The 137,500-nt window shown below is 44.2% G+C and overlaps 15 protein-coding genes and 1 long non-coding RNA gene across 24 annotated transcripts in view; 8 read left to right on the forward strand and 8 right to left on the reverse strand.

The window, feature by feature from the left end:
* The first annotated feature begins 1,921 nt into the window (after nucleotides 1-1,921).
* nr3c1 (nuclear receptor subfamily 3, group C, member 1 (glucocorticoid receptor)) lies at nucleotides 1,922-23,564 on the forward strand. 2 transcript variants are annotated; one of them, XM_060062908.1, is made up of 9 exons: nucleotides 1,922-2,266; nucleotides 2,875-4,033; nucleotides 14,637-14,806; nucleotides 15,216-15,332; nucleotides 15,905-16,186; nucleotides 16,580-16,724; nucleotides 17,569-17,699; nucleotides 18,657-18,814; nucleotides 19,301-23,564. In XM_060062908.1, exons 2-9 carry the CDS (start codon nucleotides 2,922-2,924, stop codon nucleotides 19,451-19,453), a joined length of 2,268 nt encoding a protein of 755 aa, XP_059918891.1. In that variant the 5' UTR covers nucleotides 1,922-2,266; nucleotides 2,875-2,921; the 3' UTR covers nucleotides 19,454-23,564. The 2 variants fall into 2 exon arrangements, with proteins under 2 accessions (XP_059918891.1, XP_059918890.1); XM_060062907.1 differs by having other exon boundaries at nucleotides 1,923-2,266; nucleotides 2,796-4,033.
* Nucleotides 23,565-23,712: 148 nt separating this feature from the next.
* On the forward strand, nucleotides 23,713-27,782 carry fgf1a (fibroblast growth factor 1a). Its single transcript, XM_060062914.1, has 3 exons — nucleotides 23,713-24,237; nucleotides 24,763-24,866; nucleotides 26,005-27,782. The coding sequence occupies exons 1-3, from the start codon at nucleotides 24,072-24,074 to the stop codon at nucleotides 26,203-26,205; spliced, it is 471 nt and encodes a 156-aa protein (XP_059918897.1). The 5' UTR covers nucleotides 23,713-24,071; the 3' UTR covers nucleotides 26,206-27,782.
* Nucleotides 26,710-31,721, reverse strand: LOC132465959 (NEDD4 family-interacting protein 1-like). The gene is made up of 8 exons (XM_060062912.1): nucleotides 31,493-31,721; nucleotides 30,521-30,614; nucleotides 29,993-30,132; nucleotides 29,650-29,737; nucleotides 29,342-29,466; nucleotides 28,733-28,799; nucleotides 28,516-28,624; nucleotides 26,710-28,339 (listed from the first exon to the last, which is right to left on the reverse strand). The coding sequence occupies exons 1-7, from the start codon at nucleotides 31,526-31,528 to the stop codon at nucleotides 28,518-28,520; spliced, it is 657 nt and encodes a 218-aa protein (XP_059918895.1). The 5' UTR covers nucleotides 31,529-31,721; the 3' UTR covers nucleotides 26,710-28,339; nucleotides 28,516-28,517.
* Nucleotides 31,722-31,812: 91 nt separating this feature from the next.
* Nucleotides 31,813-33,908, reverse strand: gnpda1 (glucosamine-6-phosphate deaminase 1). Its single transcript, XM_060062911.1, has 6 exons — nucleotides 33,441-33,908; nucleotides 33,231-33,332; nucleotides 32,957-33,139; nucleotides 32,644-32,828; nucleotides 32,344-32,518; nucleotides 31,813-32,117 (listed from the first exon to the last, which is right to left on the reverse strand). The coding sequence occupies exons 1-6, from the start codon at nucleotides 33,562-33,564 to the stop codon at nucleotides 32,056-32,058; spliced, it is 831 nt and encodes a 276-aa protein (XP_059918894.1). The 5' UTR covers nucleotides 33,565-33,908; the 3' UTR covers nucleotides 31,813-32,055.
* Nucleotides 33,909-34,061: 153 nt separating this feature from the next.
* hspa4b (heat shock protein 4b) lies at nucleotides 34,062-41,421 on the reverse strand. The gene is made up of 19 exons (XM_060062906.1): nucleotides 41,094-41,421; nucleotides 40,517-40,574; nucleotides 40,246-40,386; nucleotides 39,775-39,897; nucleotides 39,447-39,546; nucleotides 39,185-39,318; nucleotides 38,832-39,076; nucleotides 38,479-38,555; nucleotides 37,847-37,998; nucleotides 37,594-37,700; nucleotides 37,376-37,509; nucleotides 36,815-36,996; nucleotides 36,610-36,705; nucleotides 36,297-36,452; nucleotides 36,062-36,187; nucleotides 35,820-35,927; nucleotides 35,611-35,730; nucleotides 35,306-35,467; nucleotides 34,062-34,773 (listed from the first exon to the last, which is right to left on the reverse strand). Exons 1-19 carry the CDS (start codon nucleotides 41,198-41,200, stop codon nucleotides 34,576-34,578), a joined length of 2,526 nt encoding a protein of 841 aa, XP_059918889.1. The 5' UTR covers nucleotides 41,201-41,421; the 3' UTR covers nucleotides 34,062-34,575.
* Nucleotides 41,422-41,728: 307 nt separating this feature from the next.
* LOC132465961 (cytochrome b-c1 complex subunit 8) lies at nucleotides 41,729-43,666 on the reverse strand. Its single transcript, XM_060062915.1, has 3 exons — nucleotides 43,571-43,666; nucleotides 42,284-42,448; nucleotides 41,729-41,903 (listed from the first exon to the last, which is right to left on the reverse strand). Exons 2-3 carry the CDS (start codon nucleotides 42,435-42,437, stop codon nucleotides 41,809-41,811), a joined length of 249 nt encoding a protein of 82 aa, XP_059918898.1. The 5' UTR covers nucleotides 42,438-42,448; nucleotides 43,571-43,666; the 3' UTR covers nucleotides 41,729-41,808.
* Nucleotides 43,667-44,126: 460 nt separating this feature from the next.
* LOC132465957 (growth/differentiation factor 9-like) lies at nucleotides 44,127-46,525 on the reverse strand. 2 transcript variants are annotated; one of them, XM_060062910.1, is made up of 2 exons: nucleotides 45,942-46,525; nucleotides 44,127-45,630 (listed from the first exon to the last, which is right to left on the reverse strand). In XM_060062910.1, exons 1-2 carry the CDS (start codon nucleotides 46,303-46,305, stop codon nucleotides 44,786-44,788), a joined length of 1,209 nt encoding a protein of 402 aa, XP_059918893.1. In that variant the 5' UTR covers nucleotides 46,306-46,525; the 3' UTR covers nucleotides 44,127-44,785. The 2 variants fall into 2 exon arrangements, with proteins under 2 accessions (XP_059918893.1, XP_059918892.1); XM_060062909.1 differs by having other exon boundaries at nucleotides 44,129-45,732; nucleotides 45,942-46,508.
* Nucleotides 46,526-55,298: 8,773 nt separating this feature from the next.
* Nucleotides 55,299-58,400, forward strand: LOC132466474 (uncharacterized). Its single transcript, XR_009527879.1, has 7 exons — nucleotides 55,299-55,482; nucleotides 55,989-56,228; nucleotides 56,818-56,869; nucleotides 57,174-57,257; nucleotides 57,411-57,536; nucleotides 57,740-57,823; nucleotides 57,956-58,400. It is a non-coding gene; the product is annotated as an uncharacterized LOC132466474 (long non-coding RNA).
* A 5,918-nt stretch (nucleotides 58,401-64,318) lies between these two features.
* sowahab (sosondowah ankyrin repeat domain family member Ab) lies at nucleotides 64,319-65,980 on the reverse strand. Its single transcript, XM_060062916.1, has one exon. The coding sequence runs from the start codon at nucleotides 65,894-65,896 to the stop codon at nucleotides 64,502-64,504; it is 1,395 nt and encodes a 464-aa protein (XP_059918899.1). The 5' UTR covers nucleotides 65,897-65,980; the 3' UTR covers nucleotides 64,319-64,501.
* Nucleotides 65,981-66,120: 140 nt separating this feature from the next.
* LOC132465963 (septin-8-A-like) lies at nucleotides 66,121-74,610 on the forward strand. 2 transcript variants are annotated; one of them, XM_060062918.1, is made up of 10 exons: nucleotides 66,121-66,466; nucleotides 67,857-67,971; nucleotides 68,280-68,475; nucleotides 68,933-69,119; nucleotides 69,448-69,609; nucleotides 70,301-70,397; nucleotides 70,568-70,736; nucleotides 70,947-71,079; nucleotides 71,184-71,374; nucleotides 72,914-74,610. In XM_060062918.1, the coding sequence occupies exons 1-10, from the start codon at nucleotides 66,437-66,439 to the stop codon at nucleotides 72,915-72,917; spliced, it is 1,284 nt and encodes a 427-aa protein (XP_059918901.1). In that variant the 5' UTR covers nucleotides 66,121-66,436; the 3' UTR covers nucleotides 72,918-74,610. The 2 variants fall into 2 exon arrangements, with proteins under 2 accessions (XP_059918901.1, XP_059918900.1); XM_060062917.1 differs by having other exon boundaries at nucleotides 73,958-74,610.
* Nucleotides 74,611-74,943: 333 nt separating this feature from the next.
* On the forward strand, nucleotides 74,944-77,172 carry mcts1 (MCTS1 re-initiation and release factor). 2 transcript variants are annotated; one of them, XM_060062921.1, is made up of 6 exons: nucleotides 74,944-75,130; nucleotides 75,759-75,911; nucleotides 76,081-76,178; nucleotides 76,259-76,392; nucleotides 76,726-76,793; nucleotides 76,904-77,172. In XM_060062921.1, the coding sequence occupies exons 1-6, from the start codon at nucleotides 75,120-75,122 to the stop codon at nucleotides 76,983-76,985; spliced, it is 546 nt and encodes a 181-aa protein (XP_059918904.1). In that variant the 5' UTR covers nucleotides 74,944-75,119; the 3' UTR covers nucleotides 76,986-77,172. The 2 variants fall into 2 exon arrangements, with proteins under 2 accessions (XP_059918904.1, XP_059918903.1); XM_060062920.1 differs by lacking the exon at nucleotides 74,944-75,130 and having other exon boundaries at nucleotides 75,745-75,911.
* A 913-nt stretch (nucleotides 77,173-78,085) lies between these two features.
* c1galt1c1 (C1GALT1-specific chaperone 1) lies at nucleotides 78,086-80,061 on the reverse strand. Its single transcript, XM_060062919.1, has 2 exons — nucleotides 79,901-80,061; nucleotides 78,086-79,353 (listed from the first exon to the last, which is right to left on the reverse strand). Exon 2 carries the CDS (start codon nucleotides 79,340-79,342, stop codon nucleotides 78,386-78,388), a length of 957 nt encoding a protein of 318 aa, XP_059918902.1. The 5' UTR covers nucleotides 79,343-79,353; nucleotides 79,901-80,061; the 3' UTR covers nucleotides 78,086-78,385.
* Nucleotides 80,062-89,644: 9,583 nt separating this feature from the next.
* On the reverse strand, nucleotides 89,645-94,000 carry clic2 (chloride intracellular channel 2). Its single transcript, XM_060062923.1, has 6 exons — nucleotides 93,692-94,000; nucleotides 92,223-92,332; nucleotides 91,552-91,677; nucleotides 90,850-90,950; nucleotides 90,474-90,655; nucleotides 89,645-90,200 (listed from the first exon to the last, which is right to left on the reverse strand). Exons 1-6 carry the CDS (start codon nucleotides 93,743-93,745, stop codon nucleotides 90,039-90,041), a joined length of 735 nt encoding a protein of 244 aa, XP_059918906.1. The 5' UTR covers nucleotides 93,746-94,000; the 3' UTR covers nucleotides 89,645-90,038.
* Nucleotides 94,001-99,375: 5,375 nt separating this feature from the next.
* On the forward strand, nucleotides 99,376-104,012 carry si:ch73-335m24.2 (protein eva-1 homolog C). Its single transcript, XM_060062924.1, has 7 exons — nucleotides 99,376-99,576; nucleotides 101,287-101,501; nucleotides 101,665-101,788; nucleotides 102,094-102,246; nucleotides 102,383-102,526; nucleotides 102,607-102,678; nucleotides 103,176-104,012. The coding sequence occupies exons 1-7, from the start codon at nucleotides 99,480-99,482 to the stop codon at nucleotides 103,556-103,558; spliced, it is 1,188 nt and encodes a 395-aa protein (XP_059918907.1). The 5' UTR covers nucleotides 99,376-99,479; the 3' UTR covers nucleotides 103,559-104,012.
* A 642-nt stretch (nucleotides 104,013-104,654) lies between these two features.
* ocrl (OCRL inositol polyphosphate-5-phosphatase) lies at nucleotides 104,655-124,419 on the forward strand. 5 transcript variants are annotated; one of them, XM_060062925.1, is made up of 24 exons: nucleotides 104,655-105,044; nucleotides 105,686-105,765; nucleotides 107,246-107,337; nucleotides 107,687-107,725; nucleotides 108,070-108,183; nucleotides 109,179-109,391; nucleotides 109,759-110,059; nucleotides 110,720-110,881; nucleotides 111,218-111,319; nucleotides 111,484-111,598; nucleotides 111,949-112,065; nucleotides 112,251-112,432; nucleotides 112,802-112,913; nucleotides 113,173-113,282; nucleotides 113,667-113,802; nucleotides 114,637-114,747; nucleotides 115,500-115,665; nucleotides 116,042-116,277; nucleotides 117,078-117,101; nucleotides 118,401-118,523; nucleotides 119,391-119,475; nucleotides 119,745-119,872; nucleotides 120,555-120,666; nucleotides 122,268-124,419. In XM_060062925.1, exons 1-24 carry the CDS (start codon nucleotides 104,997-104,999, stop codon nucleotides 122,390-122,392), a joined length of 3,033 nt encoding a protein of 1,010 aa, XP_059918908.1. In that variant the 5' UTR covers nucleotides 104,655-104,996; the 3' UTR covers nucleotides 122,393-124,419. The 5 variants fall into 5 exon arrangements, with proteins under 5 accessions (XP_059918908.1, XP_059918909.1, XP_059918910.1 ...); XM_060062926.1 differs by having other exon boundaries at nucleotides 118,404-118,523; XM_060062927.1 differs by lacking the exon at nucleotides 117,078-117,101.
* Nucleotides 124,420-125,213: 794 nt separating this feature from the next.
* The window catches only part of vimr2 (vimentin-related 2), a 14,894-nt gene continuing 2,607 nt past the window's right edge, over nucleotides 125,214-137,500 (forward strand). The window contains exons 1-9 of the mRNA XM_060062930.1: nucleotides 125,214-125,518; nucleotides 126,223-126,367; nucleotides 126,702-126,851; nucleotides 127,395-127,514; nucleotides 129,595-129,690; nucleotides 131,002-131,145; nucleotides 132,869-133,009; nucleotides 136,525-136,635; nucleotides 136,951-137,075. Of these exons, the coding sequence (XP_059918913.1) occupies nucleotides 125,376-125,518; nucleotides 126,223-126,367; nucleotides 126,702-126,851; nucleotides 127,395-127,514; nucleotides 129,595-129,690; nucleotides 131,002-131,145; nucleotides 132,869-133,009; nucleotides 136,525-136,635; nucleotides 136,951-137,075 (1,175 nt within the window). The 5' untranslated portion in view covers nucleotides 125,214-125,375. The remainder of the gene's footprint in view (nucleotides 125,519-126,222; nucleotides 126,368-126,701; nucleotides 126,852-127,394; nucleotides 127,515-129,594; nucleotides 129,691-131,001; nucleotides 131,146-132,868; nucleotides 133,010-136,524; nucleotides 136,636-136,950; nucleotides 137,076-137,500) is intronic.

Genomic DNA, 137,500 nt, shown 5'->3' on the forward strand with positions numbered 1-137,500 from the left:
GAAATCCGCCGGCCAAGCTGTGCAGACCACTTCATCTTATGAAGACAGTATCACTGTACGCTTTATGTGATAATCAGTGTCGATTATCTCATAGAGATTTAATGTTATCTCATAAGATGGATATATCTATGGTATGGGCTGTAAATAATGATAATGAATATAATGAAATGCAAAACACCCATGCACTTCATGCTCACATAGTTGGGAGTAATTTATCACACCATTTGTCCGGCATATTTCAGTCCCAGATGACGTTGCCATCTGAAATTCATAAAAATATTTTTTAATTTACATATTGTGCGTAGGCCTACCAGATTGTAGGGCAAATTTGAGCATACAGCATTGCTTCTGTTACCCTTTCTGTTCTTCTTAATTGTTTGATTTAAACATTTAATTTGTCCTCATTTTAGGAGTGGACCCTTGACTCCTGTTTTTTTTTTTAGCGATGCAGTGGTCACGCTTCACACTGTTAATTCAGAGCAGAGCTGGAGAAGGGTTGCTAAGCAGCACTGAGTGGGATTCACACAGCAGGGATTTAGAGAGTGAGAGAGGGAGAGAGGGGGGGGGAGAGAGAGAGAGAGAGAGAGAGAGAGAGAGAGAGAGAGAGAGAGAGAGAGAGAGAGAGAGAGAGAGAGAGAGAGAGAGAGAGAGAGAGGTGAGGAGGAGAGTCAGAGGGAGAGAGTGGGAGGAAGAGACGGAGGTGAAAGAGGGAGAAAGAGAAAGAGAAGGGGAGAGAGAGGGGAGGGAGATAGAGAGGGGGAGGGAGAGAGAGAGTGGGAGGGAGAGAGACAGTAAGAGAGAGAGGGAGAGAGAGTGTGTTTGGGTGTGTGGGTGCGTATGTGTGGGTATGTGTGGCTCATCTATTTTTCCTTTTCACTGATGTGGGATTTTGCCGCCTAAAGCTCTTCATAAACTCATAAATGTTCCATTAACTATTTACATAATAAGTATTTTATATGTGATTTGTTTCTTCTGATGTTGTTTGAACTAACCGGACATCAACAGACTCATTTACGAATCTGCCAGAGCAAATAAAACATGAGCTTGCAGATTCGTCTGGTTCCAAGGATAGGATGAACAGTATAGCCTCCCCAAACTCTATTAATCGCTGCTCCCTGTTCATATAAGTATTCCCAGGTGATTGAACTCCATTCAATTTCAGCATGAATAATGCAAGGCAAGAATTGGTCATAAATAGGGCAGACTTCTATCCGTTTTATAACCTTTAGTAGACCTCTGAGTTATGTAATGTCCAACTGAATGGCATTTGGTTTGTGGCTCCATTAGGATAACATGAACGAAACGTGCATCTTTGAGACAAGTGTGTAGTGATTCATTTAATATTTGTGTTAGCTTAATGACCTAAGCTGGCCTAGTGGGGTCAGGGTCTCAATTGTATGCCGAATTTTTTTTTCTTATAGCAAAAAACTGATTATTTATTGAACAATGGATAGCAAACGTTAAGCACAAACATTGTAAACAGAAAGTGATGGTCTGTGTTGTTTATGAATCTGTCTGCTGTTCAAGCTTGAGCCGCTAGAGGGCCCGCATTGAGCTCACCTAAACAGGAGGCGTAGGCCTACTGCTCTGAGGTTGTTTACCTTTAAATATTGGTGAATAGTATACAGATATAACAGATATTCTTGAAGCATGTGTAGAATACTTATTTGAAATGAGAATTTAATTAATGTGTTATTTTCGGATTATGTAGTTTGAACGATCCAAACAATATATATAAGATCCCGTCTGAACCATGTCAATTAGGGATAACATTGCAAGCAGTGTTTGGGGAAATATATTTAATTTGAAGCATATGGTGCCATGGAGATATCTATTTTAATTCGCAAAATAAGTTATAACCATCGTTTTCAAAAGTAGGTCATCTTCATTGAGTGAAAGGTGCAGTGTTCCAATACTACCAAAAGGCGGCGCTGCGTGTTGTAAACACAGCCGCCATGGCGTTGACTCACTGAGATCTCCATTTTGTATGTTTTTCCCAAAGGTTAGCGCCTACTTTCATAATGGCTAGCTGTGATTGACCAACGCATGTTAGATTCATCGCATAGCGGGGGTTAGAAACTGCAAAAACCTCCATAAGAGTGCACTCGAGTCGCCCGTGTTCCCTGTAAACACGCAGGAGCAGGCCTATGAGGAAGAAAACAAGCTCCGTAGTGTCCGCTTCGTGTTGTTAATGATACTGGCCATCAAAACAATGTTGTCAGGAGATATCTAGACACCCCCCAAAACAACACACACACTTTGAACGGTAAGAGTTTAAAATTGTATTAATTTAAAGTGTTGCAGTGTGTTATTATGGACCCTCAAGATTTGGGTTCATGTCATCTCTAGCAGGGAATGCTACTTAAAGGAGATAGCAGTGTGGTAACAATGACGTTACTGCTGATAGACACAAGGCAAATATTACATTTATTAGGATGGGGTCTGTTTATATTCCTCCGTATGAACACGTTTGTCGAGGTCTACGATAAGCCTGTGTGAACTTTGCTCCTCAACGGATCTGCTATGAGTAAGGGGAGGCGGATGCTAACGTAGGTGTTGGGTATGGCAGCAACGCTGCAGATCAATGGCGCGCTCGGCTGCAGTCAGAGATGTACATACGTGACAACCTTCACCGCCCGTTTAGATCGGGTTCAGATAACCAGCTGCTGCACACATTGACTGCTAGGATCACAATTCCTTTATCCCTCTGCCAGATCAAATACTGACACAACTTCTTGAACTAATTTACAAATGTTAAACAGTGCTTCAAACTCACTGTCAATCTCTGTTTGAAGGATCACGGGATGGATAAAGGCAGAGTGAAGAAGATACGAAATAACAGAGATGACCATTTAAGCAAACTTTTCTACACAGAAAGCCCCGTGGATGGAACTCCATTAAAAGTCGCTCCTCACAGTGCAATGTCCATCACATCTGCCACTGCTGTTGTGCTACCGTCCAGCCCCTTGATGCAGCCTGGAGATGTGCCCAACAGCCTCAGCAATAGTCCACTTCCAGAGGAGCTCACTTCTGCCTCTGGAACTGCCTCTTTTGGCCTCATACTGGAGGATTCAGAGCCCAGAGGGGCGTCCAAGGACCAGAGGGCCCAGCAGCAGTTGTTCCAGCCACAGACCACAGCTTCCCTTGGACGCTACACATTTGGGGATAACCTTTCCCGGTTGGAGGCCAGCATAGCGGATCTTACCCACTCATCCTCCATGGATTCCCTTATCGGGGGATCAGACCCTAACCTTTTCCCCCTCAGAACGGATGACTTCTCCATGGACAAGGTCGACCACCATTCCATGGATTTGGATCACGACTCGTTTGGGCACGTTGGGAAAGATGAGGAGATGAACACAAAGCTGTTCAATGACAACACTTTGGACCTTCTCCCAGACTTTGAGCTCGCCGGGTCCCCCTCCGATTATTATGTCGGCGACGACGCCTTCCTCTCCACCCTCGGGGACGACTCTCTGCTGGGGGACATTTCTTCAGAGAAGGAGTCCAAGCTCACGTTGAGCACTAACGGAGGCGAGCCCAGCTCCACCACCACGCTGAACGGCAGCGGCCTGGCCCTCCGGGAGGACCTGTCGAGCGGCAGCCCAGCCACTCCGGCCTCCCTCACTCCGACCACCCCTCTGGCGGCGATCAAGAAAGAGTCGGACTCGGCTTTCATCCGGCTGTGCACTCCCGGCGTGGTCAAGCAGGAGAAGGCGACCTGTGGCCGCGGGTTCTGCCCGATGAGCAGCGCGTCGTCCTCCTCGTCCGACATGTCGTGCGCTAGCCCCATCTCCATTTGCGGGGTGAGCACTTCAGGGGGCCAGAGCTACCACTTTGGGGTGAACCCGAGCGGCACGCCCACCTCCACCACCAGTCCCGGTGGAGGACAGCAGCAAAAGGATCAGAAACCCCCCGTCTTCAGCCTCTACCCCCCGCTGACCGGCGTCAGAGAGCCCTGGAGCCGGGTGCAGTCTGCGGGCTCCACGGACAACTTCCCTACCTCTCCTTCCTTCTCCTCCGCCGTCGCCAGGTGAGAATTAGCATCCACCCAGGACATTGTGTGGGGTCTATCCGAGCCCACCCATCAGAGATATCATGGCTCACACACACACACACACACACATGAACACACACGTCGCACACACACAATGGAGGCAATTTGAATAATACTTCTAGATGTGTGTGTGTGTGTATATGGATAGATGGATGGATGGATGGATGGATGGATGGATAGATAGATACATGCTGTGGGGGATACTGTCACGCCTGTCAAAAAGTTTCCACTTTCTAACTTGGGATCCCCTACTTGGAGAGTTGGAGTTTGACGTTTCAACTTTTTTTTTTCTTAGCACCACGGAAGGTGGCACCTACCACTATTCCTGTATAGCCTTAATGCAGCGTTATGCACGCCAGCACTTATTAACTTGCTGACGCATCATCTTTTGTTGAAAGGAATATCTAAATATAAGCTCTTTCAACTGTCAGATTGTAATGCAATGCTGGATATTACCCTATGCACCGTGTCAAATGTTCTCGCTGCATGAATATAAACAACCTTACAGCAATCTTAAGAATAACAATAATAATGAAAGGATAATCCCTTATTTTATGCATGCATGTTTAATGGATACATCCACTCGCACAATATACTAGTGTGTGTTTGAGTGTGGATTGTACTGTCCACGGTACGGTGGCTCCTACCCTAGATTTAACAGATGTTGGCTCCAGAGTTGTGTTTTTTTGCTGTATACAATACATGACTTGGTGAAAACGTAAGGCATTTGGCATTTGAGAGGAGGAACTAATATAGGCACTAGGGAATTCCTTTGTGTGAAGAGCTCTTAAGGGATCCAAGTATTTTCCTGGATACTGTCGATTCAAATCATGTCCACATGCGTGGCATTACCCACAACAAGAACGGGTTTGGACTGGTTGCTTGATCAGCACATCCGTCTGGAAGATTTAGGTTAATTCTGAAACGTGTATACCCTGGATGTGTTCAAATGTTGCAGAGTCGTGGCTCCAGCAGTTCTAATAGTGTAATATTGAATTGTTGTTTGGTTTTATAAAGCCTCTGTTTCACAGGATGCTGGTATTGTATGGCTAAGTGGGTGTGCTCTTGAAGCCATATCCCTTCTATCTTACTAATTGCAGTAGGCCAGAAATATACACACGGTGCTTTCGTCTGATCCGGCCTCCAAGCAACCCCTGTCTTTCAGAAACCTTTTTGTGTTAATTCATTAAGAAGGCAAAAACGTGGTTGGTTGCACGACTGAAATGTGTGGTGATATTGTTGATGGCAGCCGTTTCGGCAGTATATGGGGCGAGACGGTAATATAGTGGCTCGGACGGGCTCTGTGCTTCTCCTTCACCCTCATTTACCCTCCTAGGTCTAGGGATTTGACCCAACTTAGTCCAGGGTGGGCACACGGTTTCTTGAGTTTCTATGTAAAGTTTTCCTTTACGTCAATGTGCTCGTTCAACGCACAATGTGGCTATTTATGTAGGCCCTTTTTTAGTTTTTTTCTTTCTTTTACGGGCTCAGTCGTAAAGGAGGCTTTGGGGCCCGGCCTAGCGCTGGCGCAGTAGGAATACTGAAGCCAGCCGTGGCGTGAGGCAGAGAGAAGTCTGGGGAGGAGGAGCCTCCCATTGTTTTCCTCTTGGTTCTGGACGTTGGACGCACATTCACGCCCCTCTCTCTGTGTTTCTCCGACAAAACTGTTGAGGTGTTGTTTTTTTTTGCCGTGCCAACGCTCAAAGACCTCACTTGCACGAACCCTCACTCGCATGCCAGGGCGTTGTTTTTTGTCGGCTCTTGCGTGTGTTGGTTTGACTGTATGTGTCTGAATGCGTGTGAAGGGCACGCATATCAGTCCGTACATGCATACATGTGGGATTGGAAAACGTTATGGCTCCCGTCCCGAGTATCGCTTCTTTTGAGAGGGCCTACCTACTTTCAGACAAGTTGTTTCCCGTCATCACCTTCTGAGTGCATGACAGCGGAGCCAAGAGTCATTGACCAGGAACAGATGGAACGAGACACACCACAGCCCACATCGTCATTACACATGTGGCTGTCATTTGCAATGACTGTGGTCGTGTATGTTTGACTTTGAGATTAAGTTTTCGGTCCGAGGTGTGACCTTGGCTTTGAATGACTCATGAGCGTCGCTTCTGAGATCCAGGGTCAGGTTCTGTTTTGTGTGCGTTAGGTCTTAACGGATTAGAACCCTCACCAGTTCAGTCCTTAGGTCTGCATTTGGTTGCCGACTTTGTTAGAACCTTTTCACGAAACTAGGCTGCTTACTGCCTTAGCATAGAGCCCAACGTCTGTAAGAACAGGGCCTCTGCGTGACTTTAGCCCGTTAAGTCCCGCACCCTTCTCCAAAGTCAAAGGGTGATTTCAGTAAAAATATATCGTAACTAAGAGCCCGGCATAGCCCTATTGGTGGATCGCATGTCAGATCTCTGTGATCTGTCAATCACAATGTAAGCCATGACGATTCCCATCAGGAGGTGTCGAGCATGCATGTCTCGGCGCCGCCCGTAGCAGCAGCAGCCTCCGGGCTGGAAACAGTCCACCACACATCAGTTAGAAGCGCTGGCATGAGACCGACTCGCGTGCCTGTCTCCTTGCCAGATCTCCACACCAACAACTAGTTTTTACCTTGTGACTCAGCGGTCGTGCCAGCACCGACCGGTTCTGACAAAACAAGAAGAGGCAGGGCGACCTGGAGCCTTGTCAATGGTATACCTTGTTTTCTTGGAGCCTGGGCTGTGATCGGGCATGGCTTGGGGTTCCAGTATTTTTTTTTAAATGGGCTTTCCTCTTTTCTGTATTATTCAAAGGGTGGTTAAAGAGGGGCTTGTCCCCTGCCTTTACAGTCCGGCTGGTAGAAACAGGCCTGCCGTTGAGCATGTTTACATTGCAACACCAATGAACCCATAGTACCCGGGCAGCCTAAGGCAGTGCTGTAGCGATTTGCATCCTCTTGGTATCAATGTTGTGTAATGTCCACAGTCAGTGATTGCAATGTCAACTTTCAATAGGACTAGCCCACCAAACACCTTTTTGTTGTGCCAATATTCCTAGCACGCATGTTCATGTGTCAGATGGCTGCGTTTATTACCACATATATATATATATATATATATATATATATATATATATATATATATATATATATATATATATATATATATACATACATACACACATATATATAATAACTGCTAATGTTGGAAGCAGTTGGACAACTTTTTATGGTGTATCATCATTTCTTTAATCGAAGGAGAAGCAATAACTCGTAGTTACCATTTATGTGGGGCGCCCTAAATGCTATTAGTTATAGCAAAGTAATTCAAAATTATGCATCTCATAGCTACCCCATTCTGTACCCCTTTCAATTGTTGCATAAATTGTTTTTATTGTCATGGTAAAAGTATTAAGGGAATAAAGGGGCTGCAAAATACGGAAGAATAAAAACCCATGGTGATACTGCAGGTAGCTCATGAAAAGCATTGGACTAAATGTAGGAAGCGTGAAAAGAAAAAGTAACCGATGAAATGTCTTAATAATAGAACAGAGCCTACTTCTTTGATTGTCGAGGGCAGAAGCAACAGTATGATGAAACCCAGACTATGGGATGGCTCCAAATTGCAGTCTGCAAACTGTCTGACATTAATGCAAAAAGTCGTTTGATCGCATGCTATTTTTTTGTTGTGTGCACTGTGTGCACAACACGCACGTCAGCATTTGTGCCCCTCGCACACACCTCAGCACTGCTGCTTGGAAAGTCTTTGAAGTGTTTAGTTTGTAATTCGCGTCATTAGATCAAACCTTTGTGCCATGGTTCATTTACACAAGAGCAATAATATATTTGTATCACAATGGGTATGTGTTGATAACGAATGAATAACCATAAAATATGACAAAAAGCAAAAAATGGAATTTAGTACTTTTTTCTATGTTGAAGATGTTTTTATTCCTTGCAAATCGTTGCAAGTTTATGCATTGGCAACGAGCATAAGGGAAACTTTTCAAGGTGACGCAATCCGAGAGTGTTTCGAAAGCTCAAATCAGTGCTTAAACGTTTGTGTAAGCAACACGGTATGCACTCTGTTGAAATTGTCGTGTAGGGTGATGCTATACTTAGAGGTGTTGAAGTCGGAACGGGGGCCAACTTAAAGAGGATACGTGTCGGGAGGGCTTGCACACAGTGGGCCCCTCTATGGATGCCCTCTGGACCAGAGATGGTAAGGTTAAAGCCTTGAGCCCAGGGGTGTGTGGAGGTCAAAGCAACAGAGGGCCCTCAGTGGGACCGCGATCCCACTGCGCTGCCGTCCACCAGAGCAGGCCGGCGTGTTCCAACCCGACCGGTCGGATGAGTCGGGCTCACGGCGTGCATCGTCCCCACAACGCAAGGAATTTCGCCTCCTTATTTTTAGTGGCATCGGTGGTCTGTCCCGGAGTTATTTTAGAAAGTGAGGGCTCCATACAGGCTCGCTTGTTTCAGCCGTCAAGGTCTCGATCTATCACGCCCTGCCCTGCCTGTTTTTGCAGTGCCCTTGCCCCCCCTCTTCCCTACTGTGTCTCGATCGGTCTCTCCAACAGCCCTGTCGCTGTCCGTCCGTCTCCCTCTCTCCCTCCTAGCTGCGCCCCTGTCTTGGGCTCTCGCTCTCCCTCCCTCCTCACAGCAGTCTTTGTCTCTCTCTCTGTCTTTCGCTCTCCCGACAGCCCTCTGTCTCTTCGGTTTCCACATCATGCTCACCAAGGGTGTGACAGCAGGCGAGGCTCTGTAAATCAACTGCACGACCAGGCTGTGTGTGCACACGTGTGTGTGTGCGCACGTGTGTGTGTGCGCACGTGTGTGTGTGCGCACGCACGTACGTGTGTGCGTGCACGTGTGTGCGGGGCAGGCCCTCGTTCATGGTATCATGCAGTATGCGGTGAAGGGACGTGCGTGGTCGGGGCCCGGACGCGCGCCTGGGCCAAGGCGTGGGTGTGTCAGCTATAGCCCGGTGGACCGCGGAGCTTCACCGCTGACCTACTTTCTCTCCCCCCTTCCCCAACCCCCCCCCCTCTGCTCCCCACAGCTGGCGCAGCGCTAACTCGCCAGATCACATACCTGACATTCCCTTTACTTCCTCCGTATTACCGCACACTTTCGCTAGTTCGGCTCAGCTGATCGTAAAGAAGTCGGCACGGTTCACTGTCGGAAATACCCCGACCTGAAATACTCTCAGTGTAACCGTGTTGGTAGGCTGGCGCTAAGGCTGTTGCTTTTCTTCTTCTTCTTCTTGTGGGCTTTCTCTCCACACAACCGTCCACCCCACCCCTTCTGCTCAGTGTTAATGCCGTGGGCTTGTCGAGTCAGCACATTGGATGTTTCCAGACATCGGGTCCACCCCCCCGTCCCGATATGGTATGGGCTGCTTATCGAGCAACCGCCAACAGCACAGTACAGCCAGCAGTTGGACTGTAATCCTAGCCTCCACAGTGGCCGTGCACCTAGACAAACACACACACACACACACACACACACACACACACACACACACACACACACACACACACACACACACACACACACACACACACACACACACACACACACACACACACACACATGCACACACATGCACACACACACAGCTCCTTGGTACAATGGAGACGGGAGTGATTGGCAGAGGGTTATCTTTGTCTTGAGATACACACGCTGAGAAGGGAGAGGCTAAGCTCCCCCACCTCCACATGTTAGACTGCGCAGTCGAACCGCTGCCTGCCTCTGCAGACGGGAGCCCAGGGCGATAAATTAACCGAACATGGCAGTTGAGCATGAATGGGGAGGTGTTACGGTGGTTGGGGGTAAAGGGGGGGGGGGGGGGGGCTGGTAAAGGGGGAGGGCGGGCCTTAGTGCATACAATGGCACGTTGTATGACCCAACGGCCCCAAGCGCTGTGGTATAGGAAACAGTTTGGTTAATGGTGAAGGAATACTGCTGGAGTATTCAGACCGTTTATCGGTCTTGCCACAGCCTGCTCCCATTTCATGTTTGTGGAAGAAAAGGGGGGCAAATGGTCTCTTGCATATTCTGCCCTGCTTTTTCTCCCCAAATTATGAAACGGGAGATGTATGATGTAATGCATCTCCGCTCTCACCCTCGACCCATACGAGGTATGAGAAAAATGGATGCATGTCCAGAATCGAAAATACGGCTCACAGACATGCGACTGTGTACAGCAGTATACATACACGTATGCACACTCACACACCGCACAGCCCTGTTGTTGTTGTTGAGCTCACGGACGATGAATCAAAGGGAGTAGACCAGTTCCCCATTTCTATTTTGGTGGCTCTACCTCAGGCCAGGGGGGGGGGTGGGGTTGCTGGGGAGGAGCACTTCCTTCTTGCCCTGGCTCGTTCGCCTGCAGGGGAATGGGTGGCTGCTAAAGCAGAGCCACGGCATTCTGTTGACCAGGACACGCACATGGCGAAGGAACACTTCCTTCTTGCCCTGCCTCATAAGCCTGCAGGGAGGTACAATGGAGCGCACTTATTTTACCTCCGTTTACCCTTTTGTTCTTATTGCACAGTGTGTGTCACTCTGTGTGTCCGGCACATATTTTGAAATTGACAATAAAGTGGACTTTGACTTGACACGTATTACTATGCATGCTCATTTCTATGGTTTACCGCGTGGCCAGCCCGCCATTTTTTTTTTCTCTAAACAACGCGCCTCCTTCTAGTGTTATTGTTCTCCGAGACCGAGGACAAAGCCACACCTGACTGCCAAAGGTTAACTCCAGCTGCATGTGCGTTCATGTGTGTCGGCGTGCTACTGATGGCGGCAAACCCAGTGGGAGTTACGTTGGCTGCCTGGACATTCTTACGCGGGTGTCCTGTTGCTCGCTCGCTTTTAATTGGTTATCGGTAGAACCCTGACGGCCGTCGCAGCACGGCTCGCATCCCTCGTCAATGCAAGCGCTGACGAGGGATTATGATCTGTCGAGCAGAGGGGCCGGGTAGGTCGACGGCCAGCCTGAAGAAGTGGCCTATCGACGGATAGCGCTCAAGATTAAAGCCTCCGACTCTCCCAGCTCTCACTTGTTGAAGGGTAGGCTTGTGTTTTCAGTCGGAGAGCGGGGCGACTGCGCTGCTCTGGCGTTGCCCTGAACGCTAGTAAGCTCTGGTGGGAATGCAGCAGCTTCCTGTGGACAACAAGCACTCGGCTCGGCATATGGTTCCTGCAAACTTGAGAGAAATAAACCCGCTCTCCTCACTCTGCTGCAACAGAGGGCTGTGTTCTGCGTTACTTCGTTGTTCTAACACTATTGCTGCTATGTATCTAATATATCTATATATCAGAAATCCTCACTGTTGTTCACACACTACCCCTTAAACGGAGTCAAACGGACAGAGAAAGTAGGTTACGTTTGTTTCCAACTTGGGGGGGGGGGGGACTTCTTCGGAGGATCGTAAGAAGCTGTTTGCTGTCACTAATTGGATTCCGGCCAGCGGACTTGGTATGACGAACACGCCTCCTTTAGGCCTTCATCCCAGTGGAACAGTGAAGGGCCCTCTCCCCCCGCGCCCCTCCCTGTGATGATCACACCCAGGGCCGGGGGGGGGGGGGGGGGGGCATTGCTCGTGTTTGTTCTGTGTTCCGCCTAGCCGTGAAGAAGAAGAAGAAGAAGAAGAAGCCATTCTTCTCACACAGTCGAGTGCTTGACGTGACCGGCTGCCGTCAGAACATGTGATCATGCGAGCGAGCCGCTCGACCCACGCGCATGTCCCCCACGGCCCACCCGCCACAGCCTGTAATCCGTATGCAAAGCCCTCTGCGTTGCTGCGTTGGTATGTTCACACCGAGCTAATGGCTGTAGGAGCTGGATCAATAATGATTAGCCTAACCCACTTGACACTGAGGTCTGCTGTAGGGCGCAGGTAGCGTAACGGGGTTTGTTGTTGTTGTTATTGTAACCTGGGAAAAAGCCCTGTTTAGCGTACATACCACGATGTTGCCAAGCATGGAATTGTGTTCAGGTCAGGACATTATAAATAGTGGATATAATGCTGCATTTAGAACACATGACGTTATTATAATGGCAGGATTATAAACCATTATCTTCTCCTCAGGCACAGCTGTCTCAGCCCTGAAAGCAATGGATTTGCTCAGTAAACTAGGCTACAACAGAAACTAGTGCTATGCGAGTGCACATTCACAGCGTCAGATGTTGATATGAAAAAGAACAAGGGAATCTGCATTTTTGTGAAACGTCAAGTCGGGAGGTAAAAGATGATGCTGGCACTGCGATCGCTTTCCCACAATCCTTAATTGGCACACTTGCACATATTCCTCCTAAAATACACCGTCAAGACTGGAGTTCTCCACCCATAGGAAGACACAAGGTGAAAAGAATTGGGGTGGAACGATAAAAGAGCACTTGATTGATTTTGCTCGGGGGAAGGAGATCACATGACACGTAGCAAGACGCGTAGAGGAGACGATTCTCTGATCAAATCATTCATAATTTTTTATTCACCTTCTTTTAACACTTCTTCAACACTTCATTAAAGGCAAAAGTGACGTGGGAAACTGGAATCCGTCTTCATCGTTAATCTCTGTTGGGTATTGTACATGGTTGGACTATGTGGGCTGATATGGGATGCATAGATTCAGGCCTACACGCAGACTGGTTGAACGCTGGCCTTTGTGCAGTTTGCATGGTCTCCTCATGTTGGCTTTGGATTCCTCTTGGATACGTTCCCTCTTCCCTTTCCTCCTTCCACTCCGAGATCCTGAGCTGCCAGTAAGCTTGAATGGTTCAGGCTTGCTTCCTGTCATTCGCCCATTTACCAGCTGGCCTCAGCCAACACCCCTCCAGCCAGTATCGGGGAGCAAAGGAGAGACGAGTTGCTGGAGAGTTACTCCTGACTCATCATAAGAAATAATAATAATAATAATAATAGGATGTGCATGATATACATTACCATTTAGCACTACTTATGCTGTGATGTGCATCGTTTCAATGCATGATTGACTAGATAACAAGCAGCTTAATAGGTTGCGTGCCATTAGTCATCGTGCATCACATCGTGCATCACTGTTCAGATGCAATGACTTCCTCAAGGAAGTTGTCTCATTTTTTTTTTTGGTCAAAAAATGAGCCATCTGCACGACATGACATCCTGAGAGCTCTTTGTTGACGATGGTCTCACGCATGTGTGATGTGGCGCAGACCCGAGAGGCCCCATCAGAATCGTTTCTGCTGTCCTCCACACAGACGTGTAGGCTCTCCGTGGCGATGTTCACCTGTGTACACACACACACACACACACACACACACACACACACACACACACACACACACACACACACACACACACACACACACACACAGGTGGCCGTGGAGCCCCTGGAAGGGCTCGATGTTCGAAAGTGCATAAGGCGAGGGCGAAGGGAGAGGAAGCAGCAGGATATGGAAAGTTCATTACCCGTCGGAACACATGCGATATTGACCGCAGGGAGGCTACTCTTCAGGGGGGGGGGGGGGGGGGGGGGCTGGGGGGGCTGGGCGACGCCTCTTATTGAACGCACTGCTGCTGCTGCACAACTCCTGTCCAACCGGCAAACGAACGCCTTCGGCCCTTCAGTCTCCTGGTCGTTGAGTGGCTCATAAATGATGGGTTTTTAATCCCAGAGCCTGAGTGCATGTGAAGGGGCCTCACTGCTCTGTTTTGCTCTCGAGTCCGGTCGGCCGCCTGCGCCCACGCGGAGCAGGTGAGGCGGGCCGACGCCGCCCACCGCACTCGCTCACACTCACTCTTATGTAACTGGAAGCGCCGAGCCCCCCGACCGGGTGGGCCGTCATAGCGGGACCATCGGGAGGGGGGGGATGACAAAGGCTCCCCTTCTAAAAAGAGACGGGCCTTTGTTTCCCACCCTCGGCGCAGTGGCAGCCGGACGGAGACACGGACAGACACATGGCCGGGCAGATGCGCACGTCTCTTCAGTCGGACACGACATCCTCCCCTGTGTGGGGGTGTGTTGTTGTTGCCGCCGTGGCCGTTGGGGCTGGAGAGGGGCGGGGACCTCGGCCCTCGGCCCTCTGGGCATTGCTGCAGGGCCACGCTCCCTCTAGTGGCGAGGCTGGGTGTGCGCACATCGCAGCCTGATGGACTCTCTGCTGGGCTCTATGATTAAACCTGTCTGGTTGTGTAGAGGGCATGGGGGCGTTCGGATTTGTGTCTTTAGGCGAATAAAGAGAATGGGCAATTGACGGAGCACGAGATGCGTCTCTTTGAACTAAGAATGCGCTAAGCCGCCTGCTGTGATGATCTGTTATTTATACAGCTGCCTCGGCTTTTCGCTGTTCGGAAGTTTTTGAAGTCGGGAGACGAGCGGGTACCCGGGGAGGGAAAAACGTGTTGATGACCTCGTTTTATTTCCGTTTTTATGTTTGCATGAGAATACATAAAGATAACGGCAAGCGCAAATGAAGTTCAGTGCCCCCACGCGCTGGGCTTTATCGGAACGCGTCTTGAGGATGCAGCAGACGGCGTGCCCACTATTGACGTTTCTCCCGCCTTTCTTCTGTCGTGCCTCATGACCCTCCCCCTCTGCCCACAGTTCGACTTCCAGACAGGATGGGGTCACCCCCTCACCCTCCACCCAGGGGGGCAAGGCCAGCGGGGGCACCCACAAGATCTGCCTGGTGTGCTCGGACGAGGCGTCCGGCTGCCACTACGGCGTGCTCACCTGCGGCAGCTGCAAGGTGTTCTTCAAGCGAGCTGTCGAAGGTGACTCATTTGTATTTTGTTGTCGTTCTTGCTGTGCATTCATTTGAGCGTTTTGTTTATGATCGCACAATTTTGAACTTTGAAATAACACTGCATCGCTTTTAGCCGCCCTTAGCCTGCCTCGTTGGTGGCAGCTTCACACATTTAGTGTGCGTGCGACGTGCATGTGTGCGTGCGCGCATGCATTGATGGTCGCAAAATGAGTTGAGCTGCGCGACGTGGGATCATATGTTCGGCTCTGCGTTCCGGAGAGGACAGGGGGGTCTTTCATCCTCGACGGGGGATGACAGAACGGCATTGACTGTGAAAGTCCCTCATGCCGTGAGGTTCATCCAAAACACCACAATAAAGAGACTCGTGATCAAACTAATGCTCCCTGGCGTGTGTTTCTCCCCCACCCACCCCGCAGGGCAACACAACTATCTGTGCGCCGGGAGGAACGACTGCATCATCGATAAGATCCGACGGAAGAACTGCCCGGCCTGCCGCTTCCGCAAGTGTCTGATGGCGGGCATGAACCTGGAGGGTGAGGAGTTCACCGCCAACGCACCGGCCTCTCTCGTGACACGCCCTGCTAGGACTGATGATAATTATAGCAGATTCATCTCACCAAGTCACGCCCTATTTCAATCACTTATATTGAATGACAGAAAATCAAATCTACTTTGATGTTTTAATGATCAATCTTTATTGTTCTGGATTGTTTTGATAGTTGACTACTCTGATTCGTCTCGGTTGATCATCATCGTCGTAGTCGTTAATCTTTAGACTTCCAAGGGCGGAACCCCTTTCACAGGAAACCAAACGTACCGCCCGTCCGACGGAGGTTGTGCAACGGTACCACACAACGGCTACAAAGTGTGTGTGTGTGTGTGTGTGTGTGTGTGTGTGTGTGTGTGTGTGTGTGTGTGTGTGTGTGTGTGTGTGTGTGTGTGTGTGTGTGTGTGTGTGTGTGTGTGTGTGTGTGTGTGTGTGTGTGTGTGTGTGTGTGTGTTTTGTGCCCGACTTAAAAAAAAAAAAAAAAAAACACAACCTCCTCACCGCACACTGTCTACCCCTTCTGTCCCCCCCCCCACCCCCTTTCCTCCTCCATCTCAGCGAGGAAGACCAAGAAGCTGAACCGCATCAAGGGGCTCCAGCAGGCCAACCCGGCCGAGCAGGCCCCGCCGCCGCCCGCCGAGTCGCGCTCCCTCGTGCCCAAGTCCATGCCCCAGCTCATCCCCACCATGCTGTCGCTGCTCAAGGCCATCGAGCCCGACACCATCTACGCCGGCTACGACGGCACGCTGCCCGACACCTCCACCCGCCTCATGACCACCCTCAACCGGCTGGGGGGCCGGCAGGTGGTCTCGGCCGTCAAGTGGGCCAAGGCCCTGCCAGGTAGGATGGCCTGGGAACGGGGGGGTGGGGTGGGGGGGGGGGACTTTGGTGGTTTCACCTCATCACCGGTGCTCTTGTTTGCTGGGGTCTGGTTGCTGGCTCATGTGCTAACCGTGTGCTAGCTCAATAGGGTGTCGGGGGGGTTTCAAAGGGCTGTAGTGACCTTCAGTTCGTTTGGCAGGGGTCACTGGACCACTGCATACGTGTACGGCTGCGGCCGAAGATAACCGGCACATGGTCTGATCTTTTGACTCGATAGTGGCTTGAGCGATGGCTGGACGGTCACGTTTTTAACCGGTGAATAGACCGTTTGTTGCGACACTATCATCACAGCAGCAGGGATTAATCACCCGTCCCTTCTCTTCTCCCCCCCCCCCCCCCCCCCTCTCACAGGCTTTAGGAACCTGCACCTGGACGACCAAATGACTTTGCTGCAGTGTTCGTGGCTCTTCCTCATGTCCTTCGGCCTGGGATGGAGGTCCTACCAGCAGTGCAGCGGGAACATGCTCTGCTTCGCGCCCGACCTCGTCATCAACGAGTACGTGAACCCGGTCTCGGAGCACCGCTGGGCTCGCCAGCACTTTCTCACAGCGCAGCCTCACTCGTTGTTAATCATTTTTTTGGCCTTCAATGCACTGACTGCACATTATCGGTGGAATCCATTGTGGCCTGGTGCGGTACTTGAGATCTGACATTCTTTCCGCCCTCCTTCAGAGCAGCCCCCAGGGTGTCTTGTGATGTGACTGTTTCTTTTATACCATGTAGCAAACGACAGTTTGTTCGCTCCAGAAAGAATGCAAGTGTGGTGTTGTAGCTCTTTTATGGACATTGCTCGATTACAAATATCTAAACAACCCCTATATGTCCTCGGGCTCACAGCCTCCGTTGGTTTCGTGGCAGTTTTTATGTGGCAAGATCCATCCCAAGATCCAAAAGGATGTAACTGCATGTCGTTTAGTAACCTAGAAACCCAGTAATGGCTAAATAAAACAATGAAACAGCTGTGTCTCACACTAAGGAATGAGCTCTCCTTACACGCAGAGTTACGCCAATAAAAGAAGCGTAGCCTTGAACACTAAGGCAACGCCTTAGTGTTCCTCTTACCCCTTCCTCTTCCTCTTACCCCATCGAAACAAGGGGGAGGGGTAAGGGGTAGAAATGGGATTGGGCCTTAGGCCCAATCCCATTTCTACCCCTTACCCCTTCAAAACAAGGGGGAGGGGTAAGAGGAAGGGGTAAGGGGTAGAAATGGGATTGGGCCTAAGGCCCAATCCCATTTCTACCCCTTACCCCTTCAAAACAAGGGGGAGGGGTAAGAGGGAGGGGTAAGGGGTAGAAATGGGATTGGGCCTAATTCCCCTGTCGTGCTGTGACTCCGTCAGGGCCCGGATGAAGCTGCCCTACATGGCCGACCAGTGTGAGCAGATGCTGAAGATCTCCAGCGAGTTTGTCCGGCTGCAGGTGTCCCACGACGAGTACCTGTGCATGAAGGTGCTGCTGCTGCTCAGCACAGGTACGCTGCCTTTCGTCTTCTCAATCGACCTATCCTCTCTGGATCGTCCTCCCGGCTCTTCTAAATATCCACCGCGATCCAAAGGGTCCCACATGGACGTGTTCCCTCACTCGTTAATATATACTTTGACTAGTATATGATAATAATAATAATAATAATAATAATAATAATAATAATAATATATTAAATTTGTAGAGCACTTTACATTCAGAAATCTCAACGTGGAGAGGAAAAAAAATAAAACGGTTGTTTAAACATATAATGCATAAACAGTAAAAGGGTAATTAGCAAAAGGCTTTTTTTAAAAAGATAAGTCTTGCGTTTATTTTTTTAAAACGGCTGTAGTCTGTGGGGCCTTCAGGTGGTCAGGGAGGGCGTTCCATAGTCTTGTGGCAGCAGCGGAGAAAGCCCGTTCGCCCATGGTGCGGATCTTGGTCTTGGGTGGTCTGAGGGTGTGTGCTGATGCGGGGCGAAGGGTGCGTGAGGTGATATAAACTAGACTGAACCCAACTGATGGTGCAGAATGTGTGGCATCGCCTATCGTCTGCACATCCCTTGAATGAGATTATCTCCTTTGGTATAGAACGGCTTGTCATCTGCATATTATTTCTATTGGAAGAATCACTGACCAGGTCATGCAAAACATTAAACCATCGGATCAAATATTGCGGAGAGAACCACAAACTATATAAATCTGGCCATGACCGTGGCACACTTCAGGGTGCATTGTCTAACTTCAATTGCCCATGCCACCAAAAAACAATCTGTTGCATATACCAAACAAATTGATCCAATTCAATAATCGTTTTTAAGTCATTTGTTTTCTTAACCGGGGCAGGCAACCATTTGATGCCAGACTCTCGAGTGAGCAGCACATGCTGTGACGTCACGTAGATGCAAAAGGAAATAAAAAAGCAGATCCCTTCATCCCCCTCCTCTTCCTCTCCCCATCTGCAGTGCCAAAGGACGGCCTGAAGAGCCAGTCTGTCTTTGATGAGATCCGCATGTCCTACATCAAGGAGCTGGGCAAGGCCATCGTGAAGCGGGAGGAAAACTCCAGCCAGAACTGGCAGCGCTTCTACCAGCTCACCAAGCTCCTGGACTCCATGCACGAGGTACGGAGGGAGCACAAGGTCGTCTGTTGAACGGAGGGACCTGGGCGTTGATGTATTGTTTCTTTATACACTGCTGTGACCTCAGGCATGGTTTCCGCGTCAATCACTTCTACAACAGTGGATGAATGTGGTCCTTACTCTTCACCTGGGGAGGAGTTCCATACCCGTTTATACCCACGTTTCTTCTTCAGTGCTTAACATTTACATCATAAAAAATTGGCAGCTAAGCACAGAATCAAAAATAGACTATAGACTATAAATAGACCTTTAAACAAACAAAAAGCCCAGTACTGCACAAACTAGCTTCTAAAAAACAAAACAAATTGCAGAGTAGCTGAATGATTCAGAACAAGGGCTGAGGAGACGTTTTGTTTTGAATAGCGTTGGTCGTTGTTCTTGTCACACTGTAACCGGAGGGCGGTCCCACGTGTGCGCGCGAACCGGGCTGACCAACGGCTCTCCGCCTTCTCCCGCGCTGTGTTGCAGATGGTCGGAGGGCTGCTCAACTTCTGCTTCTACACGTTTGTCAACAAGTCGCTGAGCGTGGAGTTCCCCGAGATGCTGGCGGAGATCATCAGCAACCAACTGCCCAAATTCAAGGCGGGCAGCATGAAGCCGCTCCTCTTCCACCAGAGATGACTGGGCCCCCCCCCGGCGACACGGCAACGACCACCACGACAACCGCAGCACTAGCAGCCGCCGCAGCAGCAGGAACTACAGACAATGCCTTAAAATCCGCCCATCGCCTCAGGGCCTCGCCACCGGTAGGAGGACGAGCTGAAGGCACGAGGACGGAGGTGGTGGGACAGGAACGCGCCGGGAGAACTGGAGGACGGAGAGGGAGGGGCTGAGGCTGAGTGAGTGAGTGTGAGATGGTGTCTTTCTTGAAGAAGCAGGTATGCTACTGGAGAAGGGCTTTCATGCGGTGAAGGAAAAGAAAGGTTTCGCAGAAAGGTGAACCTTTTTGGGTTGCAAAGGCCGACAACGTGAGGGCCGGAACGAGAGGAAGCATAGAGATGTTGTTGTTGTTATTGTGGAGCAGTAGAAGGTGTTTAGTGTGTAACATATAGGACTCGTTTTTTTTGATAATCACTGAGTGAAATAGGCTAACCATCCGTGCTGTCTCAGGATTACACACACACACACACACACACACACACACACACACACACACACACACACACACACACACACACACACACACACACACACACACACACACACACACACACACACACACACACTGTATATCTGCAGTGGTTTGAAAACAGTGTCGACCTGCAGGAAAGGTTCTTAAAAAAAAAGTATTTTGTACATTTTCCAAAAAACGTATCGCAGTTTATATCGTTCCCAGTGGGATGGGGTTGCAGTATAAAGATATTCACGATATTCCGCTATTCAACAGGCATTTAGGACCTTGGGCTTCTCTGGGACTGTCGGGGCGGAAATAGTGTTCCGTGTTCCCATCCACCTGTTCTCCTTTGTCCAAACCCTCGTCATTTCAACAGCACTTATCCTGCACCCTCATGAGTATGAGTCTCCCCCCCCCCCCCCCCCCCCCACGTGCTAACCTCGACTATTTGAACATGTTGTATGTAAAAGGGAAAAGGAAAAAAGAAACATGTGCCTTTTTAAAGAAAGCAAAGCTTAAACATCAGATTCGTTGCCCTTCTTTTTCCTGTAGAACCGCGTACTACACCTTTCTTCTTATTGCACGTTTGGATTTCCCCCTCGATTCTCTGGGTTTTCCAATTGGAACGGGCGGCCCAGTCTCCCATCTGGTCTCAAACATGAACCACAGTCCTAGGAGGGGTCTAGGTAGTAGATTTTCTTTAGTCACTTTAGGAAGCTTTCAGCAGCACTTATACCTCAAACAAATGTTTTGGATATCGGAACTGGAGCTTTGTCTAGTCGTATCTTTTGCTCCTCCCCTTATTGTCCCGGGAGTCCACTGAGGGAATGACACAGGATTTTGCGTAAGCCAATCAGAGGAGAAGGGGCATAATGTATCTTTAGTTTTTGGGAGTCTATTCAGTCATACTTTAACAGGTCAAATCTCTTTCAGAGTTTATATATTTTCCATAAATCTTTAAAAAGCCTTTATAGGATAGAAACAATAAGATATATTCTTGGGTCTGTGTACAACATGGTAAACAGAACATGCAGTTCCAGTTCTGCCATTGGCTGTCCTTGATCCTCTGTGTGGGCATGTTTTCACAATGCAAATGCTGCAAATTAACTTTCTTCCTGTAAAGTGTTGATCGATTATGCTCAATGACATGTCATTTTGATGACAACATGCCGATACAGAGCTTTGGGTGCAGGCGCTGGCTGACTCTCCGGTCAAACCTCACACATCTAACCTAAACATTTTTTAATGCCCTTTTTAGCATTTGTTGCACCCTCTTGGGCACGTTTTCCTCAACATCATTGCTGTTGGAGTTTACACGTGCCTAAAACATTTCCACGTATATATATATAGATATATATATCCCTTTATAGATCTCTCTCTCTCCATCTCTATAGAGATATCTATGTCTATAAATATATATATACAGTACATATGAGTTAAGCACTCAACTCCTATATCGTGGCTACTACCGTTCCCTAAAGAATACTGTAGTTGTTGATTGTGGAGGTCAAGCAGAATAGGACCTCAATGGTCCTGGAATGGTGAGTGCCAAAGCCTCATTTGTTTTGGTCTGTTTTTCGTTTGCTTTGGTCTGTTTCTTGTTTGTTTTGGTCTGTTTCTGTTAGTTTGGAACACGGATCACCCTTGATAGCAATGAAAATGTGGTGTCCAAATGTTTAGACATCTAATATTGTCTAACGCAAGAATTTAAGACACCTAAATTACTTACCCTTTCTCTGTTGGACCATTCAAATGGAATACAGGAAATAGTTATTAACTAATCACTGGGCAATTTTATTTTAATGCAAAGTACTTTAAATAACCTTTGTGTTTAGGAAAGAAAATTGATGAAAATAACATTCATATTTTAATCATGGTAGCACTTATTGGGTTGTCTTCTTGTTTTAAGGTGAACCTTATCCCTGTCAGTATGGTTTTATGTTTAACAAAAAAATTATCAAAATGAATGTGAATGCTCAAGAGAATGATTGACAGTGGATTGAGAATGGAGGTGCCCTTAATTTCAAGAATATTTGGCCAATTTAGTTTGCATTTTGTCGCTAGAGTACAGAATAATCCATGATACAAGTAATCAGTTTTGCATTCGTTTACATGTATTATAACTGACGCCACCAGTTTATTTACAATGCCAAAAAAAAAAAATATATATATATATATATGTGATTGAGTGAATTTTGTAACGCTCCCATGCTCAGGTTGTCATTTGATACAATTTGCAGATGCATTGATAAAACATGCTTAACGTCCACTAGCAGACTGTATAAACCAAAAGAAACCTAACAAACGTGGAGTTAGAATCTGCGGCGTTATACTGTGTTTTTATCAGGGCCACTTTGAGAAATAACAACACAGAACCCCAGAAAGGTGTCCCGACGTGTCTGCTTGGAGGTATGAACGGCTGTGCCATGTACTCCTCCTAAACAGTTTATCCCCCCTTCCCCTCCCTACCCCATCATCATCTGTTCTCACACCTCCGATTCATTTTGTATCCAAGTTTTTTTTATAGTATAGTTCTTGGTGCAAAAAAACAAACAAAAGAAAAACCGACATTATTCACAATCTGCATAAGGGTGCACTCATGGGTTACTTTCACATCCAGTGTGTGTACAAATCTGCTGCTGTTTTTTAAAACCTGTATAAAGGAAAGAAAAGAGAAAAACCGCATACTTGCCTCCTACTGGCTCAAGAATGTATCCTGCCTCTCGGGCATACTACATTTTTGAGATTGACAACTAAATATGCAATACTTGTATAAAATAATTACACTTACAGAGTGCATTTCTACATGAGACATGAAATTGCTTCCTTTTGTTGTTATTCTTTGTTGTTTTTTCCAATATAAGCTATACACACAAGGGCGGACCTGCATTTGTCTTCTCTCTCTCTCTTCAGGCCTGAGCTTTTCAGGAAATACCATCACGTTACTTTTCACCGCACAAATAAAGCCTATTATGTTAGACGACAAGTTGACCAAAGCAAGATATACAGACGAATTCAACATATATCCACGTGATTCTTTGGATAGAATTGTACAGTTCTTTGTTTTTTAACACATTTTGTATTCTATCTCGGATGGCTTTGGTCAAGTTGTGAAATACTGTGAATAGAATAGGTTTTAGTCTTTTCACGCAAAACTGTTTGTGAAAGTAATCGACCAGCTTGAATCTAAAAGTTTGCACTACCCAAATATTGTTTTGAAAATCTATTTTGTATAAAACATATGCAGACATTACCTTTAAAAAAAAAAAAAAAAAAATGAAAAAAGATATCAAGGGCAGAGCATATTTCACTGAGATATACTTTCTTTAAAACTTTTTTTTGCTTAAAATTTCATTTATGTACATATATTCAATGATGTAAATGTATTTGTCTCAAAATACCCATTTTTCTAACTCATCTGTATCATTTCTCCATGTAGTGTGAATCTTATTGATCCTTTCCTCCATTTATTAAATGTTTAAATGTAGGCCTATGTCTCAGTGGTACTTTAAAACAAATTGTACACCGATGCATTTATTCAACTAATTCAATTCTGAACAATAAAAATGGTTATCACGGCAGCCAATTGCTCACCAATAAATGCGCTTTTATCATGGTGATGCTTGTTTTGTGGATTTCTTCAGGGCATACCCCAAAAATATACCAAGAGTATCCAACTCCTTCAATCTAATATCCATCTATAGCAAGTCCCATCATGCAATGTAAGCAGACAGAAGCCCAACAGTTTTCGGTCGGCCTAGCACAAATATCCCAACAAATAGCAACTTGCCTTGTTCATATAACATCCAGGCAGGCATGCAGGTCGACAAGATTAGATGGTTATAAAATGTAAGTGGCTACCTTGTTGCTGCACAGTGCGCTGTAGCCTGCACTTGCCAGCGGGCGAGTCACTGTCACTGGTTAGCAGCACCTGTGCTCATTGGGCTATGTGGGCTCAGCATGTCGGGCCCCTTCTCTCCTGGCACCCTCCATGTGATCCGTGTCTTGCACCCTATCTCTCAACTGCTCTACGACAACCACCCGGATCGAGGTTTCAAACTAAATAGCTTCAGCATATCCATCGTTTTGATTGATCGTACCTTTTTTATTTCAACATAAACAAGAATGTCGGATGGAGATGCAGTCGTTACATCCACTGCGAGATACGACCACAACCTGCTGGCAGACTATAAAAATAGGATTCGCCTATATTGCCTCAATGGCGGCCACCACCTCCAGATGCTCCCAGATGGGACGGTGCACGGCCAGAGGGAAGAGGATGACGTCTACAGTAAGTAGGCCCGGACAAATATAAACACGTTGTTTGGCGCATGTTGACATTCCAGTCTTGATTAAATAATACTGTACTGGATTTTGTTTGGCCCATCACGCTATCTTATAAAACTTTGTTTAATATATATATATATATATATATATATATATATATATATATATATAATCATGTAACAGTGCTACATAAGTAGATAGCAATAAATAAAAAGGGACTTGGGATTTATTTATCTGATGAATTTATCCTATTGCCTATATATTTACATTGTGTAAATATTTTCCTTATCTTAAAACTTTTTAATCAAATATATCAATAGTCGAAATTAGCTTTGAATAAGCAGTTTTCATTCACGTGTAGTCACAAACCAAATATCTGCTAAAAAAGATTGCAAACTTCACACAACTGAGTAGCTTATTTTGCTCCTCTAGAAACGCGTCTTTATAATTTTTAGAATATTTTTTTTCCTACTTGAGAAGCTGTCCTCTCTCTTCTTGTCCCATGTCATTATCTCTGCTCTCTTTTCAGCTGTCCTGAGACTGAAAGCTGTAGAACCTGGTGTGGTTGTGATTCAGGGAGTGGAAACTGGGAAATATCTGGCCATGAGCAATGCAGGCCACTTGCATAGTTCAGTGAGTGTCATAGATACAGAAAGATATCCATTTTCAACCAGACAACATGTTTTTCACCAGCAACTGAATATGAACACAGTCAGCGCGCGTGCACACGCGCGCACACACACACACACACACACACACACACACACACACACACACACACACACACACACACACACACACACACACACACACACACACACAGCTCACATTAGGTCAACTTCTTAACCTCTAGACCACCACTATTATCCTGAGATACTAATTGTTTCAACATTGCAGAAGCCATGTATACACATAAGTACACACCCTGTTGCTTCCATTTCAAGACAATATAGATGCTAACATTCAGGAGAGCAGTTAATTAAATCACTGATACTGCATATTAAAGCCAAACATGTTTCACCGAGCAAATGTACCCAAAGAACAGGCCCTGGGACTGCAATAAATGAGGGAGACCGATGTCTGTAACTCTTAAAGTTGCATCTAAACAAGCCAAAGGACTTTCGGATGTATGATCTGGATAGATGGGGCAATAGCAGAGATGTTTGGTTGTAACACACAAACACAGAATGGGGATGTTTAGGAGTGGTGTTCTGCAGCCAAAGGGTTCAGACGCCTGCAGTGTCACTATGAAACCATCTCCTACCGTGCAGGCCTTCTAAGCTCTTCTATCCCATAATATGTATGGAGAGGCTAATGAGAGGGCTTCTTACCCAGGTATAAATTGGCTAACCCGTCCAAGCGCAGCAGCAAATCTACGACCAAATGGGAAGAAAATAGGAGTAAATTAGGTCCCACCACAGCCTCCATTGAGATTGTGTGGTCAGGGCTCTTTCAAGAGCTGTACATCAAATGCCCTTAATCAGTGGTTGAAGGAGGAAGCCAGCAACTCAAATTACTATAATTTGAAAAGGAACACCCAATTGTCCAACTGGATGCATGTTGGTTTCACTATGGGGGAATAAATGTTATCCTAAAATATTGTCACGAGATTTGCGACCTTAGGCTAGATTTTGGTTTAGATTGCGAGTAGCATCATGGGATTTTGTTATGCCCTGGCACAGTTGAAAGAGGGTTTTCATGCCAGTGTGTGTGCTTCTTTGTCAATTCTCTGAATCATGTCCACCCTTCCTGTCTCGTGTATTTCTCCTAGTCCACAGTAAGTGATGAATCTTACTTTGTGGAGGTGCTGGAAGAGAACCACTACAACACCTATCAGCCCCGGAAGTACAAGGAGAGGAACTGGTATGTGGGGCTGAAGAAGAACGGCGAGCCCAAGCCGGGCCCTCGCACCCACATCGGGCAGAAAGCCATCTTCTTCCTCCCACGACGGCTAGATGACACAGGGGAGTGATAATAATGACCTCCTATTACTGTTATGTTAAACTATGTAGGTACGATGATGATGGCCTTTACACCCTGTGCACCTGTACCACAACCCTTGGCTTTGGTGTGCCACCATATTTATAACTGAACTGGATGGGAGACTATTGATAGACTACTGTCTATCGTGTCCTTGTGTAGGTATGTGTGCGGGCAGTGTCCCTTTCCTATTGTGGTATGATGAATGATAAAATAGCGATATCTGCTGAAGGAAGTAGCTTGATCAGTCCTCATGAATGTCATTATGGCTGCTTTTGAGAAATGTGAATGTAAATTGACTTAATCTCACGCTCACTGTGCATTACTGTCCTAGTAAAAAAAACAAAACTATATGAACACAATGTAGTCATAGATTATTGATCACCTGACGAGTGTTTCCATATCCTTCATAGCATCCTTCTGACCAACCAGCGCACATGGTACCTGCTATATGACCTGGGCTCAGTCGAAAGAACACCAGCCAACATCAAAAACATTCAGCTGACATGAAGCTTTTTAATCAAATTTTAAAACATCAGAACAATAAAACCCAAAGCAGCTATACATTAAACAAACAAGCAGGTTTTGTTCACTCTCATGGTCCGACACTTTTTCCATAGATATGTAACTATGTATGTGAGGACCTACTGAACTAAAAGTGCTGCATGTCCTGGTTCCATATTCAAATCATTGAAGCAGTACTCCACTTGAGCCAATAAGGAGACGCCTATTTATTTTGATGGATGAGTATGATTTTGTGTTTAACAAACATGAAATAAGTCACCCGTATGTTTACTTTTAGTGTATATATATATATTCTACAATGAAGTATAGAACACCCTGGGTTTTATTGATGTGTCTAAAGTGCACCTGCATTCAACATTCTTTGATAGCAGGGTTTTGACACCTACTACATTTCTAAATTGCCCCATAAGCAACTGGCTAAAAAAACAAAAATATATATACACTTTCTCTTGAAATAATGCCTTTAAAGTTAATCTCAACCCAGAAATGCATCAGAATCTGGGCCAAATAAAAGTTATGATTTTTGAAAGGTACATCATTCCTGGACAAAACATCTACATCAAATATATATTAGAGAAGCTGACCCCAATAGCAATGTATCACATGCGTAATTAATTTAGATATTAACGTTTTGGATACAGCATGGGCATAGGTCATACAAGTAGCCTATAAAACAAGGCCCTCACACCCACACTTTAAGTCGGTGGCTCCCTTCTTGCTCAATGCAAATGCTGCACCGTGCGTCACTCTTGGTTATCTTGCTTGGATGCTTATGGTTGCTTGATTTGTGAACACGTTTGTTGATTTATGTTAACAAATACCAGAAGAACCACCTCCAATCACAGGGATTACACAAAGCATTTGCCTAATAGGCTAAATTAAAGTTACTGCTGTGAGTGAATGTGTGTTTGCGCCATCACACTATCAACTTCATCAAATAGAACATTACTAGCATGGCTGTGGATGCCCATTTCAGTACTGTGATTACTAAAGCAAACGCTAATACCGCCCTCTATAGGCTTAACTGCAGTGTTGTTCAAATCCCCCCAAAAAAAAAAAAAAGGTCAGTGAATTGAATCAACTGTGACATTTACAGCATGGTCCTACCTTGTCTCTTAGGTGAATGTTGCATTATAAAAACACAGTATAATCATCACACCGAGTAATCATGGGGGGAAATTTACAATGTGTTCTGCATGCTCATCACAAGTCTTCAAAACAAGTGTTGCCAATTCAAAGTGCCAGTGGGCTCCTAGTCGTATCACCAACAGAAGACTTCCTTATTGACTTGAAGGGGCTAATGCATGCCAGTACACTTCCAACAAAACAATATAAGGCATTAATCAATATGTTACAGATGTATATGTGAAAGCACTTAACATAAGCCACTACGGACTACATAGAAAGACTAATACTGTTACAAATTACCATCAATATATTTCAAACGGAAACAAGTGTCAGGGTTCAGTTTTTTTTTTTGTTGTAGTTTTCGTTGAGTTTATTTCCCTCCAAGACCGCATCCTGTAGAGAAGCCGCTTCAGTCTGGTGCTTTCACTGTCGGTCGAGTGAGAACTCTTCCGCCTCCACTTGTCCGGAACGTTCTGTGTAAACAAGAGTTGGACGAGAAAACGAGGAAACGATACATTCAGGTATGGAAGGCTGCCATTTCTGGACAGCAGAGTGATACAGCATCATTATCAAGATGTTGTGCAAGATTGTGTCAGGGGTTTGGTGGGTAATCATTACATTGTGTGTGGATGGCATCATTGTGTCGTACCTCTAGTAAATGAAGAGCACCCGTGTCCGAGGCAGAGTGGCGTAGGCGGGGTCTGCCAGCTTGCGCACTCTGGAGTAGTTTACGAACCCTCTGATGAAGAGCATGAAGCCTAGAAACAAAAAGAAAAACCAAGTTGGCAAGTTTGATTTTGAGGCTTCAAAGTATTTCTTAGAAAAGGGTATGGGCGTGCACGGTTGAAAAGTGATGATTTACTCACCCAGGGCCAGGAAAACCCACCACAGCCAGTACTGCTCGTTGAAGTAGCCCGGGAAATAGGTGGAGAACTGAAACAAAGTAATAAGATCGGGTCAGACAAGACAGCCATAAACAGTATTTGCTTGTTTGATGCCAAACAATAACGCTGACACACCAATCACGATAAGAAAAAAAGGGTCCCATAAACTGTTAGAGAATTATTTTATAACCATCTGTGTATCCAGTTTATTGAACTCAGAGAGAGCAGGCGTTTGCAAACAAACTCTTTCCATGGCCTAGCAGGTAGGGGATCTACATGTTACAGAGAAGCTAGTCTCAAATAATACTCACAAGTATGAATGTAGACTGGCTCAACTCTAAGTCCTTTCACTTTTTCAGATAGGCAACTGCAATAAAGTGTCTATAAAGGTTTCAAACAACTATGGAGACGGCCACTTTAGAAATCCACTTAAACATCCCCTACTGAAAGCTACATCCAGTCGCACAAATGGGTTTTCTTTGGTAGCATATCTCCGTAACGAAACCCAAAACCCAGCTTAACCCCGCCCTCTTAGTTTCAGGTTTCGAGCAACGGCAGTAGTAGGCAGGACTGAGGCTAAAGTTGTCCTACCCTCACGATCAGAACCCATTTGATGAGGGACAGGCCGAATCCAGAGATGGCCCCGTATCGGCCCGCTGCTGATGTGGTCAAGCAGAACGACAGGAAGAAGCCAATCCAGTTGAACAGGAATGCCACTGGAGGAGGGAGAAAACAAGACTATGTTGATTCCAAACACAGTGTTTTAAATAGCTATTTGACTAGCTTTGCTATCAAGCGACTATCATCATTTGAATATTTAAACGTTGGGAGTTGAGTGAAGTCCTAGCTGTCTATAACTGTAGACAGTAGCAGAAAGACAGGGCCACAGAGGTTCTTACTGAAGAAAGTGAGCATGAAGATGCCATCGTTTCCTATCCGTAGCTGGTCCGCGTCTTCAAATTCATCCCTGGCAACAAAATCGTCCTCCTGCACCAGCAAGCACAACACAATAGTGCTCAGCTTCAACCCTTATCCTATTTGTTATTTTTCTGTATACCATTTTGTGAAGCGCCATAAAAATCAAATTGATCATTTTTCAACTTTAAAACCTTTTAAACCATAACATCCACAATAATTATGATTAGCATTTGTTGCAGCAGAACGGCCTCCATTTACGGACATATTAAACGTACAACCAGGAGATAAATGTCAAAGTGTCATTTAGATAGGAGGTCGGGGTACCGTCACTCGGCCAGCAACCAATGGGATTGCAGACTCTACTTTGGTTCTCTCTGCTTCGTCGTAGGAGGGCAGTGTTGTGGCCACATTGTAAGATGGGGGATTTGGGAAGCTTCCTCCATCATCTTTGTAGTCAAAGAAGGCTGGAGAGGCCACAAGTAAATAGAGGTAAATGCAGATGACAATAACAGGGCAGATAGCTATAAGAAAATGGGTAGTCATTATTTACATAAAAAAATGTATGATGTAGTCAGATAATCAGTGTTATATATATAATAATGTGGCCCCATTTGTCTATTTCTGTATCTGTATTTCGGGTCAAAGAAAAACTGTGTTAGAAAGATAGAACAAATGCTGCACTTAAATGTAGGGTTTTGAACTATAAAAGACTATTGCATGTTCTATGATTTATTGGGTTTCACACTTAATGTAGTTATACTTGCAACTGCACCTTTAAGGGGTTCTGTTAACAAGTAAGACCATTAGAGTTCTGAGCCACTGGATAGTGAGAGGACTCTGGAGGCTTCTTACCTGCATTCGCTGCAGCGACACTGCTGTAGGGTGGAGGAGCGTCCTGGGGGGGGGCCTCCTGTGAAGCCTGGGCTGGCTCCTCTTCATTAACCAGCTGACGCAAAACATCAATCACAGTCAACAGTGGCACCCCTCACAGTTATTAAGGCCTTGGTCAGTTTGTGCATTATAAATGTGGTAAGGAGAGCATTTCCTCAAATCTCAAGTCTGACTCAACACCCCCAAAAAAATATTTAGGCCTATGTTGACATATAAATGTCAGCATAGAGCTAAGATATAATCAATAGTAATCAGATAAGGTAGCCAAAGTGATTGTAGACATCAACCTTTGAGACATCCAGAAGACTCGCCAGAGATTTAATTGATACCTAGTTGTACTGTAAGCCTCTAGTGTAGCACTTATAGTTGCGTAACATTATATACATGGGTGTTAGATTCACATACACGATCATACATTCAGGGACTTTACATCATGGTTGTTACATCTCCAACCATGTAACGTCAGTCACATTACATCATGGGTGCTACGTTATACACACACACACACACACACACACACACACACACACACACACACGCACACACACACGCACACACACACACACACACACACACGATAGTAAGGCCAGTCCCTTCACACGATATGCTATTTGTAACGCATTGCTAGTCAATGCAACGCATGGCTAGTGAATAACATGCAAAGCTAAATCTACCGTCGCCAAAATAATTTACGTCACCTAGTTAGTCCGAGCTGAAAATACCTCCTAGCTAACGAGGATATTACATTTGTATGCTTGACATTTAAGACCAAACGAATGTCCAAATAGCTACGTTATAAACACGTGTAAGGCTAAGCCCAACTCTGGCCCACCCATAAACATTTGCCTAGTTCCGTTTTCCACTGACTGTTAACCCTAGCTAACTTATTAGCCAGATAATTGTTGAGATCGGTCAATACAAAACGAGGCCTACCTCTTGATACCTCACGTTGCTGTTCTGCTCTGCCATTGTAAATGATTAAAACAGTGGAAATGTCCACAACAAGTAGATGAGATGTGTTAGATTATCCTGGCGGACGATGAAGCTAAGATTTAGATCGCTAGCATAAGTCGGCCATCTTCACACAACCGATTGCTGACAACTAGGTCTACTCTGTTATTCCACCACGCGTCACGTGACCCACACGGACTGGCTGGAGCAGCCTCCTCGTGAGCAAATAGCCAGCCCCATAAATAATAATAATAATAATAATAATAATAATAATAATAATAAAAATAACAACAAGGACACAGTTAAGTTTTGATTAAGTGTTTTTATTGTTAAAAAGTTCCATGTTTACTTATATTTGTACTAAACAACCTCAAGAGTTCTAAAAAAGAAAAAACATAAAAAATGAATTATCTCTGCTCATAATAAGATTTAAACAAATTCCTGCTTTACTAAAAGAAAATGAATGCAAAATATGTTATGAAATGATAATAAGGTGGAGTGTTGAAAACAGTACATTTAAATAGGCCTTTGCCTATTGCAGAACTTCAGTTTTTCTTCAGGCTACCAGGAAGTGGATCCACCAGCTTGTTGTGCACGTGCATCATCCCTAAATGCATGAATACAAGAGTACATTTGGTTCAGGTTTGGGTTCTAAAATACAATCTGTTGACATGCCCAATGTCTGGTATGTGTTTTTCTAGTATTGATATAGCGTACATATGAGTTTATTTACATTTGTGAACAAATGACGAATCCCCACTGCCAATATAAGTCTAGATCAGTCATTAAACTATAGCCTACTGTAGAGTGCCTATGTGGAAAATCAATGTTACCTTTAAAGTATTTAACAGTTTTGACCCTGAGTTCCAGAGTGGCATCTTCGTCACACACAAAAAGGGTCTGTGGGTGCTGCTGGAATGCAGATACCGTCCACATGTGGTTAACGCCCTCCTCGATAGCTTTGTACAAAGCAAAAGCCTTGTGTCCGCCAGTAATGAGAATCATGACCTGACCATGAACAAAAAATTCAAAGCACCATTTGAGAAAAGGCAGATTGCACACACAATGTTACAAACAAAGAATAGCACAGCAAAACATTAAAACGTAAAATAAGTGAAAGGGAGATGTCGAACCTCCTTTGCCTCCATCACAGTGCCTACTCCGACTGTCAGAGCCATCGTGGGCACCTTTGTCAGATCCCCATCAAAAAATCGAGCGTTAGCCTGGATGGTGTCCATCGCCAGGGTTTTCACTCTGGTCCGCGAAACCAGGCTAGAACCGGGCTCATTGAAGGCAATGTGTCCATCGGGTCCAATACCTGAAAAAGGGACAAGTGTGATTCTCAGTGTTGAATGAGATGTTTTAAAAATGTAGAGTTTAGTAAAATAACAATTTCGCATTGCAGGTTGGCTACATAATAGTTCAGAAATCAGAAATAGTTCTTACCTCCAACAAAAAGTTCTATTCCCCCAGCATCTTGTATCTTCTTCTCAAAGGCCTGGCACTCTGAGGGAAGATCTGCAGCATTTCCATCCAGAATGTGGACATTTTCTGCTCTTATGTCAATGTACTTGAAGAAGTTATTCCACATGAAGGAATGGTAGCTTTCCGGGTGATCTCTGGGAAGACCTGGGCAAGTTCAGAAATGTCAATTTAGATAGGTTTGCACATCAAATCAAAAGGACCCATGCATGATTAAGCATTCTTAGGATTTACTTACCAACGTATTCATCCATATTAAATGTTTTGACATACTGGAATGAGACTTCTCCATTCTTGTAGAACTCGATCAGTTTCTTGTAGCAACCAAGTGGTGTTCCACCTGAGCAGTGGGAAAACAAACGTGTTCCGTTAAACCGACGGCTCTGTCATCGCCATAACAAATCCGTTTAAGTATGATAACTAGTTGTTTGCTCAAGCAACGGCTTACCAGTTGGTAGACCCAATGTGAAATATCTTTCCGGACCAGGATTGAAGAGTAAAATCTTGTTTCTTACGTATTTTGCAGCCCACTCACTAACCTGGTCATATTGTTCAAGAATAATGAGTTTCATTGTCCTTAAAAACGAGAGCAACGAGGCTTCTTCTTAATCGCAGATATAATACTAGTGTTTAAACAAAGGTCGACCATCTAGTCCGTCGCTGCGAAGCGCGATGTGAAATATGTAGGCTCATATAAATTGGTCTTTGAACTCGGTACATAGACAGGAAGCTCGCTCGGCGCGTTTAGCTGGACAGACCACTCAACTGTTGGAAGATAACAATTCTGCAATCCATTAATACTTCGGGAAATACGTGGCAAGATATTGGCAATAGTTATAGCTATGTTAAACAGTCGATGGGTTGCGTTCTGCTAGTTGGGGGAACTCTAGGTCATATGACTTACCGCTGCTTGATGCTGAATCAGCGAACCAATGAATCCCATTTCCTGTTTTTCCTTATGTATGCATTTCATGTAATACGTTGTTGGAAATAAAAAAAAAAATCGTTTTTTATGGATTTGATAGACTAGAATAAAAAAATCAAAAGAATGAGTCATTAAACTAAAACATGATTTTGAAATCACTTTATTAAAACCATATTGTGACAGACTAAAACACTTATAGGGCACACAACAGAAATAAATACCATTATGTGTAGAGCGCTCATTGTCAATCAACAGGCTTATTGCAGTTGGCTTTAATTTATTCCAGCAGAAAGGAAAGGACATGCTATGGCAGCAGAACGCTGCCTTTAAAAGCTTGGGTCAATGTGCTGAGAATTCTGCCTGTTTTGACTGTGGTGGGCATCATAAAGTACACTGCACCGGCTGACACGCGCGCACGCACACACACACACACACACTCACGCGCACATGTATCTCAATCTGAAACATCTGCTCTGACCTTTTATTCATTAGGATTACATGGGGTCTGTTCCAATCATTGAAACTTTTTTTTTGGGATTGACTATTATTCCATCTGATCGTCTAAAGAATTTGGGAATCACGTCTAGGTCAGGAACAGTGCACATGGTTCAGACTGAGGCACTGCTGGGGGAGGGGGGGTCCTGGTGTGTCTGCCTGTTCAGTCGAGGTCCATGTCAGGCTTGTTTTCCGTGGAGGCGCCCGCTGGGTTCTCAGAGGAGTCGCTGTCTGCAGGTTCGGCCGGGGCTTTGTCCTGGTCGTTGGCGGGCCCGTTCTGCTCGGCGGCCTTATCGTCCTTGGGCAGCTCCACCTTGGGCTTGGGCTTGTTCATGATGGGGTTACAAGCAGAGAACAGCTCCTAGGGCGGGAACGAGTGCACATTAACGTATTAAAACATGCACAGACACCGCCCGCTGTGCTGCCGATGGCAATCACTGAGTGAGATAATCAAACCTTTAAAGGGGACTTATTATACCACCAGGTGTGAGTGTGATTAGCCTTACAAGCCATTTCGAAAATCTGCCTAATATGACATCACTAGTGGGTGTGTCCACCTAGATCTGTGCTGGATAGATCTATCTACCAGCCTACCCAGTGGACTGAAGTAAACATTGCTCATCTATCCAGCACAGATCTAGGTGGACACACCCACTAGTGATGTCATATTAGGCAGATTTTCGAAACGGCTTGTAAGGCTAATCACACTCACACCTGGTGGTATAATAAGTCCCCTTTAAAGAGCAAGGATAGATTCAAAGTGTGGGGTAATGGGAATGATCAAGGCAATAGATTTACCCTGGAGTTATTTGAAAACATTATGATCACCAACAGTAGGAGCGTCTGTCTTAGTTTATACAATGGCATTACGTTTCGATGCTTTAAGCCCCTACCTTTGTTTTTGCCTGAATCTCTTTGACTTTGACAGAAGGGTCGACTGCGAGGGTCTGTTTGCTCTGCTGGTTCATAGCGCTGTTCATCCACATCATAGCCTCACTGGTCATCTTGTCCACTTTGTTGACGTTCGCCTCATCTAAATGGTCGTATTGCTCTTCCTAGAATGGGAATAAAACAGGGCCAACGATGATGGAGCATATCAACGAAGTCACATCAAACAGTGTCAGATAGGCTGCTAATAAATGCGATAGTAAGTCATTAAATAATGAGCATTTAAAGTCAGACATCATTTGCAATGTACCTTGGTTTTGAACGCCTCCACAGCCTTCATGAATAGCTGGACCTGTTTGCCCAACTCCTCGAATGCTTTTGGTCTCTCTTCAGCTTCCATGTGTCTCTCGCGGATGGGCTGGCCAAGTACCTGTAGAGTATAATTCAGTTAGTAACAAAATCAGAAACCTTTACAAAGCACTAGTAAAAAAAATATATATATATGACATGTTGGTATACCTTTAACTCTGCCAGTTTGTCGATGTAAACCTGCTTGGGTTGGTCCTCTCCATCTTCATACAACCAGTTCTCGGTATCCTCCAGTTTTATTGACAGGATATCTCGGTCCTAAATGATGTCCCGGTCAGAATTATGAAAGGGCACATTATTAGCAAACACCAATCCCACGAGATCTTCATTTTAGTCTTAAATCAAATGGGATAATGATCGGTTGATCTGAGAGGTTGAAAAGTGTCACTCACAGATTCACTGACGAACTTCTCAAACAGGCCGTGGAGCTTGTCCCTCATGTCGTACACGTACTCTTCCACATAATTCTTGGCGTCGTTCCGCTCCTTCTCAAGCTTGTCCTGCATGATCATCTTGCCCTGTGCAAAACGCAGTGGAAATACAAACCCTTTCCATCAGGTTCCGTTTTTAGATGCAAAATTCCAACGATATCGGAGAAAGTAAGACTAGAGTAGAAGATGTATGTACCTCATTTTCTACAAACAGGTTGAGCATGTCGTCGGCCAGCTGCCACTGTGGACTGTTCTCAATAGGAAGCTCCACCACCTTTGTCTTGACTTTGGGCTTTTTGGCTTGTGGAGGTTGGTCTGACTTCTTCTCTGTTTTGACTTCTTCTGGGGTCGTCTGAAGAAACAGAAGGGAGAAAGAAGTATAAATGACAAAGATAGAAACAGAAGAAAGTTATGGTGTTGACAGACCTTGCAATAAAACAAAAATCAAAACCGAACCATTCCTTAAGCCATCAAGACGCAGACACACAATTTGCTCCACGGCTTGTTACCTCCATTTCTTCAGCCTCGGGAGTGCCCTTCTTCTCAGACTCTTTCTGTCCTTCTGCCTGGGTCTTCTGGTCCTCCTGATCGGTCTGCATTTTGGTCTACAAAAGCCCATACCATTAGGGTGTATTCATGCAAACCCATTTTCAACACGGGAATAAGTTGACTTGTTTTCTTTAGAAATTTAAAAGAATAAGCTTAATCACTTACCTCGCCATCTTTTTCGGCCTGTTCCGTCTCCATGGGCTCATCTGTCTCGTCAGACTTCTGGACCTCCACCAATGAGGCACTGGAGACGCTGAAGATGCCATGGATGTTCACCCTCACCTTGACCTTCACCTTGGAACTCTCCCCAGACGCCTGAGGGACCACCTTCTGGATCATAAATTGCCCTGCGGATCCAAGTAGACAAAAATAACAGCTTTAGACTGGAGCCGACAGTTTTTCGCTAGGTAGCTTTAGTATACTTGGCACTGTCACGAAAGCCGATTAGTGACCATGCATGCAGCTAATATTGAGTTTTTAGCCACAGCGGGCACCAGATGGCTGCCTGAAACGGTTGAGAATTGGCATGTAGCCTGGTGCCTACCCGTGTAATGTAACTTGGTAGTGATTCTTTTAATGGTTATTATTAATTATGTTTTCGCTTTCTGGTTTCGTAATACTCAATTGTTTAATATTTTATCATTGTTCCATCATCTTATCAACCCATTTTTAAAAAAATGATGGCGATAGTGCACTAACGACCCTATCAACGTAGTGATCGTTTACCAATAGAGGGATCCGGGTAGGGAAGCTCTTTGGGGCAGTTGTAGTACGCCTCCAGTGCGAAGGGCTCTCTCCGGTAGAACGTCAATACCTTAGAGAAGGGTGCCGCGTGGTTCTTTGGGAACACCTCACAATCACTGGAACACAGAAGATATGACAGATTATTTACTGAGGAGAACCCTACGACCAAAAGAGTAGAAAACACGGGCGACGCTCGTTACCTCAAGCCCTCCTCTGCAGCAGAGGTCCACTTCAGAGAGACTGGGTACGGGACAATATCTGTAGTTGAGAATTCCCTCACTTTGAAGGCAGGGGACAGGATTGCACACTGCAGGGGACACAACTCATTTTACTGACGAGTGAAAACATATGGAAAACTACAGGAACAAGATGATGGCCCCCCCCCCTTCAGTTACAGTGTTAAAAACAGTTGAGTTGTGTGCCACCAGATGGACAATTGACCGTGAGATGTACCTGCAGGGCACAGCCCCTGGCGACCGCCTCATCTGCATTCAGTGTGGTGCTCAGCTCCTTCCCAAAGAACTTGCTGATCCTCTCCTTGACAGATGGGATCCTGGAAGCCCCGCCCACCATCTCCACCGCATAGATGTCTTCCTTCTTCAACTCTACGATGCCACACGAGAATATAAAGGATTAGTTTAGATGCAATTTTAAAAACAATTAAAATGTGGCTATACAAATGGCACTTTGATTCACGGTGATACCAATTCAAGTAACTTGATCATTATAATACAATATCTCCTTTTTCTTTTTCTTTTTAGGATTTAGTGAGGTTTCTGAATGCCTGTTGATATGCACTCATTATGAATAAAAACATAAAGAATTCTAAAGATCTAGACAAAGCTATTTTCTAATGTGCCACAGCAGGCAAGTCTTTTCAGTATCCAACACCTGGAACTATACTACTCAGTTGCTCGGTTAAACATGTTGTCCACCTTAACAACCAAAGTGAATTTGTATTTTATGGTCAGATAATCCTAGTTCAGGCTTTAAAAGATTACACATGTATTGTTGTCATGGTAATATGGTTAAATCTGCAGTACTATATTTGGGTTATATGTGCTCGTAACGCACAAAACACTTACTGGCATTCTCCAACAGAGCGTGCAGGGGAGCCTCTACTCTGGTCAAAACATCAGCACACATTGCCTCAAAGGAACCCCTAAGGTGGCAAAGGTAAAATGGTTAAAAGTGAGTTGTATGCAATGCACTGTAATCGGTCCGAAGGTATATATATTGCTTGAGTAAACTACAAATACTGATCTCAACGTTGATACTATTTTAATGCATTTTGGTATTAAATCGGTAACTTCAAAATAACCATAATGTTAAGCTTCAATAAAGTTACGTTTGTCCATTGGAATGGCAATACAATAGACGAGTCAAAAAAGTTAAAGAAAAAAAAGAACATTTGGTTGAATATATACGGTTGGCCCACCTGTTCATCTTTCCAGAGACATCGATGTCATTCATGAAACACTCAATGTTCAACGGCAGATCGGACGAGTTGGCACTCATCAGCCTCTTCAGTTTCTCACACTCCTGGTAGAGCCTGACCAAAGCCCTGGGCTTGGACCTAACGTCCAGCTTGTACTTTTTGGCAAACTCCTCACAGAAATGCTTGACAAGCTCCTCGTCAAAGTCCTTGCCTCCCAACTCTGGGTCACAGGCTGTAGCAAGGACCTAAGAAGCCATGGGGGAAAACAGCAGAACATAGTCAAGTGGTTAGATTGGAGAGTAAATAAGTAACAGGGAGGAGATGATCTGTGAGTTTCAACATGCTCTACGAACCTTGAGTTTGCCTTTGTTAAAGGCACACACAGAGGTCTGGTATCCGGAATGACCGACATCCACAAACACCACAATCCTGGCCTTCTCCTCGGGGGCAGGAAGGTCTTGTTTGTAGATGCCATATGCTAGCGCCACTATAAAATTATTGAAGATTGACAATGTCAGATTCCATCCTTTTTTCTCAACCAAAAAAATAATGGAACAACCAATCAAGTTGTACCATAACATGATACCGTGGAGTGGCAAATTAAGGGTGGCATACCTGCAGTGGTCTCATTCATGAGCCTCAAGCAATTGAGGCCAGCAATCTGTGCGGCATCAACTACCGATCTTCTCTCTGCATCAGTGTAGTAGCATGGGACCTAGCGAGAATAACAGAGGTATTACTAACATAGCCAGCATGTGAGCAGTTTGTATCTAAATCAGGATTAAAAAGCAGTGGCTAATAGCAGTGAGTTACATTTTAGAGAGTTATTTTGTATATATGACTATTTTTGAAAAGCACTTAACAAAATAAATGTATTATTTTAAAGATACAGTTTCCGTGCATCAGGTTTCTGCTTTGTAGGTAAACAGATATGCATACTCACAGAGACCACACAGTCAGCCACAGGTTTCTTCAATGCACTCTCAGCTGTCTCCTTCAGCTTAGTCAGCAGCATTGCAGTCACCTGCTCAATGCTGAACACCTTCTCCTCCTCCATGTACATCACCTTCAGGCAAATACCCAATACAGTTTGAATGGATCAAATACTGAATTTCAGATCATTCATAAAACGCATGCTCACAAAACCTTTCTTTCAACATTGAATATCAGCCATATTATTTTTTATAAAAATGGAAGTGACAGTAGAAAGCTATTTTTAAAAGGGATAGATAATGATAATAGCCCAACAAATGCTGCCAACATGTCAATGTAACAGGCAATCTTACAGTTAGAGGTCTATGAAGGAATTATATTCTCCATCCATTAAATTAAGGCCTGATCATGAATAATCCATCAGTTTCTTTGTATTGTTGAGAGAAATCCACATTTTATTGGCTTACAACTATGGTCTTACCTTGATTCCAGTGGTCCCTGTGGGCATTTGTGCAAGGTCGTAAACCAGACTTGACTTCTGACGATTGACAAATGGATCCGTGAATGCCCGTCCATGAAACCTCTTGAAACCCTGGACCGTGTTCTTGCAGTTTGAAACCACCTATAGAAGTAACAAATATTTTGTGTGAGACGTTTACGGATTCAAACATTTTCAGAATGTATTGTCCAATACGATAGCGTGTTTCTTCTATGAATGGGATGCAGTCTTCCACCTATAGCCGTAAACATACCTGGCTTTTTGCTGCTGCGCCAATCGCCCGATTCCGTGGTCCAAAAGAAACACATGCTCTAGAAAATATATAGCAACGATCGGGAATAAAAACAAACGTTATATTAATAAGAATACATTCCATCGATTAGGACTTTGCTGTTGCAAGTTATAGTGGTAAATGTCATGTATTCTCCATCAAAGTCCATTTTGACAGCGTCAGGCCTCCTCTTAGCGGACGCTCATTCACACATTCTTAGTAACAAATGCGGATAGGGATATCAATAATATTATTTAACATCTTCCGTAAAGCATTTATAAGAGCAACATGGGGATTTTTAGTTTGTCATCATGGTGCTTGAAGATTTATTACAAGTGACAAAGGCAGGGTCGAGCTCGTTGAGCTAGCATTAGCAGGAGATTCACGTGCCGTTTCCTGGGTTGAAACCCTACAGGCAGCTAGCGTGACTGGCTAACTAGCGAGCTTTAAACCACCGCGTAGGGACTGCATCATGTAAAGATTTTACAATGAACGAGAAATGATACAGCTCTAATTTACAAAACAATGGCAAATTACATGAGGTAAATTAATTACTTACGGTGTACATCGGTCGCTGTACTCATTAGCAACAGTTTCAATACCCCCAGCTCTCGCTACTGCTACAAAGCAGTTCAGGTACCCGACATCAAATCCAACAACAGACATCTTGACAAAACGTAGATTAAATGTACAGTATTTGAAACGGAAATAATGAGTGATAAGTGCAAGACGCGACAGTAGCTACGGCTTCTCTCAATTAGCAGTGGCTATCCCACCCTTGTTCCATGTAGCTGCCTTCTGCGTAGAGGCAAGCCGGTTAGCTGTTGTAATGCAGAGAGCGCGTTGGAAAGGAGATTTCTTCTCGTATTTGCCATAGGCAGAAACACAGCCAACTTCCGGGCCGCGGATTTCAACATAAAAGTACCCGGATTTGCTGCTAATGCTCTTAAATTGCGAACATTGTATTGCAAGTGCACGCAATGAACTAATATAGGATATATATATCTTGTCATTTCCTTTACCAAGCATCACAACATCCAGCCTAACCTGGGACATTAGATAATATACTGAAACATGTACTGGGTGAGCATATTGAACAGTTCATGGATAACTAAATGCATTGTTCATTGTGCAGTCCTAATTTACAAAAAATAAACAAAATATCAACCAAATAAAAAGTCGAAATTCAAAGAATCCATTTTCATATAATTATGTGGCTTTATTAGGTCAACATACAGATCTGGAATTAACAGTAAAGAGTGGGAGCGTCAGATTTATTCGTCATTCTCGTAGTCGGCGGGGTTCTTTCTCTTGCCCTCTTGATGGACATGGTTACCCCAGGTGTAGGTCAGGTACATCAACACCATTGCTAAATGAAAGGTTTGAAAATGTTATTAGATTGAATTCTAATGTACAATTTTACACATAGCCTTTAAAAAGGGTTACAATAAAGCATTGTTAATAGCAGCAAGATTGACAGCCTAAGTAACTTCTTTCCGGTTTAAAACCTATGGTGGAAAGTTTTGAGTTCTACAAGGCCACAAAAAAATGATGGCATTAAAAAAAACATTTAGATGTTTAGATAAAAGTTCATATATATTCCTATTCCGACAGTATATTCCTAGCCATATTCCTCAACTGCTGCTGTAATGGAATACCAATATTCCATTACAGCAGCAGTAGATTTGGTTTGTCCAGATAGCCAGCTGTGCATTTTACATGATGTATACAACAAATATGAATACTCACGGGGAGCTACTCTGAAGAAGCTGCTTGTGAACCGTCTCCACACATTGGGGATTCCCTTGGAAAAATAGTTAGGAAAAGCCCTCTGTTCAAAGGGGGACAGACTGTATGTGATCACGTGGCGGACCTTCGCCAAACCTCCAAAATGAAGACCCATGGTGACAAGTCCTGTTAAAACAAATGAGAAAATACCTTTATTTATAGACACACATAATTGAGGATTCGTTGACCGTGTAATACGAAAAGTCTTGATATTGTGTATGAAAAAGCAAGTATCAGCGTAATTACAATACTTTTTTTTATCTATATTAGTAAGTGAAACATTTAAAACAATGCATTCGAGAGCAGAGCCTAAAGAGTAGGGGAGTAGGAGTAACATAAAAATCCACACTCGTATGACTGGTGTTAGTTCACTTGTGTCGCCAGTCAATACGAACAGTAGAAATACTGCTCCACATAACTTTTGAAGATTGCTTGTCATAAAAGGAAAATGGCAGATAATTGAGAATTTACTGTACATTAACAAACACCCACTTTTCTCCACCTTTGAACTATTACCCTCAGGTAGCAGGTTTCGATACCCAGCCCTCTCCAAAAATAGAACAAAACAGTCATTCATTCCACAATCCATCAGCCTTTTAAACAAACATATAAAAAGGTTTTAATTGTTGGTTTAAAATGCCAACATCTTTAGATGTGTCCCTGGACTATGTGGAAAATATGATAATTTGGGGGTTTTGTGTTGTCAGTGGTTGTTTATCTTTATTTACTTTTTGTTGTTTGTTTTTTTATGTTGTTGTTAACGGTCATGTGTATTGTATCCGTCTTTTCACTGAGAACAATTTCCCCAAGGGGACAATCAATTTCTAACTAACTAACATTATATTAAACTACGGTGGCCATGGCGGTAACGACTAGGGCTAGGAGAACTCGTTAGCGAATGTTGCGTTTGGTGTCAACACCATACAGCACAACGACGCAACTGTTACAAACGTTTATATTCGAAAGAATCTGGTTGGAAAAGGTTTTGATCAATCGGTACAACTCAATACAAAACACAATTAGGAGCAACGGAAAGGGCACCTTTGCTATTGCTAAACAGTGTATTAGCTAACGTTAGCAAGATGGCTTTCTAGGGACCTTGAAAGACTACCCTTGCCTCTTAGGTCAGCGTACTGCACCCACCAGAACAATATGAATCAACAAAATAAAACGTACAAACATGTATTCAATTCATAATAGCTTGAACTAAAAACAATGTATCGAAACATGCATGACATTGGGCATTACCTTGTTAGCTCTCACGACGACCAGTGGCTTTGGCTCGCTCGGATCTCTTATTGGTCAATGGTGAGCGGATGCCAGTTTACGCATATTCCGTTCTCGTCTTTATGTAATATATATGAGGCACAATACCACCCCTATGTGGACAAACAGTATTTAGCAGAAACAAAATCATCACAATATGCATACATGTTCTTGTAGAGAAAATACTTTTTCATATCGTTACTGTGAAATACTCTTCTAATGCTTGGATTCTTACTATGAAGATGAGCATTGCAATTCAAACTTGCGAATGTAGATAAATACAATAATGTCATGGGGGGGGGGGGGGGGGGGGGGGGGTCCCAATGTTTATCCCTTGATAAACATATTCAGTATGGATTCAAAACCTCCAGTTAATACCCTGCCACACAAATATTTAAAAAGGCAGGGCTGACCCTCTCAAAGACCTAAGTTAGAGCATTGGAGTTCTTCTGTCATATATAAAGGTGCATACCAGCGTATTTCAATATGATGGTATTCCTCAAAATTGAAAACATTTTACAACATTGTTTGAAAATATGTACAAACACACAGGACAATACTGCTTCTTTTTTTCTTTTTATTTCCTTTTTTACAGCGATTCAAATCACATCGTTTTCTCTGAAGGAATTGAATTTGAAAAATGGTCGGATGGATTTACAGGTACAACTCTATACATGCAACATGTCCTAGGTGGTCTTGATTACCAGAAGTTATACATCATTGAAACGTTCAGCTGGCCTCATTTTGTCAGCTTTGGATTCTGGACATTAAAATTGACAGTTGCAGATCAAACAACTTGTCTGTATCCCCAGAAGCAAAAAGGAAAAGTAAAAGGTTACTTCAAACTATTACATCGTGTTAAATAATAAACCATTCACCCAAAAATAAATTAACATAAAACAAATAGAATTTCACAAATATTTAGAGTTCGGTGGGATAAAGTGTATAAAGTAAATTAAAGTTTTAAACAAAAATAACTGCAATGTAGTTATTTTGGATAAGATTCCTCTTTAACACTATACACTCGATTAAGTAAAAATACCTGATCTACGTAAATAACTACATTATTAATTGCACCATGATAGTCCTGCACTCACTGAGGCTAGACAAAGTATCCAAATACATTTATGGTAACATAACTTAAGGGGTGTAATGTCAACAATTTGCTAAGCGTGTACAAGAAAGAACGACACTCAGTCAACGACAAGTGCACCTTGTGGCAACCATTTCGTCAAACTGCTTGTAGACGTAGGATCCGTCCTCCTCAAAGAGCATAACGCTGAGGGGACTGTAGTGTGAGGGAACACAAGCCGGCCGGGGCACCGTGGTGTCCAGCTTTTCGTATATGATGTTCTGCACCATAGTGTGGATGGGCGAGTGGTAGAAGAAGCCCAAGGTGCTGGGGCAGGTCCCTCTGCAGTAGCGAGGATTGTACTTTGGGGGAAACACGATCCAGTGATCCAGCTTGAGCTGGCTGAACCCCACCTTGAAGTCATACAAGGCACAGTCACTGGTCGGGTACTCTGAGCTCGGCAGGAGCTCAGGGAGCTGGAGATCCAAGCTTTGCCCGGCTCCTTTGGTCTTCAGAGGTGCCCTCCTAAGCCTCCTCTTGCGCCGGAGCATTTGCTGCAAGTTGAAGGCGCTCCTCTCAGCTGATGTGAGTGGCTCATCCATCGGTGACCTTTGACCTGCCCTGGAAGGAGGGGCGGACTTCTGACGCGCTGATTTGCTGGTATCATTCAGGTAGAGAAGTAAAGGCGGAGACCACGAGGGGAATAATGATGTTGCAGACCCTCCTTCCCCGAGGGGGCCCAGGCCCTCTGAACAATTCAGGTGGACAAGCAGGTGGACAGTTTTCTTGTGGATCTTCAAGATTGGCAGCAAGAGGGTTGTGATGTCGACCTCCACCCAATTCTTCCATTGCGGCGTGTATGCATGGTGAACTGTGAACATCACCTGGTGGTCAGTGCTGGGACACAAGTGACACTGGTTTGCATCCTCCCCTTCTTTGATGTTGAGGTAGCACAGTGAGGGGCTAGGAGCTGCAACGTCATGGTCAAAAGAGAACAGCATGACGGATTTCAGAAGCTGCTCTTTGTCGCCCACTGTATCGAGTTTGTAGGACAAGTCTTGCATTGAAATCTCTGAGAAACGGACGATAGAAACACAAGAAACTGATATATTTTTTCCGAGCCCTTAATTAAAAAAAAACGAGAAAGTTGGTCCCCTCATGTCAAACGTTATGGTGCAGATTAACCTTCCAAAATGTGTTGCCAAGAACAGTCCCATACATGTATAAAAGGCAACTTTCATACACAAAATGAAATAAATTATTTGACATAGGCATACTCACCATTCCGTTGGTTAAGACATTTTTCCAGAGGCTTTATCAGACGCAACGTATTGAAGAGGTCATTGCTGTCCAAGCTCCTCTGACCCCTTGACTTCTTGTGCACTTCTACCATGTACTTCATATACTTGAGCTCGGGTTTCACACTTTGATTAAGTTCTGCGTTCCACCGCGTTTTGCCATGCTCTGACAAGGCTTTTAACAAAGGGGTGAAAAGGTTTTCATAAGGAAACTGGGTGTAACCGTCGAAAGTGTGCGCTGCGTTGGACGAGGCATGGCTGAACTTGCAGTGACAGAAAACCACGTGAAATAGTAGTACGGTGTTAAAATAATACAGTAAAGTCGACATCAACATTTGTGTCCCCATTATAATTTCCAATGCCTTCAACACCGAGCTACAATCCTGCGAGAGTTGAGGGGAACCTCAACACGCTGGTCGTTGATCAGCGTATGCTACGTCAGGTGTCTGCAATCAATTCAACGCTACCGGAAGCACTAGCCAAACATTTGGTTTAGGTTCACGCAAAAAAGCACCGTGTCAAACTCTCTCTACAACTTCACAAATATGCACCCCACACTCAGGCACTTGATTTGACGTTTTTAGTAAGTTTATTGTAGACTCGATAAACCCTCTATATTCCTACTCCATGTGTGGATGAGTTTGTTAAAGAGCCCATGCCATTAAAATCACATTTTTCCTATCGTTTGTTAAATAACATAGGTCTGAATAAGTTTGTGAGCTGTGGTAAGTTTGAAATCTATGCAGTTTGTCTGCTGAATGCAATAGGCAATGAAAGGAAAAAGGCAGAAGAAATGAGCCGATCTGGATAAGGTGACACTGTGACGTAGCGTTGTCAAATTATTATTCATGGCCCTGCCCACTTGGTTGGTTCGTAACCACCCACAAGAATTCTGAAGGAGTCGTGATTGAGCTAGTGCTAAATGCTAATACGTGTACGGTAGTTGCTTAGTTCGTAGTAACAGGCTAGTTACAGAATTGTGAATGCAATGGCAGAACGACATCGAAGTACATGAACTGCGACATGCTGCCTGCCGCCGGTTGCCGCGAGGCACCACCGCCGCGAAGCACCACCGCCCGGCAGCGGGCAGCCGGTGTTGTGCCGAATTTCGACCCCCCTTCGCGTGAACGTGCATTCGCTTATTGTCAACGCCCCATACTTTCATTTAGTTCGAGGCGCTCTTCCTTCCGACAATATTAGTCTAAATTAGTGTTTATATTCTATCACAACATCACAAGTTGAGCAACTTATCACAGAAAGAGATGGCATATTTTAGATTGTAAGTTTGAAGACGAACACATCGCAATGGAACCTCCGACGGCGACGACCCATGTACGCTACAACATTCACGATAATGAACTACGTGAGCACTTACATACGTAATAGTTCAAAGTAATACATTAATGCATTATGTTATTTACTCATATTAATTGACAGCCTCTTGGTAGCCTACCCTGGAAAGCACATTTAACTGTGACTGATCCAAAACTAAGGAAATCCTTTACTAGGTAGGCTACAGACTCAGTGAGCACAGCCTCGCCTTCGAGAGAGTGAAGGATATTGGATATATTGGATATATATTGAATATATCCAATATATATTTTCGATATATTGAATATATACTGGATATATTCAATATCCAGCCAATTTAGCCTGCCATATTCATCACCCATCTCCTATTTCTTGTTTGTTTTCACCACAACCGTACTGTGCCTTTTTTTTAATATTACCTATATATAATGGATTACCGTGCATCGACCAGTTTGCCTGACTAATGTAGTCTCCGACTCCTAGCCTGCTCCCTACACCGGGATCCCACCGGACGCGTACGCGCCGCGGAACGCATACTTCCAGGGAATCCAGTTTGGCACTATGCCGCATGCGCTTCACGCACGTTTCCTCACCACCACGGATAGCTTCACGTATTATTATTATCATAATAATAAATAAATGAATAAATATATATATATATATATATATATATATATATATATATATATATATATAAATCTATAATAAATAAATAAATAAATATATGAATGCGACACGTGGCGGCGGATTGTATTTGCGTGGTCGCATATCCGTTACCAAGGCAACCCGCTGGGCCGCATCTGCACGTGGTTTAACTAATTAGTGCCACGCTCCGCGCTAATGAGTTCACCTGTGGCGATTCGTGCTCAGTCATCTCTAACTTACCTGTCTGCTGCTCAGTAGGCCAAACTAAGCAGGTCGGTCTCCCCACTAACCGTCTAACGTCTCCCAGGTACGGTGATGTATACTTTAGGAGTTTAACCAGAACTTGGTTGGAGTTTCCCGGTTTTGTGTGACAAATGACAGTTCTTGTAACGAACGCTTTTCGAAGTAAAACGGACCACCACATCTGGACCTGCTGTGAGTAGAACGTTTATTTTCCTACTAGGCTTACTTGATGTTTAATGTTGGTTCTTGATGTAATTGGACATCATTTGTAGTGTTTTTGCGTGGTTATAGGCCATTTGGGTTTAAATGTGGTCGAGAGGGGTTTACATGTTTAAATGTGGTTGATAGGGTTTACATGTTTAAATGTGGTCGATAGTGTTTGGATGTGGTCGCTAGTGTTTACATGTGGGCGAGAGTGTTTGGATGTGGTCGATGGTGTTTGGATGTGGTCGATGGTGTTTGGATGTGGTCGATAGTGTTTAAATGTGGTCGATAGGGTTTACATGTTTAATTGTGGTCGATAGTGTTTAATTGTGGTCGATAGTGTTTAATTGTGGTCGATAGGGTTTACATGTTTAAATGTGGTCAATAGTGTTTATATATGGTCGATAGGGTTTACATGTGGTCGATGGTGTTTGGATGTGGTCGATAGTGTTTAAATGTGGTCGATAGGGTTTACATGTTTAATTGTGGTCGATAGTGTTTAATTGTGGTCGATAGTGTTTAATTGTGGTCGATAGGGTTTACATGTTTAAATGTGGTCAATAGTGTTTATATATGGTCGATAGGGTTTACATGTGGTCCATAGTGTTTAAATGTGGTCCACAGTGTTTAAATGTGGTCGATAGGGTTTACGTGTGGTCCATAGTGTTTAAATGTGGGTGATAGTGTTTAAATGTGGGTGATAGTGTTTAAATGTGGGCGATAGTGTTTACATGTGGTCGATAGTGTTTACATGTGGTCGATAGTGTTTACATGTGGTCGATAGTGTTTACATGTGGTCGATATTGTTTAAATGTGATCGACAGTGTTTAAATATGTTCTTTTCCCTCACTCTCCACCTCATCCCTAACTCTCCACCTCAAGCTGGTGTGTAGTGAGCGTTCTGGCACCGATTGGCTGCCGTGCATCACCCAAGTGGGTGCTACATATTGGTGGTGGTTAGTGAGGTCCCCCCTTCACTTTAGGCGTCTTTGAGTGTTATTAATTATTATTATTCTTCATGTTTAACCTCTGTTTTCCTTTTATTCCTAGTCTGTTTTACATAGTTTTGAATGATGACTATATGCTCTGTAAGGTGACCTTGGGTGTCTTGAAAGGCGCCTCTAAATGAAATGTATTATTATTATTTATTTATTCAGGTGGTGTGGTTAAATGTGGATTCAATGTGCTAGTTGTGTGGGCTGATTTAAGACGTCTATAGAGTCTGATGCGTTTGCCAAATCATGTTTTTTATTAAGCCCTTGATCGTTTTATTAGGTGGATTTTTGCCTTTTAAAAACAAAACAAATTAAAAGTTAAAACCCTTAAGAATTTGATATATTTCTTTCAAGTATATTAGTCTAGATGCAGCTAAACTATACAAAACTGCCAAAATAAAGTAAAAAAAAAAAGATTAGTATCAAGTTTTAATGAAGTTTCTACAGGTTAAAGGACTGTCGTTTGGAGAAGATTGGTGCCAATATTTGGGGAAAGGAATGCATGATTAATTCAAATTAAGTTAGCTTGAATCAACTTTGCCTCAGTGGTGTGGTTTGAGCACTAAAACGAATCTGCTCGTTCCGTTACTTCACAGGTCAAGGAGTAGAAAGTGATTCTGTGAGTATCCAAACTGAACCATGAAGAAGAAACTGCGAACTGTAAGTCCTTATATTTCCTCTTTATGCTGGGGCATTGTTTTGGCCTCCTCGTTGGCTGAGGTGGAAAGGTGAATGATTTAAATGTTTTTTGTTGGTACTTGGGCTAATTACCTGTTTAGTTTGAACATGTGTCAATGCTGTGTTAGAAGGGTTGTAGTATAGGTTCCAAGTGAATTGTGAGAATAGTAACATAGGGTTTCAGAGTGCAGCCAAAACATACTCCAAGGTTTTGTCTAGATGTTCTTTCGACATGCTTCGCCACTACTTCCTGAACTTTGCATCACGTCACATGAGTTACCGTATGAGGGTTCAGATTGAGTGATCAGAGATGCATGCTAGGGTTCTGCGCTGTCTGAAGCCTCCAGCTCTGTAGACTTGCCCCCTTCAGGTGAAGGCATGTGTCTAAGAGGTGGTTGTGAAGTCATTTACATGAACTGGGATGTCATTCAAGATGGTGACAGGCTCTCACCTAAAGGAGAAACGCCCGGGGATGAGATGTGAGGGCTCTTCCTCAACGACTAGAACACCACCTCGGTCCTTCGCTAGAGAACCATGGAGCACCTTTCAACATTGCCCACCATACATCTTGAAGCCGTAGCTACGGTTTCTCTACCTCCGCAGCTGGAGTAGAGCACAGCTGCAGTCACGAAAAGGGTCCTTGGTGGGATCTTACCGCGATAGGTTCTGATTTAAGAGGACCGAACTTCCAGGACCAGCTGGCCTCCTCCATTACTCTGCAGTTCAGCCTGAGAAAGGCTTGCATCTGAGCCAGCAGAGGGCTCATCGGCCTGCTGTTCATATGGGATGAGGAGAATCCTACTGTAAAGACCTACCAACCAATCCCTGCTCTGTTCAAGGTCTGGTCCATTCATGACCTACCTACCAACTACTGGGACGTCCGATACCTACCAACTACTGGGACGTCCGATACCTACCAACTACTGGGACGTCTGAAACCTACCAACTACTGGGATGTCTGAAACCTACCAACTACTGGGATGTCTGAAACCTACCAGCTACTGGGATGTCTGAAACCTACCAGCTACTGGGATGTCTGAAACCCACCAGCTACTGGGATGTCTGAAACCTACCAGCTACTGGGATGTCTGAAACCTACCAGCTACTGGGATGTCTGAAACCTACCAGCTACTGGGATGTCTGAAACCTACCAGCTACTGGGATGTCTGAAACCTACCAGCTACTGGGATGTCTGAAACCTACCAGCTACTGGGATGTCTGAAACCTACCAGCTACTGGGATGTCTGAAACCTACCAGCTACTGGGATGTCTGAAACCTACCAGCTACTGGGATGTCTGAAACCTACCAGCTACTGGGATGTCTGAAACCTACCAGCTACTGGGATGTCTGAAACCTACCAGCTACTGGGATGTCTGAAACCTACCAGCTACTGGGATGTCTGAAACCTACCAGCTACTGGGATGTCTGAAACCTACCAGCTACTGGGATGTCTGAAACCTACCAGCTACTGGGATGTCTGAAACCTACCAGCTACTGGGATGTCTGAAACCTACCAGCTACTGGGATGTCCGAAACCTACCAGCTACTGGGATGTCCGAAACCTACCAGCTACTGGGATGTCCGATACCTACCATCCCACCACTGGGGTGACCTAATCAGATTACCTTCTCACCACTTCCATCAAATCCCGTCCCTGTTCTCAGGCTCATCAAAGCGGAAGAGTTTGAGTCTGAAGGAAAACAACTGGACTGCCTGTGGCTCTTCAGGTGGGCATGGCGAGGGTTCTACCTTGCCTGGTTGTTCAGGTGGTCAGGGTTTTACCTGGCCTGGTTGTTCATGCGGTCAGGGTTCTACCTGGCCTGGTTGTTCATGCGGTCAGGGTTCTACCTGGCCTGGTTCTTCATGTGGTCAGGGTTCTGCCTGGCCTGGTTCTTCATGTGGTCAGGGTTCTGCCTGGCCTGGTTGTTCATGTGGTCAGGGTTCTACCTGGCCTGGTTGTTCATGTGGTCAGGGTTCTACCTGGCCTGGTTGTTCATGTGGTCAGGGTTCTACCTGGCCTGGTTGTTCATGTGGTCAGGGTTCTACCTGGCCTGGTTGTTCATGTGGTCGGGGTTCTACCTGGCCTGGGGTTCTTCATCCGGGCGTGATCAGGGTGACGAGGCATACCATGTGTGAGCGTGATGACATGGGGATACGCACTTATTATACATCACAACATTTTAGGAAATGGTCCTTCAAGCTTGAAAGACTGCGATGTGGCTGCCCTTTCTAGCCCCGACATGATAGTTGGCTGGCAGGCCCTGTGGATTGTATCTTCTGGACTCCTGTGCTGGGATGCAAGTTTTTCTTGGGCTGAATTGCAATGCATTTGTCGATGCTAGCTGGACCTGGGAGTTGGGTCCCCCTTTGAATCAGAAACCATCTTGGTAACATCCCAACTAGGGTTCTCTTCATGCTGTAACCAAGCTCTTCTTCAGCTGAGGAGGAAAAGAAATCCTCGCTGGGGCTTCAAGATCTATGAAGAGGAATATTGAAATGTGTGCAATGGTTCCCTCCCGTAGGCGCTGTGGTGTATTCTAGTCGCTGAGAAAGAGCCCTCGCATCCTACCCATGGCGTCTCTCCTTGGGTCTTGACGGATGTTCCAGGTCATGTAACTGATGCCCTTCAGCCCTTTTGAACACTGTTTCTCCGGAGGGGGGCACGTCTACAGAACAGTAGACTTCAGACAGCACAGTATCCTAACATGCATCTCTGGCCACTCAGACCACACCCGGATCAATATGACAATGCTCATGCGATGTGAAGCGAGGAAGTAGCCAAAAGACAGATTAGTTAGCTTTTTTTGTACACTGGCAAGCATTGTTAATTGGTAGATAATTAGTTAAATGGGGTAACTGAAATGTTTAGTCAAAATGTTTTGTACATAAACCAACAGCAACAAACTACCAGATCGCCTCAAGGTAAGTCTGTTGGCTGTATTTTGCAATGAGACGACCACAAGATCTTCATCGTCGTTCAGCTCAAGGTGAGGTGCTGGTTACGTTACTTGGGGATGGTTCGTACTGGAACGTTACGATTCCAGTATGACGGGGCTTGGGGTTTCTGTAGAGGTTGGTAGTTAGTTTTGTGCAGTCTGTGAAGCTCTAATGCTGCAGTACTGTGTGGTGGAGGATAACTGGCAGTACGAACAGGATTGGCAATTGTGTTACGTCATCCACACCTTATTATGGCGTCTGGCAGTACGATCAGGATTGGCAATTGCGTTATGTCATCCACACCTTATTATGGCGTGTGGCAGTACGATCAATATTGGCATTTGCGTAAACCTCATAACTAATGAGCGTACCCAATTAAGGTAATCTGGCAGTGCCCCATTTCTATAGGTAACCATCTGCGATTATTGGTAAATCCTTATGCACTAGAAATTAGGAAGGGCACTCTTAAAATATATATATTTTGAATTATCCCACAAAATACCGCAAACTACTTTGATAACTGCGCTCTACAATAAACTCTCGATTTTCTGCGCACACATTTATCGGGTCGCGTAAAAGATGAGACGACGGCATTTACATACTACGGCTTTTTAGTTCTTCAACAACCCAGCAGCTGAATGTGGCTAAGTATCATTTTACTATCTAAATTACTATTGATATTGCTAGTGTTCTAAATATCTGGGCTGTGATCTGCTCAATATAGTTTCTGCTAGACTTCAGAAACAAAAGGAAGGGTTAAATGTAAGTGTGCTTATTCACGTATTATCAAATGGTATAGCTGTTTAGAAAAGTAAAGTTAATTGTTGCGCAAATGCTACCATAAACCTTTGACTTTTGAATAAATCAAACTAAGCACAAGGCAACTAAGATACGTGGTGACCAAGAACTCTTATATTGATGTTCAGTTTATTATTGGTGAGGCAGTGATGTAAAGCGCGTTGTGGTGTTTTTAAATGGATGAATGTTGTGCTAACAGACGGGGGGAAACTCCAGGCCTTGCAGTCCTGATCCTGTATGATGCAGAAGATGTCAATCCAACCGCACATGTGAGTGTTTGATATTGAAGCTTTCACATTGATTCCCACAGTATTTACCAATCTTTTATAACATTATGATCTTCTCAGTGATCTCTGCAGCGTGGTCGGTGGGAGGAGATGTGGCCGAGCAGTTGAACCAGGCTCTATCGGTGTAAGTGGCTTTCGATCAATGTTGATTTTTGCGTTAAAAGGATGAATATTGGATGTTAATGTGCTTGATTATGATGGTTCAGTACCTTGATTTAGTGTTTGGGAGTCCGCTTCTTGAAGACGTCCAACCTGTGTCTAGTTTATTGCTTCTCTTTCTGAAAAATGTACTGATCGCTTTGGTTAAAAGCATCTGCTAAATGCCCTCAATGTAAATGTAGTTGATTAATAAAGCTAATTTACAGCAGTTTAGAAATGGCACGTCGTCTCCCAAGGTTTAGTTAAATATTGTACAACACAGCTGGGTGGACCTGAGGCTGGGGACCAGAGGGTAACCCCACTACCTGGACCAGTAATGGGGCAGCAGGGTGGACCAGGGTACCATCTCCAAGCCGCTCTGAAACTAATTGTTGAGGCTGATTATTTTTTATTGTCTTTCTCAGATTTTCATTCTGACAGTAGTAGTTTATACATTTCTCAACGAGTCAACTTGTAAACTTGAAGTTAGATATTTTTTTTCCTTTACAAAAGCAAGGGTGTGCAGGTTTGACCTCCCCGGCTTTGTTACCAGATTTTGGACCCAACTACTGCCGTTTCATGTTAGGTCAGGACGCGTTGGTGGAGGAGGAGGGCTGATGGAGGAGAGCCGACGGAGCCATGGTGGACGAGAGCCGACGGAGCCATGGTGGACGAGAGCCGACGGAGCCATGGTGGACGAGAGCCGACGGAGCCATGGTGGACGAGAGCCGACGGAGGAGCCGTGGTGGACGAGAGCCGACGGAGGAGCCGTGGTGGACGAGAGCCGACGGAGGAGCCGTGGTGGACGAGAGCCGACGGAGGAGCCGTGGTGGAGGTCCTGCCTTAAGAAAGATGTCGGGGTGAATGCAGCCAACCTCTAAATTGATTATCACTCTCACTGCTACTGAACGGTTTCTGTTCTAAAATCGGTTACTTCAGCCGTCATCTAATATGGCTGATTTTGGACCCAACTACTGCCGTTTGTTAGGTCAGGACGCGTTGGTTGAGGAGGAGGGCTGATGGAGGAGATCCGATGGAGCCATGGTGGACGAGAGCCGACAGCGCCATGGTGGACGAGAGCCGACAGCGCCATGGTGGACGAGAGCCGACGGAGCCATGGTGGACGAGAGCCGACGGAGCCATGGTGGTCGAGAGCCGACGGAGGAGCCATGGTGGTCGAGAGCCGACGGAGGAGCCATGGTGGACGAGAGCCGACGGAGGAGCCGTGGTGGACGAGAGCCGACGGAGGAGCCGTGGTGGAGGTCCTGCCTTAAGAATGATGTCGGGGTGAATGCAGCCAGTCTCTAAATCGATTATCACTCTCACTGCTACTGAACGGTTTCTGTTCTAAAATCGGTTACTTCAGCCGTCATCTAATATGGCAGATTTAGAGAAAACCGTCCTTGGCTTAATGGAGCCATCAGTGAAGAAGTTTTATTGAGACTCTAACCCCTCAATGTGAAGGCTAGAGTCTACGCTACTGGTACAAGAATTCAACAAGTTTTATCGTTTGTTTTAAATATTGAGTTTCAGCTGAGGCAGAAGACTGTTTGAATAATGTTAACAGTCAAATTTCAAATGTGTGCTGTTGAATTCACAGAATGTTCTACCATTCTCCTGCATAACACATTTTCAAGTGTGTGCATGGTTCTTATTTATTTTTTTAACTTGCAGTGTCTTCTATTCCTCTACATTTTACACCAAAAGCCAGTACTTTGGTTCAGAATGGTTTAAAAGAGGCGTCCAAAGAATAATCCCACCCACTGCTCAACTACCACCCCTGTTTGTTGCAGACCCAATGCCCTTGGCTGATGGAGGAACTGCATCTGGAGGACGACCATGAATCTACCTGCCAACAGGTGGTACTGGTTTGCACTGGTTTGCATGAACTGAACATGGTGGACATGAGGCAAATTCCCTGCTTTTTGCTCCAGACCAGGACTCTGTGATGGAGGGGTGGTGATGGAGCCGTGCTGAGGACCCGCTGGTGAAGGACGTCCCTCGGTGGGGGGGCAAGGACAGCCGACCCTGAGGTGATTATACCTTACACTGCCACCTCAATGTGAAGGAGTAGGCTGCTAGACTAGCCACTCCACCAGCCCTACATCGGTCTCTTCAGCCATCGTTTTGATCAGAATGATTTTGAGAAAAAAGTCGCTGGGTTAATGGAGCTGTGAGTGAACAGGATTTATTCACTCACAATTTTGCTCTCCATGTGAGGCTGCAGCGTCTGATTTCTCACATGAGTTCTGAAAGTTGTTATTCTGTAAAGGGGATGTATATACCACCAGGTGTGAGTGTGATTAGCCTAACAAGCGGTTTTGAAAATCTGCCCCATATGACATCACTAGTGGGCGTGTCCACCTAGATCTGTGCTGTACAGATCATTCTACCAGCCTACCCAGTGGACCGAAGTAAACGTTGCTCATCTATCCAGCACAGATCTAGGTGTACACGCCCAGTAGTGATGTAATATGTGTCAGATTTTGGAAACGGCTTGTAAGGCTAATCACACTCACACCTGGTGGTATAATGTCCCCTTTTAAAATGAAGAAAAACTGTCTACTGAGGTGTGAGAATGTTTTTTTTTTTCATATCCTGATTGTATCGCTGACCCACCAGGATCCGCTCGGATCTACGATCGCTACGATGCGACTGCAGAGGTCTCAGGAAGGTAAAGGACAGCTGTGGGTCATCATTGTGTTCAGTCATGTGACGATCAGAACTAAGTGATTCAATTATTTATGGAACTGAACAGCATTTTCATCAACTAGAATATTTCAGTGTTCTGACTTAAAAGATTACAAACTATAGCTGCTTTGCATTTGCTTTAGTTTCTATGCAAGTTGGAAAGAATAAAACAAATCATATTCAATGCCCTCATTAACACTCCAGCCAGGGCTTTGGTTTAAACTGGGCGTCACAAGAATACCCCCCCCCCCCCCCCAATTGCTCAACTACCACCACTGTTAACACAGACCAGGAGTCCTTGCCTGAGGAGAGCTGATGGAGGAGCCGTGCACCTGGAGAACCATGAGTCTGCCTGCCAACAAGTAGTACTGGTATGTTTGCATGAACTAAACATGACTTGTACTGGGAAACAACAGTTTACTACCAGACATTATAGCAAACTACCACTGATGTCAGACCATCAAACTACCACTTTGATTGTGCCCAGACATTGAGGCCAAACGGCCCTGTTTGTCCCCAAACAGGAAGGCGGGGCATAGGGAGGTGATGGAGGACCTGCCTGGTGAAGGACGTCAGGGTGGGGCGAGTGACACCCGACTCCAAGGGGATATCCACTGAGGAGAGAGCTGAAGGAGCCATGCATCTGGAAGGTGAGTCTGTTGCTGATGGAACTCTAAACGGGGTAGGATGGGGTGTTGGGCTCTCCATCAAATGGTGCTGGGTTCCACCCCTGAGTTCTCGGACTACATGGCATGGCGCACTTCTGAATTCACCAAGACTCTTTGGCTCGGACGGTCTGCCAGATAACTGAATCGTTGTGTCCTTTTGTATTCATATCATCCGTCTTTGTAAGGTGCAGTTGAAATGCTGTGTCCAGTCTGGGACACACACCTGAGCTGCGTCAAGCCTGTATCTCTGACCAGCTGGAGTCCCTTAGGTCAGTAGCCCACTGCTGAAGATGACATGGATATCGTGTTCATTGACTACAGGTGTAATAACCTTTTGATAATGTGACACTATCTAGACAGTCAACTGAACAATATGCTGTTTTCCTCTGTCCACATTTCAGTGATCAACAACCGCCACTCATCGCTGGCCTGTGGATTCATCTCCTTCACTCACACAACGTGACCTTGGCCTGTGGATTCATCTACTCCACACTCACACAACAGGACTTTGGCCTGTGGATTCATCTACTCCACACTCACACAACAGGACTTTGGCCTGTGGATTCATCTCCTCCACACTCACGCAACGTGACCTTCTCACCATCTGTTGCACGTTTGGATGCACCTAGCGTGTTCCATCGAGGGTTCCTTCCTCCCCACGGTGGGAGGGTTCCTTGTCCTTCAAGGCGTCGGGGTTCAGTGTTAGGGACAGAGTTAGGGACAGATGGCTGCGCTGGATTCACGATATACGCTTTGTGATCAAAATGGGTTCGGACATTGGACAAAACGCTTCCCAAAATGTTTCAATGTGCAAACGATTTTATGAAATGTATACTCATGGTGTTTATATAAAATCGTATATAACAAATTCTACCTGGTTGTGTGGCTTTTTCTGCATGTTGTGCATTATGTGATGTTTAATACTGACCATAATGAGTTAACCTATACACATCTACCCTACCCCCCCCCCCCCCTCTACCCTCACCTTGACCCCCCCCCCCCCTCTACCCTCACCTTGACCCCCCCCCCTCTACCCTCACCTTGACCCCCCCCCTCTACCCTCACCTTGACCCCCCCCCTCTACCCTCACCGTGACCCCCCCTCTACCCTCACCTTGACCCCCCCTCTACCCTCACCTTGACCCCCCCCTCTACCCTCACCTTGACCCCCCCCTCTACCCTCACCTTGACCCCCCCCCTCTACCCTCACCTTGACCCCCCCCCCCTCTACCCTCACCTTGACCCCCCCACCCCTCTACCCTCACCTTGACCCCCCCACCCCTCTACCCTCACCTTGACCCCCCCCTCTACCCTCACCTTGACCCCCCCCCTCTACCCTCACCTTGACCCCCCCCCCCTCTACCCTCACCTTGACCCCCCCCCCCCTCTACCCTCACCTTGCCCCCCTCTACCCTCACCTTGAAGATCCGTCCACCGGCGGCGGTGTCACGGCGACGTACATAAGGAAATTCAGACAAAATGTACGTCTACTCTCGACGTGTGGATAAGTTCGTCGCCACTAAGACGCCTGCTGCCCTACGTCGCCGTGAGAACGCCTGAACTAGGTATGTGGCCACAAAGCGCTTCAGTGTGATTTTATGACGTAGTTTACGATTAACTAGTGTTTTATCAGGGTTCATACGGTCATGAAAAACCTGGAAAAGTCATGGAATTTTAAAATGGCTATTTCCAGGCCTGGAAAAGTGCTTGAAAAAAAATTAAATCCAAAATGTTTTGGAGAAGTCATGGAAATTTGTTATATTCATATTTTCATGTCATTCATTTACCTGGGATGAGCAAAATTGTGGGTTTCTGTGGTGGCAAAGCATTTCACATTTCAAACATGGGAGAGGCGGCATTAACGAGCCATGCCAAAGGAAGCAAACATCAATGGTTTGGATTTCTCATTGTTAGTTTAAATACTACATTTGATCACTTTTTCATGTACACACCAGAAGTTTCTCAAAATGTTTAGTCATGGAAAAGTCATTGAAAAGTCATGGAAATCTATTGGTCAAAATGTGTATGAACCCTGTTTTATACAACCAGCACATTTATATCACTTGGAACAGCAATGTATAATGCAGGACAGATAAACTGTTGTTTAAATGTAGGCCATTTTGATGGTGCCTGTTTTGATACGGTTATTCACTCTCAAAGTAGACCTATTGTTTTAGTTGAGATAATGAATTGCTAATTTGTTTGGGTAAAGCGCTTCATTGTGATTTTATGACTTAGTTTAGGATTTACTAGTGTTTTATACAACCAGCACATTTATATCACTTGGAACAGCAATGTATAATGGTGTAGGACGGATAAAGTGTTGTTTAAATGTAGGCCATTTTGATGGTGCCTGTTTTGATACTGTTATTCACTCTCAAAGTAGACCTATTATTGTTTTAGTTGAGATAATGAATTGCTAATTTGTATGGGTAATTTACTGTAATTAAAATGGGTAGGTCTACAGACTTGGCATTAAACACCACTGAAAGTGTTATCTTTTACTACAGTATATCTGTTAAGAGTCACATTCATGCTTAATATTTATATTAATGTAATTAGATAAATGAATTTGATTTGAAGGTTTATTTTGGTTATTGGTTATTGGGTTTATTTAATCAGTCATACAGAAGAAATTGTGTAGATTATTCATTGATTGAGATAACAATGCTAAGAATATCTGATCTGTGTAAAATAAAGGAGATGACAATGGCAGCCAACATAACCAGCGTTAAATCTCCTCTCTTGCCTGTTTTCATATTTCCTTGTACACACAGGAGACTATAGATCTACTAACACAACAATTTATTATCCGTACAATACCAAGAATCAACAGATTTTCACGATTACAATCATGAATACAATTTGAATTAAGCTCACATTCACAAACAAATATATTCTAAATGAATACTCTGAGCAAGCATGACAATACTGCAAGGCAAGCCATTACATCATGTCTTGTACTACACTAATGCTACTCAATACCTTTGCAAATACTTTGCAGGAGGGAGAATCCCAGCACAGTGACCTGACTGCAATCGTGTGTTTGAGGCGCTTTTCATCCAACTCTACGAGCAGTACTGTGGATCAAGGCGCGTATGTGGAGTCAGGCACCAGTGTTTGAGCCATACCCCCACATCCGGCAAGTCTTTATTATTAATATCATGGTGATGGAGAAAAGCACCACCCGGCTCCAAGTGATAAATACTGCAACAATCACAAGATGTTGAGTTTATAAACACTTTACCCAGCCAATAATAACCTAGTATCTGTGCCATTTCCTGTGTAGCCATGTTGTCATCTGATATTATGCTTTGTTATACAAAAAAGGTAATACTTTTAGGCACTGCACAGGGAGAACTGTCGCGAGCCCATAGAGGCTCCATCTTCTGTTCTGAGGCCTGCTCCTGAGCTTCCTCTCCAGTCAACCAAACCAGCTCTTCAACCACTTGCCCACACCTCCACTTCTCCTGCCTGCCTCCCAATCAAAGCTTTTGTTTGGCCGTCTGCCAAAATAATACATGTTGGCTTACAACTAGTGACTACAATGAAGTCTTCTATCTGCCCAATAATGTTTTTCTTCTTTCTTGCCTTCTCAAATTCAACATTTGTATGGTTAATTATCTGCTGTCAAAGCACAGATTCTGTTGAATGATCGATGCTTAAATGCGGTTGTTAATTCACAAATGTTTTCTGTTTCATCAAAGAAATTCCATTGTGATCATTTACATTGTTACATTGATTTATATATTAACTACAACTTTTGAAAAAGAAAGTGAATAATATAGCCTAGATAGAAAACAGAAAATGTCATAGGGGGTATTCCACGAACGGACGTTTAACAAACAGAGTTAACGCTGAACTCTAGGTTGAGTGAGCCTGTGCCAACTAAACCAGAGCTGTCGGTTCTACGGCACCGGTTATGCATTAGTTCAATCAACACAGGGTTGTGCGCGTCCACGCCAAACCTATAAAGAAGTGATTTATGGATCATGGAAACCCTGATCGAAATGGGGAAACGGGCCGCTTGAAAGTGAAAATGTCATGTTGTCCTGGGAACCGGATTTTCAGTTCTAAACAACCGAACGAGAGATGGCGTTGAGATGTGCGAGAGATGTGTCGTTTCTTTCAAAATGAAAATAAATCAATATCAAGAGGTGAAAATCACTACCAATCGAAACATGTCGAGGCGTTAATGTATTCACTGCAAGGTACTGTGGAGAAAGCTATTTAAATATATTAAAGATTTGCGTGAGAATCTGTATCTCTCCAGCAAAAAGTCATCCGGATATAGCCGTGGTCTTATAAATCTCTCCCGGTGGATTGCACGAATAATTGGTGCTCCGGTATCAACAGGGCTCTCATCAAAAGGGCATGCCATTGTGAACACATGGAATATGCGGTGAACGCAGCTTTAAATCCCCCAAACCGGGTTATGTTCCAAACTTAACCTGCACAAAACCTGGTCCGACCAGGTTTGATTCAGAGCATATGTTGCTATAGTAGCCTAACATACCGTGTTCATTTTGGAACGGAAACCCTAGGGTTACCGCAAAGTAAACCCTGGGTTAATTTGCCCGGTTATGTGATAAAACCGGCTTTGTGGAGCTGCCCTATGAAGTGACATTATGCCCATACAATCATCAAAACATTGAGATCTGTTTTAAAACAGTTTGTCTTTTTGACACATAAAAACTAACGTTTTTTATAAAATGTCATCAACTTATTCATCAACAAGTCATTGGATATATTAATACCGGAAAATAATGAAGAAAAAAATCATAGATATAGACTGGGAATCGAACCCCAGTCCCAACGGCGGCGGCGTGCATATCCTCTCCACACGGCGGCGGCGTAGCATCTCCACACGTTCATTTCACACGTTGTTATCCTTCTCCAGGAAATCCTGGCACTATCCACTCGCCATAGTAGCAGGGCTCAAGCGGGATACATTCGCGGCCAACAATCCCCTTCTCCTCCATGTCGTGGTTCAAGTTCAGGGAGTCAAAGCCAAAGTTCCTTTCCCCCAATTCATTCTCAACCATGGCTGAGATAACCCCCACTACGAGTCTCGTTGTAGAAATACCAGAGACGAGAGTCCGACGTGTTATGCGCCATCACACCAACAGCAGAACGGTTATCCAACAAGGAAGTGTACAACACTTGCGTTACAGTCCTGGAGCTCTATATCTAAATAATATATAATACATAGATATCTATATCAAATAATACATATTATCACGGCCAAAAGCTGTGCACGTCCAGACAATATGAATCACAAAGGACTTCGTCGGGTTCTCCGACGTCTCTGGTTCTTCCACTTCCACATCAATCTGAAGAAGACGCGGTCGTTTGAGATTCATAATAGCCTATCGTCTGGAGGCTCACACAGCTTTTGGCCGTGATAATATATATTATATATTATATGATATAGATATCTATGTATAATATGGGTTTCTAAGAGCCATTGCGATACATCCACCGTAAACAGCGCATGGTACCGTGGCTACAAGCTGCTCAGGGCCAGGTGATAATATATATTATATTATATTATATTATATTATATAGATATCTATGCATAATATGGGTTTCTACGAGCCATTGCGATACATCCACCGTAAACAGAGCGCATGGTACAAGCTGCTCAGGGCCACACCCCCACCCCCCTCCTTGACCTGCCTTGACACGCCCACCGTAACCAGAGCGAATGGTACTGTGGCTACAAGCTGCTCAGAGCCACACCCCCACCCCCCTCCTTGACCTGCCTTGACACGCCCACCGAAACAGCGCGTTTGGGGGAAGCTCAATGTGCGACTGGTTCGGAGTGGCTGTAAATTTCGGGGACGTCTTTGAATACTGTGTTTGTGGCCCACTAATACCTATATTAAAGCATCCATAAAATAGCATGGCATGGGATCTTTAAGCCTAGGACTTGGCTTTTGCCATTTAAATATTTGTCTAGTTGTCAATGGTAGCTGCATTTTATTTTAATAAAATATTTGGATATTTTCCCTCAAATGAATAATAATTCAATCAAAATATGTGTGTGGCTGGTCTAGGGTTTATACAGCCTCGCTGGGCCTGAGGCAGGCTGATCAGACTCTGGTGAGGCTGTGATGTGTTCTGTAATCAAGGACCACAGGATAAATCAGCCATCAGCACACACTCAGCAGAGCTTTGACATGTCAATGTTCACCACCGGCTCTGTAAGGCACAACCTTTAAACTCATGAACAAATTGAGAACAGTAAAACCACCAAGATGGCGGGGGTCAGGTCCCCTGCTACAATACCTTAAGTTCATAAATCGAATTAAAGCAGACTTTTTCAGGCTAAAACTAATTGCATGTTTAAAGAACTACCTTCTTAATGATTGCATTTGACTAATTCACTCAAATGACTATGAATGGACTATGGACGAAGAGGCTTTCCTCAATCCTTGCACTCTCCCAATGGAAATAATATAAGGAAAGAGCAACATTCCACTGTCCAATCTGTGTCTGCTTTGCATAAATTGCCTCCACACACCAACCCACTAGTACATACCTCCCTCCCATGTTAATCCAGAGTCGAGAATATCCCCTTTGTGACTCGAATAAAGATTTGTTAGATGGGTGAATAATGTTGAGTTGGTGTCACTTTGTTGTAGAAAATGCTTACAACTTATCGTTTGAGTTTGTGTAACTGTTGACATTAGCGAAAAAACTCCTCCAATGACACATTTCCATAGGCCTACATTACAATGTTATCTTTAAAGAATGTACGTATTAGTATACAAAAATAGAGATTTTAATACAAACATCATTATACATACAATAGTGGCTACTCATTTTTTTTTACAATGTTAAAAAATTTACTCATGGACCAAATCCGCTTGGAAATGAGGCCCTGGACAATTTGTCGGAAGTTTGACACTGTTAAATGTTGACCTCAATTGTTTTACAATCCTGTTAAAAGCCATCCCAAACAGCAAAGCCTGGTGGCTGCTGGTGTCTGTGTTTCCTGCGGTGCCCCATGTGGGGCTGAAACAGTTTACTGATGGTGTTCAGGCCTTTAGGCAGCAGCAATCTGTACTCCTCCTCTTCGGATGGGTCTCTGCAGTGTTCCCTCTGCCTCCCACCCAGAAGCTCTTTAAGTTCCAACGTCCCACATGTCCCCAGGTAGTGGTAGGGCTTCTTCCCAGCGTTATCCCTTACGTTGACCCTGGCTCCGTAACCCTGAACCAGGAGAGTGATGATGTCACTGTGACCATGGAGGGCCGCGATGTGCAGAGGTGTGTAGCCTCCGTGTGTTTTGCTGTTGACGTCCACGCAGGTGCCTTTGCTCTTGGAGATGTCCATGATCTTGCGCACCATCTCGCCGTTGCCCCCCTTAACAGCCCAGTGGAGGGCTGTGAAGCCAGACAAGAAGTCTCTCTTGTTCACCAACTGTGTGTCCAGTAAAAGCAACCCGTAAACGTGCCTCCACATTCCTGCACTACACTTGACCAGCCACTCGTGAGCGATTGGATCCAAAGGAACGGAATCTGAATCCTCAACTTTTCTCGTAATGGAGCTTTGGGACCCCGTATCTGTAGGGGAGCCCTGGCCATTTAACATCAGCTCCGTTAAGTTTTCACAAGATTTCGACGCGTGTGTATTCCTCTCAAATATTTGACAAAAGCGGTTCACGGCTGGTACTGTTTGTGACAGGGACTTGACTGGAAATGGCTTATCTGGAGTTGTATATTCAGATGGCGTCTCCGAATTGAAATCACGAGGTCGTATCGGGGTACGAGGGGGTGAACTCACCGATACAACAGCAAAGACGGCACCGCTTTCCCCTTTTATACACACGTAATCACTTGAAATATTAAGGATCTTCAGTGACTGCTCATTTTCAGTGCAGCTGTTTGTATTAATCGGTAGAGCCATGGCCTCGGAATGATTATATATGGTGTCATCCTTGAAATTACCGCTTAAGTTGAAGGAATAGCACGCATTGTTGTTTTGTAGGTTGTGCAGTATTTCTGCAGACTCGGCTTGATCGGTGCTGTGGAGAGGCGAAGCAGCGGTCCGGAGTGATGGGTCTTGATGGGCACCACCGTCCCCCGATTTCAGCCCTTCGCCGTCTCCCTTCACAAAGTCCCGGAATCTTTTCTTTGTGACCACAAACTTGATACCATCGATCTGTTTGACCACGGCAACGCTGTTCACCAACTTCTTGAACAAGTCCCTATTGTGTTGCTTTCCCGCGGGATCGCCGCAGTGTATTTGACTTTTAAAACAGTTCAGCAGTTCTGCGTTTGTAACCTTGCCGCCGTTCTCCAATAAAAAGGTTAAAATTGTGTCCTGATTTAAAGCCATCTTTTCTAACAACCTAAAATAAATGATAACGGGAAGGGAAAAAAAACAGAACGGGCCACGACCGCCCCGCTCCACATACAATTAATTCTCCCAGTCCCGCCCCCTCCTCTCCCCGGTACTAGTGGGAGATGTCCCCCCCCCCCAAACAACCTGCTGTTTCCGGGGCCTCTTTAAAAACAATCACGTCGTGCGCGTCCACGGTATATTAAACCCAAATGCGCGTACTTATTTATCTATTATAAGCCCCACAAAGCCGCTATTATTTGTTCATGCCTTGACTAAAGTACATCTCCAATAATATTTGGAAGGATGAATCGTGTCTCTTTTCAATCGAAAATATTTAGATGATTCCCTTTGTGGTGCGGCGATCATAAACCAACCCCATAGTTCTCAATGAGCAAATTGATCGTGCATTCCAGCACCGAGGGGGTGTTGCCACCAAGTGGCCATGTTGAATGAATTAAGCCGTTCCCTTCCAATACTCCGTTCAGATGAAGACAGCTCCTCGTAAAGTCCCTCTTACTACTGCGGCGTCTGACGATGGCGACCACTGAAATAGATATTTTCGCTGTAAGTATCCCCGATATGTACATTATTCAGTGTAGGCCTATACATTACGCTTACGTAGAAAAAATGTCATCTCATTGCGACCTATTATAGACCGGGGTTTATGCCTCCCAACATCTTGTTTATTATAGCCTTCAGGTGCCTGGGTGGGGATTAGCCTATCCTGGCTGATCTGACGTGCATGTCATGCGATGGCATCCTTATGTTGGTGTTGATAGCCAATGCATCGAACTCGGTGTGTTTGAATGCATTTTAAATAAGACTTTTTAAAGGTCAATTACGCACTCCAGCGCCGTGAGACGGGGTTACTCACGGGATGCAAACTCATTACATTACGCTTCCATAACGAGGCCAGGCAGTAAACAAACTACTATAGCAAAAATGCTAGTGTGCTTAGGTTGTTATAACGTTAATGTTTAATGGTAACTGTAATTATGCTCGTGTATTGCTGTTAGCATAAATATTGCAACGCAAGACGTTAGATTGGAGTGTGATCAAGCCTCGCCTCTGCTAATGACTGAGACAATTGCATCAAACACCACTTAGAGTTTATTGGTGTCTCACTTTGATTTATCATGCTCTTGCTCATGTTCTTGGGTCTCAGACAAGGGTTGCCGGTTTTGCAAAATAAGGATAACAACCACACACGCATGCACACACAAACACAAACACACACACACACACACACACACACACACACACACACACACACACACACACACACACACACACACACACACATGGTGTGTGAGTAGAGGATTTGTAAGGGTATGGATACTCTCACCCTGTCAAATAACATCCATATAAAGAGCTCTTTGTTTCTTGCTTGCTTTTGTGTGTGTGTGCGTGTGCGTGAGCGTGTGTGTGCTCATCAAGCACATCATTTTCCTTGTGGGAAATCTTCTGAAATGGGAATTCTGTTTGTCCCAGCTTGTATCTGGCATGAGGAAGAGCAACATCTTCCAAGCATACAAATTAATCAGACTGGACTCATTTTTGGGCCATCTTTTGTCCCACGATTCAGACTTTTCAGGAAAACTTAAAAATCAAATTCCTTTACTGAAACCCTGTCAATGCATGCAACTTTGGATTGCACATTTTTTGTCGGCTATAAACAAGGGTTATTTTAGCTCTTTACGGGTCTACCTATGGTTGTAATTTCCGAACTTAATCTCACAAGGTGTATTTAACTGCCTTGCATTGTAAGCTGTTGAGACATAATTATTTTATTGAATTGTCAATACCGCACTATGAAAGACATGGCGGCACAAGGGTGTGCCATGAATTCCATGTTCACTCAATAGCATTGTAAGGAAGTAAAGGGGCAATTGTCCAAAAGATGGGAGAAAGCATGCTGTCAATTGAAGTACATAAATATTTTTTTCTTTTTCAGAATGAAGAGAAGCGTAGCCTGGAGCTGGCTGGGCATGTTGGGTTCGACAGTCTTCCGGACCAGTTGGTCAGCAAGGCGGTCTCGCAAGGATTCTGCTTCAACATCCTTTGTGTCGGCAAGTTTGGATTGCATTAAAAGGAAATGCAGACAGTCAGACAGACACTTTATTAATCCCAAAGGAAAAAGGCAGCCAGTCGCTCTATTCAACACACAATAAAAAATTAGCAATGCACACAGAAACATACAAGATGCGGAAGTATAAAAGATGCAATTTAGTCATTATGATGTTATTTGAAACAATAGTAAGGATAACTTCTTACATTATTATTATTTTAATTGTTTTGTTACATGAGGAAAATATTTCGGAGTTGCACAGAACCACAGCCCACCTCATTATTTACAAATGTAAATGGCCTTCTACAGGTGAGACAGGGATCGGAAAGTCAACGTTAATCAACACTCTTTTCAACACAACGTTTGAGAGTGACGAAGCCAGCCATTACCTGCAAGATGTCCACCTACGGCCAAAAACGTATGACCTGCAGGAGAGCAACGTCAACTTAAAACTGACCATCGTGGACACTGTCGGGTTTGGAGACCAGATCAACAAAGACGAAAGGTATTGTTTACTTTTTGTGTTTTTCTTTTTTGTATTCATCTGCAAACTACTGAATGCATAACTGAACAGAGTACAGAGCATAGGCTGCATAAATTGTATGGTATATATTTAGAGTAGCTAAAGGAATCAGAAAGACGTGACCTTTTACTGTACATTTGAAATCATAAATGATTAATATCATTGATGTATATTGGATTAATGATTTTGTTTAACCGATGAAAGGTCATTTCTGTGTTCTGAAATATAATGACTAAAGGGATTGTAAAAGGCTGACATTCTGGGTTGCAAGGCTGCAGTAGCAGCAGAGTTTCTAGAGTCTGAGATAGTAAAACGTTGCCCAAAGTGCAAGGCAAGCTTAGCTCACATTGAACAGGAATCTAACCCTATGATGTGGATGAAGGCGAGACAGCTGAGTTATCTGTGGTTAATGTATCATAGCTTTCTGTTTACTATGCAGCTATAAACCCATTGTGGACTACATCGACACCCAGTTTGAACATTTCCTCCAGGAGGAGATGAAAATCAAGCGTTCCCTGCACAACTACCACGACAGCAGAATCCACATCTGCCTGTACTTCATAGCCCCGACCGGCCACTCTCTCAAGTCCCTGGATCTGGTGACCATGAAGAAATTGGACAGCAAGGTTAATTATGCCTGACCACAAACAATTGTAACTGATCATTTGTTTTGTATGTAGCTTACTCTGAAATAGTGATTGTTACACAGCAGTCACAACTAACTGATTTTGATCGCCCAACTTTCATGCATTAACTACTTAGGGATACCAACCTCATGCATGCAACCCTGATCGATGTAGAGCTTCTAGATTTATGGGCATGTTAATTAGGTGGGGATTATTGTATGAGGCTAAACAGGTTAATTGATTATTATTAATGACATTTATTTATTCATTTTAAGTAGGTATATTTATTCATTAAAGTTTTTTATCTGCACATTTTTTTCGTATGCAGGTGAACATCATCCCTGTCATTGCAAAGGCTGACACAATCTCCAAGAGCGAATTGCACAAATTCAAGATTAAGATCATGAGTGAACTGGTGAGCAACGGAGTACAGATCTACCAGTTTCCCACAGAGGATGAAGCTGTCACGGAGATCAACTCCACTATGAATGTGAGCATGACACTCACACTCTCTCTCTCTCTCTCTCTCTCTCTCTCTCTCTCTCTCTCTCTCTCTCTCTCTCTCTCTCTCTCTCTCTCTCTCTCTCTCTCTCTCTCTCTCTCTCTCTCTCTCTCTCTCTCTCTCTCTCTCTCTCTCTGGGCTTATACATATGTAATACATGTTTAAAGAAATTCTACATAGCCACAGAATCAGGGGCTACAACATAGACTCAGGCTGGATATTTGCTTTTGAAGTAAAAAAAGTAACAAAATGTCATGTTAAACCCCATTTCCTGTGCATACCGGTAAACAGCCTGTGTAATCTGTCCTCCCTGACTAAATGGATCCCACCTAACACTAGGGGCAGTTTTCTGATACAAGGCTTGGACCTTAAATCAGTTCAATTGAGATCTTCTGTCCAATGAAACCAAAATATCAAATGCAAAACAAAAGTATTTTAGGTGCAATATAATACAATGCTTATTTTGATGTACCTGCGAGAGAGCGAGGCGAGAGGATGCAAATAAAAGCATAACATAGCACCTCACAATGTCTCTCAAAATCGCAGTATACCTGACAGTTGACCCCTGGTGTCCAGCAGAGGGAATAGCAGGAATAGGATTCCAGGCAGTATGCCATTCAGACAAGGAATACACCGAGCTGGCCTCTGCTTTAATGGTCCTGCAATTGTCTACCAACAGGCTCATCTTCCCTTTGCTGTGATTGGCAGTGTGGAACAGGTGAAAGTGGGCAACAAGATGGTCAGGGCGAGGCTCTATCCTTGGGGATCAGTACAGGGTGAGTCTGTACCACTTTGTTAAACAAAACTGCCGTTTTCAATGAAATACCTATGGCTCCACTATAGATCTCTGGTTAAGATAATCATTAGATCATTCGCCATTAACATGTGAAGTTGACATTCGAGGCAATATTGGATTCATTCAGAATGTCCGCCTTTTTTATAACAGTGGAGAACGAGAGCCACTGTGACTTTGTGAAGCTCAGGGAAATGCTGCTTCGTGTCAACATTGAGGATCTAAGAGAACAGACGCACGCGCGCCACTATGAGCTCTACCGTCGCTGCAAACTGGAGGAAATGGGATTCAAGGACACAGATCCAGACAGCCAGCCCTTCAGGTGAGATCAGGCCAGGAGCTGGGTTAAAGCTTTGGTGGGAAGACATCCAGAGATTGTAACCCCAATATCTAATAGTTTGTCTATTGAAAGTGGCTGAACGTCTTTATGGATTGGAATAGTTGGGACATTTAAAAAAATCTGACAGTGTAAACTGTGTCTAAGCTGTGTCAAAACTCAAGACTTAGTATTGATTCTGTATGTATCCCACAGCCTGCAGCAGACCTACGAGACCAAGAGGAAGGAGTTCCTGGTGGAGCTTCAGCGCAAGGAGGAGGAGATGAGACAGATGTTTGTCAACAAAGTGAAGGAGACGGAGGCGGAACTGAAGGAGAAGGAAAGAGAGGTAGGCGTGAGGCCCGTAGATGGATGAATCCATCCATGAAGCTGTCATTTGACTTTAAGAATACTTAAAGTCAAACATGCATTATGTTGTACCGCCCCCTCCAGCTGCATGAGAGGTTTGAGCAGTTGAAGCGCATGCACCACGATGAGAAGAGAAACCTGGAGGAGAAGAGACGGGAGCTGGAGGAGGAGATGAACTCTTTCAACAGAAGAAAGGTGGCTGCCGAGACGCTCATGGGTCAGGCACTACAGAGCTGCTCCCAGCAGCCCTTCAAGAAGGACAAGGACAAGAAGAAGTAAGTCCACTTTGTTTTGGTTGGTGTTGCTCTGGTGGTTGTTCTTGATGGTGGTGTCGGAATTTTAATGACTTCTAGGAACAGGTTTGCAGTGCAGATGTTCGCTCACAGTTACTCGACTAAATTCTCGAAGGGTGATTGATTTTTCAAATATAAATAAAGGTTAAATGAATCCAGAAATTAACAAATCAAAAATCAGTCAATTTAATAAATGATCGAGTATCTGTGGCTGTTAAAGGCCTGTAATAAGTTTATTGCATTATTTCATTCGACCCAAATGAAATGATGAGATAGCTTACCTGTCTGTCTATTAGCCACCTGCTAGCACTGTGCCTGTGCACTCGTTGCGCATGACAGGAGTCTTCCACAAAATGTTCCAGAAGGCTAGGCAGACCTATTGCTAAAGATAGCAAGCTAGTCATGTGTGATTTAAGGGAGTGGCTTTGTAGGGCGGCCCCGAAAGGAGGGCTGGTATCCTTTTGGTTGGTTACCTTCAAAATCGAGCTTACTCCGGCTGTTTTCCCCCAAATTGCCTACCCTAGCTTTAAGTCATGACTCAGTGTTCTACCGCCTGGTCTGGGGTTGAAGTGAGAAGAGAATGGAGCATTGTCATACCAGTAGCCCTGTTGGCTACGACAGATTGAGTCTGACTTGGTGCAGCGAGACCCTGTTGGGGGGTCACAGCATTTATTATGCTGCCCGCTGCCAATATCTCTGTGTGTTGACCTGGAAGATTGCATCTCCGACCAGGGCTCTACTCTTTAAATACTACAAAATGCTACAATCCTAATCAATAAAGACAGTGTACATGCAAATATGAATATTACTTGGATGACAATGAGATCATCTAAATCTTAAGTGGCCAATAAAAAACATTGCACACAAAAAAAACATCAGCATTATATTCATTACATAAAAGCAGCATTCTTGAAGTTCTCAATTTCATTCTCTTTTGCTGCACCTATGGCGACAAAAAAAAGCTGTTTGTTGTTAAAGACACAAGTGAGTTGAAGAATGGTTCTGTTGCTGTAGCTCCAACTACCTTCTCTGTTGGAACAACCACTGCTGGGTGATGGAAACTGTGTCACTACTTGTGGTGCTTTTGATTGTGAATGCATGGCAGGAAATCCTGCATATGTCAGGGCTTTTATCAGTGGGCCATAGGCTCAATCCCCATTGTTTTACCTCATTCGGAGAAAGCGACTTACCTGAAATTTACTTAAATAAAAAATCTTTGGAGATCTTCGAGATTGCAACTTTAACAAATATTTGTATATGCCTATATATAAATGCATCATTTAGATAAATATAGGAAGATAGATGAATGAAGATAATTTATGTTGAGATTGATCAATTCAAGTAATGGGATGATGTTATGCCTTATGTTTTAAAGGTTATTTGTTAATTGTAGTAAAGGTTAATTTTTAATATTGGTGGTTTGTAAGATATCATTCATAAATCAACAACCCCTATTTGTCTTCATTTTTTTTTCGTCATATTTATCATGTTTTTGCCATTTGTTTTCTGTCCTCTTTTTAGTTGATTTATGGAGCAGTCATCAAGGAAAACCAGGAATGTGTCTTTCATCAGCATGGGAAAAGGCTTTGATATTTGACCTTACTTTTGACATTGTATGTGTAGACACACACACTGAGGCAATATATGTATGTGAGCTAAATTGGCCATAAGCCACTGTGAGCTTATGGATCAAAAAAGGTATGAACGAACAGTCGATTCAATGTGTCCCTAATGCTGACTCTGCTAGATATGTGAAAACAGAAGCACAGACTACTATCATAACACTGCTTGTGTTGTTTTATGTTTGTGCCGCCAATGTGCAGTTGTCTGCCTTTGGAGATGTGACTCACAATGCAAAGCACCCAACTAAAATACTCTCCTGTCTTCTAGCTAACAGCAGCTTCAATTGCACTAGCATTAGAAAGGGCTAGGGTTAACAGAGTTAGTGTTTTGCTATCGATTATTACATATTTATATTATATAACTCACTATTGTAGTGGAATTAACTCAGTGTCCTGCAATATAAAGACAGGTTGTGATACAATAACTTTAATGCACAAGTGGAGTTCTCTTCAGCTATATTAGAGTAAAACATTTTGTAATGTACATAGTTATTTTAATACACTACATGTATTTTCTGACCTGATAGTGTGGAGTGAGTTTTTTTTTTTTAAAGATGTTGTCCTTCAGAAGGCACGCAAAGATGTGAGCTCTGTCACTGATTTAATAATTTACCTTAACAATAGGAAGGAATAACTTATTTGCTTTTCCATTCAAATAAAGAATGATGAAACTAAGCCATGCATCTGTTCATCATTCTGTTGATTCATTTCTCCATATCTCCCCTCACTTATCCCAAAATATGTCAGACCATCCTTATCAGTGAAACTAAATACCCATGCTATACATGGATACCAAATCACAGTATCAACATTTTGCATGTATGATAATAAGTCTAATTGGTTGTCTATGTATGTGTTTCTTCATGTTATTAGATAGGTGAGAGCATACTGCAATTGTTGTTTTTCTAAAACTGGCTGACATGGCTTTTCTCTCTTTTCATAGCTTCTTTAGTCTTCCGTCCGCGTGCTCCTTAACCTCAGGAAGGAATTTGAATTAGAAGACTATGCACCACAACAAAAGATTGCAGCCTCCCCGTGAGGTCTACCTTCACATGTATTCATAAGCAGTGGCTTCAAAGCATGGTTTCTGCATGAACACAACCCCCCCTGAAATAAAATCTCAAAAATGAAATTATTGTTAAGATTATAGATCTAAAATCTATAATCTTAGATCCTTGACATTTAAAGGTATGTACACTTTCCCCTTTGACAATTGATCAACACCGTGAAGGTATTGGATATAAAAATGTATTTTTTAATCGTTTGGCTAGGGTTATCTTCACTTCAGCACTTTAAATTGTATTATTTAATATTTATTAATATTTAATATGACTTGAAAATAGTGTGTCTATATGACGAGAATAGCCAACCCAATTATAATGAATATTGTTTCTGTTTAATAGTTTTTTATAATTTTGCTTTGGCTATAGTGTAGGCCTATCTAAGACGAACAAATTGTCTAATTATTTCAGTGTAAAGAGACAAAAACTCAGGCTGGTGAAGTCGATTTAAATGATTATGATTACAGCAGTGCTTGAAAGTATGTCGTTAGTGGATTTATATTTTTTGCTGTAATAAATATCTACATTGAAAACACCTGCTTGACTTGTTTTCTCACTGGCTGGCTGCAGAAGAACGATATCACCATACGGCGAGACTGTTCAATAAGATAGCAAAGTTGTATGGGAAAGGCAAACAAGTGCAATGCAAACCGGTAGTATTTAGAAAAGTAAGAAACCTAACGAATGCATAACGTTAAAGATTAAACACATTAACGCTCCAAAACAATATTAAACTACTTCCATGACGCGATTGGGTGGACGACGATGCAAACTTAAGAAACTTATCTTCCAAACCAGAAGACCTTATTACATCCATGTAAGAACTGTCTGCAAAAGAGTAATCGTATCTGCCGTAGAGCGTAAAACTGCCGTAAAATGACGTAATCGTGGCCCTTCAGGAGGAAACAAGCGTGGAATTGCACTGGAGTGGTTTCATAGATGAGTTGTGTTTCATTAATACATTGTATTTTCTCTTAAACGGCAGACTAGGTAGAGACAAGCACTGACATTGTGGAGAAAACACAGTGAAAACGACCAACGAGGATGTTTAAAAAGTAAGGTGTTCATCTTTAATTATCAAGTTGCTTTTGCTAAATGGCTAGCTAACCGGATCCACTAGCAGAATCGTTCCAATGACAACCATGGGCTGCATTTCAGGAAAATAATAATTTTGCTTACGACCTAGATGGTTTACTATGAAGTAAAACATAGTCCCTAAATATGGTCTACTGTTTGACATATTCATTGGAAGAACGTCTAACCGGAGACAAGCTTGTTAAACTTTGTTACAGCGGTAGTTGTCTATCTATCTGTTTCAACCTAAACACGCTTTACATTACATGCATGGTAATAACAGAAAGAAGTCAAAGGATTTATCACTGCCGATAGTCAAGAGTAAAGCCTGTCTTTCTTTTTCTTGAGAAACCGCCATGGATATGCTATTCGTATGACCATATGCGTAATGTGACGGACCACGTTATTATTTATTCAAATCTTCATAATCAGTATCCGTCATATGGCCTAAAATGTTCCTCTGTCATGGGGCTAATCTAGTCTCGCTATGAATGCTGGATCCGATATTCAGGCTAATAGGCTCTTAACTGATCTGACTACATCACATCTTGCGTTACTCCTGCAGTCTAATACATAATAATAACAACTGTCTTTCATGTCTTCCCTTAGATTTGATGAGAAGGAAAACGTTTCCAATTGCATTCAGCTGAAGACTTCGGTTATCAAAGGAATAAAAAACCAACTGCTGGACCAGTTTCCTGATATAGAATCATGGCTAAACCACATTATGCCAAAAAAGGATCCTGTCAAAATAGTGAGATGGTAACTGGTACTATTCTACTAACTTATTCCACAAATATATAGATATATGTATGTATGTATGTATGTATGTATGGATGTATGGATATTTGATATATATATATATATATATATCCTATAGCTGGTTCACACCATATATACTGCCTCATTTTGCTGTTATTTGATTCTCTAGCCATGAACACATTGAAATCCTGACAGTGAATGGAGAGCTTCTATTCTTCAGACAAAGAGAAGGACCATTCTACCCAACTCTCAGACTACTACATAAATGTAAATATTGATATTGTTTCAATAGTAATCTGGCCTAATATGAATGTGGGTTGTTAATTATATGCATTTGTATGTTACAGATCCTTTTATCCTTCCACATCAACAAGTAGACAAAGGGGCTATTAAATTTGTCCTAAGTGGTGCCAATATCATGTGCCCTGGGTTGACGTCACCAGGTGCCAAACTCTACCCAGCAGCTACAGACACAGTGGTTGTATCCTTTCTCAATAGTGTACAATCCCATCAACTATTTAGAAATGCTGTATTTACCACAATTGTTAGATATTTATGTTAAGCATAAATCCAGATTATTACTGATATAGCGTTTGGCATTTGTTTGTAGATCTTTGGCACATTATCAATTAAATAGTTTCACTGTCCCATAATTCTGCAGCTACCACCCACTTTTCCTGGGTTTAACGTTCTCATACTTTATATTACGTTGTTCTGTTTAAATGTGCTTCATAATATTGGATTTGGATGAGATTTTATTTTAAGGCTGTTTTCATCCCGCACTCTGACGTTTGTCTTTAATGGTCGACGATAGGCCATAATGGCAGAGGGGAAACAACATGCACTTTGTGTTGGAGTGATGAAGATGTCTGCAGAGAGCATGTAAGATATTACACCTGTACAAATTTTTGTAACTGTGACCCACCATGCTGCTTCAAATCATATCCTTTTCTCTTTCTTTTTCATCTTTCCTGACGGTTCTCTTCGGGCAGAGAAAAAGTCAACAAGGGCATCGGAATTGAAAATGTTCATTATCTTAACGACGGACTGTGGCACATGAAGACGTACAAGTGAGGTCACCAATATCCCCGCCCGCCCCCCCCAACCAGTAGCCCTGGACAGCATGGAGCTTGTCATAGTGCGGGAATGAGCTGCCAGTCAGTTGTTTACACCAATGGACTTAGCTGTGTCACCTGCTGTAAGCATTGAATCAAAGCATAATGCAAAAATAATAAAAACCTGCATAACATCTCCCCTTTCATTTGGTGTTTAGCCATGTTATTTGATTAACCTTTAGCTCCAGTCTGTGGAGCACTTTGGTACATTTATTAAAAGGTGATAAATATTGCTACACATAATAAATATAAACAGATTTTAGGATGAAGTAGTAAAAGGGGAGCATTTGCGCCAGGCAGACACACGCAACCGGTGCACTGCACCGGGGCCCAGACGGCGTCAGGGGCCCATGGAGGAAGAAAAAATATATATCGCCCAGGGCGGCAAATGTGTCGGGGGCGCTCTCTGTTGGCGCCCCTAATTAATTAACTAAATTATACGAAACCCTGACCGCAGTAAGCAGGACAACGCGACCAGCCCCCCCCCGAAATGTATGACCCCAGGGGGCGCTGTTGCATATTTGAAGCATAGACAGGCATGACAAAAACACAAATAAACATAAGATCTCCCCCCAACCAATTACCTTTTTATTAAAGGCTACCGTGTAAAACACTTCAGAATTATTGTTTGCATCAAGAAAATAAAGATCCCACCGGTGGGAGATCTAATGTGTTATTTATGTTTTTGTTATAATGCACACGTGCATGTTGCAGAAAATGTGCAACATTGCGACCCACTTTTCGGTGGGTCGCAGAATTCGGTGTAACACCGGCCCTGTAAAGTGTACATATTTATAATTGGAGTTTTCTGATTACAGTTTAATGCATTTTTCACAATTCACCAGCTCTCATTTTGAAGGCTGAACAGACAATTTGACTGGAACTACTTAGCAGGTAGTTGTTTTTTTTGCGTTTAAGATATTAAGGAATTTCTTGCCGAGGATCCATGGCTGCCTTTGTGAATGTCGGCGAATATATAATCGATTATTCGTTTATACCACCCACTGATTATTCGACCATGTGAGCTATTCACATCCCTACTTATAATATACTTTTGGCTTGAAAACCACTTATTTTTTACTATAGTATAAATGTCGATAGAGATGTAATTACAATTGTTGATTTATGGAACATGCATAAAAGAACAAATCTCACAACAATTCTCAGACTGTTGATCACATTGTTAAGAAAATCCAATATTAGGACCAATTTTAAAATCAGATTTAAATATTAATCTTATCCCGATCCACCATTCCTTGGTAAAAAGTAAATTAAGAAAAAAGCACCTTCGCAAAAACATTTACACAGACATGGAGAGAATCATAATTTCATGATCAGACACAAAAAGTACAAAACAGATTAGTCATTGTCCGAACCCTCAGGAGGTTGAAAGAGCAGCATGTCATTAAAATTGTGTCCATAGGGACGAAGTCTGTACACGCCAAACATCATGACTTGCATCTGATTCGAAGACATTCCACTGAATGTGATGGCCAGGTCTGAACAGCAGCCCTCCACGACATTTGAGGGGTTGTTTTGAAGGCTATCAGTGATGAGGCGCTCCACACTTTTGCTATTAAAAAGTCCCTTTCCTTCCAGATCTTCCCCGTTCTCAGCAAACACTCCAGTGTACTTCAGGCATATGGCCAGCTGCTTCTCCTCAGTGACCTTCCACAGGCTACTCTCAGTCTCTGGACATTTCTCACCATCCTGAAACACGTTCATAAGCCTTTTTAGAGCTTCATAGCTAAGGACAATACCGCTTTCATACTCAACATAGTCCAGTTCTCCGGACTTCATAGCATGGCCAATGTAGAATGGTTCACTGGGATCCTTAGCCAATACAAGGTATTTCAGGTTCTCAATGATGGCGAATGTAGTAGGTCTTGCGATAAAAAACCAGCGGATATCCCCGGCATTGTCATAGGCATGTTTGAGAGCCTTGCGGAGTCTGGCCCATTCATTTGGTTCCTTTAGGTCTATTGCCTCAAGCTCCTTGAAGGCCTCTGAGCTGTAGAAGGCTGCCTTATCACAGTGTTTGCTCCAGGTGTCTTTGACTGTGGCCCAATGCTGCAGAACCTTAGGATGGACCATAATAAGGCAATAGACTCGCACCTGTTTGGTAAGTTCCTCCATCTGATTCTCTGTCAGGCCTCGAAGCTCGTCTTTGCTGGGCGCTTTGACATGATGGTGCTTGTGGTTGTCCTCTTCGGTGAAAGAATAACTGGGGGTTAAAGTGCCAACGAATGCCAACACCAAGCAGAAGAGTGCTCCAAGGAGCACCCCCTTCAGGAAGGAGTGGCTGTCCGACAACATGTTGGACGTCACTGAATTATGCAGGGGAGAGGGCAGAAAAGTATTATTACCATTTGACCCACTACATCACATTTAATTTAAAATAAGTTGCTTTTGGGTTTGGTTTGAACTTTTACATTTAATAAAGTGCTGCTTCTAATAGCCACGGGGGTCTAAACGCCGTTGAATGCCTTCAGGGTTTGCTGCCCTGACGTGGAGTTCAGTTTTCGGAGATGTGCTTCCACCTTTGGCTACGTCTCTGTAAACGTGTAGACCCAGCGCGACGAAAAAGCTTTAGTTTGGGTATCTTACACCTCATTAAACGAAATCTGTTGTTACAGTTGGGTATTAATTCGATATTATAAAAGCAGAAATAACCAAGAAATCATGGCACAACATCAAGCTACGGCATATCACCAGGAAATAGATTATGGAATGGGTCAATAACTGTCCCAAAAGACCCTTTGGCACACAAAAATAATAATAATAATAATAATAGCAGGAAATAGTAGTAATAGCCTACTATTTAAAAACACAAGCGTTATCGATCGATAAAAATACGCAATTAAAATATTGTACCTCGGTGGCCGTCAGTGACACTGCTGTGGTTGGTATCTCCGTTTGAGAAATGAGGTTGCCTATCTGGTTATGTGAGTACTCAAATGTACGCTTGCTTGGCCCAAGCTTCCCCTGTTAAGCCCGTTCATTATCGCTGCCAAAATAAGAGGTATGATTTCCGGGTCCGGGTGACATGACTTGTGTTTTGCCAAGGCTGATTGGCTGTTTTTTTTTGTTTTTTTTATGTCTACGGTGAAGACACTATTTCAACTAAAATAGTCGCAACACTGAGATAAAAAAATAAATAAAAAGGCATTGGTAACGAGGAAGGTGGGCGTGTTATTCCCATGGCTGCGCCCCAGGGCAATTTTGTGTTATTTTATTCGTTTTGTCGTTGTGTATAAGCGATGTTTTATATGAAACGAATCACACACCGTGGCGTTACACTACATGTGTCCTGGAAGCCTGACCTTCCCTCGGAAGCAAACATCAAAATCAACAGCTGCTCCGCAACTGAATCTGACCACAGGGCTGCCAAATTTCACTAAAAGTGTGGAGTGAGATAACGTGTGTTGGGGTCGGAGCGACCAAACACTGCAAAAAATAGTCGATAATTGATTTGGACAAATGTAAATTATTGGAAAAATCGGTTTTGCAATACAAACTTCAGACAAATTAGATTAATCGTTTTATGTATAGATTTGCAATGAATATAAATCGACATGAATTTCAACGTCAGTATTAGACTTGAAGGACCATTATTAGGGCATGGGGTTAAGGAATTATTAAAATCAGCCCCTCTTCAGCGTGTGTGTGTGTGTGTGTGTGTGTGTGTGTGTGTGTGTGTGTGTGTGTGTGTGTGTGTGTGTGTGTGGAATGACCTCTTGGATAACTTTGACTTTAAAGTACAAATGAACAATGAGACTTTATTCAAGGGACGTTATAATGTCACATTTTTTAAAAGTTCAGAATTATGCTAATTGTTTCTTTCCATGGGCACACTTCGTGAACATGGCACAAGGAAAACGTTGTTCTCTGTGGAAACAACATTCCATGTTGTGAACTCGTCCCACCGACAGGTGTCGTGCCAATGTAATTTCCCAGGGACCAGGGACACGCTACCGGGTATCAGCATCCCCGATAGATAGCGTGTCCCTGGTCGCGGGAGAGCGAATGCAATCAGGGAATGTAGAGCTACATTACTACGCTTCGATTTCACCCAAATTAGACCTTTTTTTTTTGTTTTTTTATTATTATATATATAAACATAATTGACAGACGTATAACATTTTGACAGACAAGAAAAATGTGTCGAGACTAAATATTCACGCCCCCAGGAACATGATTGGTCTCTAAACGAATTCAAAGAAAAATATTCTGAAATACCCTGGTCACACAGATTTCTAATTTGTGAGACTTCTCAATACATAAAACACACTACTAATCCAGAATATCCAGTCTGGAACCGGGGAAATACAGCATTCCCTTAAGGCAGGGCCAAGTCATTCTGCAACTATTCAACAAATCAAGCAAACTTTCAAAGTTTTGCTTCTTTGTCATTGTTATTGTTATTATTCACGTATAACACATCTATCCATCACTATGATGAGTGATAATTATGTTCCCTGATCCATATAAGGTGTGGGCGACTGGTATGTGAAGCAACAAAGAACGATAGGCCAAGCTTAGTGGGGTCTGTGGTCCCTGCCACCGTCCTCTTCGCCCTAGCTCGGCTTTGGTTTCCTCTTGGATTTTTGGGGTTCCTCTTCAGCTGCAGGCTTTGTCTCTGGTTCAGCACCAGACAAAATGTAACTAATGTCAACAAAACATCTCTTCGCTCCACTTGGACGTAATTCCACTATAAGGGTTCAGTTGGGTCAAGAGGGTTGGCCACAGGCCTCTTTCCATGAGACTGGCCTTGGCCTAACGTGTGTCCGGTCTCCACACGCTCCTCCAGCCAGTCTGTCTTCAGCTTGTCCTGGTGGGTATAACAGGCCTCCTGATTGCCAGGCTAACTCAACACACCTGCGAGAGTTATGCTGAGACACCTGAGTGGAGCTGGGTCTCTATGACACAGCATTAGGGTAGTACCTCCCATCCAACACCATACCCTTTGCCTGCCTTTGTGGCCACCATGTTGCCATGTGGGGCACTGCTCACCGGCTGGATCATCACAAAGGTCATGGTCGAATATAATTGTCAAATGACTCCTTATTTATGAATTCTGTTGCAATTATTATTGGAAAATGCCGCACAAGGCAACTGCATTCATGTCAGAATTTCCACTTCAGAAAGGGCGTTCACTTTAGGTGGGGACATTCTTACATTTCTCTCTTCCTTCCTGAAGCCTTAAACTGTTGAGAGACTTGTTACATGGACAGGTTAATATTTTCAGAGCATGCCTACCTCTCATCTTATGCACAAAAAAACTTCAAAGGTTGTGTAAATAAGAGATGAACACAAGATTTTGTTTATGCCCCCCACATATTCACCCTGCTCAGGGGTCTGAAGCCTATACGATTGCTGCGTCGTACATCTATGCCTGTTTTCAGATAACTTTTATTTTTATGAGGCGATGTGATGGTCACACATGTTCATTCAAGAATGAAAGTCAAAGTCGTGTCTCTTCAAATGTCAAAATCTTGCTTGAAAGCCTTCTTGGCTCCCGGTTGTGAACTTGACCAGCTTTCCAACCAATACAGAGAAAAGTATCGTGCACTATTTGACCATATTCCATTCACCTGTTCATCTCTGTGGCTGGCGCAGTGTTTTGGCTAGAGAATTGCTTGGGCATGGTGAGAGTGTGAAGCTCAAGGTAAAAACATGTGTCACAGGCCAGAAGGGTAAAAGTTGGCCCTTGCATAATGTAGAATAAGGTTTATCTGCAGAGCTAACCAGTCTCACACTTGGACCATTTGACTCATGCATATCAACCAGTAAACATGTTTCTTATAATTATACTCATTCCCCATATCTACCAGTTCATCACAACCCATCAAAGACATGCTCACAACATAAATGGGAGAGAGCCTCAATACCTTCCCTGGTCAGTCACTGATAGCTGTTGTAGAGCAAACATTTGTTATGGCACGCTGTACAAGCAGAGATAGTCTGGGGATGAATTGACAGGGTCCCCTGAATCGTGTCTGTGACGACAGGTCCATCACGTCAGAACCATTAGGAAGGAGACTTGGGGTGATGATAATGTATTGATCTGATTGTGATGGACGGGCCATGAAACCTTTATATATGAAGTTCTTTCACCAAGCCGAGGTAGTCCACACTCAGGCCCCCTTAAGCTACGGTCACTATGCTTTCTTTAGCGCTGTTCTACCTTTTGGCTGTGATCTGCTCTGCAAGAAGGACCCATGCTCTACCGATTTATCCTGATGCCGACCCGGAACCACAGGCAGGTAAGAAAAACCTAAACGAGATCATGTGGCTCATGAAATCCTTATCTTGAAATAATATACATATAATGACGGACATTGGTGTATTCACCAACTACGTCTATATACTTAATAAAACTAAAAGCCCAGACCTCAACCTCATTGGCTCAATATGATATGCATATAAGTATGTAATTAGTATGTAATTAGTATGCATTAAGTGATTAAGTTTGCGTTCAAAGTTACGTGTCCTCAACAGCAAGTCATTGGCATTGATAAATTGACACCCTAGACACACAATGTCATAACGCAACAATTGATCTTCTAAGATTTCATGCAGAAGTTAGCGGCAGAGGTGGAGGATGGAGAGATCCCGGTTCAGGGGGAACAGAGAGAGGGGAACAACCTCTATCCGCTTCTCGATCAGCTCTACGGGGGCAGGGACTCCTGGAACAAAGGTAGAACTGACAAACTAAAGGCATTGAGGCCAGCCCTCTTGAAGAAATCAATTACATTAGAAATTGCCCCGTTGTCATGTCCACGGTGTTAGGCTTGTACTTAATATTCATTTTTTGTTGTTGCTATCTCTCTCAAAGGGATCACTAAAGATTCCACTCCCAAAGAGTCATACTCCAACATGGTAGGCCAGCTGATCATGAAATAATGAATGGGAATTTGAGAAAAACTATGGTGACATTAAAGCTGTTGTTTTTGGGCTCCAGGTGGACGACCTTAAAGAAGTGGTGTTGAAGTTGGCAGCGGCGGACAAGCTTCGCTCACAGGGCTTTCTTCGATCCGGGCAGAGCTTACCTAAGACCAACAAGAGGGGTGAGCCTTCAGTGTTCTGCCATTGTATGGTATTTTTTAGATAGGTGTAATTGCATGTCCAGAGGTCAGAGGCAAGAAGGAGCCAAACATGCAGCTTTGCATCTAATTAAATTGTCAATGGTTTATGACAATAACTACACCTTGTCATTAGTCCCACTGTCATTAGTCCAGACTGGTTAACCCTGTTATACCTGTATGTGATGATAAACTCACCACGATGTTAACCAAGGAGGTGATTAACTCATTCCGTATACAGGGGAAATTGGTTAACATTGTATTAAGATGTAGGATTTGTTTCAAATCTGTTTTCTGTTCTTGCAACTTATTTCATCTTTCTTGTTTCCTTGACAGCATGCTTCTGGAAATACTGCGTGACCAACTAGGACGTTTCCATGATGATCAAAAATCCTTATCCTCATCATATTCTTGTGTCGAGAAGTGAACATTTGATTTTTACACATAACATTATTTTATACATATTGCCAAGAATATAAAAAAGTTACGTTTGCATATAATCTTTCGTTGTCAACGAAAAAAACAAAATGTAAAATGGTCCCTGATTCGATCTCTCCCTGTCTCTTTATCTCTCTCTTTCTCTCAAACTTATTTTTTATCTTTCTCTGATAATTGATCATACATATGCACACACACTCCAAATAAAAATGTGTCAAATATTAAAATTGAAGGAATGAATGTGTCATACAGGTTAACTCTTAACTTATGGTATTATAAATTGGGACTGATGAACTTTACAAGACAGTTAATTGTTGGGGTCGGTTATAATCTTAGAGCAAGTCAACTGAGCTTTACTTGGAGTAAACACCAGGTGAACATTGATACAGGTGGCAAGAATCAAACCTGTAAAATATCTTTGGCCACTTATCAAAAAGGCGGGATCTAACCACAGACCCCTCCTCTTCCCGGGGCCCAAGAGTTTATCATCACATACAGGTATAACAGGGTTAACCAGTCTGGACTAATGACAGGTTGTCAAGTCTGAGGGTGTTAGGACCTTCCCATCTCAAAAACTTTCTTTACACCACATTCTGATCAAAGAGGTTTTGTGGGCCACAGTTCTGAGAGGCTTAATCCCGCAAAAAATTATGCTAACTTTTTTCTGTTAGCGCTGGAAATCTAAATGTCGGATATGTCATTCCCGGGACCAGGGGGAGGAATGACATATCCGACACAAGATGGAGCATTTGCTGAGCCTTTGTGAGTCACTCCTTCTAGGGCTGGAGCCCCTAAATAGATAATTGTATATGTCCTTTGAGACCCTCTTTGATATAAAAGAGACCCCAGGTCTATAGCTCACTTAATATTGTCCTTGACCCATAAGCAGCCTACTCAATGCATCATTTCCTGTAGGGCTACAGCATCCTAATTGATCATTCTAGTATATTTGATTGCCCTCTTTCATAGAAATGACACCACCACCAGTGGCAACATTTCTTTGGTGTTTGTCGACATTAGGGGTACACCATACAGAAAAAGGAAGCTTGCAATGAGCATTTCAGAAATAGTCAATATACACACTCAGGATGAAGAATGAACTCTTTTTATGATAAATTAATGAATTGTATTAAATAAACCTGCCTCATTAAATCATTGAACTTGTTGTTTTGCTTTCACCAATAGGTTATCGGCTGTGTCAATTCCAAATCTGTCTGTGCTAACACATATATCCCCTAGACAGTGATAAAAAAACAATCATGTTGATTACAAAAGTGATCTATTAATTAAAACTAACGCATTCAAAAGGCAACTTCAAATATGTGTTTATTTTCTAACCAGAGGAACCTAGATTACGCCAAAAACAAAACCATTTACAGCAAATTACACTTAACATAGAACTCATGAACTTGTAACTAACTTGAACTGTGATTACAATGTGCACATTATTTTTCCTTATCATAGCATTCCGCTCCTATCAGGAACGTAGAATAAATATTTTCGGGGGGGTGGTTCAAAATATTGTGTTCATTATCAAATTTGTGTTTAACTTTAACGATGCTGAAGCAACTCGGTCCCAATTACACAGTGCTCCTTAGTCATGACAGGCCTACCACTGCTGGATGCATGAGTGATCAGGCCGTTAAGAAAAAGCATTGATACTGACCCATCTCAGTGCAGAGGTAGTGGCCCTTTCTTTGGGATGTTAATTTTCACAGGCAGTCTTTGCAACTCTCAAAACTGATGTAAAGCAGCTTTATTTTATTCAACTTTTGAAAAGGCATTGGTTTTAACAAATTAAATCAGTTAAATGTCTAATAATCGGACGAAAAATACATAGACCTATTGCTTATAATCATGGGAGCGCATTGTGATTAAGGAGTTTGAGTGTTCTAGCTGCGGCTACGATTAGCCCATCCTGAGATCAATGACCTCAGTCGTTCTTCATAACTCCAGGGAAGGCATAACAACAAATAATCAATCATAATATTATTCATATATTCATTGGATATTAATGTCAGAATTATTCCAGAACCATAAGTATTTTCCTGTTATCATTCCCTGGATTTTTTAACAAAATCTCACCATTTTAAAAACAATGAAAGCCTATGAACACAGGATGACGCAGCAGTTGCAGTAATACAATTAAAGTCAAACCCTATATCTACCAGTTCATCAGAACCCGTCAAAGACACGCTCACAACATAAATGGGAGAGAGCCTCAACACCTTCCCTGGTCAGTCACTGATAGCTGTTAGAGTCAACATTTGTTATGGCACGCTGTACAAGCAGAGATAGTCTGGGGATGAATTGACAGGGTCCCCTGAATCGTGTCTGTGACGACAGGTCCATCACATCAGAACCATTAGGAAGGAGACTTGGGGTGATGATAATGTATTGATCTGCTTGTGATGGATGGGCCATGAAACCTTTATATATGAAGTTCTTTCACCAAGCCGAGGTAGTCCACACTCAGGCCCCCTTAAGCTACGGTCACTATGCTTTCTTTAGCGCTGTTCTACCTTTTGGCCGTGATCTGCTCTGCAAGAAGGACCCATGCTCTACCGATTTATCCTGATATCGACCCGGAACCACAGGCAGGTAAGAAAAACTAGAATGAGATCGTCCTGTAGAGTCCTGAAATCCTTATGTTAAAATAACATGATGGTATTTATATTTAGCAACCTCGTCTGTATACTTAATAAAACAAAAGCCACACCTCAACCTCATTGGCTCATTATGATGTATGCAATTAGGGATGTTTGTGTTCAAAGCTGCATGTCCCCAACTGCAGACATGTCCACGTATGTCAAAACTGAACAATTGATCTTCCCAGACTTCATACAGAAGTTAGCGGCAGAGGTGGAGGATGGAGAGATCCCGGTTCAGGGGGAACAGAGAGAGGGGAACAACCTCTATCCGCTTCTAAATCAGCTCTATGGGGGCAGGGACCCCTGGATAAAAGGTAGAACTGACACATTGTAGGTCATTGAGGCCAGCCCTCTGGAAGAGATCAATTACATTTGAAATCGCCGAAGTACACCGAGTTAGGCTTGTACTTAAATTTACATTTCTTTGTTGTTGCTATCTCTCTCAAAGGCATGACCAAAGATTCTGCTCCCAAAGAGTCATACTCCAATATGGTAGGGCAGCTGATCATGAAATAATGAATGGGAACTGAAGAAAAACTGTGGTGACATTAAAGCCGGTTTGTTGTTTTCGGGCTCCAGGTGGACGGCCTTAAAGAAGTGGTGTTGAAGTTGGCAGTGGCGGACAAGCTTCGCTCGCAGGGCTTCCGTCGATCCAGGCAGAGCTTACCTAAGACCAACAAGAGAGGTGAGCGTTGGAATTTAGTGTTCTGCCATTGTGTGGGCATTTTTAGATGGTGTAATTTATATTGCCAGAACCAAGGCAACTAATTAAATGGCAAATAGGAGATGACATTACTTCACTGTGTCATTAGTCCTACTGTCATGCCTGTTGTACCAGTTATACTAACATGGATAAAACCCAACCGTTTAACAAACCAAGACAGGTCGAGAAAGCAGAAGTTTGAAAGATAAAGACTTTATTATCACTTGTCACAAGTAACAAAAAACCTGACTTGGTTTGCAAAGAACTCCTGTTTTGGGGTTCGGCTTCAAGTTATATTCCCAAAGTCTGTGGATTCCTCCTACATGCACCGGCCAATCACAACGCCCTCTGCATTGGGCCTAGAAATTAGGCCCCTCCCCTGTTCCCCCGACCCCAGTTCCCCGAACTGGACATACACCTTACAGTTGTATCAGATGTAGAGCAGTGAGGTAATCTGTGATTGTAATCCTTTCGTCACCTTAATAATTCAACTGATATATAGCAGACATAATAAACCACCTGTGCTTATGAGATGAAATTGCCTTTTAACCATCACTGGCTTTCGGTAGTGTCCATGTGGGACATACACAATCTGGACTAAAGTTGCCACGTATAATAAAAAACAATAGATCCCTATGACACATATAAGGGTTAACAAAGATGTGACATGGATGATCGTAATGAAAATCACTTCTAGCATATATCCAAACAGTTTACAACATTACCACCATAGTTGATTGTTGAATGCATTCATAACACAGGCAGTGATCGTTAACCTTACCATGTAAGTTAGCAAAGTGAGGGGAGGAATGAACAGGGCTCCTTCTTCCTTGCTACCGTCATAAAGCCCTCCCTGTCTTCTCCTGTAAGGATGAGTTCAACCAGGTATAGAGAGGTTTATAGCTCTTAGGGGTCAACTTGGAGTCAGCTAAGTAACTGTAGTTCATCTCAGGGGTGGCTGAGGTTGTAAATGAATGACACACGTGTGACACGTGTGGTAAATATTTTTTCCAATAATACAGTAGGACGCATGACAACAAGTTGTCATGCGTATTAGTATTCAAATCGTAGTATTCAAACAGTTTCTATATTCTATATTATTATTACTATATTAGTATTCAAATCCGTTTCTGTTCTTGCAACTAATTTTATTTTTCTTGTTACCTTGACAGCCTGCTTCTGGAAATATTGTGTGACCAACTAGGATGTTTCCATGACGATCAAAAGTTCTCGTCCTCATCATATTCTTGTGTTGAAAACTGAACATTATAATCTTGGACACAAAATATTGTTTATACATATTGCCAAGAACATAACAAATATGTATTCAAATATATATTTTTACAAATATTCAAAAATAAACTTCTGTTGAATTTATTCATTTCAATAAAAAAACTTTATTGCTAATATGTTCCCTAATTATCTCTCTCCCAATCTCTCTTCTCTATCTCCCATTTCAGTGTCACTTTGTCATTAACGATTATACATATTCACACAGACTCTAAATAAAAATGTTGTGGTAAATGTTAAAATTGAAAGAAGAAAATACGTCTTTAGGGTTGGCATAATAGTGACTATATTAGTATTCCAATCCATACTAATGCATTTGTATGAGTTGAGAGGCTCTTTCTTTTTTACATTTTCAAATGTTTAATTTATTATCTAAATTGCTGCTCAAGCATAGGATAACACAAACACACACGCCTACACACAGCGGCACAAATCAAAACATTAATAACAATTATTTCATACAAAATATATTTATTCGTAGAACTTTAACTATAAAAATCATTGCTATGGAACTGTAATCAAACTGTTTTTGATTTGAATTACACTAGAATTGTCATTGTCAACAATAATTATGTTATATCTGTTTATTTACAATATAGACACAAAGAGCTAAATGCTAAATTAGATAAACATTCAATTACATACATACTTTTCTGTGGGAATTATTACACAGACACAAATGCAATATAATCAGATCAGTTCTCCATTCTATGGTATCATTTGGGGTTGTAAGCTAGAATCCTGGCGCAAATTAAATATAGTTTTTGTAAGTTTTTCTTAGTGTCTTTGGACTGCTGCCAATGGATCCCCACACACATTATTTAGATGAGGGAAAACAAAGGACTTTATTTCCTATTGTTGGCCACACTGAAGTAGGCCTTCTCGATTTCAATGTCGGCCGGACAAGTCTGGCTGAATTCCTCTCTTTCTGAGGCGTTCTGAAGGTACTGCCACACGCCTACGAACTGGGCTGGGATGTCAAAGTTGCAATACTTCTTGGCAGCGATCTGAGAAATGCAAAATAAAACACTGTGAGGGTGAACAGATTTGAAAGCTTGCTATTCAATATGATCGTAATTATATGAACCTAGAGGCAGCAATTCACTCTATAAATCAATTTTAGGTTGACTCTTTTATCCATAGATACAGCTTTTTCAAACATCCGCCCCAAATTTTCACTAAACTAGTTATTTGCCTTTTGATATTTTTAAACTTCAATTTGAAAGTGAATGAGGCCTACAGCAACAATATTAAAAGCATCACATTTTAATCTATTTTACCTTGATCACATGCAGTCTGGGCAGCAGGTTGCAGTCCGCCAGAGTGAGGTGATTTCCATCAATGAACTTCCTCTTGGAAATGACGATATTTTGTCTGGAGTTGTGGTCGATCTCTTGAGGAAGCGGGGATATCAGGTAGTCATCCAGACGCTTGAACTCCCGTAGAAGATTTTTTTCATGGACTAGTCACAAAACAAGAATCATTGTTATGTTTCTGATTGTGTGCAGTCTTTGGCTTCGATTAAAGTTATTCAATTATTATGTCATGTTTGCTTTATCTTTCTTTGTATTATTTCATTTTTTATTTGGAAATCAGTGAGAAAACTAGATCATCTCGATAACTTTATCAATACTTAATGGACTCCGCACAACGTACAGGCATTATTTGGACTGTTCTTGATGTAAGCAGAGAACTTTGCAAAAATATCAGCACCGACATCAAAGGATTCTTTGTTGAGAGGGCTCAGGTGAGGGTACCTGTTGGGGAGACCAGAAAGCTGGAGGTGGGTTTTCAGCTCATGGGGATATATATATATATACGTACATGCATTTTTAAGCACCAGTTTATCTTTTGCAGTTTACTACTATATCTACTACTACTCATCACAGCAATACAGCTACCAGTAATCGTACTACTACTAGTACATACTGTGAGTATATACTACTACTACTACTACTACTAAAACTTCTAATATGACTATTGTTACTACTACTAGTAGTACATACTATTACTACTACTGCTTCTACTACTACTAGTACTACTGCTACTAATACTAGTACTACTCCTACTAATAATAATAATAATAACAATTATAATAATGTCAATGTCATAGTAGTAATGTACTGAGTGTAAACCTTCAACATAATTACAAATCTGTTGCGCTTAATTCAAAACCATGAGCAGAGTACATTCAGTCATTTAACAGAGATCATGTAATAATATAGTGTACTCTTTCTATCCTCCACAGCTATTTTCCATGACCGAACACATGAACCATATCGTTTCAAAGGCCTGGAGGTGGAGTGGAGAAGGCTTCTGGTACGCCTTCTGTTCTATAATGAATACACTCTGTATTACCTGGGTGGGGCCAATGTTTGTTCTAGAAACTCCTCGATCTTAATGAAGTCCGTTTGGAGCGTGCCATTATACAGGAGGAAAGGGGGGTTGGTTCCAGGAGCCAGATCCTTGAGCTCTGCTGGTTTCCTGCACACAAAACAGAGAGGGGGAAATGGTGTGTGAGTGAGTGAGGGCTTTATCTTAAAAAATGTCAACGTTTTGTTCACTATCCCTCAAACGACGAGGTCACAATCATCTCAGTTTGTAATCTAGCGTGTTAGGTATATTGTGTCCTTCTGAATGCAGTGGACATAGTGGGAGAGGCAATACAGGGTGTGTGGTGGATTTGTGAATTGACCAATGATTGGTGATTTAGTGAGTGACACACAGGTGTGGTCGGCTGTCGTCAAAAACCTCTTTTAATAGTTTGCTCAACAGCATTGGCAGTGAGGGCTTTATTGATGAAAGGCTCAGTTATAAAAAAAAAAAAGGCGTGGTTTTAAAGCACACCTGGTCCTTTGAGAAGTGTTGGGTTTAACAAGGGCCAGTGGCACACTCCGTAAGGGAAAAGCCTACTTACAGTTGAAATTAGTTGGCATTTTAAGAAAACAAATATCCTGAGGCTTCTGTGTAAAAGCCCTTGTGGGCCAGATGCTCAGGAAGTTCAGCGACATGGGGGAAGGGGAGCTTACTTCCTCATATCGACTGTGGTCACTGTGAACTTGACTCCTTTCAGCCACAGAACCATGAAGAGTCTTTGGCAGAATGGACAGTTCCCCACATTCTCCCCGTCATGTCCCGCCTGAAAGAAACGGATAAGAAGTGTAAATCAGAAATCTGTGACCCTATCCCGTCTTTGATTTGTACTGCATTCATACAACATGGTTTATATGATACCATAAGTACGCAATCGCACATTAATTGGATGTTCCCTGATATTAAGAGAATGGCCTGTACTGCTCTGACCGTGATTATACTCTTCCCATGCCTCTCCCCTTCTCTTTGAAGTACACAGCGAGGCCTCATATCTTTCCAAGAGGGAAACAATCAAACATCGGAAGAAAAAGATGGAATGGCACCATTTTACGGTTCCTCATTCCTTCCTCACGCCCTATCCAGGCAGTGTGCCAGGTCCATGGGTATACTTTTCCAGTGAACATTGCGGAGGAATGCAATGGTTCCTTAGGGTGGTTTTATTAGTTGATAAGTTACAGTATTATTCATATTATAATTATAATACTGAGCCATATGTTTTCCCTGGGACAAGTGCCGTTGACCAATTAAAGTTAAAGTATACTGCATATGCGTTTGTGTTACTTTGTGTGTCAATTAAACTACCCTTAAATTGAAGTAGGTAATAATTCAACATTAACATTGAAATATTGGTAGCTTTTGGTCAAAATAATGCAGGCCTGGCTATCATAATAATTTCTCTAAAAAAGTTATAGAGCATTTCGTAAACTTTTCCACGTTTGTGTGTCAGTGGGCCTGGCACCGGTTTGCATGCAGGGTCTTCCATAAACACTATTCTCCATCTGGGTGAGCATTGATAAGATGGACTCCAGCGCCTGTCATCAAACTTTGCTGATAAAAAACGGACGACACGTGGAGGAGGTTACACAAACATACAGGCTCCTCGCTTTCTGCTGCTCTTTGTATCTCAATATGATGCCCTTCAGATTAACAGTTATCTCTGAATAACATTAACTTCAACTTTGTTATAAACTCTCTGACCTTATAACAAAGCCAGGGCTGAAATCAGAAAAAGTGAGAGTGAGTCATTCACCCATGGAAAATCATTTTGAAACATTTTTTTTGGTAGTTATACTATTTCTTTGAACAATTATTTCAAGTAAAGGGAATACCTATTTCACCCCACTTTCATCAAGGAAAAATAAACACAATAAGTTAATCACAGAAACTGAAACAACTATCCCCCCCCCCCCCCACACACACACACACACACACACACACAAAAGTTATTGAAAATAAAATAAAATATAGTATTAATAATAGTTGTTAAGGATTTGACAAATGCATCACAGTTTATATTAACCAAAGCCGATCAGTTTGCAACACTGAAAACCAATTAGGGTCTAGGGTCGTCTCGGCATCATAAGAAAGAGACCATAAGGGACGTAAACAAATCTGATTGACCCACCTTGATGAACAGCTCGATGAGAGGTTCTATTTCGGAGCTCTGTCGCAGCGCCATGATGTTAAAATAAGATCAGCTACGCCAAAACAAACCAATGACAAAAAGTCCTCCAAAGGGTTGTCTCCGAATGCTCCTTCCCAATCGAACGGGATGTGTGTGGCTAAAGAGAGCTAGTTGACAGCCCGGAGCTGGAGTGGACTATGACAGGAGAAGGTGTCCTGTGAAGGTTTCCTGACTTTATAAGGAGTGTCAGAGTGGACGTTCGAGACCTCAGAGGTGTATGCATGGCTTAAATCTACTACAGTGTTTTTGTCTGAGCTGGGGGGGAGGGGGGTTGGGGGGCGGTCCTGGCTGTACGCACGTCTTTTGGAGGAGAGGGCGGGGTGCAGAAGGGTGGGCGGGGTACAACCCTCCTATGTACGAACCCTCAGCCAGAATATAAGAGCGTAGCTTAAAATAGCTATTTCAAGTAGTGCTAAACAATGCAACGGCGTTAACTATCAACTCAAAGGGCAAATATTGATTCTATTTTAGTTTTAGAATTTAGATAAATTTCAGCTTTCTCATAGTGTCGTGAGACCAAAGTGAGTTAGGATACAGCCTATGATCTGTAAACAGGAGAGCACAATGGGTCTGCTATTTAATAAAGGACCCAGGTTGTGGTGGTGGGGACACATAACGCTACAGCACAGATGACAGAAAGATAGAACAGTTTAATCAAATTAGTTTGTATTGAAATACAGAACAGAAAGAGTTTATATGATGCAAGGAACAAATGATGACGCATTTTTAATGTTACGAGAAACGAAGGAAGTGAAAATTGGTTGGAATTTAAAAAAAAAAGTGGAACCAGTCAGCTGTGATGAAGCCTTATGTGACCTCATGGGGAGGAGGCAGAAGGGTGTGATATGTTAAAATGAAATTTTAATGTATGATTGAGAACTATCTAAAAGTTCCTTAAATTTTCAGGATTATTTTGTGTCACTTTATGATAAAGGTACATTAATAAACCATTAATTAACATGCGTTAATGCAGAAATAAGTATATACTAACAGTTACTTAACAGTTAACTAATATCAAGTAATAATGAGTGAGGTCAACGGTTTAAACAGCCAACTGTCTGGGGAAACTAAATCTGATTGTGGTAATTTGTTTAGCCAAATGAAGAATAAGGTTTGGAGTACGTTTGGCATAGGCTACAACACAAAGTTGTCAGTACAAGGAAAGGCACAACCATTCCTGTACATTAGACAATAAGCAAGCATAATTATGGCAAGCAGCCATCAGAAATACACAAAAGGCACTTGCTCACTCAATATTGTATCACAATCCTCCTCCTATCATTAAGGTTTACCAGTAAGAACGTATGAGGTTACATCCTTGTTATTTTGTACAATACTGATTCTTCCTGTCCCTACTTAAAGAGATATTACTCACTCTCTTGACACTAGGGGGTGAATGGAATTTTCCCGGATAATATTATGCCTGGGAGTGCCATAGTGAGATGAGGAGAAAGTTAACATGGTGGAAACAGGAGAAAGTTATCATGTAAGCTATGTTTACATGAATGGGGAAGAATGTCAACAAATATGCACTTATAGAAAAATGTTAATGTGTACTATTAACAGTGCTATAACAATCACTTTTCAAGTGCAAACTGAAACCAACTGCTGTTGTCTTCATAGTGGTAACACAACGAGACCGGGGATTTCCTGAGTGACCCTGGAGAAGAATGATAGTGAAAATGAACAAGTTGCCAACGACCTGCCCCTCTTCCTCTTCCAAAAAGGAAAAGGGAAAGGGCTATCTTGTGGAGATAGAGCTCTGTATCTCCATAGGATGTCAAAAGGACTTGTTATTTGCAGAAACTGATTACATGCACAAACACACATGCTTGCACGGGCGCACATACATACACACGCACGCACACACACGCACGCACACACACACACACACACACACACACACACACACACACACACACACACACACACACACACACACACACACACACACACACACACACACACACACACACACACCCTCAGAGAGGTGAAGCTATCCCTCAGAGCAAAGCATCTGTGTGAACCTAAGCAGATTGTTATTGTGTTTCCTTCTTTTAAAATAAACAGCCGTGTAGATTCAGTTATTTTACGGCTGAAATATTATGTTAAATCTTGCAGAATTAGGCCTACATATATATTGTTATTGTTATTAGTTGAGTGCTGCATGCAGCGCTCAACTATTGTTCTTCATAAGTTTTATTCTTTCTTTCTTTCTTTCTTTATTATTCTCCACAAAATTTGGGACCTATCTCCTTCCTCAATTTTTCACCTAGAGACTCCATTCAAAGACTCCATACTAAGACATCGTAACTCGGTCAAATTTCAACCGGTTAAAATCATTCAAACCATTAAACAAATCTTCACACTTGTATCTTAAATAATATCCAAACGGAATTTCAATATCATTTAGACTTTATTCAGAATCACAGTTTAAGTTTCATACCGGTGTGGGTACCGGATTGACTCGGCTGCCAGATCGACTCGGGGTCCTGCGCTTACAGATGACGTATCGACACTTGACGTATCGACACAAGCCAATGGACAAAACCCGGAAGGGTTGTTTATAAACGGGGCTCAATCATGGACTTAAAAAGAAGGCTCAATCCGTTTTGGTTTTGATTTCATTGAACGCAGCCCGTTCTTTCGCACAACAACAATAATAATAATTTGTATTAACAAACAATAATTTGTACATTCGATTATTATTCATAGATTAGAAAACGAAAGGAGATCGTTAAAGGTCCCATGACATGCTATTTTATGTATTCTTTAATATAGGTATTAGTGGGCAACTAACACAGTATTCAAAGACGTTCCCTAAATTCAGCCGTGGTGCAGAGTTACAGCCACTCCGAGCCAGTCGCACATTGAGCTTCCCCCAAATGCGCTGTTTCGGTGGGCGTGTCAAGGAGGAGGGTGGGGGTGTGGCCCTGAGCAGCTTGCAGCCACCATGTGCTCTGTTTACAGTGGATGTATCGCAATGGCGAGGCGCACACAGCCTTTAGCCGTGTTCTGTAAATATTCTAGAACACACGGGAGTCCTGGAGCTCTATATCTAAATATTATCATATAGCCTACACAGATATCTATATCATATAATATATATTATCACGGCCAAAAGCTGTGTGAGCCGATATTATGAATCTCAAACGACAGCGTTGGGTTCTCCGACGTTCCTGGTTCTTCAACGTCCACATCAATGTGAATACACACACTGTAACGCAAGTGTTTCTTGTCGGTTCTTTGACGTGTCTTGTATTTCCACAACGAGACTGTCGTGGGGGTTATCTGAGCCATGGTTGAGAAGGAATTGGGGGAAAGGAACTTTGATTTGACTCGCTGAAGTACATGAACTGCGACATGCCGCCGGTTGCCGCGAGGCACCATCGCCTGGCAGCGGGCAGCCGGCAGCAGGCAGCGCGCGGTTCAGTCGACTTCAGGTTGATGTGAAAGTGGAAGAACCAGAGACGTCGCAGAACCCGACAAAGTCGTTTGTGATTCATAATATCGTCTGGAGGCGCACACAATATGTTATATGATATAGATATCTATGTATATGATATTATTTAGATATAGAGCTCCAGGACTGTAACGCAAGTGTTGTACACTTCCTTGTTATTTGGATAACCGTTCTGCTGTTGGTGTGATGGCGCATAACACGTCGGACTCTCGTATCTGGTATTTCTACAACGAGACTCGTATTGGGGGTTATCTCAGCCAAGGTTGAGAATGAATTGGGGGGAAGGAACTTTGGCTTTGACTCCCTCAAGAACATGAACCACGACATGGAGGAGAAAGGGATTGTTGGCGGCGAATGTCTCCCGCTTGAGCCCCGCTGAGGGACCACCGCCGGAGGCGGAGGTGCATAAGCGCTGCCCGGCAAAGATCCCTTTCTCCTCCTTGTCGTGGTTCATGTTCTTGAGGGAGTCAAAGCCAAAGTTCCTTCCCCCCAATTCATTCTCAACCTTGGCTGAGATAACCCCCAATACGAGTCTCGTTGTAGAAATACCAGATACGAGAGTCCGACGTGTTATGCGCCATCACACCAACAGCAGAACGGTTATCCAAATAACAAGGAAGTGTACAACACTTGCGTTACAGTCCTGGAGCTCTATATCTAAATAATATCATATAATACATAGATATCTATATCATATAACATATTGTGTGCGCCTCCAGACGATATTATGAATCACAAACGACTTTGTCGGGTTCTGCGACGTCTCTGGTTCTTCCACTTTCACATCAACCTGAAGTCGACTGAACCGCGCGCTGCCTGCGACCGGCTGCCCGCTGCCGGGCGATGGTGCCTCGCGGCAACCGGCGGCATGTCGCAGTTCATGTACTTCAGCGAGTCAAACCAAAGTTCCTTTCCCCCAATTCCTTCTCAACCATGGCTTAGATAACCCCCACGACAGTCTCGTTGTGGAAATACAAGACACGTCAAAGAACCGACAAGAAACACTTGCGTTACAGTGTGTGTATTCACACACACACATGTGGCGCTCGCACGGTCGAGTCTCATTGGCGGGCCAACGTCTCTGGGCGGGCCAGGCAGAGTAAGGGGAGGAGCTGAGATTCCTCATGACGTCATGAGCACAGATTTCCAAATCAGCGCGCTTGAGCCTCCGTTTTTTCAAAGGCGAGCAGAACAGCTAGTGCTCGTTTTACACCAAACGCAAGTTTTAGCCACTGGGGGACCATAGGCAGGCTAGGGGAACTCATATTTATGTTAGAAAACCTCATAAATTGAGATTTTCATGTCATGGGACCTTTAATACTTGGGAATAACATGGGAATGAATGAAACGCGCATGCGCATTTAAAAGACAGCGTTTACATGAAGTGCGTCATTATTGCGCATCTAGGACCCCAAGTCGATCTGGCAGCCGAGTCAATCCGACACCCACACCGGCTTCGTTTTCAACTTGGTCTCATTGATTTACGTTGGAGGACGTTCAGCAGTGTTGCCAGATTGTCGTTTTTTCTCGCCGGATTGGGCTATTTTTGGAGGACGTTCAGGCAATGTTGCCAGAGTGGGCAGTTTTTCCCCACTCTATTGGGCTACTTTTAATCACGCACCGGCTCGCTATTCACACACACACACACACACACACACACACACACACACACACACACACACACACACACACACACACACACACACACACACACACACACACACACACACACACACACACACACACACACACACACACACACACACACACACAGTGCAGGGCAATACATTTGACGTTTCAGAGTCTTCAGTTCAACTCATTTTACATTTCTGAATTTTTAGCAATGCTTTGTGCTTTTCATTCAGCGGTCACTTTATTTGTTTCCAACCATTTACTTTTTCTTAAATGGTGTGGATGTTTACATTGTTTACCCCATTTAGACTTTTGAACTTTTGTTCAAATCCCTTCACTTGATTTAAGCCATTAAATGTTTCTTTATGTCTTAATCTATGTGGCTTTATTAAAAAATATTTTCAACCTAATTTTGCACTACAGCACTCACCGCATTTTCTGCAGGAAATGCATTTTCTAGTTATTATTCTAGTCAATGTACAGACTGGTTGGGGCTTTATGGCTAAGGGGAGGGGAGTTTCTACATCAACAACAATAGCATCTTTGACTGGCGAATAGCATCCAGTCAGCCATTATCAAAACCGTGTCTATAATTAAATCCAATGCAGCCTGTTAGGCAGGCTATGCACGACAATGATGGTATCGTGGAGTTTATACAAGTTTGGCTGTATTTTGGGTCTCTTTGTGGCTCTTAATAATCACATGACAGAGTCTGCTCCAGACTTCTCCAGTAAGTATGTTTGTTTTTACATCCAAATATCTTCAGAACATCTTGAGTAACCGGATTAGGGCAGAAAGTGTGATGGCACTTCAAGCAGCAAAAATATAAACTTAACTACAGTGTATAATTATAAAATGTGTCTCTGTTATTATTAAATTATTATTAAATATTAAAATTATATAAATTATCATTGCTATTATTTATATTTTTATTTCATTGTGTTCTGTTCTGTCAATCCTTATTCCAAGCATCTTTGAAAGCTCGAGCAATGAGGCATAGTTATCAGAGAGGGAAGGTTTGCCTGATAAGATCCTCCATCATATGAACTATTTCAACACTGGGAACACTCTTCATACTTTCAAAGCAATTCATCAAATGCATGTTGAGTTATGTTAGAAATGTTTATGTTTGTAAGCGTTTTGTAGGCTCATACACATTATTGGCCATCCTTATATTGATGTGTCATCTTTTTGCCAGGGTTGGTAGTCACGCTGCGTAATTAGTCTATGTAAAATAAACGTCCTTTGTGAGAGTCTTGGCATCTCTCAATGAGTGGCCCTAATAACAGCGCTTTGTGAGTCAGTGCCTGTTACTGCCTTTGGCTCTCCCTTGTGTACCCAAGCACACGCACACGTACACACATGCACACATTACACACGCACACACACATTCACATTAACACACACGCACACACACACACACACACACACACACACACACACACACACACACACACACACACACACACACACACACATACGCTTACAGGCGCGTTTCTTTGTGAGCCAGTGCCTGTTACTGCCTTTTGCTCTCCCATATGTATACATATACACACTCACACATACACTCAGACACACACACAAACACACACACACACACACACACACACACACACACACACACACACACACACACTCACACACACACACACACACACACACACACACACACACACACACACACACACACACACACACACACTCGTGCACAAACACACAACCACAGGAAGCCACATGAGAGGGGTGGGGAGCCTTGACTCACTCGCTATACCTTGTGTGTGTGTTTGCATGGCCTGTATGTGTGTGTGTGGGGGGGATTCTGTGTGTGACGTCTGTGTCTTTTTAAGTGTGTTTGTATGGTAATTCAAGACCAAATATTGCCACAGAGAGCTGCACCCAGGGATTGGGGCTCCACCCACTTGTCAACCAAAGTCGGTTGCAAGAAGTTCATTTAGAAAATAAAGCTATTGAAGACAATAAATGAAAATTATGATGAAGATCAGTTTTTGGTGAACCTTCGATATCATACCTGTTTGCAACCAAAGATTCATTAAAAACAGGAATGAAGAAATCTCTTTCCATATCCGGCTTCACCTGGATAGCACTATGACATTCTGGACAGATTAAACCACTCCTGTTGGTATTAGATTACAGCCCTTGGTTTGATTGGTACTACATTGTTCTGTTTTCAATGGTCTTATGTACCTACTGTGTTGACATCAGCCAGGTCTATTGTGCTGGCCTGGCACAATGCACAATTAAACTAGATCTGTTCCAGTCGTTGATTTTTATTTCAAAGCTTTATTTGGAATGAGAGGAACTTCCTCTCTCAAAGTCATTCTTCGATGTACATGTACAAATAAAAACAATATTAATGGTCCAGAAATATAGGCCTACTTATAGTTGTGTAAAATGTGCCCTGATTTGTTTTCTTTGTCAGTATACCTCCATACCGTTCTGAAGAACCACACTGGACATGCCTGTGAAGGGGAAATCCTGACCATCAAATGTCCCTCCCGAACCTCCATCGCTGTTCTGTCGGCCTTCTATGGACGCCATGTACCGAGTCAGCATTTTTGTCCCCCCCCAACAAGCATAAACACAACCTCGGAGGAGGAAGAAGAGGCCGCATGTACGTCCTCTGTGGCAATGGAGGTAGGCCTAGGATAACATTGGGCTGTTTCAAAACTTGTAGCAGTTTCCTTTTTTAAGAAAGAATGAAACAGCCATCAAAGCAGGTTGGGTGGTGCTGACTCGATACATTTGATGTTGTTGATGAAAACATAATGGGATTTGTTTGCTTGTTTTATCCCATCAGAAAGTGTTCTCAGAATGTCAGGATCAGCCCTTATGCCACATCCCGGTAATTAGCCCGGTGTTTGGACAGGACCCCTGCCCATCCACCAGCAAGTACCTTCTGGTGTCCTACAAGTGCCGACCAGGTCTGGCCTACTTCTACATCAATCTTCATGTGAATATTGTAATTGTAATATAAAAATGTATATATATACATACACACACACACACGTGTATATATGAGAGTCATATATATATGTCTCCCGTGCAAATATGTGTCATTTAATAACTAAGCCAGGCTGATAAATGTTAAATTATTGATTTCTAAATTTGTCGTTGTTTTTTTAAATGGCCTTCATTGTTTTCATTATTGCAGGACATTACATAAGCGATGAAATAGATTACAATTTACTTTGACAAAATTAGTGAGTTTCCTTGCAATCCTTTCCAGTGCACCACCGAACACGGCTTGTGTGTGAAAATGAACGCATGAGGATAATGTGTAAGAACGACACCGTCATCGCCATCTACTCAGCCTCTTTCGGACACCTGGTCGACGCGAGCCCAAACTGTCCTCAGGAATCCACTGCACTCACAGAGCTGGGTGTGTGAGAACATTGTGTCATAGCGACCTCTTGTGGTTGAATACATAATCATTGAACAGGCCTATTTGTTCCAAGTTCCAAAAGACAACTACTATTGTATTTGACCTCTTTTAATTCAAGCCAATTGTTTCTCAGAGTGTTCGTCTCCTTCAGCTCTGAGGAAGGTGTCACGCAGGTGCTACGGAAAGGCCAACTGCTCGTTAATAGCTGACACACATACATTTGGTGACCCTTGTTTCCCAGGCATCAGGAAGCACCTGCGAGTGTCCTTCACGTGTGGTAAGTGATCATCTTACACTAGAAATGTAGACATTCAAGAAAGGTGAATTGTCTTCTCAAATCCATATATTGCTCCTCAGTGCCTCGATTCCTCCTTGAAGAGACGGGTCGAGGGACATCAGATCCCTTTGACATAATTGACTACACACACGGTAAGAACAAGAGAATATATTTTAGGATTCATAGCCTCTATACTTGCAATGGCTGCACAGGGTGAGCCGGGCATGGTAAACTGGGCCAATCCCAGGCCCCAAATGGTGCTCCTAACCAGCTCTTTGGAGATACAGTATATGAAACAAATTTGTGGTGCACATTAAAGCAAGGCGGGAAGCAAATGGAGACAACAGTCATATTAGATTTTTCTCGAACTCTTCCTTATTTTATGCAAAGCATCATCAATTCTCTGGTGGGAATCAAACCTCAACCTGGCAGTGCCATTCCTACCAGTTAAGATCAGATATCACTTTAATGCCCAATATGTTCACAGACACCTGTCCTGCGTCCCTGCATCTCAGGACCACATTTGCCTACTGGTACAGCGGGGCTAGGGGAATTCCAGGATAGGATAGTCTTCCTGGATTGGAGAGTTTCTGCTATGTCATCATCTCATGGATCCAGTTTGACACAGTATCACCATCCAACCCTACAGGTTTCCCAGAAAAGGTGGCGTTCTTCTTTGTCTCTGGAATCTGCGCAGGTCTGTTACTGCTGCTCTGTCTGTTCGGTGTGCGCTCCACACTGATCAAGGACGTCAAGGAGCTGGTGACCGAGCTGAACGAGGAGTACATGGCGGCTAGTAGACGCCGTCGGGGATTCATAGAGGACCTCTACGATGATGACGTGTCGGACACGTCTTCCTTCTGCCGCCTCACCCGGTCCTACCGTGCGGCGGACCTGCTGAGCACGCCCACCATCTCCACCACGGTGGAGATGGTGGAGCGAGAGACGAAGGAGCTGCCCAATGGAGACATGTGGCCGCATCGAGACGTGGTTCCTCATGCCATTCATAAGATTAAAACTTACAATTGCTGAGCCGTTGGTTTAAAGCTTTGGTGGCTTAAAAAAACACTGGTTGGTCCCAAAAGTAACGGCTTCACATTTGACTCATTTAAACTCTTGCACATGTTAACACTTTATTTGTATATTTACATTCATGTTTGACTACACTATACTTATTTGTTTACTGATAGCACTTTCCAAAAATAGCACAATACTTAACCATGAATGAACATTACTTAATGCAGTAATAAACAGCAAAATAAAACAGTTAATTAACAGTTGTCAAATGGTCAAGTAATAATTGAATCACTAACGGTGTTGGGTGGGGTTAACCCAAATCCTTACCAATGCATTAATTGTACCTTAATAAACATGAACACCATTAGTGATTGATTACTAGACCATTAGTGAAATGTTAATAGCATGTTAGTTACTTACTTGTTATTCAATGCTTATTACTGCATCAACTAATGTTAATTAATGGTTAATAGTTTTACGATCACTTAAATTATGTAATCTTGGTTTAACATTATTTTATTTTAATTTTGTTCACATTTTGTTAGATTCTGAGGTACATGTTTTTTTGTTTATTGAACCAATATTTCATCAAGTAAAATTTCACTTTGAATAAATAAATAAAATTGAAAAAGATTTGGCGTGTGAATTAAATCCGGTATAGGCCTACAAACTCTTTTTGACTAAATTGAATTGGGTTTTCAATTGTTTTCTTTGCCATCACATAAACATTCCTGGTAAATGTTTTCTACAAATCCACTTACCGCACTTCATCCAGCTACAAAAATACCTGCGCACAAATCATGCTACAAATGCAATGTGACCGTATACAAAATGTTCAATCCGGACGGCTCGTAATCTGAACGCATAAAAAATAACACCCCACACGAAGTGGACATACTGTCAAACTACAGCTGCAATAATTTCGAAATCGTAAACCTATGCAAGTGAGCGGAGCATTCCACGCATTGAAAAGACCTGTGTAATAATTTTGTTTAATGTATTCGAGCCCAGTCAACCGCAGCCTCTGGCTAAGTTTAGACAGAGGGGACGTCTCGTTCCCAGGCGTCCTCGTACCACGAAGGCGAGAGAGGGGGCGGGACTTTCAATTGTGTTTAGCGGCGAGAAGCGAGGGAGAGGGCGTTAGTCTTATCCTTGTCGTTTTTATTCTTGCCATGTTCTTATTCTTCTCGCTCCTTGGAAAGTTGCTGATAACTGGCGTACACCGCTCATAGGAAGACTGGAAGACCGGAAATTGCTCTGCGGTAGACCGGGATAACGTTTGAACTCAGGATCATCCTCTCAGTCAAGTTAATCATCAGCAAGCATACCGAAGACAACTGTCACCCCCGGAAGGCCGCCTGGCAGAGGGGTGGGGATTTAACTTTCTAACGTCAGTATCAAACATCAGCAGCATCGCTAATGGTTACCTACAATTAAGCTCAAATCGGTAAGAATGGATTCGTCGTCAACATTTGGATTGTCCGACGAGACATGCTTGGCAATATCCTTTTCTGGTTTGACTCGCGTGAGCCCTCGGACTGTGTGTTTCTGCTTTAGCTTGATGGCTAACGTTAGCTCTTAGCTTGACCGAAACATTGCTTCCAAACCAATCAGTGTTGTATGCAGTGAATCCATATATGATGTGTGATCGATTACCATTGTTTGAATAACAATTTCCCAATGAATAGGGTACGAATTGCTACGTTGATTTAGTGTAACTTGTAAGGGGAAATGCGATGTTTTTGCATGCAGAAGTTCCTCCTTTAGCTTGCACGTTATTATGGTGGTCAGATATTATTTAATAAGTGATTTAGTAATGCTGGAAGCCTGCTTGAATTCGAGGAATAGCAAGGTTCTCTCCATGGCGATGCATGTGCTATTAACCTCTTACTTTTCATTGTGCTAACGATTTCATTTGATTGATATAGGTACCATTTGAATGCCTTTGTATACTTAACATCATCGTCTGTTTCATTCACCGACATAGCCACCAACTTTAAACTTACGTGTAAGGCCAATTATGTGTTCAGGGATGGTGACAGACAGTATCTGGTCAGTCACTTTAAAGAGTAATCTACTCGTAAAGCTGTACAAACATCGGTCTCCTATCTGTGATGATGGTTCCTTGATGGAGATGCTCACACCGTAAGAGGTCAGGAGCTGAGGTCTGGCCTGAAGGAGCCTAGGCTACTGTCGCTGATTGAGCGCTCTGGAGACTTTATGTAAGTATCAGTTGCAGCAGTGACTCTTCAGAGTAGATCTATAAAATAGTCCAAGCTTCAGAGTTGACAACTGTTTAGCCAGATTCTCTTCGGCATCATGACACAATTTTGGTTTGGATATACCGTGAACTACCTGTTGTGATGTTAAATATATCCTTGTACATTGTATAGGGTTCTCCTTTTAGTATTTGTGTCTGACCAGAATGATCTCGGGTGCTTATAACAAAGGCCCTACACAATGACAGAAATAATTTCTAGTTTATCGAAAGGCATTTATGTGAATACTGACGTGGTCATCCTGTATCAAAGGGTATCCTGTCAGCCCGATATTCAAACAATATGATTGCATAACTTAAGACTGACGGGCACTTTCTAATCTAGCTGAGTTTTTGATGCACACTTGTGGCAGAGTTTCCTGGTCAGAGTGTTTCGCTCATGTGACAATGCAGTGTCTTAAGCAGGACTTCTGGGTTAAACACACAGTGCAACACAATGCATGTTTTGTTTTAACTATGTTGCACACTGTGGCCTGTGCTACTAAGAAGCCTTAGTGCAATAAAGCACTCCAGTGAGGCTATCCCAAACTCCACTACATGTTCTGATAGTGTAATAAGACTCATGTGAGCATACAGGCTTTGTGCTTGGCTTATTGTGTTAAATCCAAGCATTTTAATCTACTCCCCTGTCACAGTAAAATAACAGCGGAAGCATGGGCAACATAGAAGATGTTTCATTTCACATTTAGATTATGGATATATATGTTACTTTAGTCTCTTCTTGTTCAGTGTCCCCCACATGCACCCAAAGTGTCGTGTGTGTGTGTCCTGATGAGAATGCTATATCAATAAAACAATTATTACTTATTATTATTTTCAAAATATATTATAAACAACCGTAGTTTTCAGTAATGTGCACCATCAGCAAACACAATTGTTGCTACCAGTTCTGTGGAAGTCTGTCTGTGTTAATTTGGTCAAGCAAGGTTGAGTCATATTTCCGACACTCAACAGAGCTCATGCTGACTGAAGTAGAACAGAAGGAGCTGTGGTCCGGTTGGGCTACATAATTTGCGGCTGGCCAGCAACAAAGCCATTGTTAGATCTTGTTAATGATGATCCGGCCCCTCCATTAACCAACATTAATTTTAGGTTTAAAGTGGCTCATTGTTAGGTTCCCTTAATATCCCCACATGTACGTTTCTCTATTACTAATTAACAGAACATGATTTTATATACATGTTTTTGCCCCATTTCTTTTAGTTTTTCTTTTCACACATCATTATTTCGAGGTGGCATCAAACATCAGCATGTGCTTCTAATATAATTGCATGCTGTAACTGCTCTCTTATCTTTGTGTTCATGAATGGAAAATTATGGAACCATTAACTTGAATAACACTGAGGCTGATATTTAATCGAATGTAGTTAACATTTACAGTATGAGATGCATGGATAGTTGGGTAACAATCTGTTCTCATGTAGACTGGGTGTTTTGGCCTGCCCTGACGCGGTCGTGTCGTGTCCTGTTCCTCAGTTATCTATACCCATCAATGCTAACTTCCAAATAGTTCAGGGTAAGTAGGCACATTTCCTCTCGTAATCATTTTAAATGTGTAATAAGTTGACATGTTCGCTGATTCTAAATCTTTCTTATTACGGAATGCATTTTATTTGCAAGATGTTTTGTTATGTTCATGCATGCCTCACTGTGAGACTATTGGTTGTGGGGCTAGTGCTGTAGTAAGCAAAGGGAAGATGTTGCCTTCAGGCAACATTCAAGCGTCAACATTAAACGTCTGGAGCCTATTGGATTGAGTTCTAGCCCTAGTGCACTCCCACCACAGACCTTTGCACTGCCTACCTCGCTTTCATCTTATTTCTCTCTCCCTCTCTCTCCCTCTCTCTCCCCCTGTGTAATTCCAGAGGCTGAAGAGGCTCTTCTCATTGACTTTCCCGGAGATAGTAAGTTCTTCATTGATATCTGTTTTAAAATGGAGACCTGGGGTAGTTCAAACTGAATGTAATGTATGCTACCTTAATGAGTAGTAAAGTAATAGGGCAATGGGGAAGCATGCTGAACATGTCTTCCTTTAAATCACGTTGCGGGGGAGGGACATGTGCAATGTACTTGCTCAGTCTTCAGCTGACAACCACCGGAACTGTGTGTGTGTGTGTGTGTGTGTGTGTGTGTGTGTGTGTGTGTGTGTGTGTGTGTGTGTGTGTGTGTGTGTGTGTGTGTGTGTGTGTGTGTGTGTGTGTGTGTGTGTGTGTGTGTGTGTGTGTGTTTCCGCCTGTCGCTCACCAAGGCTACCGTAGGTTACGTGTGCGAGGGGACAGGGCCCCAGAGCTGCTGCTGGAGCTCCAGAACGATGAGCGCACTCGCACGTTCTTTACCCAGGTGAAGAGCGCAAAGGAACACGGTAAGGCCCGCTGCCACCAGCGCCAAGCTCCGTCGCACCGCTGGCATTTATTATTCAGCCGGTTCATCTAATATTCATCCGCAGGGAAAGGGTGGATTACACCGGCCCACTGATTTCCTATACGTCCTTGTCGCTCACCCACGCTGCCGAGACAGATTTTGTCCGGCCGTCTCCGCGGAGAAAGCGGGCTGTAACGGAGACGGCCACGCCAATGCTCGTCATTAAGGAAATATCTTATCTCACCCGCGTCGAGAAGCACCTTGGTGGTACTGCACTGAATTTATTTATTAGATCGTATTTCCTTATTGAGAGCCATGATTCAAAAGTGCAACTGCAGTGGAAAGGAGGTAGTTAGATCAGCAAGATAACCATCAGACAACGAAACCACGACCCAGAGCTGTAACCAGAGATTGACCCTGGGGCTGCATGGTGCAGCTTATAGCCTTTCTTGGAGATATTCCTGTGACCAACTATAAAACTACCCTTCGGACATAATTGAAACCTGTTTGCCTGGCTGCAACGCAAGTGCTGCCATACGCTTTGGCTCGCTGGTTAATGATTTAAAGACGCATTGTACTGAGTAAACCATGTGTTTTGAGGCACAGCTGTGTTGGGCTTCTGTTTGTACTAAGCTTAAAGCAGGGATCTACTTTTTGGCTATCCCTTGGGGCGGGTGTTCCTGCTGCAAAAACATTGTTATTCTAGCCCAGCCGTTATCTATCTCTGCGTGGGCATTAAGAAGACGTGTTACAGTAGCGTTGGAAAGTGTTACAGTAGCGTTAATACACACACACACACACACACACACACACACACACACACACACACACACACACACACACACACACACACACACACACACACACACACACACACACACACACACACACACACACACACACACACACACACACACACACACACCCTATTGTCATCATTGTACTAATGTCCTGTTTTGCATTCATTTATTTTTCCTTCTACAACATTCCTCTTAGTTGACTCCAAAGCCTCAAGGACATCCACAGCAATGGAGCCCCACACTCCTCCACCCAGCAAGGGTCCCGCTCCCATCCCACCGCAGAGAGCCAACAGACCCGCTACCTCAACTCTTCCTGGGGTAAACCCTCCCACGATACCCACCGGTGCTCCCAGTGCCCCCGCGCCCAGCATCATCAACCACAGCACTTTAGCCAACCCGGCTGGACATGGTATAACGTGCATTGATTAAGATTGAAATTGCATTTTGTGGAATCACAGAACAGGTTATACTCTGGTTGCGGAAAATAATTATTGTCATTCAGAAACTCACAAAGGTGGGCTCAAACTTTTATCTTGCAGTTACCTTTTTTTTTATATTTGGTTTCGCCCACATTTGTTTCTGCACTAGTATTCTACTTCCCTCCTTTTTAAAATTCACTTCAAATTCTTATCTCTTTACTCTTTTTAAATGGGATTTCTTGTGTTGTAAAACACTGACTGGCCTTGTGTCTGAACGGTGCTGTAGTAATATACTTGCCCTGTGAAAGAAATACAATCAGTAATTATTAACCTGCGTGTGACCGATCCCTCCCTTAGGCGGCGGAGGGAACGTCGCTCAGTCCCTGGTGTCGGACTTTGGCTTTGAGGACACCTTCAACCGCGCCCTCAAGGTGGAGCAGAGCCACAACCACTCGCTCAAGGTGGAGGACAAGAAGAACCAACAGAACCGCCTGGTCGCCTCCCGAGAGCCTCCCCCCGTTCCCCCGCTCCCGCCCAGGAAGGCCTCCGTGGCCCCCTCCACCCCTCTGCCACCCCCGCCACCGGCTCCGCTGCCCAAGGACAGAGCGTCCTCCGGGCAGGGCAACAGCAACACCTTCATCACGCCCGCCAAGCCAGAGTGAGTGTGGACCCGGGCGGTGTCGAGACAAACGGAGGGTTCTGTTCACCACTACCACCAACGTCGTTTTGATTTGCTAGCGTTTTATTAACATGGAATAGAAAGGCCTTTTCCCTCGCTGACCTTTGTCGACTCGTAGGCCCAATCCCATTTCTACCCCTTACCCCTCCCCCTTGTTTTGAAGGGGGAAGGGTAAGGGGTAGAAATGGCCCAATCCCATTTCTACCCCTTACCCCTTACCCTTACCCCTTACCCTTACCCCTTACCCTTACCCCTTCCCCTTACCCCTACCCCTTACCCTTACCCCTTCAAAACAAGGGGGAGGGGTATGGGGTAGAAATGGGATTGGGCCTTAGGTGGTGATGGAGGAGGGGGAGACGACGGTATTAGTGAAGGGCGCTTACAAATGGTAGTGGCAGTTTGTCGTCCTTAAATGTCACCACACAAGTTTTTACAAACGCCAGTTCTTTGATCAATGTGTTTATTTCTATCTCCCTTTTTGAATTGGTTTGTAATATTATTTTTTTGGTATATTTTTTTGGTAAAGAAGAGAGACAGCAGTGATGCATTTCTTTATTCATAATCTGGGCTTTTTGGGGTTTGAGGTTTAGCTTTGTAGGGATGCGGAAAATGCATTGTGGCTTTCTCCTATTCCTACAGATTTGAGCGTCTGGAAAGGTCCCCGTCGTGGAACAACAGCCCCACCAGCAACAACACCATGCGGCAGGCCATGATCTCCAGCCAGGCGGGCCAGAGAGAGTACCTCATCAAACACTGCCTGAGCAAGAAGGAGAAGGAGTACGTGGACATCAAGAACTACAAGTGAGGAAAAACGAGAGGGACAATGTGTTGGTCTATGCCCTTCTGCAATCACGAAAAAATGAATTGCACTAGCTTAATTAAAGTAGTTAGATTTATTAAAGGATAGCGTAGTAATTATGTTGTTTGACCGGGAAGGTTCTGGGTTCGAACCCTGATGGCTGCAGTCTACCTGTAGTCATCCCTGAGCGAGATGCCCTGGCCCCTACCTGCTTTGGTAGGGGCAGCATTCGTCCAATGTGTACATTGAAAAGGGTCCTGATTCACACTGAGTGTTTTCCTTCATGACCGCGTTCCTCCTGGATCCTAACTGGTGGGCCTTTCTCCCCCCCCCCCAAGGTTCTTCACCGGTACGTGGAATGTGAACGGCCAGTCCCCGGACAGCAGCCTAGAGAGCTGGCTCTGTTGCGATACAGAACCCCCAGACGTCTACGCCCTCGGGTCAGTCACATGGCTTCAGCTAAGAACCAGCACCTTGAACAATATTATTTTATTGCTGTTTTTTTTTATTTAAATTAAAAGTTAACTTTGCATGCTTAAAAACATAGACGTTGTCCCAACTTGTCAGTCATAGTTTTCAGTTGGCTGCTCTTTGTGTGCTTTAGTTTCCAGGAGCTTGATCTGAGCACTGAGGCTTTCTTCTACTTGGACTCGTCCAAGGAGCACCTGTGGGCAGACGCTGTGGAGAGGAACCTTCATCCCGACGCCAAGTATGAAAGGGTGAGTCGGGAGCCAGAGTTGACCACCGGAGAGGCGTGGAAGCACTGTTCAACAATAGTCTGGCTTTTGTTTAAACATGTGATCAGTTGATGAATCCACTTGATTTTTGTTGATTTTCTCTCACTAAGTGGAGAATATTAAAAATTTTGTTTATTAAAATAAAGTCGATCAGAGTCTTTAATGTGTATAGCTGAATAGAAAATATGTAAATAAAAAAATAGTTCCAAATGACTACAGAACTTTGGTTGCTCAGGGTTCTGGTAGATTGGCTGGATGATGTTTTCTCCTATTTAGCATGAGGTTCCATGGCCAGAAATACAGAACTTATCCTTGTTTCTGTGTGCATTCAGGTCCGGATCGTGCGCCTCGTGGGGATGATGCTGGTAGTCTTCGTCAACAAGAAGCACAAGAATCAAATTAAGGAAGTAGCGGCCGAGCATGTCGGGACAGGCATCATGGGCAAAATGGTAGAGTCCTCTTGCACCCCATCGAGACTATGTCGCATTACTGGAATGAAGATGTCGTCAAATGTAGAAGGGCTCTCCGCAATGCTGCTTTGTTGCCAATGTAACCGCAGGGGATGGCAAGCCACCAACTGAGTCTCTCTCTCTCTCTCTCTCGCTCTCGCTCTCGCTCTCGCTCTCTCTCTCAGGGGAACAAAGGAGGTGTAGCGGTGAGGTTTGTGTTCCACAACACCAGCTTCTGCTTCGTCAACTCCCACCTCGCCGCGCACGTGGAGGACATTGAGCGCCGCAACCAGGACTACAAGGACATCTGTGCCCGCATGACCTTTCACCTGCTGGATTACCCGCCGCTCAGCATCGTCAAGCATGAGTGAGTCCGGACCCTGAACCTGGGCTCATTTTGATGAATGAAAACGTTTTTGGGCTTTCCGTTTTATCGCTTGTTTTATGTACTTATGCAAATTATGCTTGTTATTAACCAAACCAAGGCGGGAAAGCAGGAGAATTCTAAATCAAGACAAAGCTCAGAAAGGCCTTTTTACTTGCCTTCAAATGTGTAGTTTTATACTTTTTGTGCACACAAACAATAAAGAAATCGGTATAAAATGATTACATTTATTTTCTTATGCTGATATACGACAGTCATTTTTATTATTGTCCGTCCAATTGTGGGGATATTACAGGGAGAGACAGCCCTGAAAGAGCGTTGTAAGAAAGGCTGTGTGTGTCTCTTTCGCAGTGTGGTCATCTGGCTCGGGGACTTGAACTACCGGCTTACTCTGAACGACGCCGCCGAAGTCAAACAGCTCATCATTCGCAACGAGCTGAAGAAGCTCCAGAAACATGATCAGGTGACCCTTGACCCCTGAGTCTCTCAATGCTTGTTTCCGGGGAGGGTGGTCACTAAAAGACACGCATGCTCACACAATGTGACGGCAATACTACTTATTGGGTAAACATGAAAAACAAAGCAGAAGTGGTCCAGGGTTCCTCAGGTTCCTTCTCTTTTCTCGTAATATTTTATTTCGATTGTTTTGACTAATATGAAGAAGTTTCCCTCTCTGCTGTTGAACTCACTTGACCCCCTGTTGAAACGCTGTCCCGGTACAGCTCAACTTCCAGAGGCAGAACAACCATGCCTTCACCGATTTCATGGAGGGAGAGATTAACTTCATCCCCACCTACAAGTATGATGCCAAAACGGATCAATGGGACTCCAGGTAAGAAGATCACATACTGTAGGTCCTCTCGGTTAAGAGATGCTTGTATCCACACCGTTATTTGTCTCGTTCCATGAAAGAGCAAAGCACTTTCAAAGTGTGGCCGGGGGCGTTGATGAAGAACGTTGAGTATCAAGCAGCATTGAGTGTTTTATGAAATCTTGGCCTGGGGTAGACGAAAAGCCACCAACAGACACACAGGATATCCTAGCCGCTTAGCCCCAATAATGCATAGAACAGAGACAGAAAAACACGAACAATGATCAGAAGAATAACGATCCACCAGGGTGAGGCTGCGTGTGGTAAACTGCAGCGGATGACCCTGTCTCAGCGGGTGCATGTGTAGAAGGGTCCTGAGCGGGCCGCCTTGCTGTGTCCCTGCAGTGGGAAGTGCCGGGTGCCTGCCTGGTGTGACCGCATCCTATGGAGGGGGAAGGGAGTCGAGCAGCTCCAATACCGCAGCCACATGAAGCTGAAGACCAGCGACCACAAGCCCGTCAGCGCGCTCTTCAGCATAGGGGTAAGGCAGCGTCGGCAAACCGACTCATCCTCTCCGGCCGTCTCTGGTTTCGCCCCGCTCTCTGCCACAGCTCTGTCTCTGACCACCACTATTAGCTTATCATAAGGTTAATAGGATGACACCTTTGCCCCCTGCCCTCACTCCCCTCCCTGCCAGACCCCTTGTCTCTGACCCCCAGTGTTATTTGATCAAACTGTAAATATGTTTTGTCTTCATCCCGTTCTCATCCTCCTCCCTGCCGGACCTGTCTCTAACCCCCTATTGTTATTAAGGGTATTGATCCATAGAGCTACTGGGATTAACATAGAATAGATGCAAATCTTACCCAGGTATCACAACCCGCCAGTTGTTAAACCAAGAAAGGGTGTCGGCTGTTTGTGATTGGCCTGTTTTGTATAGCGGTAGCCCAATCAGGAACAGGGTTAGAACCTTTTGTTTGAATGACTGAGAAAACGACTAATGATTGGAAGGTATCCGATAGCCCTGCCCTTGTCGTGGTGTTTGGATGACCTGTTGTGTAGGTGGCCCGCAAGTGTTGGGTTGAACATTGCGTCTTGGCTCTATGGTCTATTTGGGAAAAAGGACTTGCACCCGGATTTGAATAATCCAACTACTTCCTTTGGTGAGCCAGCCAGGAGCAAAGAAGAGGACTACATCAAGATCTAACTTCTTCATTTGGCGTGGCAGCCAGTAGTTAACTTTAAATACCACCTTAAATGCCTTTACATTTGGATTGATATTGTATAGGTTGGTAAATAAGAAGCCTGTGTCACACTGGCTCTAACCATCAACAACATGTCTCCGTCTGACCTGTGTGTGACTTGTGTCCAAAAGGTGAAAGTGGTGAATGCGCCGCGTCACAAGAAAGTCTTTGAGGAGATCGTTCGCAAGATGGACAGAATGGAGAACGACTTCCTCCCATCGCTGTCTCTCTCCATGACCGACGTAAGGAGAACACAGAACACGTATCTCATATCCTCAACAGATATGTACCTCATGTCCTCCAGAGATATTTAACATCCGTTTTACCAACAGTGTTAACGATGACATGAGTCACTCTTCAGTTATTATTATTATAATTATATGATAACTTATCACTGTGAACCGCTGTCTGTGTTTAATCCCTCTCAGGGAATGAGTTACACATGGTTGGTCTCTCACAAGGTCTCTCTCTCTTCCCCATCCTCCTGTTTCCTCTCTTCCTCTTGTTTCCTTTCTTCCTCGTCCTCTTGTCTCCTCTCCTCCTCATCTTCCTCTTTCCTCTCTTCCTCATCCTCTTGTTTCCTCTCTTCCTCACCCTTCTGTTTCCTCTCTTCCTCATCCTCTTGTTTCCTCTCTTCCTCACCCTTCTCTTTCCTCTCTTCCTCATCCTCTTGTTTCCTCTCTTCCTCACCCTTCTGTTTCCTCTCTTCCTCATCCTCCTGTTTCCTCTCTTCCCCATCCTCCTGTTTCCTCTCTTCCTCTTGTTTCCTTTCTTCCTCGTCCTCTTGTCTCCTCTCCTCCTCATCTTCCTCTTTCCTCTCTTCCTCATCCTCTTGTTTCCTCTCTTCCTCACCCTTCTGTTTCCTCTCTTCCTCATCCTCCTGTTTCCTCTCTTCCTCATCCTCCTGGTTCCTCTCTTCCTCTTCCTCCTGGTTCCTCTCTTCCTCTTCCTCCTGGTTCCTCTCTTCCCCATCCCCTATCTCTCCTCTCGATAGTTTAAGTTTGAGAACGTGAAGTTCCGTCGGCTCCAGAGGGAGCGCTTCGTGATCACCAACGACGGCCAGGTCCCCTGTCACTTCGCCTTCATCCCCAAACTCAACGACACGCAATACTGCAAGAACTGGCTGCGGGCCGAGCCCAGCGACGGCTTCCTGGAGCCCAGTGAGTCTGCTTGGCGGGTCAACTTATCCCCCCCCCCCCCCCCCCCCCCCCCCCGGCAGATCCCGTCAAGCCTTCGCTTTGTCCTCCTCTTGCTCGCATGCTCTGCTGCGTTTCGTAGGCGTCTGTGAGGTATAAAAGTGTAAATAACAGGTTAACATTCACATCTGTCAATCTTATTGCTTGAGTATTCTAGATTTTATCTTCAGCCTCTTGTCTTACCCACTGATTTTAAATCCTAATCTTCTACACACAGTAAGACCTCAATTCAGAAACGAGGCCAATCCCGAGCGGCTGTTCCCCCGGCGCTTTGCGTTATCGTCACCACATTCCCTCTTCAAAGCGCACCATCCCACAATGCCCCCCCTACGCTCCCCAGGTGAGAACCTGGAGATCTACCTGGAGGTGTACGTCAGCAAGGACTCGGTCACGCTGCTCAACTCTGGCGGGGACTCCGTCGACGACATCCTGGTGCTCCACCTGGACCGCGGCAAGGACTTCTTCATCACCATCTCGGGGAACTACCTGCCCAGCTGCTTCGGCACCTCGCTGGACTCCCTCTGCCGCATGAAGAAGCCCATCCGGGAGATCCCCGTCAGCCAGCTCATCGACCTGGTGAGGGCGCCGGCGACCGAGGGAGAGGGGCTGGCGTCTCGGCGTTATGACGTCCGTGTGACCTTAAGCGGTTTTTGACAAAATGCTCCCGACCACATAAAAGCACTGTCGCTTCTACAGTGAATGAAGCGGGATGGGGGGGGGGGGGGGGGGGGGGGGGGGGGGTTCGGATGTCTAAATAGCGGGTGTGATGGCGAGCTCTGGTTGCTTCCCGTGCGATCGGATGGCTCCTCTTGGTGAGCCTGTACCCGGGTTCCTAGCTGATACTCGAGCAGCGGCGCCTTCCCTCTCCTGGGTGGCGACCTCGCTCACACACTGGGTCTATATTTAGAAAGCGTGAGTGGAAATAAACATGGAAGCTGCATTCTTTAACATACTGAGAATGGCAAGAGGAATGAGGGAGTAGTAGCACATGTGTGTGTATATAGGAACATTTAGCAGCAGGGAGAAGTCTCACAAGCTAGTTTCCTGTGTGAACGAACAGATCCAGTCTCTACCGTTTCTGTTGTCTGTTCTGTTTTACTTGTTTGGTTTTCTATGACTTTGCTTGGGGCTGTACTTCCGTGGGCCGACCATTTCCATCGATCGTTCATCCGGCTGGATGGGTGTATTTGCGGACATGATTTATATTCCAATTTGCATGCTGCTCTCCTTGAATATCGATTACTTTCTGATTTTCTATAGTTTTTTTTTTTGTTCTATCTTACCTCTGGTGCTTTTGTTTCTCTATCCTCTTCATTCCGTTTTCCGTCGCCTCCGCCCTTCTTTCCCACCTCTTCCCTGACGGTCTGCGGGGTCAGGGAGAAGACACCTTCACTGAGAAGGTAACCTAACGCTGGGCAGCAGGACCGAGACAGCCGTCCCCTGATAGACTCATGGATTTCCTTCAGATGGGCCACTGATTCTGAACTTTTTGGGCTTATTTCAAATTTGAATGTAGAATTTTTCGATTCTTTTAAAGGATATATTAGTATTTGGATTTTTTTACAGTTGCAGTTTCAAAACTGCTTTCAACGTCAATTCGAAATGTTGCTCGTTTAGCTTGTGTGAATGAGTGCATATCTATTGCATCCACCTCGTTAAAATTGGTGTTAGTCCTATGCATACACCACCATATCAAATGTGTGCATGTGTGGTGTACAAAAGAAAGCTAGAGCAAAAGCACCACAGCGAACTAAGTACGAATCAGTGTCCCATCCAATCAAATCTGGTCCTTTTACCACATTGTACAACCTGTCCACTTAAAATTAAAAATCCACACACACATGCAGCAACTTTCATTTCACAGCAGGCTTCTCTCTGAATAGCCCTCCTTACACGCATGATAAAGGCTCATTATCCCTAGACCAGGTTCAGCGAAGCTTGAACGTTCATCATGAATCCACTGCTAATCTTGCTTGTCTTTTGTCAGACATGCACATTTAGTCATTTCCCAACGTGTATGCCATCTCGAGCAGAACAGCACTTTCTTTTTTTATTCAAGCTTATATTTTATCTACTGTTTGTGCAGGATGCCACTGTCCAATCCAGTTTCCTCCAGCTTCCTCTGTGGAAAACTGCGGCCCTACTGCCATTCATTCTCTCTTTAGTTCCCAAGTAGCTCTCAAGTGTTCTAGGCTTTTTTTAGGAGCATTTAAGCATTTCAGAAACTCATTCTCATGGATCAAATTTTCCCCAGGAAGTTACCGTTTCATAGAATGATCCGTACTATTTATTCAACTATAACTTCAGTTTGAATCTATATTTATATTTTTATAATTTATTTAGTCAGTCAGCCTTATTGTCAATTCCAAAATATATGAAAGAAAAATAGAGAAATCGAAGTTGCCTTAGTCTCTGACCCACGTTGCATAAGTTGCAAATCAGATGGATACAATTTAATAAAATAAGTAGTTATTTACAGTCAATTATAAATAGTGCGGAATAATTCTGAATGGTGCAAAGGTAGGCAAAACGGTAAAACAAAAACGTTTATGTACCATAAAGAAAAAATAACTAATATAGGATCCGTTTCGTACTCCCCCTAACTTGAGGCAAATGTATGCTGTTTCCAATGTGGTTGTGGTCACTGCCTCTGCCTCCCCATGAGTGTCCTATCTAAGGCTTGCTGTGTCGTGTCCCAGCAGGAGCAGACCAAGGTGAACTTCCTGCTGGTGGAGGGAGCCGGCAACGAGGACAAGCCTCTGAAGATCCCCAAGGAGGTGTGGATCCTGGTCAACCGCCTCTTCACCCAGTCCTGTCAACAGGTAACACTATGGACCAGACCATACGCTCTTATGCAAAGGAAGGGGGTACTGGATGCTACATGGCTGGACACTGAACACTTGACGCATTTACTCATTACATTACATTACTTTTGCTCCGTCTTCAGGTTATGAACGGCTCGGCTTATACCAAACATGTCCTCCGAGACCCCTTTTCGCAGAGCCGTCAAAGTAGACTTATCACAACTGGCGCTCGTAAGGCTAATTCTGGGTCTGATACTTGTGTGTCGCAGAGCACAGGTACTACACAACTAGTGAAGACAAGTCTACTTACCGGGCTCTGCATGGAGCAGTCCCACAGTTAAAGCTGTGAGTGACACCTGTGTTTGTCCTAAGATGACGCCTCTGTGGAACTATTTCCTAGATAAGAAAAGAGGATGGTTTGAATGGGGCCTGTGTCAGCACGGAGAAGAACCTTTCAGAGGGATAGTCATGGTCTGAATTTTGAAAATGCGCGTTGTTGCTCGGGTATGTTGTTTTGTTTGCTGTGTCGCATCTGGTGTTCCCTGTTGTTGCAAGGAAACAACAGATTCTTGGGCCACCAAAAGGTCTCCATGGCACCGCAGACAAAAGGGTGTACAGGGTACAGATCCTATAGCCACTACCCCAGCCACTACCCTATGTCCCAATCCAAGGTTCCCGTCCTACAGGCCTCTGCCACCTAGTGGTCGACCAGGATACTTCAGGGGGACCACCAGATTTGGCTTATTTTGATAATTGGCTTTTGATTTGCTTCAGTAATACTGTACTTCAGGTCGGCTGGTGACGCCAACACTTTTGAGACGTTAAAAAGTACCCAAACCTTCCTCATCTACTCTGACTCACTCTCCTTCTCTGTGCTTTGTTCAGGAGGACCTCTTTCAGACCCCCGGTCTACAGGAAGAGCTGCAGAACATCATCGACTGTCTGGACACCAGCATCCCCGACGCCATTCGTATCCTTGCCGAACTCTACAGGATGCATGGCCTTGAAACGCTCCACCTATACAGATGTGCCAATGTGCCGTCTGGCTTGTTCTGCATTATTTCTATGCAACTGCATACCGTCGACTCTATTATCAATAATGCTTACTGGTGTTACTGCAACGTGTGGAATTATGTTTAATGCTCAGTACATGCGCGGCTAATTGCTATACTTTCTTGATGAGCACGCGCGCGCGCGCGCGCACGCACACTCGTGTGTTGTCCTTGACTGCGCGTGCAGCCGGCTGTAACCACTCGGTGGCGGAGGCGCTGCTGATCTTCCTGGAGGCCCTGCCGGAGCCCGTGGTGTGTTACGAGCTGTACCAGCGCTGCCTGGAGGGCTCCCATGACAGCCGCCTCTGCAAACAGGTACCCAGCCTCTCTCCCTTCCTCCCTCCCTCCCTCCCTCCCCTCTGCAAACATGTACCCGGTCTCCCTCCCTCCCTCCCTCCCTCCCTCCCTCCCTCCCCTCTGCAAACAGGTACCCGGTCTCCCTCCCTCCCTCCCTCCCTTCCCTCTGCAAACAGGTACCCGGTCTCCCTCCCTCCCTCCCTCCCTCCCTCCCTCCCTTCCCTCTGCAAACAGGTACCTGGCCTGCCTCCCTGCCTCCCTCCCTGCCTCAATCCCCCCCTCACTTCCTCACTCCCTCCCTCATCACTTAACGCCTACTTGTCTACTGCTGCTTATGTTATGCATTGGGTCATATTCCTATTATAATTCAAGCCTCATGCCTTCCTCCAAAGTGTTACAGTGTTAGAATTGGCCTTATCCGACAGAGGATTATGTAATGCAAGGGGAGGATTGTCTCATGAAAGCATTGGATGTTGTTTTGTTTTTTTATACTTTGTCACTCGGTTTTCCACACTTGAATCAAAAATAAAGTAGGATGACTGGTTATTGACAAAGCGTCATGTTGAACTAAATAAAGAATAGTAATATACAGTCCTTTATAAAAAAAAAAAGCTAGCAATAGGCCACCCACTACATATTAAAACTGAAAAACAAATCAAAATACATTAATGCTTGTATCTCCTTCCTCTTTGATTGGCAGCTCGTGTCCCAGCTGCCCCGCGCTCACCGCAATGTGTTCCGCTACCTGATGGCGTTCCTCAGGGAGCTGCTGAAGCATTCCCACTCCAACAACCTGACGGCCAGCCTTATAGGTACGTCTCAGTCGTCAAGAGGTGTGGTTTAACCGTCCTGTCTAACAGGATGTTTGGAGAACAGGACCTTTAACTGGGCCTCTCTGGAAATGCATACCCCTTGTTTTGTTTTTTTGCATGCATACACAATGTGAACTAGTGACGTGCGTCATTGCATGTGCATATTTACACACGTCCGCGTGTTTCTTGTTTTATGACTCGTAGGATGTCAAACAGGTCACTTGTGTAATCGCTTCCTGCCTAATACTCAAGCTACGGTAGGCAATTTGTTAATAAGTGCACAATAGAGTGCACTCATAAAGCTAGACAGACAGACAGACAGGTAGGCCAATCAATCATTTAATATGGGCCGAGTTAAAGGATTGGAAAGGTTTATTACTAGGGATGTGACGGTAAACCCCGATAAAAATGTTGTCAATAACAATTACCAGTTTATCTCGGTGGATAACCTCGCCCGCAGTGTGGAAACCGTGTGCTTAAATCCTTCCCAGCGCTTCATCCGAATCTCCTGAAGTTGCCGCGCAGGCGCACTGTGTACCCTACAACATAATGTTTTTAAGTTTCTTGAAGTTGGAATCCTGGCGGAAGGAGGAGACGACAGCGCTCAAGACATCCATCGGCTTCCTAATAGGATGTGCATTTCTGGCAAAAATGCTATTCATTATTCGCTGAGAAGTATACGAATAATATTAGAAAATCGGTCAACCAAGAACCCCCCAACGCACGCACACACGCACCTCGGATACACGCACACACAATGACACAGGGAGAGGCTTTTATGATTTGTATGAAATCAATCTGTTTATTTCTCCTACTGCGCCATCAGCATTCAACATCAAAAATATTTCAACGTGGGCTTAGGCAGATAGGCCTACGTGCGCTGAAAATAGATCGCTATTTATTAATTTATTTTACTGAACACAGCCTGCATGAAGGTGAACTAGACACGTCAAAAAAATAACTTCAAACGGCGTGTCTTTTTACAATTTATTTGTTACCAGCATTCGTAGTGTTGATCAGCAGAGAAATAGTCCGCCAAAGATGTTGACGTCGCTTAGCATCCGAGGAAGCTGGGGTTGATAAGTTACCGGACTACTTGCGGAGGGATATGATATAAAACATTAAAAATCAACTTTCCTTGACAGCGGTCATTATATGCTTAGCAACAGTTAATTATCAAAAAATTATTCACCACCGGAAGTTGTGAAGGCCCATGCAAGTGAACGGAGCGTTCAACAGCATTGAGAAGAGCCGTGTAATAAATAACAATAGTCGCAATCATTATTCGATATTCTACGTGACTCTGACTATTCGTCGACTAAGTCTGAAGTATGGGCATGTTTTGCCGCGATAATAACGAAAACCGAGATAATTTTGGTCACAATGACCGTGAGGTTAAATTTTCATACCGTTCCATCCCTACTTATTACAGGCCGGTGACAGCCACACATCAGATTTGATTTTAATTTTTTTATTTCTTCAGAGCACTTGATTGAATGATTGCTGTCAGGATTAAGGAGAATTTCCATAAATGAAAAGGAAAAAAAAACAAATTTGAAACATTCCCTCTATCCCTCTGTTTCCTGTTACTTCATCCTCAGCTAACCTCTTCGCCAGCCTTCTCATACGACCCCCGCCCAACATGGTGGGACGGCAGACCCCCCAGGAGCGGCAGAGAGGCATCGACTTCATCCTGGGCTTCCTCATGGGTGGGGACGAGGAGTAGCCTCACCTCTCAGGAGTCAAGAGTGGGACGGGAGTCCACAGTACACAGCATAAGCAACACCACCGCGATCCATGATGTGTTTGGTCCCGCACCTCATTGTGCTCGAATCCCGGTCCCCGACATCCTTTCTTTCTGCCTCGTATTCATCTCGGAGTTTGGCAGCGGTGTTCGGCAGAAGAAGGTTTGGAAAGGTCGGGACCGATAACTAATGCCCTTTTCGCTGACCTAAAGGACTCCTGCCTAGAGGAGTCTGGGATAATGTTTCTTCTTCTTCTTCTTCTTCTTCTACACTTGCATTGTTTATTGTAGGTGCTCATGCCAAACCCTGCCCCCCCCCTACCACCCTCCCCCATCTCTGTTGGACGAACTTTATGAATGTAAGGAGGGATGTCTACTGCGTGATGCTTTGCGGATGCGGGCTCCATTACACTAAGAACACAAACAGAAAACAAAACTTGTCGATGTTTGGAAAATGGCCATCTAGGATCTCCGGCACCCTCTTCTTTATTTCTCTGGACGTTGTCGTTCCGGTTTTGGGAAGTCCCGCCTGGAGTTGAGCCGTGTCTTGTGAATATGGTAAAATTGATGAACTTGAGATGACAAAGCTCTTACCAGGCATCATGGTCAAATGGGATAATGGAGCGCATCAAGTGAGTCATAGGTTTGTGGCGTTATACAGACCCGTGTTCGAATCCCAACTGTGCATATCCACTGTATAACTGTTATTTATTTTTTTTGCATTATCAAACCTCATTCATTCTTTCATAACCTAAATCAAGAATTCCGCTCACTAATTTCGACAGAATTTGGACGTCATCAGATGGATGTGTGCATTTTTATATCCAAGTTTTATTTTTTATCTTCTGGTTTATATCTTGTCTATAAGTTGTGAATGTTTTATATTATTCTATGTCCATTTCAAGTGTCAGCCTTATAATTAATATCGCAAGTTGCTTGCAAGTCAAGCCAGTACAGTACACTAACAATATGGAGTTATGGCTCACCGCTTTGTTCCTCTATGTAACTGTTGTGTGTGTGTTTGTATAGTCGTGATCCTGTCCCTGGCTGTGACTCCTGGGAAGTGGAATCATCTGCTGTTTGCGCTCGCGCTAGTGGAGTTTAATGTCATATGGTATGTGTGGTACTTGGGTGTTGTCTTTGTGTCTCAGTTTACCGTATTTCTTTTTAGTTTTTGTCTGACCTACAAATGTTGATGAGATCTCTTGCGGTACCAAAGCTTTTCCACTCGTGTGTCAACGTCAGGTGCAATTCTGGATGTTTAACAGCCATTTGTCCTTTTTAAGTGGCTCTCTATTTTATGAGTGCAAGTACAAACAAAACGATACATACATGTATAATATAGCACATATGCAGTCCATTATGACTGTTGCTACCCCTAAACTATTCTCTTTAAAATGTCAACATTTTGGTCAAATTGGCCTACACTAATTGCACCTTCCAATGTTTGGTTTTGAAAGAGGTGTTTCTGTCACACACTACATGAGCAGAATATTTGATGTGTTCAAAACAATGTGAAAACCTTTCCATATCTCACTCTGCAGACAATCACGGTAACTAAGGAAGCACGTTTTAAGCCTGTTTTACCAGATGTGTATTAACGTTCTTAAGCCTCCATTTCTTCAACATCTCTGTGTTTGGTTCCTCTGTTGCACTGAATCCAGTAAAAAATATTACGTTTAACCCATCATTTTAGGCTAGGTTTTGCCAAATGGAGACTGGGAGTCTAATGATTTTATTGATGATTAACTAAATTGCATATATTTAAATATAAATGACATTGGATTATTTCAGATATCTAGCCTTGCTTCCTCAGTCGTTGCTGGTAAGATTCACTCTAGGTAAGACAGCCGTTCTATGTGGTGTCCTCTACTCTTCATGGGTTTTGTCAATGAGCTGTAAGGTTACAATGCAAATGCTACTTAATCTTGCACACCTTTTCAACTTGTTTTCAGATGTTTTTTGGTACTTCTAATTTATTTAACAGAAATAAAACAATGGATAAATTACTTTTTGTGTGCGTAATGTATTTTGTTTTTCAACACATCCTGTCAAATCTGTCATATCCTTTAGCCTGGTGTCTTGGTTTAGTAACCTATCCCTAAAAAATAAGAATTCCCTGAACCAAATCGTGAGGTGGGCTAGTAGGCTGATTGGAGAGCCACAGCTGAACCCAGAAGCCCTGCATACAAGGCAGCTACAGAGACTAACTGGGTCTATCTTAGAAGATGGATCCCACCCACTATATGGTGAATTTCAACCTCTCCCATCAGGCCGTAGGGACAAAATGCCTGCCTGCAAAACAAAGAGATACAGAGGCAGTTTTGTTCCCTCAGCTGTCAAAACGTTAAATTGTAAGTAAGTAATTAAGCTACACACTAACTTATTAATATGGATTGTATGGCCTTCATCTTTTTATTTATTTATTCTGACCTTGTTTTCTGTAGGCCTATCTGCCATGATGGCTTGCATTTAGTATTTATCTTTTGATAGTACGGTAATAACCTTTTGTATGCTTTTTATCCATGTTCCTATGTCTGGAGCACTGTTGTCACTTTTATGTCTCTGTCTGTCGATGATGTTAATGTTGTCTGCGTGTGTGTGTGTATGCAGCCAATTCTTTCTTTCTACCTGCAACCAAATCTACCCTCGGGTACAAATAAAGTTACCTTACCTTACCTTGTCCCTAAATCTATATCTATATGAAACGGCTCATGTTGTGATCATGAGGTTTTCTCCTTATTTAGAAAACGCACAGGTCATGTTGACATCAGAATGCATCCATTTTGCGTTGGATGCCAACGATGGACAACAACACCACAATGACCGTCTGTCTCGGGTCGTTGCGAAATCCTTGACGCTTGATGTCGGGCCTATAGTTAGGCCGGCCGATGCGACCCCGAGATATCCCTCACCTCCGTGCCACAACGCCACTTCGACGCCGACTATAAGACTGCCGCTTGGGATGAACCGCGAGCCATTTGTGCGTCCATCGCTGCGTCTGAGAACCATGGCCATGCTGCGAGTGTCATCCTACCGAAGGTTGTTTGAGGAGCAGTGCTGGAGACAGAACGGAGCGTCGGTGGTGTCGAGGCGCAGCCCTGGCAGGTCAGTGTGTGTGGACCTTAACCTTGGGGGGCGTGGAAGGATGTTTGTTTTGCAATGGAGTTCTGATAAGTCTGATAGTTCTGATATTTTGCAATGGAGTAAAAAGCTTAGTTACAAAGGTATCATAGCGCAGGTTTAAGTTTCTTATAATTTGATGGTCTATATCTAGATATCATTTAAGATTTGATTTTGATTTGTAAGAATAATATCAATCAAAAGAAAAACGAGTGTTCTGTGTGCCGGAGCTAGTTTTTAAGAATGGCCAAGAATGCAACCACGCCTTGATAAACCTCCGAACTTTTGATGGGTGGTGGCAAATGCCTTCTCTTGTGGATGTGTCACTATGATCCATGCTGTTCCTTTACACCCCCGTGACAAAAGGGCTGGCCAGCCATACCGTGCAGTGAAGTAATCACCCCTTGATGGGAGTGTTCAAGCAATTATTCATTTAAGTCTGGTTTAATCATGCATGCAATGCCTTCAATGACTTAATCAGAAAGGAATTGAGCTTCATCTAATAGTGGTTTATCGCTCTCCATGCGGTGCACGGCTATATCATTAATGAATGAAATCTCTGGTCAGATGCATGAGTTTGGGCTGAACCACTAAGGTTGGGTTTAAACCTCTCCCTAGCAGGGAGGGATGGGGTTCTGAGCGGATGAGGTCACTTCATCGTACATCGCGTGTGTGTTGTTCCATCGCAGGGCTGGAGCGGCTGACGAATGCCAATGCGACAAGTATGACTTTGCATCTGCCAAGGCGCTCAACAAGGAAGGCCTGGTCCGATTCACCCAGGACCACACCGTCCTCTCCGGCCTTAACAACCGCCTGGTCCGGCTGATTGAACTGGTGAAGCTTGGCAAATAAACGTTACAATCACCCTTCAAAAACGTGTTAACGTTTCTGTAAAAACATGTTCATGTTTCTGTAAAAATGGCCTTTGTGCGCTTGTGTGTTGCAGATCATAAAATAATAGTGCATTTCAGGGATGACGTTTATTCGTTGGCAATTGGCACTATAACAAACAATCCCATGTCCAAATGATTTGCATCGTATCTTACCCAGAAGGTCTGTTTGATGAGTGTGCAGGGATTTCTCTTTGTTGTTGTCGAGCACCGTGACTACGTTACGATTGTGTTTGCACCGCAGCATCAATCCTGAGGCTGTGTCCTCCCCCACGCAGGCTCGTTGCTTTGAGGAGGAGAATGAGTTCCTGGAGAGCCAGATCCTGGACCTGGAGGAGAGCGGGCCCTCTGCGGGAGTCTCTGGCACCGGGGGCGCTGTGGCTGACTGCAGCCTGGACGCGGCGGTGGAGAGGCTGCGCAGAGAGAGGGTGAGACGCTCCCTCCCTGTGGGGAGACGTGGGCATGGGTTGGGCTATATGCTAGCGTATGTTTCTGTGCATTGCTGCATTTCTTTGCACGTGGTATATACCAATATTGAGCCTGGTTCAAAGATCTGTCTTTATTGCTTTTAATACAGTTAAGACATACAGGAATGTGACGTGGTTGAGGTGCATACATCAAACATTTGACAGTGACAATGGACCATCTACAGCAGGGGGGGGGGAGTACCTCAATAACCCTGAACTGTCCCTGAGTATGACCCCCTGACCCTTAACCCGAGCAGCTCCCTACGAGCTGGCAGTTCCTTTGCACGGTCGACACTGCAGTCGGTGTATGAATGTGTGTATGAATGTGTGAACAGGAGCCAATCATTTTAAAACTCTTCGGGCAGCCAAAGGTTCAGAACGGGATTTATACATGCATTCATTTTGCAACCAGCAGACTCTACAGTGGAGGAATCCTCGTCTAACCTGCGTACATGTGGAGGCCTATGGCTACTGATTCTAAGCTCTCTGCGTTCTCCCCCTTAGGATGACATCTTGTGTGACACGGTGGAGCTGCAGAAGGAACTGCAATGTCTGAGGCAAGAGTTTGAGAAGGCTCTGCAGCAGAGGACCAGCGTCCAGCACGCAAGACTCGACCTCGCTGAGGTAATGCGTGTTTTATGTGTGTGGATGTGGGCCAAAGATATACATGAACGTAATGGCTACTGTCTTTATGACTGATTGACGCTCCTTATTCGCTGATTACCAAAATCCTAGTATGTAATGAGTGCGATGATGTGGTTCAATGCGCCTGTGATTACAAACCTGACAGTCGTCAGGTAAACTAATACATTAAATCTACTTTGAACTGTATTTCTGTATGATTAAACATGTGATTAAGACATTTCAACAACCAATAAAAACAGAAAGGTATATGTATTGCATAGCCCAAAAAGCATGTCAGCACCCAGTGTGATGGTATACTTCCAGCACTAGATGGCAGCGTTGCCGTGCCAACTCCTCTGCTGTATCGACCCTCCGTCTCAAACGCTCAGGAGATGAAACTCCTCAGCACACATCTGTCTTCCTTTTCTCCTTCTTCTCCAAGTGTGTTGGACAACATAAGTAACATACACACACACTCTGGGCCACAGGCCACGGCGCATATGAAGCCAAAGTTTGCACTCAATACAACACACATAGACACACACATACTTAAATGCACACACATGTGTCACATAAGCCTAGCAGTATCGATGCCAAGCGGGTCAGATACAGGAGAAGCCATAACAAGGCCTCCTCCATCATACAGATGTTAACGCCAGGCAGCAATGTGCCGAGTGGATGAGTTATCCTCTTCTGAATAGCAAACAGCTGGAGCGTGTGATGGGGCTGGATGGGAAAACATGCACCAGGATAGAAACTAAGCCAACTAGACACCAAAGGAGGGAACGGAACACCCCCCATAAGCTCTGGGTATCAGGAGTGGGTCTGCTCGTGTAGGTAGGGATGAGCGAACGCATGGAAGACTGGCACTAGTCCTGGCCCTCCGTACGCTGTTGTGTCTGTTCTGTTTCGTCTGATCGTCTACTTCTCCTCAATGAATTATCTTCGTCAGAAGATTCTATCGTTTCCAGAGAAATGATGTCCAATCGACTTATAGTAGTCCTGTTGTTGGGCCTTTAGTGAATGATGGCCAGCAGCAACTCTTTGTTTTGAATGTCAAGTGCAATATAACGTCCAAGACAGAATCATGAATTTCAATAACCTTGGTTTACCAGCGATGGTGGTTTGAGATAGCTTTCTATTTATAGTGGAAACCATTGCACATGCACACTGCTATTGAACAGAGCTAGCTTGGGACCTACATTACTAATCCACATAAGAGTCTGGGTCTGAACTGCGGAAGCAAATTAGTGTTGGCAATTCTTCAGGGGCTTGTTTCCATTGCACAGAGTGAGGTGTAATCCAGGATTATCTTTCATTATTCATTTTTCCTATCCTCTTTCCCCCTCTTATCTGTAATCAGGTGTCTTCTTGCTTGTCAATTAAAAACTGACCAGTATCTACATCTGGATTTTTCTTCACAATACAACTGTAAATAAACTCATACCATGTGTTGTTGGCATACTCGCATCCAAGCACATACAGACAACGCACAAACACACCTACAAGGATGTGCATTCACATAACACACACACACACACACACACACACACACACACACACACACACACACGCACACGCACACACGGTATACGCATGCCACCTTCTGTGTCCCAAGCTCCTTGCAGTAGCCTCCAGGTAAATGATTTACCAGGCAGGCTGCTAGGAATTCATATCTGTGCCGTTTGGTGCTGTTATCCTCGGCACCTGAGATTACGGGACATTATTTGATCTACATTATTTAACAGCGTCGGCCACCAAGGAAATAAACCAGGAAATGAGATTCTGATACTTTCTGCTGAAATCACCTGCGATAGCAAGTGACCAAATGGCCTGAGATACTATAGCCATGACAAAGCTTATTTTAGGCTCTTAGTGTGGGAATTCAAAAATTCCTGCAGTGCATGTCTTCTTCCATATCTGTTTCTGAGCCCGGCAAACTTCAGATGACCTCCTTTGTGTGTGCATGTGCGTGCGTGTGTGCGCGCATGTGTGCGTGTGCTGCAGAGTAATTTTTATATTGGTTTATGTTAGCATCGCTTTCTCTTTTTCTCCCCCTTTTCCTTCTTTCCCACGGTAGGAGGTGGATGCGGTGACAGCCGAGTGCCTCGCACTCAGGGAGCAAGCTGAGATCTACGAGCAGCAGCTAGTCTGCATGGAGGCCCAGCGCAGCACGGTGAGGCCAAGATAACAGTGCACCGTATAGCCGCGGTTTATGCTGTGTTTATTTAATCAAACCGGGCTAATGTATGGCACTGGAAATGGCTCAGAATGATGCACTCTGGCCAGACAGTAGGGCTCATTGTGATGTTCTGCAGTGTGTCTGTGGTGACGTGCATTGCTGTGATGACCTTTAGGGTCTTCTGTTTGACGTTGAAGACGAATCTGCCCTGGTGGGATGCCCCATATGAAGACCCCGTTGCATACCTTGAAGCCATTCAATTATATAGGATGAAGTAGCATGAGTAGAGGTGCTTCTCTGAAAGAAAGTACAACAATGAGGCCCTTCTGTGAATGACCTTCATGAGAACGGGTCTATATATATCCTATGTATGGACACGTGTACAAGCATGTAGGCACGCATGCAGGCATTCATGCACATGCATGAATGCACAACCACACACACACACACAGACACACAGACACACAGACACACACACACAGACACAGACACAGACACACACACACACACACACACACACACACACACACACACACACACACACACACTGTACGCTGTGTAACAAGGCGGCTATCATTACCCGACAAGCAATTTGTCGTGCACACAGGCAGACAGACAGACAGACAGACACTCTCCCTCTCAGACACATTATGCCCCCCCTGCCTCACCTGGGTTGACAGCGACCGCTCCGGTTTCAGACGGAGAGGCTGCAGGCTGCAGCCGGAGCACAACACTAAACCTCCCCATCACCATCACACAGGGTTGTTCCGCCCGGCGTCCAACAGCCTCCCTCTGGGGGGTGGAGGGGTGTTGCTGGACGACTCATTGGCCGAGAAAAGCAGCAGCAAAGCAGAGGAAAACAGAAGCCCAGTCTTCTTGTGTTGTTTACGTTATTTCTTTATTAGCTGCCGTTATCGTCAGCCCTGTGTTGCCTCCCCTGCTGACGAGTCGCACAACGTTATCGTTGTTTAGGACGAGTGAGAGGAAAGGGGAGTGAACTGTCAAAGCTGGACATTGCAGCGTTGTGTTGATCGTCCACCGCAGGCCCCGAATCGGTTAGATAATCTAACGTGAGAAAGAGGTGTTTGTGTGTGTGTGTGCGCGTGTGTGTGTGTGTGTGTGTGTGTGTGTGTGTGTGTGTGTGTGTGTGTGTGTCTGTGTGAGAGTAAGTATGCACAAGATGGACCAGACTCGAAGCCATATATGCATTCTTGGGTATAATATAGAACCATATATACTTCCATGCATTTCATGTGCCTGTGTGTGTGTGTGTGTGTGTGTGTGTGTGTGTGTGTGTGTTTGCAGGCGGTGCAATGCCACGAGTCCCAGGGCCCCCTGGGCCCTCTTGGGACCCCCGAATCCGGGGCGCGACTGGAGTTCTGCAGCCCAGACATTACCCCCGGCCTGCAGATCAAAGCGTACTACGGCCAACTGGCAGAGAGCCTGCAGGTACGACTGCTGTACAGACGGGATATTACACGCAGCAACGCAGGTCATCTGCTGGTGGCTTTAACGCAGAGTGCTTTATGCAGTACTGCTGCTACAATGGGTGGTCCCGGTGGGAATCAAAGCCATATTTCTGTCTGAGTTACTGTAGGGCTTTTCCTATTAAACCACTTAAACGACATATGCATGTGGCTGGTAGGCCGTCTGGGAGGCAATCGAGCAGACACACGCTTGTCGCAAATAAAATAAATCTAGGCCGTTGTGTTTTTTGCGTGTTTTTCCACACGCGCACACACATACGCACACACACCGCAGGCATGCGTTTGCGCAAACACACATGTGCAGTATATACATACACTAAATTCACACATTCAATGACACCCACCATACCCCGACACACACACGCACACAAACACACCAAGCCAGCTGTCATCTCAACCTCCCGCTGACTTATCTCTTGTCCTTTCTCTCACAGCATCGGCGTCTCTCTCTCTCATGTGCACATTTACACATCCTCTCTCTCTCTCTCTCTCTCTCTCTCTCTCTCTCTCTCTCTCTCTCTCTCTCTCTCTCTCTCTCTCTCTCTCTCTCTCTCTCTCTCTCTCTCTCTCTCTCTCTCTCTCTCTCTCTCTCTCTCTCTCTCTCTCTCTCTCTCTCTCTCTCTCTCTCTCTCTCTCTCTGCAGTGTTGTAAGTCTGATCCCTCACACACCACCCAGGAGGGACGAAGGAGTCTCCTTGTTTGCCTTCCCTCTTAACACAGCATGAGCCGAGCGTCCCAGAATCAGTGGGACGCTCCGGACCCCAACTGAATGCCTTTGTCCCCCCTTCTGGGTATCCCTGTGTGTGTGTGTCTGACCAGCTCCGGGTCACGGAAGTCTGCCCCCTGCAGAGGTCAGGGATGTAATCAAACCTGCTGGCGGGCTTCCCAGGCTCCTGATACAGCACCATATATGTGTGTGTTTTTTGGGATGTGTGTGTGTCTTTGGTTGTGTGTGTGGGCCTGTGTGTGTGTGTGTGTGTGTGTGTCCATGCATGTGCGTGTGTGTATGGGTGTCTCGGCCTCACAGGGGTCTATTTTGGAGGCCAAACAGGTCAGGACCCACTCGCTCCAAGGTGTCCCTATGTGTGTGCGTGTCCCAGACTAATTTACCTCCACCCTAGACCCGCAACCCTTGCCCCCCCTCACCCTCCCTCCCCCTCATTCTCCATAACCCTCATCACTGTGACCCGCTAACCCCACCTCTTACACCCCCCCCCACACACACACACACACTCCCCAGCCCCACTAACCTCTTCTTCGGCCCCGGCTAAACACAGCCCTGCATGCATGTCTTGGTCCAGGTGCAGTCGTCTCCAAAGCTAATATGATTGCCACTGAGATTGAACAGTAATGGTAATTGCTGTCGGGACACGCGTGTACGCAGACACACACACATGCGCACACATGAGCACACACGCGCACACGCACACGCACATTCGCGAACACACACACCTGTGCATCGTCTTTCTCTTTTTGTTGGATCGCTCTGATTCAATGAGGTTAAGGCTGAATGCGGGGCACAGGCCAAGCCTAGAAAGCCACTGATTGGTCAGGGTCATGGTACACTTAGCCGCACGGTGGTCTCGTACAATTAGACCCCCGTTAAAGCCTGTGAGAGTGTGTGTTACTGAAGTCGGACTGGCACAGACGTCCCGATGTTGAAGCCGATTGTTCTGTCTCTGCAGTGCGAGTGCGGAAAATCCTCCCCTTCTTCTTCTTTGGTGCCGTCCCACGACCCGCTGCGAGAAGAGGGCGTGTCTGGACCCCCGAGGTCAAAGGGCAAAGACTCCCCAAAGATGGCCGACTCCGGAGAACTGAAAGAGCTGGTGAGTGGACGACGCATTCATTCAAGTCACCGTATGTGTTATTAGCCCTTTTTAGTCCACCTGTCATTTTTCCAAATCCTCCCAACAACCACTTTCCTCTCTCCACCTCCCACTCCTTCCCCTCTCCCTAATGTAATTAATTTCTCCCCTGTGGCAAATTTCTACTCCTCTGGATAAGTTCTCATGCTCACACCCCAACAAAGAGCTCTACATTAGAGCACCCGTCAGCCACTAAATCACAACTTATGGCGAAGAGGGCCGAAAAAAAAACGAAGGGTTTCCCACCAATGGCCTGGGGAGTGTGTGTGTGTGTGTGTGTGTGTGTGTGTGTGTGTGTGTGTGTGTGTGTGTGTGTGTGTGTGTGTGTGTGTGTGTGTGTGTGTGTGTGTGTGTGTGTGTGTGTGTGTGTGTGTGTGTGGCGGGGGGGCTTTGATTGACAGTGAAGCAACAGAGAGTGTGAGAGATCCTGCTGTCCAGGGTGGTGTTCACCATGCGCCCATTGCGTCGGGTCGCTGGGGAGGGGGGGGGGCCTGCTTAGCCTTGAGTGGGATTTATTATCCCCCAAAACCACCGCCCTGTTATTAAGAACTGTCTTTCACAAGCACTTTACAGTGCTCACCACATGCACACACCACATGCACACATGGCACGCACACACACACACACACACACACACACACACACACACACACACACACACACACACACACACACACACACACACACACACACACACACACACACACACACACACACTGACCACAACTGCTGCACTCTGTCATAAAGTTTTTAAAACTTCACACATTTGGGCTGTCTGGAGACTTCCTCCCCTCCAAGGAAATAAACCTTGACCGGACATCTTTTAAACTCAGGCCCTCGCTCTTTTTTTTTAGAGGGGGAGAGAGAGAGAGAGAGAGAGAGAGAGAGAGAGAGAGAGAGAGAGAGAGAGAGAGAGAGAGAGAGAGAGAGAGAGAGAGAGAGAGAGAGAGAGAGAGAGAGAGAGAGAGAGAGAGAGAGAGAGAGAGAGAGAGAGAGAGAGAGAGAGAGAGAGAGAGGAGAGAGAGGGGGAGAGAGAGAGAGGGGGAGAGTGGGACAGAGGGAGGGAGAGCATATAAGTGTAGAGATTCAACTTTAGGAAGTGTAGGGAGGATTCAGAAGACAATCCATTAAACTGTCACTCACCGAGTCACCCGGCATCTCCTGGATGCTTACAGTTCGACCCCCCGTACCCACCCCAGGCCCCCCACCCCTGACCATCCATCACAGCTGACACCTTTGCGGCGGCTGGGGTCAGACATCATGGCCTGGTTGTCAGTACCGCGGTACGCGCTAGTAGCAACTCCTTCAGTAACCACGGTGCCCTCTGTTACCGCAGCAGAGCGCACACACAGACACAGACAAAGACACACACACACGCACACACACACACACAGATTATCCAAACATGCGGTTGCAACAGCCAAGGCAGACTTTGGCTTAACTTGTCGTAATGTTTACTCCTCCGCATTGTCTCTTTCCTATCCCTTTAAACTCCTCTAATTTTCCCTTTCCTACTTTCTGACTCTTTCTCTCTCTCTCTTGTTCTCTCTCTCTCTCTTGTTCTCTCTCTCGCTTGTGTTCTCTCTCTCTCTCTCTCTCTCTCTCTCTCTCTCTCTCTCTCTCTCTCTCTCTCTCTCTCTCTCTCTCTCTCTCTGGGCTGATGCTAGGTGCCTCAGGTCCTCTAGCTCCTAACAGCGTTGGCAAACAAACAGACTGTGGTGAAATCAGCACTGACTGACGTAGCGATGCGTTGTGTGATAGAGCAGGCACTGAAAGCCAGTTGAATGGCCTCATGTACGTGCTCGTCCACACACATACACACACGTAAAAGCACACTCACACGCGCATCAGAGCAAACTCACTGATACACACCATCAGGGAGTGTGTGTGTGTGTGTGTGTGTGTGTGTGTGTGTGTGTGTGTGTGTGTGTGTGTGTGTGTGTGTGTGGTGAGTAAGTGGGATGACTGGGTTCAAAAGTCGTGAGTGGAAACCGAGTCTCCCTCTGCTCCTCTGCCAGGCCTGGAAGACAAGCAGGGCCGCCCGAAACTCCCATCTGCTCTTGACAGATCATTGTTCAACTTCTGTGATTGCTGTAATTATTCACCGCAAGACACACACACACACACACACACACACACACACACACACACACACACACACACACACACACACACACACACACACACATAGGCAGACACTCAGATACCGACACACTGGGATAGGGATTAACCACTGGTTTGTTTTTAGAGGTACATTGTAATCGATGGTGTACCTGCCGGATAGCCTGATTGGGGTTAGCTTAGTTTACCTTAGAGTTGAAGTGCACTGTAAGGTGATTCTACGGCCCATCCTTCACTAAGACCACTATTGCAGGTAGTTAGCAGTAACAGCATCGAACCCGGTTCCTTCTGGGTGAGCACATGTGGTGCTTTCCCTCCCTCCCTGTGGAACAATAAAATGTAATCCGGCGATATTGACATTATTGCGCTCTAGCTTTTTTTTTTCCATATGTCACATTCAAAGTGCTTTATTCGCATGGACGTTAAATGAAAACAAGATGGACTCCGAAGCAAGATAAGCCAGATCAAAACACATTATCTCATCGATCTGTCGTGTAACGGGCGTATAGCGAACCGTATGATGGCTGTCAGTGTTGGCGTCAGTGTAAGGAGCGCAGAACAATGTGTGCGGTTTCCAGCCTCTTGGGAGGGAGGGTGAGGTCCATCTAAGAAGTTGAGATCCGCAAAGTCCTGGGATCTTCTCTGGGATCCCCTCACAATGTGGTGGGGGATCCCAGGTATTGACAAATCTGCACTCCTTGTGATGTTGTTTTGATTTGTTAAAAAACATATTACGTTTGAGATTATTGCATGTCGTCTAAGAAACTAATCTGCCAAGGTATTTCTGTGAAAGATGCTCTTGTATTATTTAGACCTCAATCATGTTGGACTCCAAAGGCCTATCAAAAGGCATTTAGATAGGTCTGCTGTGGTTCTACTCCAGACCTCATTCACATCGCCTTTCGTATAAATATACCACTCTGTGGCTGCTTGTTTTCACTTAACACGGTCACCATATGCAATCATTTAGGCATTCAAACATGGCCGTGATTCTTTGGAAACCTTGGACGCTTCTTCTAGGAGGTCCCTGTGGATTGCATGGCTGTGTGGCTTGCCACACTCAAATCAAAACAAGCCACGAGAAACAACATCTCCGCCGTAGTCACACACAATCGTGTTCCTCCCGTTGCCTTCCGCAGTTTGTGCCCGAGGGGTAATCACCGGCTGACGATCCCAACTGGGCCAAAAATCTCAGAACGTCTAATCGAGGTCTCTGCTTTCGTTTCTTTAAGTGCCCGTGCCGTATCACACCGCAGATCGAGAAACAAAAAGACGATGCAATCACACGAGGGGAAGGCCACACTACGGAGGAGCTTGTGGAATCTAAACAGGGCTCTCTGTGTGGTTCTCCGTAGGTGGGCCAGCTGCAGAAGGAGCTGGCCGAGCTGCAGAAGGGCAGCGTGGAGCTGGAGGATGAGGTGGAGGTGAACGGAGACGCTCACCAGGAGCGGATTGAGGAGCTGGAGGTGAGAGGGAGACGGAAGGGAGGGAGGAGGGATTACCGTTAACCGCAGGATACTCTGGACCAGGCGCGAGAGGGATGTATTTTGATGCCCTGATCTCTTGTCTTGGTGTTCCTCTGTGCTGTTATCATTATTTCTTGCTTTTGGTTTCTGATCTTTTTACCGTGTGTGTATGTGTGGTACCCCTGTGTGTGTGTGTGTGTGTGTGTGTGTGTGTGTGTGTGTGTGTGTGTGTGTGTGTGTGTGTGTGTGTGTGTGTGTGTGTGTGTGTGTGTGTGTGTGTGTGTGTGTGTGTGTGTGTGTGTGTTTCTTTCTTAGTGCACCTTGGAGGATATGAGGGCTCAGCAGCTTGATTTTGAAGACCAAATCCAGGATCAGTGTGAGGACTACCAGGAGTTGCTGTGCGAGAAGAGGACCAGAGACCTTGAGATCGCGGCCTACAGGTAAGACCACAGGGGGTCCTGTTAGGTTAACTTTCGGACATAAGGATGTAATGTCGCATCACTATCTCTCTGCCAATATTGATATTTATTCAAGGAGTTGAAAAAGAAGCGAGGTGTTCTGATAGCAGTTGAACCAGTTCGCCAGTGCAGGAAGTAGCATTTTCTTTGACATATTGTTCAGCAGTACCTCAAACTGTGCCTTGGCGTGATTGATCAAAAGATCTGCATGAATTGGGGACATAGACCAGACCAGAGAAGAGGTTGAAACAGTAAAATGTATCACTTTAGGTAATGGGATCGAAACAGTAAAATGTATCACTTTCAGTAATGGGTATGAAACTAATGACACATGCAGCCACGTATTCCCCACACGCGTCCGCTTGGCTCCTATACAGGTTACGTCTTAAGTTGACCAAAGACAGGCC

The sequence above is a fragment of the Gadus macrocephalus genome, chromosome 10 (genome assembly GCF_031168955.1).
Source record: "Gadus macrocephalus chromosome 10, ASM3116895v1".
Taxonomy (NCBI): Eukaryota; Metazoa; Chordata; class Actinopteri; order Gadiformes; family Gadidae; genus Gadus; species Gadus macrocephalus.

Bases quoted from the DNA above. Each gene is read 5' to 3' on its own strand.
- nr3c1 (XM_060062907.1), top strand. From the start codon at position 2,805: ATGGATAAAGGCAGAGTGAAGAAGATACGAAATAACAGAGATGACCAT. The intron at 4,034-14,636 runs GTGAGAATTAGC...CTCTGCCCACAG, and splicing joins TTCTCCTCCGCCGTCGCCAG to TTCGACTTCCAGACAGGATG. The intron at 18,815-19,300 runs GTACGGAGGGAG...GCTGTGTTGCAG, and splicing joins TCCTGGACTCCATGCACGAG to ATGGTCGGAGGGCTGCTCAA.
- fgf1a (XM_060062914.1), top strand. From the start codon at position 24,072: ATGTCGGATGGAGATGCAGTCGTTACATCCACTGCGAGATACGACCAC. The intron at 24,238-24,762 runs GTAAGTAGGCCC...CTCTCTTTTCAG, and splicing joins GGAAGAGGATGACGTCTACA to CTGTCCTGAGACTGAAAGCT. The intron at 24,867-26,004 runs GTGAGTGTCATA...TATTTCTCCTAG, and splicing joins CAGGCCACTTGCATAGTTCA to TCCACAGTAAGTGATGAATC.
- LOC132465959 (XM_060062912.1), bottom strand. From the start codon at position 31,528: ATGGCAGAGCAGAACAGCAACGTGAGGTATCAAGAG. The intron at 30,615-31,492 runs GTAGGCCTCGTT...GTTTTGCGTCAG, and splicing joins GCAACGTGAGGTATCAAGAG to CTGGTTAATGAAGAGGAGCC. The intron at 29,467-29,649 runs GTAAGAACCTCT...TCCCTCCTCCAG, and splicing joins CTTCATGCTCACTTTCTTCA to TGGCATTCCTGTTCAACTGG.
- gnpda1 (XM_060062911.1), bottom strand. From the start codon at position 33,564: ATGAAACTCATTATTCTTGAACAATATGACCAGGTTAGTGAGTGGGCT. The intron at 33,140-33,230 runs GTAAGTAAATCC...GAACTTGCCCAG, and splicing joins TAATATGGATGAATACGTTG to GTCTTCCCAGAGATCACCCG. The intron at 32,118-32,343 runs GTAACATTGATT...TCATGCATTTAG, and splicing joins AACTGTTAAATACTTTAAAG to GGATGATGCACGTGCACAAC.
- hspa4b (XM_060062906.1), bottom strand. From the start codon at position 41,200: ATGTCTGTTGTTGGATTTGATGTCGGGTACCTGAACTGCTTTGTAGCA. The intron at 40,575-41,093 runs GTAAGTAATTAA...TATATTTTCTAG, and splicing joins TACAGCGACCGATGTACACC to AGCATGTGTTTCTTTTGGAC. The intron at 36,188-36,296 runs GTACATACATCT...CGTTTTGCACAG, and splicing joins ACCTGTTTGTAGAAAATGAG to GGCAAGATGATCATGCAGGA.
- LOC132465961 (XM_060062915.1), bottom strand. From the start codon at position 42,437: ATGGGTCTTCATTTTGGAGGTTTGGCGAAGGTCCGCCACGTGATCACA. The intron at 41,904-42,283 runs GTGAGTATTCAT...CCTTTCATTTAG, and splicing joins CTTCTTCAGAGTAGCTCCCC to CAATGGTGTTGATGTACCTG.
- LOC132465957 (XM_060062909.1), bottom strand. From the start codon at position 46,305: ATGGGGACACAAATGTTGATGTCGACTTTACTGTATTATTTTAACACC. The intron at 45,733-45,941 runs GTGAGTATGCCT...TCCGTTTCTCAG, and splicing joins ATGTCTTAACCAACGGAATG to AGATTTCAATGCAAGACTTG.
- sowahab (XM_060062916.1), bottom strand. From the start codon at position 65,896: ATGGCTTTAAATCAGGACACAATTTTAACCTTTTTATTGGAGAACGGC.
- LOC132465963 (XM_060062917.1), top strand. From the start codon at position 66,437: ATGGCGACCACTGAAATAGATATTTTCGCT. The intron at 67,972-68,279 runs GCAAGTTTGGAT...GGCCTTCTACAG, and splicing joins CTTCAACATCCTTTGTGTCG to GTGAGACAGGGATCGGAAAG. The intron at 69,610-70,300 runs GTGAGCATGACA...GTCTACCAACAG, and splicing joins AGATCAACTCCACTATGAAT to GCTCATCTTCCCTTTGCTGT.
- mcts1 (XM_060062920.1), top strand. From the start codon at position 75,745: ATGTCTTCCCTTAGATTTGATGAGAAGGAAAACGTTTCCAATTGCATT. The intron at 75,912-76,080 runs GTAACTGGTACT...TTGATTCTCTAG, and splicing joins CCTGTCAAAATAGTGAGATG to CCATGAACACATTGAAATCC. The intron at 76,179-76,258 runs GTAAATATTGAT...TGTATGTTACAG, and splicing joins TCTCAGACTACTACATAAAT to ATCCTTTTATCCTTCCACAT.
- c1galt1c1 (XM_060062919.1), bottom strand. From the start codon at position 79,342: ATGTTGTCGGACAGCCACTCCTTCCTGAAGGGGGTGCTCCTTGGAGCA.
- clic2 (XM_060062923.1), bottom strand. From the start codon at position 93,745: ATGGCGCTGCGACAGAGCTCCGAAATAGAACCTCTCATCGAGCTGTTC. The intron at 92,333-93,691 runs GTGGGTCAATCA...CGTTTCTTTCAG, and splicing joins TCATCGAGCTGTTCATCAAG to GCGGGACATGACGGGGAGAA. The intron at 91,678-92,222 runs GTAAGCTCCCCT...TTTTGTGTGCAG, and splicing joins ACCACAGTCGATATGAGGAA to GAAACCAGCAGAGCTCAAGG.
- si:ch73-335m24.2 (XM_060062924.1), top strand. From the start codon at position 99,480: ATGATGGTATCGTGGAGTTTATACAAGTTTGGCTGTATTTTGGGTCTC. The intron at 101,502-101,664 runs GTAGGCCTAGGA...TTATCCCATCAG, and splicing joins CGTCCTCTGTGGCAATGGAG to AAAGTGTTCTCAGAATGTCA. The intron at 102,679-103,175 runs GTAAGAACAAGA...CCAACCCTACAG, and splicing joins CATAATTGACTACACACACG to GTTTCCCAGAAAAGGTGGCG.
- ocrl (XM_060062925.1), top strand. From the start codon at position 104,997: ATGGATTCGTCGTCAACATTTGGATTGTCCGACGAGACATGCTTGGCA. The intron at 110,882-111,217 runs GTGAGGAAAAAC...CCCCCCCCCAAG, and splicing joins GTGGACATCAAGAACTACAA to GTTCTTCACCGGTACGTGGA. The intron at 111,320-111,483 runs GTCAGTCACATG...TGTGTGCTTTAG, and splicing joins CCAGACGTCTACGCCCTCGG to TTTCCAGGAGCTTGATCTGA.